Source organism: Amia ocellicauda, chromosome 3, assembly GCF_036373705.1.
Source record: "Amia ocellicauda isolate fAmiCal2 chromosome 3, fAmiCal2.hap1, whole genome shotgun sequence".
Lineage (NCBI taxonomy): Eukaryota > Metazoa > Chordata > Actinopteri > Amiiformes > Amiidae > Amia > Amia ocellicauda.
The window spans coordinates 41,933,766-42,077,944 of record NC_089852.1 but is presented as its reverse complement, the minus strand read 5'-3'; the positions used below and the strand labels follow the sequence as shown (position 1 = coordinate 42,077,944).

The 144,179-nt window shown below is 43.0% G+C and overlaps 3 protein-coding genes across 4 annotated transcripts; 1 reads left to right on the top strand and 2 right to left on the bottom strand.

Annotated features, from left to right (window-relative positions):
* Window positions 1–26,640: 26,640 nt before the first annotated feature.
* cxadr (CXADR Ig-like cell adhesion molecule) lies at window positions 26,641–77,478 on the top strand. Of its 2 annotated transcripts, XM_066699552.1 has the most exons (8): window positions 26,642–26,826; window positions 55,281–55,450; window positions 57,608–57,812; window positions 60,515–60,670; window positions 61,208–61,330; window positions 61,476–61,614; window positions 62,402–62,591; window positions 76,051–77,478. In XM_066699552.1, exons 1-8 carry the CDS (start codon window positions 26,775–26,777, stop codon window positions 76,090–76,092), a joined length of 1,077 nt encoding a protein of 358 aa, XP_066555649.1. In that variant the 5' UTR covers window positions 26,642–26,774; the 3' UTR covers window positions 76,093–77,478. The 2 variants fall into 2 exon arrangements, with proteins under 2 accessions (XP_066555647.1, XP_066555649.1); XM_066699550.1 differs by lacking the exon at window positions 76,051–77,478 and having other exon boundaries at window positions 26,641–26,826; window positions 62,402–65,885.
* An 80-nt stretch (window positions 77,479–77,558) lies between these two features.
* LOC136746790 (protein BTG3) lies at window positions 77,559–113,355 on the bottom strand. The gene is made up of 5 exons (XM_066699553.1): window positions 113,180–113,355; window positions 83,421–83,624; window positions 79,099–79,236; window positions 78,768–78,972; window positions 77,559–78,225 (listed from the first exon to the last, which is right to left on the bottom strand). The coding sequence occupies exons 2-5, from the start codon at window positions 83,591–83,593 to the stop codon at window positions 78,010–78,012; spliced, it is 732 nt and encodes a 243-aa protein (XP_066555650.1). The 5' UTR covers window positions 83,594–83,624; window positions 113,180–113,355; the 3' UTR covers window positions 77,559–78,009.
* Window positions 113,356–116,120: 2,765 nt separating this feature from the next.
* On the bottom strand, window positions 116,121–133,341 carry c3h21orf91 (chromosome 3 C21orf91 homolog). The gene is made up of 5 exons (XM_066699548.1): window positions 133,220–133,341; window positions 129,685–129,818; window positions 121,117–121,650; window positions 120,281–120,343; window positions 116,121–120,004 (listed from the first exon to the last, which is right to left on the bottom strand). The coding sequence occupies exons 2-5, from the start codon at window positions 129,809–129,811 to the stop codon at window positions 119,838–119,840; spliced, it is 891 nt and encodes a 296-aa protein (XP_066555645.1). The 5' UTR covers window positions 129,812–129,818; window positions 133,220–133,341; the 3' UTR covers window positions 116,121–119,837.
* Between the last annotated feature and the right edge of the window lie 10,838 nt (window positions 133,342–144,179).

Sequence of the window (144,179 nt, the reverse complement as noted above, 5' to 3'; positions counted from 1 at the left end):
GGGGAGGGAAAAATCGTTGGAGAACTAAAACAATGGAAACTGCACAGAATGAGAGGGGATTTTTACCTAGGAGTACTGGAGTAATATCACCACAGACTTCAATAAATAATAATTATAATAATAATAATAATAATATCCACAAATAGCAGAGATCACCAGTCTGAGAGGTTAAGTTAGAAGGATGGGTGAGTATATTGTCCCACCCTGATATTTTATTTATTTTATTCATGATTCTCTATCTTTTAAATTATAAAATTATATATACAGTCCCCTCCATGGGCAGTACAGCATATACATTGTACAACCCCTCTTGTCCATATTGGTTTTATGATAATTATAATTATTTTCATTATGAATATTGTTTGTATTATTGTTATGTTAAACTGATGCACACATTAGGTGGCCGTCCATACAGTCAAGTGTCTGGGAAGTTGCATCTGATGTACTTTACTGCAGTAAAATGACAGTAACGGAACCAAATTCTTACCTCCATTAAATCTGCCACACTATAATGAGCACCGAGGAATGATTGAGTGGGCTTCATTCCTAGATAATGTTTTAATTATGATTTGAAATGTTTTCCCACATCAATCATGGCTTTTGCTCTATTTAATTAACATGGAAATACAACAAGATCATACCTCCCAATTCATTTGCCTGATCATTTCAATGCCTGCTCAAAGTTCGGGTTTGCAGCGGCGGCGAGCTTTGTGCGTTCTGGTTTTGCACGCTAATGTTTTCCAGATAATAAATGCTGCTTCATACATTTATATTCAGCTGTCACTCCAGTTTTGCGTTTCATTTTCAAATAACCACATATATTTGCCTGGAATAAATTATTTGAGATGACAAAGGAGATCTTAAAGTATAAGGCACAAACAAATCAAATTCGGAGCCGTGTGACATTAATGCAAGAAGGCTGCTGCCCCAATACCATCCCCTCCAGAAGTAATTTTCTCCAGTAATGGGCTGCTAAGTGGAGGTGGTTTGGGAGCCCATATACGCTAGAAAAGTGAGACCATAATTAAAACCAATGCCAAACATCAGAATGTTTATTGCATTTACAATGTATGGTGGATATGTTACTAATTCTGTAATTTCAGATGCCCGAGTTTATTCTATAAGCCATGTGGAAGATAGTATTAATTTTCATTTAATTCATTTTAACCCTCCATGCTCTGACTGAGGGTCTTACAGCATACTCAGGGCAAACAACAATCCCATAATGCACAATTCCACCAACAATATGGGCAAGATCTCCAGGCAGACCCCTCCCGCTGTTCTGAGACTGATTTGATGCTTTGACACAACAGGATCAAAATGTTTACAGGGATGCCAGCTCTCCGAGACTGACTCAATAACACATACGGTTCTCTGTAAAAATACATAAATAAATAAGTGAGTTAGAACTCGGCACAAATGTTTCAGCGCCGCACATGCCTGGCGTTATTTGTAACCCTTAGTTGCTGAATGTGAATAAGCTGAGCTGTGCTGTAGATAAACCTCAGGAACTGTCAAGCAGTCACTCAGCTGTAGAGCAACAAGACAGGGGGAAAACCGTGCACGTTTCCCATCATCCACCAGAGAAGCGTTATGAGGAACTTGTCTGGGGGTAAACAGCCGTCGCAGCTAACAAACCCGATCGGGAGGAGGAGCGCAGTGTGGCTGACAGCGTTATCAGCCGGGTGTGGGTTGAGCTTGCTGTGCCAAGTGGGCCTCCACTCCTGGCTTTGCCACTGATGTGTCAGAGAGCGCGGGCGCAGGACGGCACTGTACAGGATCGGGCTGCAGCCATGAACAGGAAGTGCAGCTGCTGGCAAACAAACAGACAGGAGATCAGACATCGCCAGGTGAGTTCACTGCAGAACAGGAGTCGCTGCAAAAGAGCCAGTGACCTACAGGAGTGTTTACACAAGCAGTTCACACATCTAGGGAGAACACAGTACAAACACACAAACACACACACACACACACGTGTATAAACTGCATGCTGTGTTAGTGTGAGTGTTCACACAACAGTTGAATACATACGATTAACATGTATGCATTTTCCTGCTGAAGTGCAAGCACCGGGCACTGAGTGTCTTTCGAGTGTGTCACTCTATGGCTGTTAGCACTATACTGTTATAAAGCCTTCTTAGTCCAAGGTATTAAATATAAGGATGCAGATTATTGAACAGCCATTCAGTGAGCTTTAGAATGCTTTTCAACAGGCCTCTTGACTGCACTGTTTCCACAATCGGGACAGGAAAGCCGCACACTTCAGGTAAGTGCATTCTTCAGAAACCAGCAAAGACCAGCACTTATACTTGATTGTCACGCACCTTAAAGCATTAACCATATTCACTTAAACCCCATGGCACTGCCTTCCTAGTATTCACTTCCATATTGTGACTCAACATTGTTGTCAATGAAGTCTTTGCACAAATGTTAAGTGAGTGGACCAGACGGAGGATTGCTCTCGCCTGAATACATTTGTAAGGGGTTTGAATTATTTTTGACAAAGTATTATTTTATATTTGCAGCTTCATTAAAAGCATGTTAAGGGTTTCATTGTGGCAAAGCCAATGTATTCCAGTGAGTCTAAGTGTAATAAAGGTATAAAACAGATTCTAGTATTTATTTGTTTTACTTTGTGCTGATATACTGATATACAGACCACAGCAAATGAGGATGCATAGTTTTCAGTTCATTCAAACAACGGAGAAATAAACTGCTTGATTTTTCCATTAATGCAAAATGCACACTGACTGGAATTAGGTTTGTTGTGCATTAATATTATAATTGCCAGTATTCACTAAGTAACTGCTTTAAATTACAATTACTGACAATTGCACAGTAAGATAGAGAAGTGTAATTGAAACAAAGTGATTGTCAATGTGGATCACTGTTACCTCAATGGATAAAAGTGCTGCCTGGAAAGCGCTGGTGAGGAGAAAATGTGCAAAGGGCAAATAAGTCCTGCCTTCCTCGCCGTCAGAAGGGAAACAAAGACCAGATTGCCTCGGAAAGCAGATTGATTTTCTTGAACAAAAACATCTTGTGAATAAACAAAAGGACATTGCTTTTTTCTGCAAACCAAACAATGAGATACTATACTCCGCAGAATTCACAACAGACATTCAATTAGACCACACGTGCGTCTATCTGCGGGAATATAGGGCCAAATGCTATCGTTTTATTATGATTATGTCCTGAAATATCATTCACAATACGTTTGTACTTATTGCTGACATTTTGTTAAATCTATATGCTCTTCGATAATTTTCTCTTTGCATTATGGAAAGGCTTCAAATGCAAACATTGCGGTCAAGTGATTTATTATTTATACAAAACGAGAGAGAAAGAAATAGAGAGACATTAAAGGAGCAATTGAACACAATTGTGCGGCATCTGTGCTGCCATTAACACTCAGAAAGCAGCGTAAACAACACGATGGTAATCCTTAACAGCTACGGCCACAGCGTCGCAGCAAAATGCTGAAATGGCACAACAATAACAACAGTGGAATGGCTAATGATTTGTATGTAAAGGTTTTAGCGACTAAATGTAAAGACCTATAGTGTGAATCGGAGTCTGTGCTTATTTGGGTGAGAGTGTGAACTCTTAGGCTTGGACCAAATCAAAAAGGTTGGCCTGCCGGTGAATTGAAAATTACATTCCTGTACACGATTGTGGTTTAAAATGACTGACAGAGCACAGATATGCTTTCAATTTAGTGATCGTGTTTAGATCACTTCCACTGGCCACACTCACTGTCCCCAAAACACTTTCTCAGAGACCTCAGGAAATCTGGGCTTTTCACTGGTGACTGATGAGGCCGCACACACTAACAGGAAGCCGTCACTTCCATGATGTGCTTACAAAAGTGCTGAAGAGTTCACTCCTTAAAGGCCAGTCATTACCAGATAGCAGCAGACTGTGCAAAACATCTAGCATTAACTGGAGACGTGCCGATTCGATCAGTCGGCCTCTCCTAATTCTGGGAGCAACAGACCAGATCAGCAACAGTCTGTTCCCATCAAGAACAACAACAGCGGCGTCTAGCTTTCCTTTAATCTGAGCTCTCACTACGGCTGTTAAATAACCTGATTTGTTAAAGGTCTATTAACACTAAAAAAAAATAATAATAATAATTTCCCTCCTAGCTGGAGAAGAGAAACCAGTGCACTTAGCATTTTATTGGGCGAAATGATGTGATTGATTGCATAAAGAAAACAAAGACTTCCTTAAAATAATAGTTTACATAAAATGTTCAATATGCACAGCAGGACTGCTGCGAGAGAAAAGAAGAAAAGGAGACCTGAACAAACCTGCTGTTTGTGATGTTTCCCAGCTGAAAACAGTTCCTTGGGTGATGCAGTATTTACTGTCTCCCCCATCCACACCTGCTCTTACTAGTCTGCTGAGCATATGCCTGCATTTTATCTTCCCTTATGGAAAACATGCAGTTATTTCATGTTCACAAATTATGTATGGAAAATAAATACACAGCACACATAAAATACTGTGCAATATGCAATGATTCTGAGATTCAGAAGTAACCTGGATAGTGAATATGTCATCAGGATTGAACAGTTGGTAGAAGAGTTGTTTTATATCAAGCAGGTGAGATTTCTTTCAACCCTGACCCTGACACAGTAGGTCCTTCGGGTTTGAGCCCAACCAAGCTCTCAATATCATAATTAATTCTATTTTTATTTCAATTTATCAAGTTTAACCTGACCTTTATTCACTGATTGAGGATACCTATAGAAAAAATATGGAGTGGGGTGCCCAGCATGTGTAAGGACTTTTTCTGTTGTACAAAAGCTGAGCATTAGAGTAAATGAAAGCAGGTGTCACACTCTTAATGTTGATGATTGGTCTGAGGAGCTGGGTTGCCCTGAATCACTTTAGTTTGCACTTCCACGTGAGAGTGCATCCTTGGATTAGAGAACTGGAAGATCTGTTTCTCTTTTGCATCAGCTTGGAGCTGTAAACAGTAAGGCCAGATTTAATCCAGATGATGAGATTGATTGCCTGCTACCTCCATGTGTGTTCAACATCAAGTGCGGCTCGCTGGAGAGCTCCCTGAAGGTGAGAACAGAAAGAATTATGGGGGTTTTATTCGAGGTGCACTAGAACGAAGTGTTCTCTTTGTATTCGCTCGGCCCTATGGTTCCCCACTTTCCCAGACTGCTTTTCACCCTCCTCCCTCAACTGTTCATCTCCCCCTACCCTGTGCCTCAGCCTGGGTAAAAACAGTTTGCCAATTCCCTTCAAATTCCACCGAAAGCCGAAGGAAAGACGCTGCTCAAGAACAGCCAAACAAAACAAAAGGGATGTATATATATATATATATATATATATATGTATGTGTGTGTGTGTGTGAGTGTATATGTATATGTATTAAAATGTCTCATTTTAAATAACATGTTAGGTTAATAATATCATATTTCTGTTAAAAGCCAGTGTGACACCAAATAAGCTGTAAATTGTCTTGAAGAGCTTCCTGCACTGTTGCCCATATCCTTTTGAAGTTCCTTCTTATTTACAATGTTATAAACCATATTTGTTTTTAAAAAAAGGATATCAATTCCAAAAAGAATTCTGAGTTAATGTAATCAGGCAAACGCTCTAATATACTTTTTCATCTGTTCATATAACAGCTGGTTTGAGGTTAACGCACTAAACTCCAGGGATTTCTAGGTTTTTCTCCGGCCGAGAGCGAGGCACAGAGAATCCATACTCCAGAGAAAAATATGAAAACCGGATCCCTTCTCTGGCCCCTTCATATTAGACATCCTGCCAAGAAAGCACAGCCGAAATAATCACTCTTCAACTGAGGCAGCACAGACAGGCCGCGATTAAACCACAGCAGGCTGGAGAGAGCTTGGGAAAGCGAATATCTGCACTGAATCTTTCACCTTAAAATACACAAACATTGTTCCCCGTTCACTTAACTCCTCAACGATGCACTACAGTGGATCTATTCTGTCACAGCTGCAAAATGCAAATGAGGTTTCTTGGGTTTGGTTTTGTTGGTTGGTTGGTTGGTTGGTTAATTGGTTAATTGGTTGATCAAGAAAAGATAAAATGAATTTGCAGGAATATGCGTATACTTTAAAAAAGGTATATCAGTATATTTGTGTTACTTTAAATCTTTCAGGATTTTAGTCCTTTCGTTGTTCAGTCGGACAGCAGGGCTTTGTGAGAACTGGCTCTGTCACAGACTCACCTCATGCTGAAACTCAATGAACTTCCCACTGTATTCTCCTCCCGTGGTTTTGAATTCCCTCTCCCTCTCGTGAGGAATTCCTCTGGGACAGAGTTACGCCCCCATGTGGGGAAGAGCAATATGCTGAGTTCATTTGCACAAGATTTCTCCCCACCTATTGAGACAGTGGTGAGGCGAGCGACTTTCAAAAATATATTTAAATGGGAAAAAAAGAGAACTCTGACCTTCAGTAGGATACAAAATCAGAAGTGCTGTGTAACAAATAAAAGAAACCCTCTGAGCATTAACAAGTCAAAGCTGTGAAGTCAAAAGAGCCTCGAATCAAACCACAGGGCCAAGTAAAGTCAAAACAGGTTCCACACAAAGGAGACTTTGATTTCTGCCAGGTACAAAAAAAATACCCTGGTTTTACGTTATCAAAACTGCTGACTGTTTTTCAGAGGTTGACATTTTTTTTTTTGCCTGAAGGTTTTTGAAACTTGAACAAATCCAGCATGCACCGCTGGCTGATGGCCAACCACTTAGTGCTAATAATTTCAAAAACTGACAAAGTAAAATAAACAAATATGTAGAAGTTACAGTTTCAAACCTCACCCACTGCGTTTGTGTTTTTGTTCTGCTGATGTCACTGCACTAACTACCATTCCAGGGCAAAGGTCACTGGATCTTTGCTCCTTTCATTAATCGCAAGCCATGCTCAACTAACGAGAAAAAGCCATGTGTTTTTTTTTATCATAGCATCTTGTAAGCATCAAGGCCAAAGAAGAAAAAGACAAGAAGGCATGAAAAGGACAAGTGAAAGACCTACACTGAGCTTCGTTCCAGCAGAAGGTGATCATTGCCTCGTAAATAATAACACTATAAAAAAGAAAAACCTGTGCAGACCTTCAGATAATACAGCATTGAAAGATCTATTGATTTAGATTCACCTCCCTGTTGTGGACTGAGGTCTCCAAGGCCGTGGAAATTATCAATCGATTCCCTCCCTGCCTCATGTCTTCAACCGGGACAGAGAGTCGCATGACAGGTCTGAGGGTCAGAGCAGAGAGACAATCTCACCCTGGCATTGAACACGAGGATGTGGTTTCTGTTGTTTTTTCTTGGGGGGTGGATTATATTCGTTAAGAGCAATTCAAGTGTAGCAGTGGCTCCAAAAGGTATTTTCACTGACCTATTTGGCCTAGGTCTGGAGTGGGAGAGATGACAAGGACGTAGCATTAAGCTTCCATGGACAAATGATTACTGCCATATCTTATCTGATTTATTAATATTGATCTGAATCCCAAAAAGTGAAGAATCAGGGCAAATATGAACTTCTCTTAACCAAGTGACTGTGAAATATGCACATGTTTGGATTGAGTCAAAGGCAGGCTGCTCACCTTCAAACAGGTCATCAAAAACTTGCATTCTTAGGAAGGAAAGAGTTACATCTGTAATAATATCCGCGTGCCACCTGCCTTCTGCTGTTGTTAGTGGAAAGTAGTGTTTCATTCCAACAGGGCCGTGAGGTTCTGGTTTTCTTACCTGCTATAAAACTGACAACAAGATATGGCCTGAACACCAGCATGCTGGTACTTTAAAATTACCTTCTTTGGGTGTGTTTAACCACATGCCCTCTCTCTTCAGAATCAGAGATCCTATTGTCATGGTGCTGTCCCTTGTCACACCATCACACAGTGCACTGATCGTAATTGTGCTATCTTGTCTGCTTGTCTGTTCACTTGTATTTTATATTAACTGTATTTTTGCACTTTTGTTTTGCTCTTGCACCCAGGAAGTCGACCTGGATAAGGGCATCTGTCAAGAAGGTATTAATAATAATAATAATAATAATAATAATAATAATAATATAATAATGTCTGACTATGATCTGACATAAATGTGTTTGAGCTGTTGCCAACCCTATGTAACTGTACTGTGGGAAAGATCAAAATATTATTGCCAAGAAGGTAAGAACAAATAATATATTTGTTAATAAGTATGCTCAGAGAAAAGAAAATCTACTAAAATCAGCCACAGGTTGGATGAAGTGCCAGAGATTCCCTATATGCATAGATCTAAATATATAAAAAAAAAAATCATATTTGAGATCTTGACTCCATAGACCTAGGATCGCACAGCCAGTCTGGCACAAACGGCAGTCTGTGAACAACGGGCTGAACACAGACTTCGCTCGATAATGAAAGTGCCTGCAGCTAAAGCACTTTAATGACATTTTCACAGTGAAAAAAACAAAAAAAAAACAATTATGGACTATTAATGCTGCCATTTTCTAACAGCCTGAAAATAACATTTAAATCTTTGGGCTCTGGTGCCAGAGGCATCTCATGAGCTGATTGAACAAATACTGCATTCACTGCAGTGACAAGTACAGTATCTACACAAAGACCAGCCATCTCTGATCTGCTGCAGAATCTCGGCTAATAGATTTATTTTTAATCCTATACATTTATTTAAGGAATCAAAGAGATTAAATTTGAAAATGAATGTCATCAACAACTATATAATAATAGCAATGGAAGTGCATCGTTTTATTATTAAGTGTTGTTATTAGATGCATGTAAGAACATGTGGTCTTGTTCACTTGCAAGATCTTTATGGTAAGGATTATTGTTATTATTATTCTGTTCTGACAACTCCTGACAGCTTATCCACTAGACAGATGAAATGCAATAAAGTGATTCTAAATCATAGTTGTTTGTGTTTTTGTTTCATTTTTTTAACTGACATCATGCAAAAAGGTTGATTTAAAACAGATTTTAGAAATCAGATAAGGCCATCGTCAAATCACAATTTGCCAGACACACTGACACACAGAACATGGACAGTGGTAAAGAAAACATATAATCAATCAATGAAGAAACGAGGCTGCAAAACTACAGATAAGTGTAGTGTTGCACAAATAAATAATAATAATAATAATAATAATAATAATAATAATAATAATAATGACATATTCTAGCAATACGTAAAATATATTTTACTCAGGTGAGATGTGGGAACTCCTTGGAGCCGGACAACCGAAGAGATCCATGCACACACATGCACAATGAAAAATAATAACAAACACAGACACGCACATTCCCTAATAAATGATGCTTTAGGTCTGTGTGTAGGACTATAATCAGATTTGTAATTGCAATGTACTGTGGTAACATGTACCCAGTTTTTTTTATTTGCCCCTGCCAGCTAATGCATGGAGCTCTAGCCCAGCCAGTTGGTTACTCAAGCCCCAGTGATTACAACACTATGCAAACTTCCACAGAAAGTCCACACGCTTTTGTGTTGGATGGTCCTAACAGCCACCAGACACTGGCTGCAGTAAACTACGCTTGTGAACATGGCATTCGTCTACTTACACTGCCACCTCACTGCACACACACAAATCTAAAGACTCCTTCCCAAGAATAAAAACAAACAAAGCAAGTGGATCATGGGAACTTTGGGTTTGGTGAAATCCCACTGGACCAATATTAGACATCAGTTATTTTATATTGCTTGATGGGCTTATTGCTCTTGGAAGTGTTTTAGCACTGAAAACGAAGCATTTATTTCACAGTAGTTTGTCTGTATGTGTGTTATTGTATGAATGTATGTGCCAGTACTCAATAACTCCATTAGATATGAAAAATAGAATATTTAAATAAGACAATTACTTCCACTGTAACTGACTTCCTTCAACGTCTTAGAGGACTAATCTAATACCAAAACTAGACAGATTTCCACACTGATAATTATGTCATCAATACATACTTGACAATTTCCATGTAACATGTCATAATGACATTGTCTCTTTATGTTTTGGAGCATACTGTTATTATACACTCACCTAAAGGATTATTAGGAACACCATACTAATACTGTGTTTGACCCCCTTTCGCCTTCAGAACTGCCTTAATTCTACGTGGCATTGATTCAACAAGGTGCTGAAAGCATTCTTTAGAAATGTTGGCCCATATTGATAGGATAGCATCTTGCAGTTGATGGAGATTTGTGGGATGCACATCCAGGGCACGAAGCTCCCGTTCCACCACATCCCAAAGATGCTCTATTGGGTTGAGATCTGGTGACTGTGGGGGCCAGTTTAGTACAGTGAACTCATTGTCATGTTCAAGAAACCAATTTGAAATGATTCGACCTTTGTGACATGGTGCATTATCCTGATGGAAGTAGCCATCAGAGGATGGGTACATGGTGGTCATAAAGGGATGGACATGGTCAGAAACAATGCTCAGGTAGGCCGTGGCATTTAAACGATGCCCAATTGGCACTAAGGGGCCTAAAGTGTGCCAAGAAAACATCCCCCACACCATTACACCACCACCACCAGCCTGCACAGTGGTAACAAGGCATGATGGATCCATGTTCTCATTCTGTTTACGCCAAATTCTGACTCTACCATCTGAATGTCTCAACAGAAATCGAGACTCATCAGACCAGGCAACATTTTTCCAGTCTTCAACTGTCCAATTTTGGTGAGCTTGTGCAAATTGTAGCCTCTTTTTCCTATTTGTAGTGGAGATGAGTGGTACCCGGTGGGGTCTTCTGCTGTTGTAGCCCATCCGCCTCAAGGTTGTACGTGTTGTGGCTTCACAAATGCTTTGCTGCATACCTCGGTTGTAACGAGTGGTTATTTCAGTCAAAGTTGCTCTTCTATCAGCTTGAATCAGTCGGCCCATTCTCCTCTGACCTCTAGCATCAACAAGGCATTTTCGCCCACAGGACTGCCGCATACTGGATGTTTTTCCCTTTTCACACCATTCTTTGTAAACCCTAGAAATGGTTGTGCGTGAAAATCCCAGTAACTGAGCAGATTGTGAAAAACTCAGACCGGCCCGTCTGGCACCAACAACCATGCCACGCTCAAAATTGCTTAAATCACCTTTCTTTCCCATTCAGACATTCAGTTTGGAGTTCAGGAGATTGTCTTGACCAGGACCACACCCCTAAATGCATTGAAGCAACTGCCATGTGATTGGTTGGTTAGATAATTGCATTAATGAGAAATTGAACAGGTGTTCCTAATAATTCTTTAGGTGAGTGTATAATGATTACATGCAATCAGAGCAGCATTCTGGCAACGACTTCCTGTCTTCTGAGCGCGATGCTGTGATAGTTTGTGTTTGTTTTGTAGTTCTTCATTTTTGGCAATACCTTCCTCTTTCCTGCACGGCTTACATTTGTGCCTGTGAAAACACCTTCGGTAGGGCAGGTGGGTCCATTAGAAATGAGCTTTGAATACAGTGCACCTTTCTTCCAAGTTTTTTCTGGAAGTATCAAAAAAGGTGCCAACAGGAGCAAGTTGCCAACAACTTGTGCTTGTTAATTTCTGATTATTAATATCAATCACACTTTATTATAAAATTAGACAGCAAACTTTACAGTGAAGTAAAGGTTTATTCATACAAGCAGGTATTGTCTGTTCCCAATTAGGGGAAATTCATTATTCGCTCTATAGGATTCTTTTTCACTACGAAGACAGTATATTTTCATAAGTTATTGTGACTTTTCCGTTCCAGTACATTCCAGCAGAGCAGAGACGATTGGTTGTTTTTTTATCTTTGGTGGAGCAATGTCACGATGGTGTTTGCAGTGCTGGCAATAATAATCCCCCAGGTGTGCTGTGAATAACACTGGCCTCTGCAAGGTACTTTGTGCCCTTTAATCTTGGCCTAATGTGCTCTTATACACAAGCCATTTACATACATCGTTATTTTAAACTATTTTGATTAATTAAGGCCTTGATCTGTGGACATTAAAACAGCTGGGATTATGAATCCATTAATGCTGCCTGTGTGTGGGAAGCGACTGCTCACCAAGCTGTCAGAAGACAAGCACTGTTTTTTTGTGAACCATTGCTGATTTGCTCAAAAAACAAACTAATTTAATTCTTCCTCTGCAATGTCCAATACAGTCTGGACCTCCATAAAACCTCTTATGCAGAAGCTCTGTGCTTGTTTTTAACCTTTAAGAAAGGAGAAAACAATGTTCGTCGTTTTCCCGGAGCAACATGGCACAAAGTCTCTACCGATTAATACTCTAGTTCGTGCTGAGTTTTGCCTAAACACAGTGGTTTCCATTTGCAGTCCAGCACCCCACATTAAAAGCATCGCCTCACTTAATCAATAGAACCACAACATGCAGAATGAATTTCCTAGCGAAGAGACCCCCCTGTGGTGTCCCTCTCCTGGCCACTGTACGTTGCCTGTAACTCATTATCAGCGACTGAATCTTGGAAATTCCTCACTAATTCTCCTGGTTAACTCTGATGATCTGAACAATGAGAGCCCTGCTTAGCACAGCGCTCACACTTGTAAACCCAGGGACTTTTATTTGATATCACTTTCACTTAAAGTCATGAAGAAAGAGTGAATCCCACAGAAAGCAAGTCTATAGTTAAGGCTGTCTATAATCTTTGAGACATATTCTTTAAAATGCCACCAAGGTAGCAGAACTAACATAGTTACTTAGTTTCAGTTATGAATTATCTTCCCATGTTGTGGCTTGTGTGTATCAGGGTATATGTGCATTTTGTGTAGCTTATCTAGTGTAATTAGAGGGCTGAATTCTGGCACTTTAAACAGAGTAAGCCCTGGAGAATGCCATGACAATAAAACCACATAGGAGCATGCACAAACAAACTGAAACCGTAATGAACTTCAGCATACATCGACGGGACAAGAGGGAACACCGCTAAATAAATAAATAAATACTCCTTTTTCATCCAGTCTTTGCATGGTCTACTTCTCAGCTATTGCATTCCCAGCAGATTGTTTTAGTGCGGTGGTGATTGCACCGGGTTAAACGTATCTTATTCTTCTCCTTTGGTCAGGTAAAAAGCCAGTTACATTTAGAAGTGAGCTGAGTGTCATCCTCATTGTGCCTCGGAGATTGAGCGCAGGGCCCCAGTGTTGTTGAGGTTGAAGCTGTTAGACGTAGCTCCAGGAAGTGTCTTGGATTTCAGCTCCTTCTCTCGTCTTATTTCCTGTTGCCATGGCAGCCCTGCAGCCGCGGCGGGCTGGACAGGAATACTGAGAGGCAGCGAGCGGCGCCGCAGTGACAGCGCTGCCGAGGGCCCATGCTGGACGCTTTCTTTGCTAACATGTCCTTCCACCAAGCCAGACCCAAGGCCGTGCCTCGCACTCTGATAGAGGAAATTGTGCAAAAACCCCTTTGCCGGATTTACAGAATACCGTTGGTTGTAAAAAACAGTCCTGATGATGCGCTTCCACACTGTGCTGCTGTTGCTCAGAGGTCAGCAGTGTCACACACACTGATATCACATGCAAATTAATATTTGACATTCCAATAAAAATACAAACATTAGAGGCTGTTTAGAAGGTTTGGTACCTGCTTGGGGATGAGAAAGAAGAAAGAAAGAAAGAAAGAAAGAAAGAAAGAAAGAAAGAAAGAAAGAAAGAAAGAAAGAAAGAGAAAGAAAGGAAAGAAAACTCATAACAAAATGTATTTTATGGGAATCCTACATAAATTTAGAAGTCTGGGTTTAAAGGAATCTTTTATTCAAAAACTGGAAATAGAAACGCTTTACATGACCATGAGTTTTGCATCCGGACTACAATGTCAAAAATGATTTGTTTCTGCAGAGACATCATAGCTTGAGGAACACAGAGATTTGAAAGTTGATATTATTGTGTTGGACAGGCTTTGACATAAACATAAATGGTGATTTGCTCTGTTACTGCTATAATGTCCCTACAGAAACAAGTCATTTTTGACATTGTAGTCCGGATGCAAAGATGGTCAGACAGAGCCGTGTCAGTCATAGAAAGAAAAATAAACAATGAATGACGGAGTGAGTCTTTTCAGAAATATGTATTTCAATCTTTCGTGCAAGTGACAGATGGAAGTATTCCTATAAATTTGTATTTTATAAAGCATTTGTAAGCTAGCAATCATTTTGAATGTAATAAATATAGGTATTTATCCTTTGACCCTTGCAGTCAAAAACTAGGGGACATCTCTCTTGCCAACTGACCAAGTTTTTATTATATAATATTAGTATATAATGCCTTCCCTAGGTAACCACACAGTTGTACATTATGAGTGTATGGGGATTCATATTTTTAATGTCTAATGGTTATTAAAATTGTTTAAAATTGTTTTAAACGTTTGCATGTTCAGTTAGAAAATTTAGATTTAAATTATAATAAATCCTAAACAGGCAAATGTGTGACCCAAAAAACTGTACAGCCTGAAATAAAATCTTACTGTCCCACAGAAACCGAGTGCACCATATTCAAAGTGCAATGTGAATGAAGCATTAAATACCATAATAAATAGCATACATGCAAACGTTGTTGATTAGATGTTGATAACACTGTTTGAATGGCAGCTGTAAGACTTTATATCCAAATATATATAGTGAAATATCTTGAGACATTGTCTCCTCTACCTCTTGTGTGAAGAAGGATCAAATCCGTGCATCCAAACAGTGCACTTCTAGGTTTATGCGTTTTTAGACCAGCAGCTGAGGCAATGAGAGCTAATAGTTTTTGAAAGGATCGCCAAAATGAAAACATATAGGTTTGTGTTCAGAGCTCCAAATAATGTTACAGCTGTGAGACGAATAAATGTCAAGCATATCGACATTGTTGACAGTAATTTTGTATTTGTAGTCTGTATCACAGTCGTGTAAGTTTTCTTGTTTGTTCATTGTATAGTGGGGTCAACTTTCCTCTGAAATTATTGTTCAACTACTTGTCTTTAAAGGGGGAAAACACTACAATAGTGGGCATTTAGCACAATTAGGCAGATACTATAATACATTTAGTTATCTGATAGATGCAAAGATAAATAAATATTCACAGATATGGGATGACAGGTGAAGTACATTTAATATACTGTCTACATACTATTGTCCAAAAGAACATATATGTCATCAACACTCTTTTGCTTCAGAAGCGATTCTCTCAATTCCCTCTAACCCTGTGCCGGATTATTCCTGTCTTTAGCTTGTTTTGTTTCTCCCAACTGTAACTCCGAAAGACTGAGCGCACGGCACGAGCATCATCTGCTTGTCTGGCCTGCCAAACCCCATTCTGCTCTGAAGACAATAAAAGCCACTCTGGCATTCGACGCCACACTATTATTGCACAAAGTAATTTCTAATGTTATTTATGACCATTTTCAAATAAAAGTTATGAAGGTAACAGCAGCACTGCAGCCCAAGACTCTTTCCTGAGTGTGTCGCTGACTGGTTTTGTGTGTCTACTGCCCTAGCTGTGAAATATGGACCGAGAGACTGGTGCCCAACTTCCAAAGAGTCATATTTGCATAGTGAACTGCCAAGGAAAGGCAGTGAACTTAAACATTCTTAGTAAGGAGTCAAATTTCACACGCCACTGTAATGCTATTTAATCAGGAAGTCAAGATTTAAAAATATATAACAAAGTTCCTCTACATGAGTGTTTGCGGCTTTAAAACAAATGTCATATCTAGCATCGACTTTGCTGAATATGTCTATTCTTTTTAGACTCAGGGAGTGCCTACAGCATCGGAAAGGTATTTGAATATCTCTGTGTCTGGGGATCCGTGTCTGAAACCGTCTGCAAGGGAGTTAGCAGTGAGTATTAAACCACATCTTTGTAGTTGTCTCATTGAAGCCGGCATGAGCTGTTATTATGGTCATTTGTGTCAGTAAAGGGCCCCTAGAGAAATGGTGTCAGAGACCCTGATAATATGCCGGATGCAGTCAATACGAAGATGACTCCTTTCATTGGAGTTCTTATTTTATTTGCTTGTTTCTTGACGCTTTACATTTGAAATCCAGGGATCACTGCAAAAGTAAAAGTCACTGTTTTACCAGAAGATATATTATCTGAACCCACATCGATTTCATGTGAAATCTCCGAGGCACCTGATTTACACTGCCATTTCCTCTGTTCCAAGATGATATCACCTTTCAGTGGTGAAATGAAAAAGATAAAAAAAAAAGTAAAGAAAGAAGTAGGAAATCAACTCATTCAATCAAAACAAGCAACAGAAATAAAGAAATGCATCCATATTCAGTTTAATTTCATTATTTAATGCACACTTTAAGTTATTAATAGGAGAAGCATTAATGGCTTGTGTTTTGTATGTATTTTAAATTAATGTTTTTTCCCTGCAGGAGTGACTCAACTGCACTTTATTTACAACATCATTACTCTGACTCTTCTTAAACAGGTTTATGTCCCAGCTGAAGTATTAATAATTTAAATACACAACACCACTTTTTTTAGCTAGTCTTTTTTTAAAGCAGACCTCTACAGTATCTTATATATCCCATATATGGAAACACTGCCCGCTGTGTAGTATTTTATATTTATTTATATTTCTCTATGTATTCCAAATACACTGTATATGCAACATATTTTCCATATATAAAAATACAAATCTTCAATACAGGAGCAGATCTGTAGGCAAGATCCTGGCTCTAAACCCTGCTGAGTATGGAGTCCTGTGTCTGGCGGCCTCTGTGATGACCTGTGAAACCCCCAGCCTGATATGAATTGGACTGATCTATTGACCCGATGCTGGTGTAGCTGTCATTAACTATATAAATGATAATTTTATTGATATTTCTGAAACCAGGGAGACAGAATCTCCAAGAGCTCCAGTATTCAGCCACAGTTCCGCAGTTTATGGAGTAGATCTGATTATCCTCATATGGTCAAACAAATACATTTCCCTGATTTCAAAATCCCTTGGTAAAACTGAAATAATTAACCACATATGTATACACATTTTTGCCAGAATCTTCTCTATTTCAACATAACTCTTATTAAATATGTCTACAACAATGCTACATCAACAATCTGACAATCTCTCCAAACCTCTTTACGGCAACTCTTGAAGAAGTGTTCGAGACTTTGGACTGGGAAGAAAAAGGAAATGACTTAAACAGAGCTTATTTGAACAACTTTAAATTTTCCCATGTTTGCAAAAACACCTGAAGACCTGCAGCTTCATGTCACAGCTGAGGGGGTTCAGTGTGAAAGACTGAACCACTACACCACCTCGATTGCAGCCCCCTGCGAATTCCCTCCCCGGGCAGCTCGATCGGACCCCAAGACACAACAGCAGGAGGTAAGTAATGACATGCACAGGGCACAAAGGCTGTGCAAAACAAATAACAAAATAAACAGAATCAGGGAAGATCACAAAGGCAATAAATACACTAGATAAATCCTAACTAAAACCCGCCTTTAATATTCGTGGCACATAAAAGACTAAAATACCCTAACCTAAAGAACATAGATAAATAATAATAATGGATCTAATAAAACACACTATCAATATAAAACTAATCTTCCCATGATGTAAACTGTCACACTAAGTAGTAACAGATTCAGAGTCGTCTCTCCCAGAGATGCTCAAATATAGTGAGAGAAACTTGCAACCAGGGATACTGTTAATTAACTTCTGTCTCATCAGGTAGCAGCCACACCACCAACCACCTACAGGTAAGTGAGATGCCTGCTCCGCGACGCAGTTTCTCTTCGGTGCCTCCAGCTGTGCAGGTGACAGTAATCAAGGAGGGGAAATGGGGAAGTCCATGTGGGAATGCAGCCGGGCGGCATATGGTTGGCTGTTAACTTAAATTACATAGCTGAAGCAATAAACCAATTCAAATACAAGGAATAAAGAATAAAAGAAACCAAAACAAGGTTATTAATAAGTGTAAATAACAAAGAAAAACAGTAAAATAAGATAATTTAGTGCACACAATAATGAATAGTGAAAAAGAACCCAACAAACCATAACTAAATAATAAGTGATTAAGGACAGTCTTGCCCCGCTCGTGACATTCAATTTCAAGAACTCTCAAATGCGAGTGAGTAACTGACCTACAACCTGAGTGAAAGCCAAGCTGTGTTAAATCTGAAGAGATGCATACTATCAAGTACTCACTTATGGGTGTGAAACCTGTTCACTTCATGCAAAAATGGGACAGACACAAAGGAGTATGGAAAGATGTCTGCTTGGAATAACAAGAATAGATGGAAAAGAAATGAATGGATCCGAGAACAAACCAAAATGTGTGACATCATTGAAAGAGTGAAAATGTTAAAATGGCAATGGGCCGGACACTCTTGCAAGAAGAACATATCAAAGATGGACTAAGGAAGTTATTGAATTGATCCCAAGAGATTAAAAAGATCTAGGAGATGACCACATTAAAGATGGGAAGATGTGCAGGTGTGACATGGACAACAGAAGCTGTGGATTGAAGCCAGAAGAAAGATCTTGGGGAGCCTCGGTCCAGCAGTGGATTGATATAGGCTGACGGTGATGCTGATGATGATATATATCGAAGGGTTTGCAAACAAATTAAGTGATAATTAAGGATGTATGTTATTTTTAGTGGAGAATGAGAACAAGTCCCCTTGGTCTGTCTTATCTTGGTTGTGTCATGTGACCCAGCAGTCCCAGCACAGCATCTTGTACATTTTGGATGAATCCCTGTGCACTGCATACAAAAGCTTTAGCTAGCAAATGTTAACCATCACTGCTCAGTGTAATAAAGGCATCTCCTCACACTGTATCAGTATGAAATCTATTGTGTCACTGTGTTCTGGTGCATGAACAGAATACCAGCTGCAATCCTTATGGTTTATTCCTTTCAAGCTTTCCTAGAGATGTACTCGAGTCAACCATTGTCCACAGAGGCCAGAGGGGGTCAGCTCTTGCGATTTGTCATTATAACTCGTGCCCTTCAGCCCTGCAATAAGTCTATCTCTGGCTCTGCAACCTCCTCAAAGGTATCCAAGTCTGAGAAATGACCAGCACCCCTGGATATCCCAGCAGCTGAAATGGTAAAAGATTTTGTGATTAAACTTACATTACACAGAGTCTGCTGCGGTATAATGAGAAGCACCAGACAGGTAAATTCAATAGAATAATTATGAAACATTGAACTTTTTCCAGTTAAAATTTGACTGACTTATTTGTTGCTACATAATCAAAAGATGCCTTTGATTGAAACCTCCATGAAACAGAAACAGTTGGGAGCAAAAGGGTGTCCTTATTGTGCAGGACTGTGGCATCTAATCTGCAGTAATCTATCTCCTCCACCTTCGGTTTTGAAATTATAGCTGCTGATGTTATTTGTGTTTCAGGGGGCTGGTCTGCAGGCAGGGAGCCCAACTCTCAGACTAACCTGAGCTGCACAGGTCTGTCTAGTGTGTTCAAACAGAAAGCCATTGTATCCCAGGCACAGCTGGCCCACGTATGTAAATACAGACAAATGAGTTTCTCAAGAGTAATTGCAGTTGAAGCAGCAAAATAAATTACAGCATATAGCTTTTATTTAAAAAAAAAAAAGAATGGGTTATTCTGTGTATTTAGAACTAAAGGCACTAAGGTTTATGATGAGATTTGTACACGTGTATATGTGGAATTATAATTTTCTTGAAATATAAACATCTTATTTTCTTTAAGATGGCCATGTTCTTCTGCTGTTTGGTGCAGAATGCTAGAATCAGGATGAGGGGAATTCCCTTACAAAACTGCATTTTTCTAATAAATAATACCTGTTAGAAAGATGTTATACAACAGAGGTGGAATGGGTCCCTACAAGAAGTTTATCCAAAGGTCAAACTAAGGGTTTAGGAGAAGGAACACCATTCCTTTTGTGATTAATTATATCCCATTTTCAGATGTGTTCCCCCGTGTCACTGATGTCGATGTGATATTGTATGTTCTGTATGGTCTGCTATAGTATTCTATTGCATGGTGTGGTGCAGTACGGTGTTGAAGAGCATGCTACACTGTGTTGTGGTTTGGTATTTAGTGACAAAACTGTGTGTATTATCAGCCTTTGTGAGCGGCTTTCTCCAGCAGAGCTCCATCACTGCTGCTCGGCTGCGCGCTGCCCTCCCTGTCCTGTCTCCGGTGGCGCATCACTCATTTCCCACGAAGAAGCCTGGCTCTGCCTGCCTTGTGCGGTGCTGACAGGGCCAGGCTCTGTGTCGTTAAAGGCTCGGCTCCGTCGTCTCGCAGACAGAGTTCATTGCGGTGCCCCGCTGGTTTGTGGATGTATTGTCAGTGTAATTAAGCTGGTCCACCGTTTTCCACAGCAGCCCGGCAGGAGGGAGGAGACTCGCTCAGGGTATCCCTGGGGAGCACAGCAGCTGCAGGCGGCCATGATACAAACTGATGAATCGCCAGGAACATGGTTTGAACTCACATCGGGGCGTGGGTGGTGTGTGTGTGTCTGTGTGTCTTGAGCGGCTCTGCCCTCAGACAGCTGTCGGTCAGACCAATTTCTGTCAAAAGAAAGAAAATTCAATAAAATGGGAATCTGACCTGTTGATCAATAATCTAGAACCAGAATCAGTGTTGGAAATCTTTCCTTGTCGTTTTCTCCAACATATCCATTATTTATTATTATTTCTAATGATGAGCTATTTTATTTAAATGGATATAACCGTATTGTTATCCATGCCCCTTAAACACCAACACAACTGGCAGGCCTGCAGGTGTGTCTGACTGTGAAAGCGAGCGCAGTGCCCCCGAAATTCAGCGTGTGGTAGCAGCTACTGTCGAGCTGCTGCTTTGAAACCTCACATTACTCATTAAACACAATGTTGTGCGAGGGCTTGAGCACAGAAACAAAGAGAATTAGGCTTTCATGGTATGACAAAAGAAGGAGGCAATATTTCATTGGCCCCCTGTTGCTTGTCAAGTTTCATTACCAGAAATGTTGTGTTTGGGCATGCTGTGGTATTTCTGAAGTACATGCATATGAATAAACCCTCGAAAAATTAAAGTGCTGACATCCCCACGAAATAGAGTTGTATACAGAAAAAAACAAAAGAGGGTTTCATGCTTTTTTCTTTTGGAGGGGAGGGAAACATCACGCTGGCCTCCGCACTCATCAGGCCTGGCATCTCCTCGACACACACGGTCAAGCTGCCTGCAGGCAACACCCCAGTGCTCTCCAAGAAACCACCCACCTGGGGTGCTTACATATTGCTATTAAAGTATATAATTCACATTCTAGTCCAGACCAAACATGCACAGCTTTTTCAAATTAAATTGCAATGTCAGCGCAGGGCTTATCTGTGTCAGATAAAAGTAAATTAGATCTAATGTGAAGCCTTTTAATATCCCATTTGTAATGCAATGGAAAAAAACTAATTAATATATATATATGAGTGTGTGTGCACGTGTGTGGTGTGTCCTATCTTCTTGTCTGAACTGAAACAGTGTCATAAATCTTACAGTCAGATCCCTTTGCAGGTTTATTCACAACGCCGCAAGTATAAACAATTAATTTGGTTTCAAAAATCTTGGCGCGTTTGCAAGTTGCCTCGTTTGACCTGGCGCTGTGAGTAGAAAATCATCAGAAGACCTTTGTCTCCCTCTTGTGGGGAAGATACGAACTAGATGTGCCATTGTCCAGAGAAGCACTGATGCATTTCAAATTTAAACCGTTGTTATACATTTCACATCTCAGCTAGAAAAGACATTTCTGCCATATGATTTTGTGAAGTGAACTAGACTTGCTTTCGTATTTAACGATGGGTTCCCCCTTCCCTCATACGGTGACAGCATCGTATAGAAATAAAGAAAACCCACTCAGGCTGTTATGACTTATGTTTGACTATAACTTTTCTGTCACTGCATCTCGATGGATATTCCTGTTCGTATCAATCAAAGGTAGTCCACAATGCTGGAATAATTAATTTACAGGATTAAGCTCGTTAGATAGATATGCAGAAATATAGCCTGTGATGCTTGAAATGGGACCTGCACAACGAAACTGCACAATTGCACCCTCTACCGAGACTCCGCAGTACTGCATCCCACTGCTGGACCTCAACACCATTTATTGTTTTTTTCTGGACCTGATTGAGATTTTGAGACATAAAATATTACAATATTTAATATAAATATCGTGTAAAGTTAAACGTTACAATTAATGCTAATTCAAGGTAGATAAAACATGTTTAAGCATGCATTACTATGTTGACTATTACTGTTGATATAACTATTCACTTAATTAATCAATGAAAAGCAAACCTGTCAAATGAGTATTTTGAAAAGCAGAATTATTTATCTGTTAGTTGCAACACAAGTGCCTGTCTTCAAGCTTGATTTTTAAACAGCTGGGGTTCCCTGGGTTTGTGTTAAATTATTCTGCCACTAGATGGACTCATTGAATCATCTTGGAGAAATGGGAATTCAGTGCGAATGATCCCAGTCAGACAGAGACTCAGAAACCTGATGAGACACTGGAACAAACAAACAAGTGACATTCAAACGATTTCATCTGGCCACTGACTTAAAATACATGTTTTCATTGGCCCTTACTTCATTCCTCCCAATGTACACTCACCTTGCAAGACAAAACTTTTGAGTGTAACATAAAAGCAAAATTAGAATTAATAATTTTGCAATCCTTACCATGGCCCTGCTGCATTACACTAAAATTGTATACAGTATTTTTGGTATTTCAATTTAAATAATAAAGATTGTAACTAAATAAGAGAAAAAATAGTAGGCAAGTTATTATTGAGTAATATTATTTATAGGCCGCTATGTCAAATATTCCAGAAGACACTTAGAACAGGGGATGTGTCAACTGACTGGAAGACGGCAAATGTCAAACCAATCCACAAGAAAGGGGACAAAACTGAGCCAGGAAATTACAGACCAATCAGTCTCGCCTGCATTACTTAAAATGTTGGAAAAATGATTAGAGGAGCATCTCAATGAAAACCATATTCTTGGAGATAGTCAGCATGGGTTTAGACGAGGCAGATCATGTAATTTTTTGAACACACAACTGCAGCTGTAGATCACGTGAAAGCATATGATATGATATACTTAGATTTTCAAAAAGCTTTAGATAAGATTCCACACCAAAGACTGATCCTCAGATTGGAAGCTGTAGGCATTCAGGGTAATGTAAGTAGATGGATTATTAACTGGTTGATGTTTAGGATACAGAGGGTGTCGATTAGAGGAGTCGCTTCTAACTGGAGTGAGGCTGTTAGTGGAGTTCCACAGGGATCAGTACTAGGGCCTTTGCTTTTTCTAATCTACACTCACCTAAAGGATTATTAGGAACACCATACTAATACTGTGTTTGACCCCCTTTCGCCTTCAGAACTGCCTTAATTCTACGTGGCATTGATTCAACAAGGTGCTGAAAGCATTCTTTAGAAATGTTGGCCCATATTGATAGGATAGCATCTTGCAGTTGATGGAGATTTGTGGGATGCACATCCAGGGCACGAAGCTCCCGTTCCACCACATCCCAAAGATGCTCTACTGGGTTGAGATCTGGTGACTGTGGGGGCCAGTTTAGTACAGTGAACTCATTGTCATGTTCAAGAAACCAATTTGAAATGATTCGACCTTTGTGACATGGTGCATTATCCTGCTGGAAGTAGCCATCAGAGGATGGGTACATGGTGGTCATAAAGGAATGGACATGGTCAGAAACAATGCTCAGGTAGGCCGTGGCATTTAAACGATGCCCAATTGGCACTAAGGGGCCTAAATTGTGCCAAGAAAACATCCCCCACACCATTACACCACCACCACCAGCCTGCACAGTGGTAACAAGGCATGATGGATCCATGTTCTCATTCTGTTGACGCCAAATTCTGACTCTACCATCTGAATGTCTCAACAGAAATCGAGACTCATCAGACCAGGCAACATTTTTCCAGTCTTCAACTGTCCAATTTTGGTGAGCTTGTGCAAATTGTAGCCTCTTTTTCCTATTTGTAGTGGAGATGAGTGGTACCCGGTGGGGTCTTCTGCTGTTGTAGCCCATCCGCCTCAAGGTTGTACGTGTTGTGGCTTCACAAATGCTTTGCTGCATACCTCGGTTGTAACGAGTGGTTATTTCAGTCAAAGTTGCTCTTCTATCAGCTTGAATCAGTCGGCCCATTCTCCTCTGACCTCTAGCATCAACAAGGCATTTTCGCCCACAGGACTGCCGCATACTGGATGTTTTTCCCTTTTCACATCATTCTTTGTAAACCCTAGAAATGGTTGTGCGTGAAAATCCCAGTAACTGAGCAGATTGTGAAATACTCAGACCGGCCCGTCTGGCACCAACAACCATGCCACGCTCAAAATTGCTTAAATCACCTTTCTTTCCCATTCAGACATTCAGTTTGGAGTTCAGGAGATTGTCTTGACCAGGACCACACCCCTAAATGCATTGAAGCAACTGCCATGTGATTGGTTGGTTAGATAATTGCATTAATGAGAAATTGAACAGGTGTTCCTAATAATCCTTTAGGTGAGTGTATATTAATGATCTGGACTCATGATGGATGCAGGTGGTACTAAAATAGGTGGCTCAGCAGATACAATCTCGGCAGCACAGGTTATTCAAAGGGATTCAGATAATATTAAGTTGTGGGCCGACACCTGGCAGATGAAATTCAATGTGGACAAGTGCAAGGTATTACATGCAGGTAACAAAAATGTCCACTATAATTACACTATGGGAGGAATAGAAATAGATGAAGTAACGCATGAGAAAGACCTAGGAGTCTATGTGGACTCCTCACTTTCTCCATCCAAACAATGTGGGGAAGCAATAAAAAAGGCAAACAGACTGCTAGGGTATATTGTCAAAAGTGTAGAATTGCACTAGTTAGAGCTCATCTGGATACTGTGGACAGTTCTGGGCTCCACACTTCAAGAAAGATATCGCTGCTCTAGAGGCAGTTCAGAGGAGAGCAACCAGACTTATTCCAGGTCTGAAGGGAATGTCCTACTGAGAGACTGAGGAACTGAACCTTTTCACCCTGGAACAGAGGAGACTACGTGGGGACTTGATCCAAGTCTTCAAAATCATGAAAGGCATCGACCACATCAAACCAGAGGAGCTTTTCCAGATCAGCAGGGACACACGCATCCGGGGACACAAATGGAAATTGGGCTTCAAGGCATTCAAGATGGAAAACAGGAGACACTTCTTCACACAGAGAGTTGTCACAATCTGGAACAAACTCCCCAGCGATGTGGTAGATGCTGAAAATTTGGGAACATTTAAAAATAGACTGGATAGGATCCTTGGATCACTCAGATATTAATGGACACCAAATGAGCACAATGGGTCAAATGGCCTCCTCTCGTTTGTAAACTTTCTTATGTTCTTATGTTCTTAATATGTGTGTAATATAGAGAGATATATATTCCAATAGAATTATATTTTACTTTGGGTATAAACACGAAAAGATGAACACACTAAACACAACAACACCAGCAAACCTTTCATAAACAGTTCAGCTGGCCCTGTCTCAGCCACTCACAGTGTTAGAGCTTCTGCCAGTGACTTGTCCCTTCAAACAGCACAGTTTAGGATCTCAAGGGACTTTGTGCACATGGAAGGAGACTGTCGTAAAGGTGCGTAATGAAGGGGTTTTTAGACCAGCCAATATTCCTCCCTCTGGTCTTTCTTTTATCATGCATCTGTGTGTCCTAGATACTGCAGAAGTGACACATTTTTTCAATCTCAACATCTGCCAAGGGCACCTGTAACTATGGGCTAAACCTGTCAGTGCTGTTTGCATCAGTCCGAAATTAGAATCAAATCGTGCTTACCTACAGGAAATGACACGCATGGCTGCACCCCGATCCCCAGGCCCTGCTTGGACAAAACACCTGTAGTATCAACTACCTTCAGTATTAATTAAGGATACCTCTCTCCTCACAATAGGGTATTGGCATCACTGTATTGCGGAGTGCAATATTTTGATTTCTACAAGACCGCTTTATGTTGTTTAACTGCATGTTTTGCACTAATGAACATTTGTGCAGTTCCCCGAAAATATACAATTCAGTTGTGTTATTGAATGCCAGTCACCTAGGCAGAATAATTGAAAAATCAATACAATACAAATGTAGCTAAGGGTGTTGTATGTAACTGATTGATAGTTCAGCATACACATGGAGAGAGACAATTGCTGTCTTAGGTCTTTACTGCACAGAAATCACCTGCAAAAAGATTATCCAGGCAATTATGTGTGTGTGTGTGTGTGTTTTCTCTAGCCCTGCTGAACTTGATACATGGCTTTTATTGATCACACTAACAGAAAAACAGTAGGAGCCACTCAAAATGTATAGTCCACTACCTTAAATCCAAATACTTTTTTTATTATTCTTCCACAACAATCAATGTGTTTAAAAGCGAGACATTCATGTGTTGACAGTAAGGAAACGATATCCCACCCCACAGACTTAAAATGAATCCGTTTCTACATCAATCACGGCATCTATCTGGTTAAAATATAGAAATGAATACCCTGAACACGACGCGCAGGTCCGCCAGCAGGGGGCGTCTGAACACCTTCCCGAGCGCAGAACCCGTGCAGAGGTACCTTTGTTCCGGACGTGACGTGACGTCGCGCCGCGCCGCTGAATCCACCTGCCGGCCGGGCGGCGCAACCTCGCACGCCGAGACTCCCGTCCACACTGCTGCTGAGCGCCGGAGCGGCCGGTCGTGTGCGGGACTTTGCGTGAAGTTTGTGCGTTTCCACCGGTTGGACCCCGAAGTTGTGGAGGACGGCGCGGGAGGATGGCTCTGAGCGCGGGCTGTGCGCGCTGTGTGTGCGCGCTGCTGCTGGCAGGTGAGTCCGGCAGTTTGTCCGGAGCTGGACGGGGCGACGGGCGGGCGGCTGTTGAATGGCGCGACGGAAAACGAGCAGGAAAGTTTCTCTGTCCCTCGGCAGCGCCTGGGATCTACACACACGCGCTCTGTTTCCCTAAAGACACACGGGTGGATAATGTCCCGTTTATACACGTCTATGATTTACACGCTGTACCGGATTGTAACCCTCGCTTTGACGTGGGAAGAATCCCGTGCGCTGTGTAGCGCAGGTGTGCGCAGTGCTGCGCAGGTTTGCGAAATCCCAGCGCTCCCATTGGCGGAGCCGCGCAGACCTGCGGACAGCTGCGCTCCACAGACGCGACGCTCGTCTTAAACGTGCTCCGCTGGATCACTAAGCCCGGGGGCTGCGGCGCCGGACACCGCGCTTACGGGTTATTTCCAAGTATTTGCGCTAAAAAAGTGTCCGGCGCTGCAGGTCACTGGCTGCGGGTTTGAACGCCTTCACTCTCGCATTGGAGCCGCCAACCGATATCAGAAGTAAAACTAAACTGCAGTTTAAGGTCCGTTTTGTTGTGCCATTCGCTTTACAAACAATAGCCCCCCGGCTCACGGTGCTGTTGCGCAGTGTGTACCGTCTGCCACTGACGCCGTGCTGACTCCCGTCCCGCCCGCGGGATTCACTTTGAAAGCATAACATCATTAATTCAAGCATCGCACTTCTGTCTCTGGAGTTACCCCCTGCCCCGGCTAAAATAAATACAATGTTAATTAGCCCAGGAGAGAAGCTGGGGGGAGCAGTGACTTTGAGGTGCTGGTGAATGATAAAGCGGTGATAACCGCGCTGGAGAAGCGGGCTGTGCGGGTCCACTGTCCCGGCCGCTAAAGCAATTAAACGGGCGAGCTTTGAGCCTGGGAGCCTCGGAGGTTTAAAAGTGCTCCATAATCCCATCCACAGCGCCGCTGGACTCCAGTCACATCCGAGGTGACTTGTAAAGCAGTCTTTACCAACATTGTCACCCTTTTTTTTGTTCCTTAAAACTATTGTGTGGACCTCCCATAGGATTTATAATTATAATTTCTTTCCCAGAGAGACAAGGGGCTTTGTGTGCAAGATATAAGTAATGCATATGTTTGACTGACAGCACCTTGATTGTAGTCCAACTTGGTGTTTAAAACGAGTCTACCTTCTGAATATATTCTGTTTTAACTCAGTGTTTGTAATCCATCCAGGCTTTGTGAGGCTGATAGGAGGGGTAATTATAGGTAGTTTCATCCACATTATGATTCTTCGGTCACTGCTTCCCTTTCTCAAAACCATAGGTAATCTAATCTTCCCAGGTGAGAACTGATGTTTCTTTGTTAATGTGCTGCTGAGTGTGAGTTTGGCAAAGGAGCTTGTGTTCATTGTGCATTGCGAAAGGGTATCAACGGCACGTTTAACCCACCATGTGCTTCAGAAATCTGCCTTGTCTTTCCATCATTACCGTGCTGTGGTGTCGGGGTCTGAGGTAGTGGCTGTAATCTCTGCAAGCCCACTGTCTGGAGCGCCCACTGTAAACAGAGGGATGTGAGTAGCTTTAAGTAGCCGGTGGATTTAGGGATGATAGTTATTCATGCTTGTGTTAGGGACAGGGGGGTTTGTACACCAGACAGGCTACTACCTCTACCAGCAGAAAGACTGTATACCCATATTTACCACACTAAAGTCTTCCACCCTGAAATCACTGATGCTCATCTCTTGTGCGTGAGAACTGGTACAGCAGCTAGCAGACTGCTTACTACCTGATTTCTGAGACCAATACTTGTGCTGTGACATTTACCCCGTCTAAAAAAAAAAAAAAATTGGGCTAGTAAATTGGTGCTTTTAACTTTGCCAGTGCATCCATACTCATCAGACTAACTTGACCGTGAATCATTGCCTTAAACAGTATGCTAAGCTTTCCATTGATTACCTATAAAATCAATTGGTCCCGTTTGTGGTGTGGCTGTTATAGCACACGTCAAAGCCTTTGTTTACAGAGTTGCACAGGTCTTGCGTGTGATTGGTTTAGCTCTGCATGGTTCTTCTGAAGCCTTTTTAAAGGGAGCCAGCAGTGAAACCAAAGCCTATCCCTATCAGAGTAAAACTGAAACTACTGTGTATTGTCTCACTTGGTATCGGGCAGTACGAAAGCTCAAAGGTTGACTGTACCTTGAGAGCAAAGGCCGGGTGTTTCATGGGTTTGGCCGTGCCATTCTAGTTCAGTGGTTAATAAAAAAAAAAAAAATCCTGAATAATGAGCTGCTTGTTTACAGTTGGCTATTTCTGCTTCCTGTTGTGGACCACGTCAACAGTGGTTGTGTAAGGATAATTTATGGGTCTGGGCTGGCTATTGTATACCACAGCTCAGAGCCAAACAATGCTTTATGCACTGTTTTTCCTTCGGACCTCATTTACATCACAATGAGTTTTCGAGTTCCACTGTGAGGCAGCTATCCCACTTCCTGAGAGAACCACAGATCCTGAAAACAGGGGGATCAGTGTTTTGCTTGCTATGTGAAAATGACGGTTGTTTCAGGATTTAGGATCGTGCAGATAAGTTTGTCTGACTTCTTTTAATCTTGTGTTGTCCAGATTCATAAAAAAACAATACCTATTCAGGAGGTGTCTGATGAATTGCATTCACAGGCTACAACCATCACTTTTTCTTACAACAAGCTTGGTTATCATGAAAACTGTTCTTGTTTATGTGCATGCTAGACTTTGTAGTGCTTTCAGGTGATCTATGAACATACCACACAAACCAAATCATGCAATTTAATTATGCGGTCTGTATAGAGCACAATGCATGTCCTGTGTATTGAAATGTTCTAATTGGTTCCTGAACTGTGCGTTTTTATGGCCAGAAAAAAGTTGCCTGCTTGAAATATGTTTCGACTAGTTTTGAAGAAAGCCACAGGGGTTAAAGAGAGGATATTGTGATCATGGTCTCCCATAGCTATGACGCTCCCGAGACTTCACAATAACAAAAACAAGGCCGGAGAGGTAGAGGAGCCTGGGCCTACACAGTGAAGTACTGGGGATGTATTTTTTGTTTTTGTCCTACATATTTTATGCTGCATTTCTATGAAGTCCCCAAGGTATGTTAATGTAGCCCATTTAAAAAAAAAAAGTCATAAATATGTATATTGGTAACAATATTACTATTCATTTCTAAATAAAAAAATTGTTGTATTTAGGTTGTTGCTGAGGTCTCCAGTGTTCTTCCAACAGTACTTTACGCACCAAGTTGAAATCACAAATACAGTAATGTAATATCTAAGGCTTATGCTTTGATGCTCATGCTTGTTGCTCTGTAGACCAAAAAAAGGGGGGGGGTGTTCTTAGTGGAGTATGCTTTGTAGTTTTAGTTTTTCTTTGTTTTCTGAAGTGCCCCATGTGCCCGAGTTCCGTAAAACTTTGATCCTCCCCCTCCTGCTCCTCTTCCTGAGATGGTGCTGTTGACCAGATCCCAGCAGGCCAGAGATGGTGTCACCTGATACACCCCAGGCTGAGCCCATTGTCTCGGGCAGGAACTGGTTGCTAGGATGCTTATCAAAAGGGGGAATAAGAGCCCTATGGCCAGGGGTGCTGGGTGCATACCAAATGGGCTGAATGGCAGAAACCTCCCTCTGGTCTGAATTAACTCTTTGAAGTGGAGCTTCCCACATGGTAGGGGGGATGATCCTTGCTAGAAGCTTAGAGAGAAGGCACCATCTATTATTGGCTTTATATACGAGTCTGTTGTGTCTTTCATTTTTAGATTATATGATGTTGTAATATACATACATATGTACAGGGATAATTACAAAAGTTCCTATTTGTGTTGGAGTTTGTGCCCAAAATTATTTAAATTAAAATCTTAATTGGATTGGCCTAAAATGATTATACTGGATCTTGTTTTCTACATTTTAAACCCCTGATATAATAATACGAGTCATGACCTTACATTCAGAATAATGGTGGCTAGCCTACGTCAGCACATCTACAGTTAAGCAGATGCTGGCTGTCTTTTACACCCAGAATGCACGCTGGTTAATGGCGTTGCATTAGGAACTTATCTTGACTGTTAAAGCAATACGTCACATCTGTACAGTGTAAGCTGTCATCCATCAGGAGCAGTGAATACCTGCAAGTCCCGTCTTTTAAGTGAATGCACATGCAGGGCTGGGTGGTCCGTGGAAATGTTTGCATCTGCTGGGTGATCTGCAGGCCAAAGAAGTTACAGAATCACTGTTCTGTGTGTGCTCTGGACCTGCAATACATATCAAGGGTTACCAAGCAACAGCATCTTTTTAAAATCAAAATCTTTACTGTACATTGTGTAACAGGCAGCACTGTGGAGTAGTGATTAGGGCTCTAGGGCACCAGGAGGAACCCAGCGTACTGCACCTTTCATCCTGGTAACAGTCGGGACAGTTGGCTAGCACGTGGAGGTCTGTGCGACCCTCCAAGGATATGCATCACCACTACCACAGACTGGATGATGTTGCATAACGTTCACCACGGCGTCTCCAGACTCTTTCACGTCTGTCACATGTGCTCATTGTGAACCTGCTCTCATCTGTGAAGCGAACGGGGCGCCAATGGCGGACCTGCCAATTCTGGTGTTCTCGGACCCTCATGCCACCCCCATGGAGTCTGTTTCTGACAGTTTGGTCAGAAACATGCACACCAGTAGCCCGCTGGAGGTCGTTTTGTAGGGCTCTGGCAGTACTCCACCTGTTCCTCCTCACACAAAGGAGCAGATACCTGCTGCTGGGATGAAGCCCTTCTATGGCCCGGTCCAGCTCTCCTTGTGTAAATCCCTGTCTCTTCCATGCTCTTGAGACTGTACTGGGAGACACGGCAAACCTTCTTGCGACGGCACGTATGGATGTGCCATCCTGGAGGAGCTGGACTACGTGTGCAATGTGAATGGGCTGCAGGTACCGCCTCATGCTACCAGTAGTGACAAGGACAATAGTAAAATGCAAAACTAGAGAAGAATCGGTCAGGAAGGATAAGGAGAGAGCAATTGTCTGTGGCCACCACCTGCAAAACCATTCCTTTTTTGGGGGTTGTCTTGCTGTTGCCTCTCCAGTGCACATGTTGTCACTTTCATTTGCACCAAAACAGGTGACATTGATTCACAATCGCTTAGGCTTCCTAACTGGACAGATTGATATCCCTGAAGTTTAACTGACTTGGTGTTATACTGTGATTACGTGTTCCTTTAATTTTTTGGAGCAGTGCTAATGCGTCAAGTTCAGTTCAGCACCCATTTCCTGAGAGGGAGGCTTTAGCTAGAGCCAGATATAGTGCACAAACAAGTACTTCCCCTCATTGTTGTGGGAAAGGTAACACGGCCCTCTGTGGACTTTACCCTGCAGTTTCCATCCCTGGATCTCAGCCAAGTGAGACAGCCGAGATCCCGTCTGCAGTGTTTGTTATTCATCAATCTCCTTATCTGAGGCACTCGGCTCCATTTCAGCTGTGAAATGTGGACACTGAGGTGTACTTTGCTTCTGCTCGGAGCTCCTTGTTTTTGAAGCGCGTTGCTGTCTGCGTGCATACTGGTTTTACCCGAAATCGCCAGAACACACCTGTGCGGGGGGTGGGGGTGGCTATGCATCGGTCTGCATCTGCGGTTCACGACCCATTCGAAAGCTTCCCAACCCAGCAGCGTCGGGAAGGATTTGAGCAGGCATTCAATCCGGGTCCCTTTCATTATGTCTGTACAGTGTAGTATTAGACTGATAATAAACCACATTGTGAGCATACAGTATATCATTAATGGATGAGGATGTTCACATGGGATCTGTCCTCTTTATCTTTGCCTCGCAGGTGTTTATCAGGGCAGGCATGCAGTAAAAAGTGGTGTTACCCCAGGCCCTGTCACAGACCGTGCTCTGCATCTCATTGTCTGTGTGAGATACTAGATTATATGGATTTTTAGCAGGATGATTCACACAGGAGTGAACTCAAGAGAAATCTCCCACTGGCTGAGTAAACTCTGACCTCCTTGCCCTATTCATTACCAGAGAACAGTGGTGTACACCACCATGGTTTAAAACGCAGAGAGGAGATTTTGTGCAGCCCCTTGTAAAACCTACCGAAGTGAGGATGGATTACTATAATCAGGGCTGGAAATGTGTGCACCGAAAGTGGAGCATTGAGCAGGAAGAGCTCAAATCGAATGTTGCTAAAGAAGGGGTAAGCAAGATGGGACCTGTGAGTTTTTTTTTTTTTTTTTATCTTTTAAATATAGACTTGGCACTGGACTATTCAGAGTATACAGGTCCCCACCATCACTCTTTGACTAGTATTTTAAGGTTTTATTTTTTAAAACTAAAACTTTCTATTGGTAACAAAACTGGCACGGGGGGTGATGATGACCCAACAACAACCTAGAATTGCATTACAGTCTGCAAGACTTTGCAATGTCCTTTGCAGTTTTTTTTCTTCTTCTTTGGCCTTGTAAATGTTTTAACATCCTAGTGCCGTACAGTACAGAGTGCTCTGATTACCTTGGCTACTGTAAATGACATCCTGGTCTGCACTCTTTAAAATGCATTTTGGTTTTGATTTGTGAAACGCAAGGATTAGCAAGTAGCTACATTTACAGGACAGGGTAATGCATGCTGTCAACACCACATACAACTGTGCACTGTATACAGCATACTAAATCCCAGAGAAGATGGTTGTCCCTGGCCGCTCTAGGTGATGTCTAAACTGTGTTTATCTTGCCCACTTTGTTTAAGATGGAATTCTTCCTTGTTTCAGCCTATTGTGGGATTTTCAGTCATTACCTTCATATAGAACTCGGAACTATTTAGCAGCGTTACACCATGATCTCACCACAGTACAAGCCCTCTACACCTGTGGTGTTGATTGCGATAGTCGGGGGCGAGGATGCCCAGTGATCGTGGGCCAGCTAGTTAATTTTAAGCCTGCATTTGACTCTCCCGTTTGGTTAATAATTAATGAATTGCTTACTCTGGCATCATGTTCTTTCACTAATGCTCTACGTGACAAGATTCCAGAGATTACACAACCTTTAACTGTTAAAATCGGTGGATTAAAAAACTAAACAATCTTGGCTTTGTCAGTAGTTTCTCTCAGCTCAGTATTGTATTCTGCTGAATATTTAAATCCATTTTTGTATCCTACCTATCTGCTGTAAATTCAGGTTTCCTATATTTAGCTCTGAAATTGAATTACCCTAAAGGTTCAAAGTTTGCAGCTGTTTTTAACTTCTGCTTTCTCTGGCATAAAGGCGTACATGTTTAAGTATCTGCAGTGTTACAGTTCTAGTGTTGGGAAGTATAAAAGCCATGGATGGATATTCTGTAATACCCTGCTGTACATGGTTGGCTTTCAGAGGGAGGTGGGGGGGTTGGTAATAAATACATTTTACTCAAATGCATTAAGGCTTTCGTCTCAGTTGGTACGGTTTTCATGAGGATAATGTTTGATCTCCGTAAAGGCGTAGACAGACTGCTGTGAAGATTTGAAGTCCATCCTTCTTGCCTTCCACAGAAATGCTGCAAATAAAGTGAGGAGCGAGAGTGAGACTGTGCGAATCCCTGCTTTCTACACAATCTGTCACTGTAATGAGTTCGTTATTGATCTCCAGCATCCAATGGCTTATTTTTGAACCCGCTTACTTTAGTATCCTTGAACGTGTTGCAATTACTTTTCTTTCCCCCTGCTCATCTGCTCTGTATTTGTCTTTATTACAACTGGGGGGGGACCGTGAAGACTTCTAAGACGTTTCCAGGCTGTGCTGTTGGCTTAATTAGTCACACCTGCGTTTCCTAAGATGCAACCAAGGAAATAAATCTTCAGGTCTCATACAACATGCCACCAGGGAAGTGGTGTCTGCAGTGATATTCCCTGTTAGGATCTGCCAAGGAGCATGTTTTAGGTTTTTAAATTTCTTTGGGTTGCTAACATTTAAAAATGTAAAGACAAAAAAGCAGTGATATAATGCCAACCACAGACTGAAGTCCATTTACGAAATGGTTCAACAGGTTTTATTTATGTGGGTGGGTGCTTGGATAAAACCATGTTCTTATATCATTGTATTGTCCTGCTATGTTGTCTAGGGATATTGTAGAAAAAACTTGTCTCCTAATGACATTTTGTGTCAGGGTTTTTCTGAAGCCCAATATCTTATAAGCCACCTTGATGTATGAAAGAGTAGAACCACTCCTCAGGTGATTTTTGAATTAGTGAAATTAGATCTTTGTGGTTTGTGTTGTATATGGAGATCAGGCAGTTTTAGGCATGGCACTCCTGTCCTTGTTCCTATCTGCACTGGTGAGGGTTGACGATTGGCACTCGCCCACGGTCTTGCCTGCTTTCAACCCATTTCCCTTGTCCCACTGATGATATAGTGACCTTGCCAAGAGATGGGGAAATATAACGCATCTGAAACCAGTAAGTTGCCCTTGATTTATAACAACAACCTTCCTAGAGAAAAACAATGGAATGAGTTTACTCTGTTTGGTCTGTTTTAAAACCTGTCATTTGATAACAATGGTTGGACTGATGTGCAGGGGTTAGCATTTTGATAAGTGTCTGCGGAAGTGAAGTTTCTCAGCAGTGACTGGAAGGCTACCCTTCAACTGAACTTGATCAAATGTGCCAACAATTACTCACTGTGTAGTAGTGTTTCTTTGTGTCTGTTAGAAAGTGATGTCCTCTTACCAAAAAGGGAAGTTCCATAATGTTACTTTTCTTTCCTCATGTTAATAAACCATGTTTGACAGCCACTCCTAGGAGATCTGACTTGACTCATACGATAAGACCTTCTGCTGTACAATTGGGTACGTGCCGTTCACTTGCGATGTGTCCATTATCCCAGATTGCAGTGAATTGACTTGCAAATAAATTGGCCTCATGTATCTATAAAATGCCGATTAACCACTACCATCAGTGAGTCCGTGAGCATGTGAGGCTATGATGTCTTCTGCCTGGAGGTTATATAGGGCTTTAAAATTCTGCTGTGTAACACCTGACCGCAATGTGTTTTGTGTCCAGATTTAGCAAATTAATTCAGTTTCTTCAAAAACCTAAAGGCCACAGTGAGTCGAGTCAGACCAAACCACTCTACAGTGTAGTCTTTTGCTTGAAATTAAACGGGTCCTATATGTGATGCCTTGGTTGTGATTATCAAAGGCTCCTTTCCACCTTCTGTCGAAATGAATAATCAGGCTGGCCTTTTTCCCTTCCTCTTTCATCAGGTAAGAGAAGGCACAATGCGATGTGGGCCATCGCTCTGTGAAGGGGTTTCAGTACTGTGGGTGACATTTCTCAGCTGTAATAAACCTAGTGACTTGTCTGAAAATAGATGATTGTCCCCAAGAAATAAGCAACCTTATTTCCTTTTTCTCTGACCAGGGTTAGAAATATACTGAAACAGGATCTGCAGAGAAGTCTTAAGCTCTGAGCCCAACTCATAATTTCCCCTTGGCTTTAGAGAAGCATTGAATATAGAATTTGAGTGTAATCTTCCAAAAATATTAAGACAAACACATTTAAAGCAGAGAAGGGAAGTGGGAGCATCTGTTGTAGCTGTTCGTAGCTGTTTTATCTCATTTGGAAATTAAACCATATCTCTCTCACACTTCAACAATCTGCAAAGACTGAAATTGTCATTTTTAATTCTCTGCCTGCCATTTATATTCAAAACACTTCATCTTTGTTTAATCAAGGGGAATTATAATTACTTGCATACATATTTAAATTCAGAACTCCACTGTGTAGATGAAACTATTTGTTTTTCTAAATATTAATCTACAAGATTTTCTTTAAAATTAATTTCATGAAAGGAATACATGATTTCATTCATTCCTGACTGCGTAAGCACAAAGCTGGTAACTCCATCTCATAAAATTTACAATATAGCCTAACCTTTGTTAAAACCAGTAATCTGTATTACCCTGGGAAAATAAATAAATCAGGCTGTGCTTTTTGTGTAGTCAAAGAGCATTAAGTTTCAATTTTTTCATCTCTTAAATTCAGGATAGATCCTCATGAAATACGAAGCTTGGCATGAATATTTAATTTCAACCTTAATTGAATCGTTTTTTTTTTTTTTTTAAACCAGTATGCCTAACCTTTGAAATCACAATCTGGTTTGCATCTTCCCCCCAGTTTCTAGAAGTCTTTCCTCAGCCATGTCGGGTAGATTGGGGAAATGTCTCATGGTGATACTTTACCATTCAAGGTCAAATCTTATACTCTTACATTTGCAAAATATATTTATTTGATTAAAGATTAATTAAATTCAGATCCAGTGGGTTATAAAGCTGCTGAGGAACAGAATTGTGAATTATGGAGTAGTGAGACTGGATTTACCATCAGTCATCTTTTTTTTTTTTTATATAAATGTACAAGCCCTGTGGAGGAGTTAAATTCTGAAATGAACTACCTGTAACCCATATGAGGTCTTTTCAATTCCCTTTGTTCTACAGATTAAGATGTGTTGAATGCAAAACAATGTGATGTTGGCCACAGTTTAAAACCAAATTGATTACTTCAGTGTGAAGACTGACAGGTGAAAATCTTAACATAGATTGCAGCTGTTTGCTCGTGGTATACATATTGAGTCCTGCTCGTCTGAATGTGCTTTTTGAGTTCAGGCCCCAGCTGGTAAGTGTCTTCATCAAGTAGACTTTCAATTAATGCATATAAACTCTGCACATTAGATAATTGAAGAACAATGTGTGGGTGTGTTACAGTCACAGATGTTTTGCCACCTCCAGCACCATGTGAGTGACACCACTCAATTAAATTCCATGTTTTCTTTTTAATTATGCCCTTTGTAGTGCCGCTGAAGAGCCTTTCAGTTAATAAAGGTTTTACAATCAATATATCAATAGAAATGAATTATAGACATTGTTTTCGCCATCACAACCATGGGAATTACATTGTCATAGGGTAGGTGGTGAAAGCAAATTAGTGTAGAACCTAATTACTGCGTACTTCTGTATTTCCACAATATCTTACCGACATCGTTCTTTTAAAGGCTTCAGTTGTTGTGAACGTGGTCAGCAGAATAGCATTGGCTACATTAAATGTGGGGGAAGAAAATGTTCTCATCCTTCGTGGTGTGTGGGGAGTCATGGAGCTGTATCAGTGTTGCATTGAACAGTAAACAAGAGTTTTGTTAAACATGTCAGTGGTCAAGAATACCAAAGTCATTAAGAAATTAAGCTGCATTTTGTTATACTACTTCCTGTAACATCTCTACTAATTTCTATTTAAAAAAAAAAAATACAGCTCATATTCTGATGTCACTATAATCAGTTTTGTGCAACCTCATTATTCTGCCATCTGCAAAACACTTTAAACAACAGTTAGCTTGCCACTTGTATTTATATGCAGTTCACAATCCATAAGTGTTGCATGGTGCCGCCTGCATTGAAACCACACAATTGCTGGAGTCTTAATGCAAAATCATATGTTGAAAATGTTACGATGCATAATTTAGATAGCACGTCTAATACCTCATTCGCAGTGTGTAATAATGTGGCCACCATTAACACTCCCTTCACAATAGGAAGGGCGCAGAATTGTTTTTCATTACTGCTGAATCTCATCCATCAGAAATCTATGAATATATTTGTTAGTATTGTACTTCTAAAACAACCATTTAACCATTAAATTACACTAGGTGCTCTTAGGCAAAAAGTCAAAGCATCCTGGTTTCTGGCGAGCAAGCAGGAGTAGAGGCACGTGGGGTCACAAATAATTCCAGTGTGGCTTTTCACTTAATGATCCTTTTTGCCTGTTTTGCTTCATCCTGTTTAGCCTTTTAGCCATCATTAGCCACTAGCTGGTCCTTGCATCCTCAGAGCAAGAGGCACTTCATACAGTTCAGTAACCACTATTTACCAAGTTTCCTCCCTGCCTCTGGATGGCTTAATGCCCACAGCATCATGCTGAATCTATTTTCAGAACTTCACTTTTTTTTTTTCTTTCATAAATATATTTTTAAAAACATCCAATCTGTATTTCCTGTGTGTTTATTAAAAATCTATACATTTAAAGATACAGTATCTTTGTAAGAACAGGTGACACTGATGTTTGCCTTCAAGGTGTCAACCATTGTCCACAGTCTGTGTTTTAGTGTGTAGTCTCTGAGGGAGTGGAAGAGGAGAATGCAGTTTGGCAAGAATGTGAGAACCCTCTCTGGCATGTTTGGCCAATGATTTGGGCCACTAGGCATTTTCAGAGCACTCGTATTTGTACTCAGCCTAACAAAGAAAAGCGAACCAGTTTTTCTTGAATTGAGTAATTTAGCCTTGATGAATGTCTTTGCCGAAAGTCCTTGAAGTGACTCCGAATTCAGTCTTCATTTGCCAACTGAAGCCAGTGCTGATTACAGCCTGAACAAAACAGATTTTTTGATTTAAAACACTGCGCTGTTAAGATCCTGACTCAAAGAGTGATCATCAGAACACTCATTTCCGTAACGTATTGACTATGAAACCGAAGACATAGTCCTGTGGTACTTTCGTACTGTCCTGAAAAGTGCAGATGGAGACAAAATAAGAAAACAATCCTGCATTCATAAATGGTTCCTGGAAGAAACTGGTCGACACTGTTCTTAATGCTGTGTGGTAAAAGGAAATTCATTGCTGAGATTCCTCATTGCAGAAGCAATTCAAAGCAAATAGTGCAGCCCTGATGCCCTGGTGAAAAGCCATTCTACCATGACATTGCATTTGACTTACTATGAAGGAAATGTGTTTCTGCCCACTTTTGAAATGCATTACCCCTGAGAATATCGATAATGCACTATAGAGCTTGGCTCTTGTGGCTCCGCAGGCAGGGGCAACCCCTGAGGCACATCCACATGCTGTTCACAGGTCAGCACCTTGAGCATTGCACTCATTTGTACTTATTGCAAGGTGTAAGTGTTTTTTAGGTTTTGTTTTGGTTTAAACTTCGTGACGACTAGCTTTATGGCACTTATCACCTGGCCAAGATTATATTTGACATTTGCTCTACAGAAATAATAAGCAGTGGTTAACTCCCAGTGACAGAATCCAAATTGGGAACATTAATCGCTATGCTATATTTTCAGTGAGTTCCTTTAATAAATATTACCCTGGTTATTTTCCAGTGCCAGTGAGTGGATAGTCTTGGAATTTGTCGATGCAAGCTGCTTTTATTGCCTAGTGGAATCATACTCTGCATTGATGCTCCTCATTTGTCCTGTGTTGGCTGTCAGTAGCCACTCTACTGCAGTCATAGGTCTGTGTTTGGGGAGGCACTCTGTAGAAGACGGATGTTTAGATAGGTTTGATTTGTTTTAAACATTTTATGCTTTGTGTCAGTCAGTTTTGATGCTGCGCAGCAGAGGACTATTCAGAGTATCTATGGGGGTTTGTCTGAGACTCCAGTGCACTCCCGACTGATGACAGACGCACCACATTCACCTCTGCAGGTCATAGTGTAACCCCTATCTAGGGCTTGAAGTAAATTTCAACTGCAATTGGATACAGTTTTGGCAGTGATTGACAGACTGTCCTGTTTTTAAAAACCGAAAGTTGACTAAGGAACTTTCACGTTTTTCAAATTTCTCTTTATAAATGGCTTCAGCTTTATGGTCCTACCTCATATCCAAGTTTTCTGTGAAAATTATCTCCCCAGTTCACCAAGAGCACTGGAAATATTGACTGTTCTAGCATGTGCTGGGATAGATGTGGTTTTTGGTTATTAGTAAACTGTAGAAAGATTCTCACATATGTGCTTCGTGGTTGGTGTGTATTTATCAATGTGTTATGCGATGCCAATTGTGTGTGCCTTGCTTCCCCAAGGTTAATGATGCATGCTGTAATATATGCTCAATGTGTTTGATTTTAAACTACGTTGCTTAACTTGATGGTTTCCAGGGAAGCCTGGGGTTCCAATGGTGATTGGTTTGCAGTGGTTTCCTCATGAGGTGGTTTTAGTATGCCTGCTATTTTACATTTCTAAAATGTCGTTGTGACCTTCACCTTTCAGACATATTTTTGAGGTCTTATCTCAAATGTTTTGTTTTCTTGTCTGAAGGTTGCCCATTGGGGACATTTTGATCCTGAGGGCCATCTATATTTAGATTTTAGAAAATGTTGCACAAACCTTCATCTCGTGATGAGCACAGCACACTGCCCCAAAACATGCTAACAAATCCCCAGGAGCTGTCTTGCCTAGCATTACAAAATGAATGCATAAATAAAATGCAACAATTTCCATTTACACAGGGATTTAAGTTTGCTTAATCTAGTCTACTCGAGCTACAATATACATTTTAATAATTACTGTAATTCATAAAATTGAAACCCAGTATTGACCATTAGTAGCAATCAAATTATATAACCATATTGATTAATGCATGTTATCCTTTCAACATAAGTTACAGGACTTTAAAAAAAATATTTATAAAGGAGGGGATTGATACTGCCTCTAAGATTACTGTGTAAAGCTGATGAATGTGCTGGCCTGCAGCCCTGGGGCCAAGTGAAATACTGTACAATCCTGCTTGTGCTTAGTGTTGATCAAATAGTGATGTACGACTGTCAGTGAAGGAGCGTGTTCTCGACTCGGGGAGGCCCGAAGCCCGCGGGGAGTTTCCATGTTTGTGTGGTTGGGCTGCAGTTGACCAGTTTAGCGAGTGCCCTGGTCTAGACAACAGACCTGCTTGAGTTCAGGCAGCGTTGGAGGAGAAACGCGCCTTGTCTCGACTCTTCAGTGGGAGGCGGTTCAAGGTTAGCCATTGACCCTTGTCCTTGTCTGGAGTCATGTTGGCATAGCATTTTGGGAGGTTGCCGGCAATTGGGATTTCAGCATTAATGCTGTTTTGGGCAGGCCATTATGTACTCCAGATTTATGTTCAATATGAAAATGTACTACCAGGAGGCTGATTTCGTAGCTGTGTGTCTTGGTTTTGTGAAGTTGTAACAAATTTAAAATTCCCCGAATTAGAAGCAGTGTCGGTGGCACATCACGGCTGACGACTCCACTGTGACCCCAAAAGTCTGTGCTGTGTCTGTAGTATGTTTGAGCAGAGCTGTCCCACCCTTGATCAAATGATTATTGTGCCAGAGCAGAGGCCTGTGTCTGGGCTGAGTGGCGGGATGTGGAGGAGGTCTTAGCTGTGTGCTGTCTGATTGGGGGAGGGTCCTGACTGTGGGGGTGGCAGTACCGTGTTAACCAGAGCCAAATGAAGTGTGCTGTAGCATTCTCAGAAATGCAGTGTATCAGTGCAAGTTTCCATTTCAAATACATTTATATACTGTACTGTGACAATGTGTCCTGCAGTAGCTCACCCAGTGAGATGCCTGCTTTTTTTTTTTTTTTTTTAAATGTGCTCCTTTCAAACTCATTTTGCTTTTTCAGGATTTTGTTTGGGAACTGGTAACTGATCCATCACCACACTCCATCGCTGAACCCACCGATATATGTGCTTGCATTAACTCCGGTGTTTGTTCTGGGTGTCCCTGCGCACCGGCTCCAAAGCCCATCACTGCTCTGCACCCGTAAGCATGCCATCTATTGGCTCTCTGCAGGTGGTTTTTGTTTTCTTCTGCTGTAGAAAATGAGCCATCGGCAAACTAAAGCTCTAGCCTGATACTAATGGAGTGGGGAGGCAAGAACTGCTTTATCCCTGATGGAGCCTGTGGTTCCCTGGGATGGCACTTCAGATGTATATTCTTCTGGACAGCTTCTTCCTAAACTATTTAACAGTTTTTAGTAGTTTGCTAGGAGTTGTATTCAGTATGGAATGGATGACATGGATTCTTAATTATAGTGGCTAGCGTATGTCGCATACAATTCTGTCAGTATCCCTCATTCAGCCACCTGGGGAAAGGGGTAGTACTTACAGATGCAGGACCTTCACTGATGAAATTTCACTCCAGTAGCACAGTGTCTTTAATGCCATGGTAACCATTTTTGGAGGTGAAAATATATGCATATATATATATATATATATATATATACAGCACTATTTTGTCTTGCGTTATCTCAAGAATAAACTTGAGAAGGGCCCGACAGATGCATCGGAGCACCGATATTATTGGCCGATATTGGCCTTTTTCAGAAACTTCTTTATCGCCACATATTCCACTGATAATGCACTGATATATTTTCTCAAACTATTGGCTAAATATATTTTTTTCAATTTACTGTAAAATCCTTCATCAGACTTTAGACATGTTTATTTGGTTTTACAGTCATTAATTATTTGTCGTTATTTGTTAACCATTATTTTGCTTTAGTTTGCACTGGAAGCTTCTGACTCCGCAGTGATTCTCATGCGCAGCAGCGCCACGGTGAAACGGACCCACCCACTGAGAAACATGGGGCTCATAAACCAATAAACATGTTTTTCTAAAACCTTCATTACCAATAGAAAGTAATTTTGAAATCTGTCCTGCATAGAAGTGCATTTTTACTGAAAAGTTAAATCGCTTTTCAAAATTCACAGTAGCAATTAAAGAAAAAACGCAAATGTTCGCTGAAGATGTTAACTTAGATATCAGCAATTAAAAACTGTCTCCAAATGACAAGCAAGCTCAGATCACAGTAAAACATCTAAAGAAAATGAGTGAAAAATGCATCTCTCAGACAATGTTGGATAAAAGTGAAACTATACATGATATTTATAAAAACTATTTCAAATCCTACATCGTGTTTTGGCTGATTCGTATTGCAATACATTTAACATATCTATTATATAAGTTACACTTTCGAAGGCATTTTTAAATACATTTTTTAAAACGATTGTAGCTGTGCTGCCTGCATTATAACCTGCCACTGTTGTATCGGCGGTGTTGAGCACTGAGCAGGACTTACGAATCTGAGAGAACCTGATGCATGTAAAATGCAAATGTAAGCTAGACCAGCACTTAACTCTTATTCTTTGCTCTAATTTATAGAACATGCACATTTTTCTGTGTGTGTGAAATTGCTCATATACCTCGGTCTTTGTTCTAATTTATAGAATATATATTTTTCTTTATTCTCCCTTATTCTAGCCAATTTATTTTTACAATATTGTATGTGTGGTTATTTATGATGAAAATTAATGTTAAGCTTATATAAAATGTAAAAACCCTGCCTTCAATGCCTATTTGACAATTTCTATCTGACTGAGAGATTTGAGGGATCCATGCTAGAAAATGTCTGTTTTGCATGCTACCCAAAAAAAGGAACTATCAGCAGATATATCGGTAATTGGGAAATTTAGCTTCCCAATTATCGGTATCGCATGCAAAAAACCTGTATCGGTCTGCCTCCTTGGATTTGTCTCTAAATGTGTTCCCTTTGTTCACTTATTTCCACAACATGTTCATGTTGCTGTACTTTTTATACTTTCACTCTGGTCCCACTGGCTACTTGGTTACTTCATTAAATATGTCAAGAATTACACGATAGGATCTTAACTTTACTGCAATTTCTCGCTTGTATATATGAATTTAATACAAATTTCTGTAATAGATTATCCAGTGTTCTAAGGTAGATAAAGGCAGAGTCTTTAGCTGTGGTCTTTGAAGAGCAATCCTGGGATCCCCAGCTGTAGTGCCTCAGAGAGGAGTTAGTCATATATGTCATCCCTGCATGCCAACAGATTAACTCCTAAGAGGGGGGAGGTGAAATTGGGGAGTAGGGATAGGGGGTTGCAAGATTGTGGTAGAAGAACAGAGCAGGAGATTCCACACAGTTGTAAGACTTAAACTATTTGAATTAGGACACACTTCTTGAGAGAAGCTGGGAAATGAAACCCTTTCCCGCTAACATGTTTTTCTTTCTCTCCTGTCCTCATCAGCAACACTGATAAAGATGTGATTAAAAACTGGTGAACAATTGATTTGCTGATTTAAAGCACATAACCTCTGCTGGGTGAGTGACCTCCACAAGGCACCCAGCTGTTGGGTATGGAAGTGTCCAATGGGAGAGATGTAATCAGGTATCCACTATGTATGAGCAGGCACACTGTCTTTATTTTACTTGATTTGCTTCTAATCTGAGGATGGATGTACCTAGTGTTTTAGGTAGGTTTGTGTGGTGTTTGACTGTTGGGCAAGGAGATGGGGGCCAACCCTGTTTGATTAAATGGAGGGGGGGGGGTGGGGGTGCATCACTTCCTGCAGTGGGATGTTTCCCCCATTCTGGCGATCCAGATCAGTCACTTGACCTTTTTGTGCTTTTTGTTTTGGCTGTCTTCAAAGTGGTTTTATAAGAATTGGACAATAGACCGTTTGAGGAAACAGATTGTACATTTCCACTAATTCATTTCATGGTTTTAGTACGTATCCTGCCCACTTATAATACAAATATTTACTTTGATCCATTTCTGTAATCGTCACTGTTCGATTCCACCCCCGCTTACCCCTGTAGTGCTCCGAGACGGATGTCAGAGGAGTCAGGATTCCTTGGAAAAAACTTTGGTCTGTGTATCTATACATTTGTCTTCACTAATTTTGCCATTGAAATAAAAATAATCAAACTAGTGACCAAAATTATATCCTTCCATGTAGGTCTTTGGTGTGGTGCATCTGAGGAGCGATTCTGAAATGTGGTGACATAGGCATTTCACTAAGCTTATTTTATTAGTAAGCATTGGCTAAGTATATTTATTCAGTTAGAAGACCGAATCATTTTTTTTATCCTTTCTGGGAATTCTTGAATATATTCAAAAACATGAGATTTGCTTCAGTTTTTGCAAGAAGGGAGCTCTTGAACATTTTAGTTTTCATGGGGTTAATAGATTTAAAAAAATCAAATTCCAAATCACAGTCAAGTTTTTGTGAACATCCAGTAAAAGTATCCTAAATCTTCACCCAGACGATAAAGTACACAGCCAATGTTAGTCATAATGAATATGGTTTGAACTACTTCAGGAAGGCCAATGCTCAACTCCTCTCTGAAATATTAATTTATCCTGATTTCTGAGGAGGGATAGGATTTGTATGGGGAAATATAGGATTTGAAAGGCATTTACCTCCCTCACAAGGAATTGATTACAGGAAAGACTGCTCTTACAGTTCAGCTAGTTTACTCCTTCTGCTGTGACTCATGTTCTAGAAATCACTCCACTAGTATATTAACCTGCAAGAATTAATTGTGAATTGGGCTTTTTTATTGAGTCCCCCAGAGATTGTGAAGTCTTGGATACTCAGAATACCACCAAACTCCAAATTAAAATTTCCATTGTCTAGACTAGTCTGTTTACAAGTTCTTTTTTATGGTTTCAAGAGAAGGCTATGTATGAATTGCAATTCCAGCAACAATAATTTACCGCTACTCCACTGAAATACTTTCAATCTTGAAATGGTAATACCTGGATATATTGAATATAGAATAATTGTCTTGCATATAGACTTCTGTTTTTGTATATTGGGAGAGAAATTTGAATCTCATTTGATTAAAATTTACCTTCGTGTTTACATACATTGTCTCCTATCCCTCAGACACCCATCGACCAAAAAAAACTAATCCGATCCGGCTCCGAGCTTGATCTTGAGCCAAATTTCGTGGTACTGAATGGATCGATACTTGGCTGATCTCAAATTCGGGCTCAGATCATGAGCTGCATCTGAATACTTTGCATTATCTGAACTAGACAAGAAATAAAAAAGATGCGCTGTTCAGTGTATGTTTTTTTCAACCACCAGTATATAGCAAGTTGTGGATGACATCATTGATGGTAATACTTGCTCACATGTAGATTCATAGTGTTGGTAATTGTTTTTGTAATGAATCATTCCATTTTCCTTCAGCCAGGAACCACTTCACTCAGTATAGACATTGTATTGTGTATGTATACTCAAGGTTAATGTGTGCATAATATTTTTCTGTACCTTTCTATTATCAGCTTAAATGATAAATCTTCAATATTAAATACAAATTATGTAATTTCCTCTATTTTTTGCTGATTCTTAACTATTCTTGCCTTTTCCTTTTGGAAACTCCACCTTTCAATAATTTTCTATACTGAACACATTTAATCTTAACATGCAGCAATTTCAAAGATTTTACTCAGTTATAGTTAATAAGAAATCAGTATTTTTAAATAAATGTATTATGTCCTAATTTATGGATTTCACATGACTGGGAATACAGATCTGGTGGTCACAATTGGATCAGAAAACCAGTCTGTATCTGGTGTGACACCATTTGCCTCATGCAGCGTGACGCATCTGTTGCATAGAGTTGATCAGTTTGTTGATTGTTGCCTCTGCAATGTTGCTCCTCTCCTCTTCAATGTCTGGGAGAAGTTATTGGATATTGTTCCTTGTTGATTTGATATGCAAAAAATTAAGCCGGAAGTGGAGAGTGTAGGAACACCTTCTGCACAGCTGCTTCAGGGCATCCAGTGGGGAGTGTAGCTGTGTTTCACTTGAAGCCCTGGGTCTCTCTGTGGAACTGGCTTGTTCATTTCGTAGGAATGCTACGCATGTACTTCACTGTGGAGCAGTAAGTACTGACCTTAACCATAAGTGCCCCTTTTCTAATCATCACTTTGATAAGGAATGTTTTTGTGCTTTAATCTAGAATTTTCAATTATAGGTTTGGAGTCAAACTGCTTGTTTAGGATATAGAAAATTACAGTTACAATCTTACCCCCCTCTAAAGTTTCCTACCCCATCTGGTGTCTGTTCGAAAACGGATAGGTTGGCGAGTATATTATAAATGAGGGTTCAACCACTGGCTCTTTACTGAACAGTTGGCTCATTTTACCAGTTTTATTTGCTGTTCATTGTTGTATGGTTCCAACTTTGCCTGCTGTGTTCAGATTTATTTAGCAATGATTAAAGCAGTGATTTAATGGACCCAGTGTTTTTCTCTCTCTGTAGGAAGGAACCTCACTCTCAAGTTAGCATCATGCAGGTACTGACCAGTTTATAAAAGCTGCAGTAACACAGATCAACCTAGCACCTTATGGATGTACAGAAAAGGAAGCACCAGGCTGACCCATTTTCCAGTTGCCATTATTTAAATTGTTATTGGGGATTATCCAGAATGAGACCATAACCTTCATGTACAATAAGCTTAAAATCTAAAATGATCATTATTACTTACACTATTTAAAAGCCATGAAAAGAGTCGTCAAAACCCTTTAACGGAAGCATGACTCGCACATCTTGTCTGTATAACATTTCCTTTTGAAGTACTTGAGTTGACTCTTTAAATGAAGCTACTGTTAAACCAGTTCAGGCAATGGCAAATCAGTGTAAAGAGGCTGCCTGCAAAAAAAAAAAAATGCAAAGATAGTATTTATACATTATCTCGGTTTCTAACGGCTTTCATTTAACCCGCATCTTTTGAGAAAACAATCATTAAGTCCCATAATGTCAGGTTTCACTAGCAGTCAACTCCTACTCTAAAAGCTCAAAACACAGAGGGCTTTTCTCTAATCTGAAGAAGGCAAGACTCATCCCAACACTGTAGACGCAGTTACAAAGTTTCCATAGCAGCAAGGTGGGGAGAAAAGGGGAGCTGAGCAACTTCAACTTGTAATGAGGTCTGTTATGACTGTGTTTGAAGCCCAGTCATGTGGATGAGAATTGGCTAAAGAGCAGGGAAAGGAATGGGGAACCGTCAGACAACCTGTGAGGTGTGCGTTTGTGTGAATACTCTGATTAGGGTAGGAAGCTGAGGTGGTTCTCGGAACTGCTGTGGAAAAATGGAACGACACTTCACATCAGCGGTTTACATGAGCAATTGAGAACACTGCATTCGATATAAAGGAAGTTGTTTTTGTGTGATAATTGTCAACAGATGCTAGTCGCAAATGCACATGAGGAATATCTATGATCTTGTTCTTTATACAGCTTATCAATATAAAGGCAAATGTAACCGCATCAGTCAGACCAGCAGTGGACTTGTCTTGAAGTTTGGTGAGGTGGTGGGTGTGAGAGGCAATCTGCACACGTCTGCAGACGTAATTTAAGAAAAATACATACAAATGGCAGAGTTTTAAGGACTGTTTGTGTGCTTAACGTGACTCCTGTTACTCACTGGCTTGATCTTAAAGATTTAACTTATGAGGAGGATGTCATTTCTCTTGATAAATTCTATTTATTTTCCCCCCTCCCTTTTGCCCTGCCCCTCTCTTGCGCGCTCAAGTGCTGCAGTAACATTCTCAATAGGATCTGTTGCCAGGAGACAGGATTCTCTCCCTATTGTGTGTCACAAAGGGGTTTACAGCCACGCTGTCTCAAGGGGAGTAGGGGGCAGGAAACTGACACAGGATTATTGCAGAACTGGAGCACAACAATACAGCTCCAGCATGACTTTCTTTCCATGTGCACGGCCGTCCTGCAGTTGGCCTGAATTTTCTGCTCAGTGTTTGGGGTTAGGATTGGGGCCTGGAGTGGGTGGGGGGAGGGTAGGGGGGTTTATCAATTCCTCTAAAGAAACAAAAGGCAGGGTGGGGGAGGGGGTGTTCCAGGTACTACCAAGAGAAACCTCATGTGATAGTGTTCTAGATATAAGGAGCTCAGTTTTTCCCTCAGTTTTGTTTATCACCAAGTGTTTTAGTTGTTTCTTAAATCTTCAGCTGTTTTATCAATCTTTTATGTATTTTATTTATTAGGATGGGTGAATGCCTAATGTTTAATAATCTTTGCAAGTTTACCTCATCCTGCATGGTGGTTTTGAAGCACGTTGCTCAGCAGACCGAGTGACTGTCCCCGGCATGCTGTGCTCGACTGGGCTTGTGTAGCAGAGCAGTCATCTCGCTCCACGGTGCCCTTCAGAGCCTGTAATTATGGCTTTTTATTTCCTCGTGCCAGTCATTAGAGGGGGCTCCTACCCAACCTGTGCTGTCATTACTATAAATACAGAATGAAGTGCATCATTTGTAATCACTAATTATACCCTGAAACTCTGACTGGCCAATGCGGTTGCTGTGGAACAGCAGTATAAAGGACCTACAGGAAATTAAATTTTCAGCCGTGATTTTGCAGACTTAACAATTAGCGTCGCCAGTTATTAGCATTCAGCTGGACCGTGACTGCTGTGTACACCGATTTTAATGAAAGCAGGATTAAACCAACCACCGTTTGTTTTTCTTATCTGTGTTGATTTGATTTTAATATAGCCCCCTAATAATATTCCCCTGGTTTCCGCACTGCTGTGCCTAATGTGAGATGGTGCTATCAGGTTGATTGATTGCAGGGGTGCCAGAGGAGCCGTGTCCCAGGTTTCTCTGGGGATAATTAGAAACTGACAGCAATTAGTATACAGATCTTTTATATGTATATATGGCATCTGAGGGACAGAATTAGCTTGTACGTAATAAGCACTTGCAGGAACATTAGTGATGGTTTCACACAAGTACTGAATTCCACCCCGCTTTGAGAGAGAACCCACCCAGACCAGAGAAGTACTTCAGACCCACCTGGCCGGGTGCCACCAGAGGTCTTTTCATACAGTCAAGAAAAGTATATGCACGAGTATTTGATTATTCAAAGGTACGTTAGTATTCAATTTCTTGTCAGGGTAGTTGAATTCTGGGAGATGAGTCGGTGTATTTAAACGAAAATGTAACGCCTTTGTGTTAAATGTTAACAAGCTAGCAGTTTTTTTAAAATATAATTAAGGATGTTATTCGAATAGTGAATATTTCTAATATCCATCCCTAGTTCTGAACCATTTATTAACATTGGCAATTTGCAGATTGAAGTCCCCTTTCCCTTTGGTGGGTTTTATTATTATTTTTGGCCAAAAGCAAGAAACCAAGCCTTTGGATGCTGTATCCTAAATGCTCCTGGTATCTCGGGAGCACAAGCATGGGTCAGGAGAACAAATGGCAAACAGGATATCCATCACTCTGGGGGTCCCAAAATGTAACTGTAGGCCTATTGTAGAATGTAGGCCTATTGTAGAATGTAGGCCTATTCTGCCACATGCCGTCTTGTTTCCGGGGCAGATTTGACATTGCACAAAAATCGCATTCTTCGTAATACAAACTCATGCTCTTCTTACACTACTGGAGATTATATTTTCCAGGAAATGTGTAGACTATTGAATTTTGATTTTGAAGAAACTTTTTTTTTTTTTATATGCTCAACAATTCTTCAGAGAAGGATTCTCTTGTATTACATCACTAGTTTTTCTGAGAAATATATTGTATGAAAAGTAATTGACCTCTTTAAAGCTGTAATATACAGTATATCCAAAGAAAATAAGTAGGCCTTTATTCTCCACAGTGAAATATCTTGCTGCTCTTGATGCTTGTTTTGACTGCGCCTGGCCTCTCGAAGGACACTTTGCTGTATATTGGTGGGGTTCACTGGGATTTACACCAGTTCCTCACAGTCTGCGGGCCGGTACTCAAGGGTCACGGACATGTTCGATTACATCAAGACATTTCTTGCCTCCAGCAGATACCTGGTTTAACGCTACCAATTAAGTAACTCTGTATACATTGAACCATTAAAAAAAAAAATATATATATATATATATATATATATATATAAAGATATATATATAAAGATATTCTTACTGTAAACACTCCCTTAACAGTTATTGGTTGAATATTTTCTGTCACGTTTAGCAGATTACCGGGGATCTACCTTATCTTGACAGATGTTTAACATGTTAGTAAAAACATTTTTACTTCAGACCTAAAACGTGCGAGAACAGCCTTTCTACACTGGAGCTGTTAAAGCAGTGTTTTAGTCTCTGCACCACAGGGTTCTGCTGTTCACACAGGCATGCTTTAAAGATAATTGCAGTGAAATATACTTTAAGTAGATTCATGGCGTAAAGCCTGCTTAACTATAGTGGCCCAGGAAAATTTGATTTTCCTTGTCACGTGAGTAAAGTGTGCACTGACTTAATGTTCTCGCCATGTGAGGCCCTGTGCCCAGACACTGGGATCCAGTTTAATTAACATACATGAATACTAGTACAGTTGCTGAAGATGCGTTTGAGGCAGGACTTGTGAATTGAATCCAGCCTGATCTTTATTCCACGTGTGTATGTGTTTGTGAATCTTCCTGCCTGTGCCACAGCTCTCGACAGCAACGGCACACCAGACTAACTGCTGCAACAGCAGGAAGTGCCTGAAGCCGGATTAGATCCAGGGGGGGCAAATTACTTCAAAATGTTGGTTGATAAGGCATGCTGCAAAAAATGTATAATTGATTGGTCTCTTGCTGCATTGAAAGAATTGTTGGTGCTTTCATTTCTTCTCCGATATCCTGCTGATAATGGTGCTGTGAGGGTGGAAGTTTGCACGCTATTGCGGGTTCTAGTCCTGCAAGGATTTCTCTCCATGGATGTGGTTCAGGAAATTATTTTTCAATATACATGATATATATTTTGTTTTGTGGAGTTTAGTTTTGTAGTCATGGTAATGAGTTTGATATTCCTTGTAATCAAGATTTGATTAAATACATTCTGTTCCTTGATTGCTAATATTACTGATCCCCACCAGTCCAGGAGAAAGACTGGTTTCTGGTGTTCTTCCACCTGAGCCCTTGATGAATGCGGACCCGTTTCAAATTACCACGGTTTCCAAGTAGTTGGCCATTAAGGATATGATCTCTGTACTTGGCCTGCAGGAAAAGGAGTGACTATCACTGGCCTGATACTGTTCGCAATATAAATGTGGTTTCCTTATAATGGGGACTTTTAGTATGAGAGAGGCCTAATTAAGTTTCCTCTACAGTGTGTTGAATGGGTTTTGGGAGTAGGGTTGTCAAAATAGGTACTTTGATACTACCGCGATACCAAATTTCAGAAACGGTTCTGAGCTATGCATTCGGTATTATCAAAGTATCGGAGCACTCTACTTCTATAACGAAAATTGTGCGGTTGCGTCTTTCACTTAACAAAGGCTTTTTGTCCGCAAAGTGCCACCATACACCACAGGTGGAATCAAAGCCAACAGCCTATGTTGTAGCCAATGGACCTTATTCACAGTCCCAGCGAAAATGAGGCTTTGAAAACATCAGTTCCGGAAGTGCGATAAACAAAAATAAAACAAACATAAATTTGACACAAACTGTAAACTGCTGTAGAAATCTGTATGCACATATGCTAACAAACATACAATTAAACATAAACAAGCAGTTTTAAAAAGCATAACATTAAAATATAACATGCAATGTGAAAGCGCTTTGAAATGGGTTTGACTGTCTGTATACAGCTCTTACATCAATGCAGGAATGTGCTTTTCAACACTGCAGTGCATTTACCACTGCATTTCAACAACGCGAAACATCAGCTGGTCTGTTTATGTTGCATTTAGCAACCTGGCAGTGTATTTATTCCGTATGCCCTTGTGCAGCGCTGGGTGAGGGGCATCTTCAGTCCTGTAGATACTGAATTGTAATGCCAGCAGCAGTCTAATAAATGCTAACAGCAGCTAGCCTATCGCCTGCCACACCCGATAAGAAATTAGCACATGATCAGACTGTGACTGATCAAGGCATTGATCCAGAAAACTGGGTTTGCAGCGAGATCAGAGTGAATTCCAGAGGAAAGTTAGACATTTGCTGAGTCGATGAGAGGACAGGCAGATGAAAGCTAGATCAGGTGTGATTCTTCAATTGTGTATATGTTGTGTAATCTGCTAATAATGATAATATATCTGTAGACATGTACTGTTTCAGATCTCCACACAATACAAATTGTTTCACAATGACTGAGTTCATTACAAACCCCAGATTGCAAAAGAAATGCAAAGCTTTATTGTATTCAAGCCTACAGCATAAACTGTGGATGAACTGTATAAACTGTGTCCTCCAGTGGATGAAGAAAGTATTTATAACTTTTTACATTTATATGAGTTTACACCAAATGCCATTTAGGTATTTAATTCAAATTGAAATGCAAAGGCCGCCCAAAATACGTGGCTATGTGGTTCTAGTGTTCACTGATTCATAAGGTTAAAATAACGTGTATTTCCAAAACAAATATACCTGAATCGATAATATCTAAATACATATTCATAATATAGGCCTAGGTAATGCTGCTCGATTTTTTTTTTTTTTTTTGGCCTATCTGTGACATGGCTTTATCTTTTAAAACGTAAGTTAATAGATAGTTACCTTTACTATACCCTGTATTAATTGTTTAACAGATCAACTATGACTCAAGACTTTGTAGATATTTGCCTGTTATTTACTGTATTTTTTTGTCTCTATAATGACTTACATGCATGTTCTAATATCAAATAAAAGGACATTAAATTCCTATTTGGAACGCATTTTCTATATATTATACATCTATGCAATAATGCAGTAAAACATAAAACATGAATGTCCCTTTTGACTGTTACTACATTAAGCCAGATTAAACCAGTCACAGAATGCTCTGTTATGTTGGCCAAAAAAATTACCAAAATATGAGTGTTAGCTACCTGCACTCTATTGTTCTGAAGAAAAGGTTTGAATGGTTACTGAATTCTGGAAAAAGTTTTCTTAATACTACGATACTTGCGTTTACTGCTCCGGCCCATTTGATCTGGAGTGAAGATTGTATCTGTACGAAAGGAATGCTAATGTATGTTGTGTGTGCTGATTTTTTTTTTTTTTCCTCCCCCCGTTGTATCGAATTGGTATCCAGCATCGTGAAATTGAACTGGTATCTTATTGAAGTTCAAAATTCTAGTATTGTGACAACCCTATTTGGGAGTTATATTAGATTTGATATTGGTCCTGGAAGAAGCTGTTTCCTCATTGGAGGTTGCTGTGTGGTGCTGGGAGGAGGGATATACTTGCCATTTTCTCCTGTCTAGTTGGGTGTTCTGTCCCCTTACTCACTGTTGTGCTTGACAAGTTAAGTTTGTCATCTTAACAATCCACTCACGGCGATGCTCTTGCAATCATGTTTTTTGAACCGGAGCTTGAACAGTTGAAATGCCTGCTCTGTACAGGATCCCTCAGTGTGATCACAGCAAATGTAGATATTGTCATGGTGCCCTCCCTCATGCTGGTTTCCATAAATGCTCCAACTTAGACTCCCCATGATCAGCTGGTCCAACTCACTGAAATCCGAAATTATACCTTAAAGCCGGCAGCCATGGTTCATCAGTCTTTGCCTTTACACTATGCTGAACATTGAGTTGTGAAATTGTGTGTTACCCACTGAGTTGAACGAGCCATCCTTGAGTGAAATGGCAGTGTGGTTGATTTTTGAAGAGCTTTAAGTCATGCAAACTGGATGCACTGCATCTCCCACCTGTTCTCACTTGGCAGCTTAATGATACATTTAAGCTGTCCTGGAAAAAACTGCTTTTCAGTGACTGATCTCCTTGGGTTTTTCTGCATTTCTCTTCAAATGTATTCCACCTATTTATTGATTTTTCTCCCTGATTTCTTGCCTGCTAATAGTTTCCCCTCACAAGAACATCGATTCGAAGTGTGTTTGTGGCCAGGCATGGAGGAATGCTAATGTGACTCCAGCCCATACCCACATACAGTGCCTGATGTGGCTGTGCTTTGTTCCGTCAGGTTTGGCACAGGGACTGGACATCACATCCACCACCCCATCATCCATTGAAAAGGCAAGCAATGGGAATGTGAAGCTGGACTGTGAGTTCACCCTGGCCCCTGAGGACTCTGGACCCCTGGACATAGAGTGGAGTTTGTTGGCATCAGACAACCAGAAAGAAGACAAAGTGGTGAGTGTCAGTGTCCCCTGCAGAGGACAAGAATGTTTCTTAATGAATGGCAACTTCCATTTTATACTGGTTGGCAGTTTTGTTTTTGACTGGAGGGTCTAACTTACAACATAAGTGCAAAAATACAGTGAAGTACAAGGCATCAATCATTACAAATTCAATTTAGCTAAAACAGCAATTCAGAATAATACATTTTACAAATTCCAATTTACAATTTACACAAGTACAGTAAGTGAGGTCCTACATCCTGGACAGTAAAAGCTAAGTGCTGTCAAGATATAGGGTCACAGACGAGGGCTACGTGAAAGGGAGCAAGGAGGAAAACAATCAAGAACGCGAGAAGCATAATAAAAACTGTGAAGTGCTATCTAGCAGGGATAGAGGACTAATATTAATACACTTCCTTTGTCGTGTTGCTCAGCTGGTAGCAGCGGAGTACAATGTCATTAGCATAGCATTACCAACTTTCTAATGCCATGAAACTGAAGATACCACATCCCTGTAGACCAAACCCAGCCTTCTGGTATTGCACCTGCATGCCTTCCCAGTGGCATTGAGCTGGGCAGAAGGGAATCTGTTGAAGCTAGTTACTCCCTTCTTTCAGTGGCCTTTATAATGTAAATGCTGTCTGTAGTGTCTGTAGCCAATTTTGCAGGTTAAAAAAGACTGTTATTGAGCACACAAACATGGATGAGACCACAGTAGACGGTTGCATGGTTGGAGAGAGAAGATGGCCATCTACCCATCTAGGACAGTAATGTCACAATGCTGTTTGTCTGTCAGCTCATTAGTGACTCCAATTGTATCTGTTTGAGTGACTCAATACTGCATCATCAAATATATGTATGTATGCTAAAAAAATAAAGGGCATCCATGAATAAATTCAGGAAATGTTTTGAGTTTTCCAGTGATCTTTTAAGTGCCACTGTACTGCAGCGCTGCAAGGTCATCTGGAAAATTCGGGCCTGAATTGTCTTTAATTATCTAGTCCTGACATTAATCAAGGCGAGTGTTTTTGACATTGCCCTGTTAGATTAGCCTGCTAGTGTGCAGCTCTGTGTGTTGTGGTGTGGCAGCACTGGCCTGAAAGGTTTGATTCCTTTACTGCTGCCAGGGTGATGAGATGACTGGTCCCTGGAGTTATGGCACTCAGATATTCAGTCCTACTGCAGACAAACAGGACTCTGAAGAGCAGCCTTGACTCATATTTGCAGTGTGGGTCAATCTGCAGATGGAACAACCCAATTTGCCCTCCCCCTACATGAGCCTCTTGGTTTCCTTGAACAGATAACCTTTCCCACTGTGAAAATGTTGAAATGGTTGAGAGCCCACTAACCATGTATAATGCAGGCTGTGCTGTACCGGAGCGAGCCGTATTGTTTGGTTCTCTTTTCTTTGCAGACAGCATCAATCTGTAGTTCAGTTTCTAGGCTGCAGAATTAAATGTGGAATTACATGGCTGTCCCAGTTTGCATGCCTGTGTGTTTGTCTACCCTTGCTTCGGGCAAAATGAATTTCCTCTTTGCATTTGTATTTATTTTTTATCCTCTGTTTTTATTGAATGTAATGCATTGAAGTTCACTGAGGGAGTTTTATTTTTTACTGAAGCAAGTTTTATTGTATTTGGTTTAACTGCTGCTGGTGCTCCAAAGGTAACTGGCTCCCTAAGAATTGATTTCACTAACAGCTGGGACAGAGATTTGAATTCACTTCACATCACTATTGCTATAAATTGCAGTTGCTATCAGTTAGAAAGTAATGTCTTCATTGTGAGGTCTAACTTTTTTTTTTTTTTAATGTAATTTTGTAATTGGTTTGCTGCTGTAAAGAGTGCTTTCCTGTCCGAACCTGTTGTGGTGCTGTGGTTCTGTCTTCTCAGCAGTGCCAAGTGAAGATGGCGTGTTTACACAGCAGGTGTAGATTCAGTTCAGACCAGATCTGTTTGCTCGCCTAACCCTGAGTAAAGGACAGATTTTGGTCACATGACCTGCATTTTAAAGACAAGTCTAACCCTGAGCTGCAGGTACCCTTGGTAGAAGGCCTCGTTCTGTGGGGTGGGGAGTTCTGTACGGAGGAGGCTACTCAAGCCCTCAGGGTCTAACACCATGTCAGTGGCATCTCGACGCTCGTCTGACTGTGCTGTTATTCTTTCGGCAGATTATCCTGTACTCCGGGGACCGGGCTTATGAAGATTACTATGATGCTATGAAAGGCCGAGTTCACTTCAACTCGGCCGACCCCAAGAACGGTGATGCTTCCATCAACCTCACAAACCTGAAGTCGACCGACACTGGCACTTACCAATGCAAAGTAAAGAAGGCCCCCGGCATCAAGAGCAGGAAGATCCTCCTCACAGTTATGGGTGAGGGACTGTGCATCAGCGCCTCCTGATCACCATGTTATAGCTTAATTTGAAATAGTGATTCATTGTCACTCGGCTAGAATGGCTTTTGCTTTCATTTTCTCTTGTGCCATATGAAATCCCAAATCTAGCAGAATTTTGCTTCACATCTCTCTGCCCTTCCACAGTAACTACAAACAAACTACAGTATATTGCATCCAGTTTACTCTCCACTGGTGTGTTAATTTAATGAATATCTCAGTGCAGGAGAATCCTTGCCTTTACAATGTAGTCCATTGAAAAACTGAGGATTCTTGGCTGGAAGTGGCCTATGCAAAAGAATGCGACGTGGTGCCCTCCTCCAGTCTTCCTAAAGAGGATTGATGCTCCGGTACCTGTGAAGACCTGGGCATTCACAATTGCCTATGCCTCAGAACCTTTTTAATAAATTTGAAGCCTCATTTTGTTAATGTAAATGTAATGTTACGTCGGATACCAAATCAAATATAATTTCATAAAATTGTTTCCTGGTTATTTGAATATATGCATGTTAGGGTTTTCATAAAGTATTGTGGCCAATCTTACTTTATCTAGTACTGTTTGAGAAACACTTCCTACTTTTAAATTTTACAATGGAATTGCCCAAAAGCATGCATTAATCCATTTCGAAACAATGCAGAAATTGGACCCTCTGGGAAATAGGTTTTGTTTACAAAGTTCTTGCACCACCCTCCTCTGTGCATGATGCACTCGCTGCACTGACCCGTGAAAGCGACTGGCAGCTTTCTTACAAATTTGCTTATGGAAATGAAGGGAGGTGCCTGCAGTGAGAGTCTAGATAGGAGACATAGGTTTCTGTAGTTGTAAATACCATTCATGCTTCATAGAGAACTGGGTTTTGGGAGCCATGCGGTTAAAAACTATGCTGTTGCTGCACACTGGGAATGTGAGGGAGGCACTCCAAGCGTGTTTTTTTTTTTTTTTTTTATCACGTTTTTAGTTTTCCTGGTATGGAATTACATTGTTTTATTCATTTATTCAGAAACAAATCGTGCAGTAGAATGCATGATTGAAAGATTAAAAATTAAAATTTAATCCACCTCGCTGAATTGGACATATGGAAGAAAGGCCTTTTAAACAAATGACTGGTCAAACTGGTCTTTTATCAGATTAAGTATTTGCAGTAAACACTCAATTCGACAGCTTTATCAACTCAGTCACATGTCCACTGGAAACTTCAGTGAGTATTAGTTTTCACTTTAACAAGCGATTTTAAAACTTCACCTACAGTTGAACAGAAACCAATAAGTGTTTAAAACTAATAATGAGTGGACCATCTTAACTGATCAAAGAAAAAACTATGAAAAAATGGTTCACCCCTCACTGTGCAGTCAGATTAATTGGCCAGTCCTATGAGAAAGTCCACCTGACACAGGAGCTCATGGTTTTCAGCCCATTTAAGCACTCGAAGAGCCCAGAAGAGACCGTAAGACCTCCCCAGATGGCTGATCTTTCGACTGCTCTGCATATTTTGCAATAAGAACTCCTTTCTTTCTGATGTAACTCGTGGCACGCACACAGGGGGCCGCAGTGGGAGAAAAACATCTGCTCTGGATGTCATTTGGGCCTGTTATTGTCAGCTTCCATACGAAGATGGACACTGAGACTAATCTGAGGAGAGCGCATCCACCATGTCGGCACATTTCTGCTGTCGGTGCCTCGGCAGCTTTCATAACTCATCGCTACCCGCTTCGTGATGAGAGCTGCAGCATTTAATTCCCAAAACGAGGGGGAGAAATTAAGTAAGTCTTAATATATGTGTGAGCACACCGATTGGATCTCATGAGCGTTCTTGAGTTAAGATTTGGGGACAGGGTAACCTACCGAAATGTACTGATGGAGTTTTTTTTTTTTTTTGTGTGTGGTCTATGATATTTCTGGTGCAAACACTTCCCCTAAATGAGAGTACAGAGATCAGTCGTGTGCTGTTTGGCCTCCTTTTTTGACCTGTCTGTTTGGTTTCTCTCAGGTTCCCACTGACTATTGAGTTACAGCAGTGTTGCTGGCTGCCTCCCGGAATGCCACAGGACACAGGCTGCCCTGTGCTAATCCACATCTTTTTACCGTTAAGCTTAGTCTCTGTCTGGTGGAGGGCATCGGGGCTTGTTTTGACAAAGGCAAAAGCAAACTGATGTCGTTGCACATCTGCACTCGGCACACAAGGGTTTCACACACAAGACAGAGATCCGATTCTTTCTTCATGAGTTTTTGCTTCTGCATGTTTGGCTCTCTTTTGGTTGTTGTTTTTTATATCTTATGCTAATTATAAGGGAGACCGGATTTCATTTTTGTTTTTATTTTTATTTAACACCCAAATTACCCCCCCACCATAATGATGTTGAATATTAATAATGTTTCTTCCCAACATAGCATTGTGATTTTCTATAAAAGTGTTTTGAATCATGTGAGAATCCTAAAGTATAAAGTCTTCTGAGTGAAAGCTTATCTTCCGGTTTAGGCCAGCAAGTAGGAAACCAGAGAGGGGCCGTGCTCTGCTACAGAACAGGATGAGCTCTTTTCCATAGAGTTCAGTTTCATCATAACAATGGTTTAGATATGTCCATTGAAATGGCTTTCACTTGGAGAAATTTTATACTTGAGGGTGCTATTCTGTGTGAAATTTGCAATCTTATTTATTCCTTTTCTTTCTTTCTTTAAACCAGTGAAGCCGTCCAAACCGAGGTGCTATGTTGAAGGGTCTTCCGAGGTGGGGAAGGACTTTGTGCTGAAGTGCCAGTCTGCTGAAGGCACGAACCCCATGGAGTACACTTGGGAGAGGCTGACGGACAACAAACTACTGCCTGCCAACGCAGAACTCGGTACATGCACTGTTTTCACTTTCCTCTTCGGCCTCCTGTCAGGGCTGTCTCTTGTCTGGCTGCTCTTCCTGCTCATCTGCTGCCCCGGCACACCCTCGCCCGGTCCTCACTCACCACTGGCCGCCTGCAATGTAAAATAATGAATAAGAGTTCCTGAGCTTTTCTTTTATAAAGTATCATGTTGCAAGATCTTTATTTCCGTTTTTCTACTGACAGGAAGACCAGGTATCCGATTGTTTTAATCACCACTTCCAAAGGTGCCCCCCAAATAGTTTTCACTTCCCTATAGCCTTGGCATGGAAGCCCTTGATGATTGAGTTAGTACTGCATACCTTCAAAGACCGTGGGCTGCAAATGCCAATGAATCTCAAGGCCTGTTTGTTTACTTTTCGTTAAAAAAAAAATCCCCCTTCTTCCTTATTGCCCAGCCCAGACTGATTTTGCATGAATTCTGCCCCACAATGACCTGTGATAAGCAGTGTAGTGTAGCTGTGGAGATGGTCTTCTGACTGTGGGTGGGGTTTGTTCTCTCTGCAGACAGAGTAAGCGGGACAATGAAGGTGAAGAACGCATCTGCCAGTACCTCTGGGACGTACCGCTGTACCGCCAAAAACAGAGTCGGCACGGAGCAGTGCGTGGTCCAGTTCACGGTGGTGCCTCGTAAGTGACTGCCTTTCCCCAGACATCACCGACGCACACTTTGCCCATTGGATGGCTAACCCTTTATATTAAAAAAAAAAAAAAAAAAAAAAGTGTATATATACAACTTTTGGTCAGCTGTTATTTCTGTTCTCTTGAACCACAGCCCCCAACACCGCGGGCGTCATCGCAGGAGCCATCATTGGAGTCCTCCTGGCCCTCCTCCTTGTTGCCATCATCCTGTTCTGCTGCTGCCGTGCACGCAACAAGAAGAAGTACGAGAAGGAGACCTCCTATGAGATCAGGTACAGCCCACCGCCTCATCACTCGCCCGGACCGTGATTCTGTACTGATCCGTCCATCCGATCATTTAAATTGATCGAATTACGATTAGCAAGCATTGTGCTCAAAACAGCCGATGGGGGCACGAGACTCATAATTCAGGGACCCCTCTTCCTGTGGTAGAGTTTGAAACCTGAAAACGTGTTTGGGGACAGCAGCTCGTCCCGGCCTGGGGCAGACTAAGGAGTGGCTTCAATGAACAGTTATTTCGCCGTCAGCAGTTTAAAAACCCCAATAATCATTTTGGAATTGTTTGTTCTGCCTATTCATGTTTGTCAAAGCCCACAAACATGCCAAAAGAGCAGACCTAGCAAGTCCCGCAGAAGTCTGAGCGCACAGCAGAAGTTCATTCAGACTGTGACAAAAAGGATTAGGGCAAATGATTGCGCTCCTCTGTGGATCGCTCATCACAGCCGCTGGCAATTATTGCTCATTTTTATTCGCGTACGTAATGGATTATTTCTGCTCATTACATCTTCATTTGCTGGCTTTTCAGTTAACAATTAGTTATGATCCCCCTTCCCCACACACACTGCTGTACTGTCTGCTCCTGAGGTTGCACGTGATGTCACATCCTGTTTCTTAATTGCCTTAATTGCCTCATCTCTAATGCTGCCTTATTGCAGCTTCAGCCACTTCCAACAGTTGGAAACCTGTCCAATGCTTGAACCAATTTATGTTGGTACTCTTAACATTTTATGTTTTGTCTGTGTGTGACACCCTCTCCTTTGTCGGTCTCTTTCCCTGCAGGGAGGACGTGCCCCCTCCTAAGAGCCGCATGTCCACGGCGCGCAGCTACATCGCAGGCAGCCAGCACTCCTCCGTGGGCTCCCTGTCCCCCTCCAACATGCACGAGTATGGCAAGTCGCAGTATGACAAGATCCCCACGGACGAGTTCGAGCGGCCGCCCAGCCATGCCCCTGTGCCGCCCCCCGCCAAGGTAGCTGGACCCAACCTGAGCCGCATGGGTGGCGTGCCCGTCATGATCCCCGCGCAGCACAGAGACGGCTCCATAGTGTAGCATTCACACGCACTCACACACAACTTGCACACAACTCACACACTGCTCTGTTGTGCAGCTCAAACTACCACCAGTCCGTCAAACACTACAGCTACTTACAGAAGGGGACTGTGAACTGTACTTTGTAAACTTACTGCATTAAATCTCTCTAGTGTACAGTATCATTTGGATTAATAAACATGGGTTACCTCTATTACAAAACACAAAAAACAATGTATTTGGTGCTGAAGTCCACCATTTTGTATATATTGCAAAGCATGTTATTTATTTTTTAATACATGCATCCATTCAAAAGTGTGTAGATAACATACACACATACATTACTGTTTGGAAACATCCAGGCATTTAAATGTAATGCCTCTAGCTAGTCTCAATTCCAAACACTTATCTGTGTAAACGTACCACATACTATGTCATATTTCCAGTGGTGGTGATGCCTAAAATACCATCATAGGCCGTCATTATGCTTAGATCAACAATAGACATTTGTTTGTTAATGATGTTGGGAGTTTTTTTATGGGAATATTTATGAACATCAAATCTGATTTTAAGAATGTTTTCTGAGGTGTAATCTTGAAAGTTGCTCTTCTGCCCCCACACACATTTTGAGGGTGATGGGGGAATCTACCTTACATTTAAACCTGTTCAATCATTTGACATGAGGGCTAGTTGATCTGTCACAATGGGTGAAGATGACATTGGGTGATTGAAACTGTGAACAGCGATTGCATGATGCTTCACTGGGGAATGAGGGCTTTTCTCCTGTACACTGCTTCAACAAACGCTCATCAAAGATTTTTTTTTTTTTAAAGCTATTACTGTTGCCATTGATTAAAGGTTGGGTCTGTAGCTGCATGGTCATTGTATTTAATTGGTTGTGTGGGCAGAACGGGTGGCAGGTGTTGTGATCTCATTACCACATGGTGAGAGAAGAGTAGGTGGGTGTTAAGGGGAGGGAGGTGGTTATGGCAGGCCAGGATAAGAAAAGTAGTGAGCTCCCTTGGCCACTTGAAGACCACAGGGAAACGAGTTTGAGAGGGTCAGTGTATTGGTGTTGTCTCACAGTTGGGGTACATGGCAGCTTATTAACCTTTTCCCAAAAAAACATTCCCATGTGACAGAAAAGTCACAAAGCTAGCGATTTATTATTTTTTGTACATAAAGTTTACCACACACCCTCTGTGCGATTTCATCAAACTCAATTATCTTCTTGAAATGTTTTGATCTATGAATGATGGAAGAGTTTGTGCAATCCTGAGATTCATTATTCACAGGTCTGATTGATGCTTCATTAAGCCATACTTGAGTGTTTGGCTTTTTATGTCTTACTGAATAATTTAATAGATGTGTAGCTGTAAATCTTCTGTAGACATCTCTTTCTGAGGTGTGTACAAATATGCACTGCTTTAATTGAGTTGAATTTTCTTGTAGTAATGCTAATTCCAGCGTTCAAACCAAACCATGGTTGTGCAACCCTGAAACACGTTTGCACTGTAGCAAAGGCTTTTTTTAAAGTCAGATCTGCGACCTCCTTCAGGAAGAAACACCAAAGTGTGCTTAGCAGCCCCTCTGGAGCAAACCGACCTTGTGGCGTAGTAAGAACAGACCAGCTCTGATGACGAGGTCATATGTACAGTCTGGTTTAGTGACATCACACCGTAAACAAAGGAATAAATTGACCCGTGCCTTGGCCTTGTGCTTTACTCTGTGCACTGACTTCATGCAGAGGGGGCAGTCCTTGACCGCTCCAGTGCCTGGCCTGTCCTGTCAGTTTCCCATACGTCCCAGGCAGCACACAGTTCTCACTGCACTCTGGACCAACATACACGCTGCTGCTTGGTGTTCGGCTGCTTCTGGGGTCTCTGCTCTCTTCCTCTTGGTATGTGGCTCACCTGGGTGAACTGGCTCAAAACTGTTGGAGAGCTTGACACTGCGATGGCTGCAAACCTCCTGCCTATGTGACTGTAACCCCCTCCTCTTAAAGCTCCTGATTTCTGGGCTGCATTTAAGTTTCATCTCCCTTCACGCAATTTAGTAACACATTTACAGTGTCAAGGTCTCTTTTTGTTTGTTTTCGCGTTGAATAACAATCTTTCTTTGATTTATGCATGAAGTTAAACTTGCCTTTTGATAATTGCAAAAAGTCTTGTAAAACATCTTTATTTTCTTTTTGTAAATGAGGTTTTCTGAAGGATGTGTATATACGTGTAAGTTGCTCCACATCTATGTGGATTGATGACCAGATCAGCAATAAATAAACCTTTTAATGGGGTGTGTGTCGAGCTCAGCAATGCTGTGCTTGTCAGATCAAAAGGTGTTTTCTGAATAAGCCTGGGATATGGCATATCCTTGCATTGGGGGGGGGAGGGCACTACCACTGCCACATCTCTCTAGCCTGTTGAATTTTAGAGGCCCTTTAATTGGTGAGGAGGTCCGTACAGGGCTCTCTTGGATCATACTGACTCTTTAATGACAGTGTATGATTATGTAGTGCATCTCAGAATGTGATCAGATCCTTGTGGTGTGGGGCCCAGTGGTTACAGTTGGCTCAAGTGACAGGACTGAGACAATGGTAAGAGGATAGAGCTACAGTTGGGGAACGGAGGGCTTCAGATGGAAACCTCTCAATTACTGAAAGTGGCTTTCAAAGTTGTGTTGGATTTGTAGACAGTTGTCACCAGCTATACTGTATGTGACCACAGCAGTCTACAATGGGGGGGGCCCTAGTCTGTATAGATCAGTGCTGAGGGCAAACCTCAACAAGTCTGCGCCCTTTCCAAAATTGTATTTAATGTCCCCTCCCTGGCCATCTTTTATTTTTTATTATTGCTGTATTAGAATTTTTGTCCTCCGGGTTATTCAGGTGTCATAGAATTACATCGACATTCAAGTATGGAAGCCTGAGAGTGTTAGTGTGCCTCCCCCCCCAATCTAGAGAACCACCAGTTTTCAGAGTGGGGCTAATTCAGTGTGTAGTATGAAGTACGTTAGGCATGCAACTGCAAATAAAATGTAAAAAAAAAACTGTAGCATTAGATTAAAATTGTGTAGTCACTTTTTTTAATGACTGGTGTAGTTTCTGTACTAATATTGTATGAATTGTATTCTGGTTGTGCACTTTGTGTAAAACCTCTACTACTGTTTATTCCCCCCTTTTTGTGCCATTTTCTGTATTTTTAAATAAAATTAAAAAAGACAATTTAAATGAAATAATGGTCGTTTTTTTGTTTTGTTTGCTTGTTTCCCCCTCTCTGGCTTTTTATGTCCTAATCACCATTACCTCAGTCTGCTTCCATTTCTCTCTCTGCATGCGTCTTCCTCGGTATCCTTACTTTGAGTAGTTGACACTTGGCTTCCTCACAAAAGCATTAGAGTAACCTTCTGCCACTTCTCCTGTGCGCTGCCAGTTCCTCATGTCCTCAACAACCACCACCACCACTGCCAAGTGATCGAGACAGAAAAGCCCAGGATTAGACGAGGGATGAGTGGGGTAGAATAGGCCTGAATTGACGAGTCAAGATGCATTTAGTGCTGTGAGGGGGGGGCAGCCGGATTACAGCATTTAGTTTGCTTGTTTGTTTTGCCACAAGGTTGTGCTCTAAACTGATTCCCTTCATATTACACTGACATTCGTAAATATTACTTGCGGCTTAATAGCAAACAGTTTAAATCTCATCCTTAAACATTTGGTATTGTTTGTGTGTGAGGTATTTTTAAATGTTTTAGCCAAAAACTTCTACAATAGTGGTTTAATTTGACTATTTAAATCCTACTTGGAGAGCTACTGTGAAGAATCTGCATCTCATTGAAACAGCCTTATCGGAGAGAGAGACTGACAAAATTACTTTCAGTGTAAAGCCACCTGGCATTTTCAGCACCTACCTCTGCACGTTGGAGGCTTAATGTATTAATTGTTTCTAAGTATTGTGCGGCGACTGCTGATTGGCTCCTGCGGAAGGTTTCCCTGGCAACCTTATCTAGTTGTATACAGACTGAGCTGTTCCAATGCAGGGCCAATTCGGCGATTTATCTCTGGCGTATGCGCGCTCCCATAACAAAAGCACCCTCTGCCAGTTTAATCAAACTTTTTCTTCCTCCTTCCTTTTCTCATTCCTGTTAAAAGCATTTCTTTTTTTAGGAACAATTATTTGAGTAAGGGTGCTTCATTGGAAACCTTTCATCTAAATAATTCGCCATTAATAGTTTAGTTAGTGCCCTTGTGTTCAAACACCCGTTTAATTGTGCTGTTCCAGGTGTTATCAAGTTCATTTCAGCGTCTGTCTTAATTGAGGCCCCCACCAACGTGTTATTTAGGAGGAATTGAGTCTGTATCAGAAACCTCGTCCTTAACATCCCCAGCCCACCTTACAGTTCAGACTGAAATCATACATTTTAAAGGTTGAGAAACATTGAATTTTGATTATCCAGGCTGATGTTCCAATAAATTAAATCATGTAGATGTCATTTACTATTAACACTTTGAACGCCCTTTAGGTTAAGGCACTATTTCCCTTCGTTAAACATTTAATTTGTCTTGTTTTTTCAATTACTAATGTGTGTTTTTAGGGTGACCTATAAATCGCACAAGATGAAGGTTTCTCAGTAAAAGAGTATGACACTTATTCTATATTGCTTTCTTTAACCATGTAGTCCATGGTGCAAGTATGTTAATTTCCCCTGTACAATTCAATTCTAGTGTTTTGTTGGCCATTACTTCAGAGTGTAACTGTATTAGAGTCTGGTCTTAAACAGCCTGTGAAAACCATTTAATATCATTTACAGACTGCAACTCGCCCCAGGCCCACATGAAAATGATAAATGACGTGCTTAGCAAGAGATGATCAGTTTAGCACAGGAGTAAACCGAAGAAGATGGGAACCTTTTCAGGCTGTTCATACAGTGGCAATTCTTTTTCTTTAGGACAAAGGAAATGATTATTATAATTTGAATTCCCTAGTTGCAGCTTTCCTAAAGGTCTTTAATTGTGTGATGGTTAGCAAACAATGTGTAAGATGAGAATTATATGCTGGCAAGGTAAGACCAGCCACAAAGAGCTATACTTTGCAAAGTCACTTACTTACTGAGGGCTCTAATTAAGCTGAGGTGATACGCTATATTAGAAGTACATTTTGACCGCATGGTATAAATAGGACATTCATAGAAAACCATTTCAAGATCTTAAATGAAGTCCTAGAAAGTCGCTTTTCAATCTAATGATGCCTGTTAAAGCACGTCTGCTTTTCTCGAGTCACGTGGTGTATTAAGTGGACTGTGTGGAACTGGCGCTTTCTAAACAGTCATTCGCGTCTTGCAAATCTGTAATCGTAAATGTAGAAACAAAGCCCTATTTGGAATTAAGCACCCAATTTCTTTGCTTCTAATCTTCCATTTTAAATCAAAGTCGATACATGGAGCTGCACAAAGTGTCTGCTACTCTTTCATCTTGGCATTCCCCTCCCACGTCTCCCAAGCCCTGTCTGAACAAGACGTCCTCCAGAGTTGATTGATTTGATAATCTCACAGTTCTGTAAATAAGTACCCTGCTCCACAAGTAACAGTGCAGACCACAATGCTTTTATTGCACTGATTGTTTCTTCCTTTTTCTCTTCAAGGTCCCACGTGCCGCACAACACCCCTAAACTCTCTCAGAGGAATGTAGCTCTAAGTGTTAGAAAGGGTGTGCGTGTATTCTCTGGGCAGGTCGGTGTCGGAGGTGCGGCCCAGCCTGGAGAAATCTCGTCATCGTCGTCAGCCTGACAGAGACCCCCTCGTGCTAGATCTATTCAGGCAATTAGCGTGCGCCTCTCGATGTCAAACACTGTCCACGCCGCACAGACGCAATCCCCCGCGGGTGCAGCGTTCATGTCTGTGCTGCTGTGGGGGGGCTATACTTCTGCTCGGCTTCACGGCTCCCTGAGCAACTTCACCGCCTGGGGGGAGAGGAATTGCATTAAGTGTTTTGGGACGCTGACGTTAAGGGACAGGGCCGGTCAGACGGCATGGAGGGTCTCTCCGCTGACCGCCATAATCTTAAACCAGTGCATGGTCCATTAGACTAACGTAAGGGTGGGCAACAGGGTGGTAATAGGGGTCAGAGTCAGCTGGGTTTCCATAACCCAAGGCTAAATCGGGCTGCAGCTATCATCTCCACTCGAGCGCCCGAGAGATCCTGCCTCCTACAGCTAGTGTGGTTTTGCATTTCCTCTCTTAAGGATGGAAAGGAGCGACATTGAATAATCGTTTTACTTTCCAACGGCCCCTATCTGTAGTAAATGGGTGTTTCAATTCTTTCTCGCATCCAGACTGAATTGGAGCAGGTGCTCTCTAGGGATCTTACCTGCACCTCCATCAGACGCACACGGTCTTCCTTTCGCCAGTTAAAGTGTGGCACTGGCCCACGTGGAGGACAGGATTGTTGTATAAAAACATGGTGTTTGACTACATCTCGGTTTCCCCATTGCCTTACCGAAAGTATCGTCTACTAATATTTGTATTGTGTTGTAATTTCTGTTCTCTCACAAGCTATGTCTTAAGGCATGCTGGTACTCCTACATCATGTCACTGTTAATCTGTTGGTCTCTATAAAACTGAGGCACCCGGCCCAGTGATGTCATTTAGTAATATTGTTCTGGCATTTTCTCATTAGATTTTGCTTTTTTTTTCTCGAAAGGAGGGATACAATCCTATAAAATATTTAATGAATTGCTAAGCTAGTTATTTTTTTCCCCACACCTCAGAATTAATTAGCCTACTGGCGCACAGCATGTTGGTGTAAAATGTTCCCTGATTAATGACAGTCTAGCACTACGGCTTCCCACAGCCACCGCATTTGTTTAGTGTGATCTTGTAAGATATCCAGTTCTGCTTGTCCCTGATAAAGGCATTTCCTAGAACCCAGAACTTATATAAGCAGCTTCATCATTATAAAAAAATGCCCTGGAGCCACAGACATATTAATGTGACTGTATTAATGCATTACGTGTATTTATGTGAATGATATTCCTAGTAGAACTGAGTACCTGCATAAAAAAAAAAGGATGTATGTCAGGTTTATGAGTTAATTATAGCTGAGCATGGCCATGACTGACTTTCAAAAATTCATGAATAAGAGATTAATTCAACCACACATTTGTGTTTACTGAGCCATTTCAGAGATATGAATATGCATAATGATCAATAATAAACAGTCTTTAAGCAGCCTGTCAGACTCCTATTGGTGTGTTCTCTGGGGACAACTGAATAGGTTGTGGAACGCTCGGGTCCCCTGGAATGTCAATTACGTTCATTTCCATGCGCATTAATTTAAAATAAATTCTAATTAAGCTTGAGACGGCAGACTTGAGCAGCAAAATAGGTTCTTAAGGGTTCTTGGGTACCCTAAATAAAGTGCTGTAGAGAAGACTTGTGCTACTGTTGCTTTAGAAAATGGAAAGACTCCATAGCGAGAGTTGTGTTGTTTTTGGTGATGGTCAACACATTGGAAAACAAGGCAAGTTCTTCCAAATTAGGTATCCAGCTTCTCCCACCATGTTTATCTTAGTTGTATCTATGCACAGCCCCCCTGTGTAACTTGTTCCAAGTGACTTGCTGTGAAAATAATGGAATGGAGATAAGAGATTCTGTTCCAAGGGGTGGGGGGTGGAAATATCAAAGGATTAAATCAAAAAACATGGGAAACCAGCTTTACGATCACAGTGTACAGCTGCTGTACACTGTGTGGCATCTTTGTTTCATGGATGATATCAGTTGTCGGACACTTGTGAACAGTAAGTTCTAATCGACAATTTTTTTTCCCACAACCTTCCTTCTGGAGGATGTTTGGTGCTGTTTGTATTAAGACCCAGTGCCGGTTGCTTCTAAACCGAGTCCTATGCCTCGACATTTCAATCCATAACAGGAAAAGTTACAGGAATTGAAATTAATAGCTATGGGAGTAGCAGGATGTTGATATGTTTCCCAGAATGTGTTTGAAAGAGCCTTGACTGGTTTGTTCAGAATGTAATACAACACCTGCCTGTTGTCCTGTGAGAGACCACACGTATGTAATCCCACTGATATGTAAAACAGCCAGCGCAGGAAAATGACTGCGTCACTGCTACTGTGAACAGGTATGAGTAACGTCCTCTCTGTTGAGGAAACTCATAGCCGGGGACTGGCTTGTAACCTCAACCCGCATCTCCATGACAGCAGCACTCTAATTGTATGGTCTCGGGTCATAGTTTTATTTACATGACTGACAAGGACACGCCCTCACATGGCACCATACTCCGGTCTCTGCCCAGCTTCCTTCCCTGTGACTGTGACAACTGTATTCACAATGACACCAGGTACTAGACAACATACCTGTCACCTGGGCTCCTCCCCGAGCCAGGCAGCCACCAGCCCTTCCAGTCAGGTGAGATGTTGTTCTAGTGAGCTGCGACACAGCAACCAGAAAGACCAGATCGTCCACAGCACATACACACTCGCTGTGTATGTAAACAACAGCGCTGACTGTAAACATACTTCTAAAGATACAAGGATTGTCGAAACTGAGTCACCCTTCTTCTGAGGCATCCTTAATGGTTTCAGTCTTTGTTTTACCATCTCACTAGAGGCACATTATATAAATGTGTAGACTGTATATAAATATAGGTGTGTAACTGTACACAGCATATATGAGTGAGATCTCTATCAGTTCAGCCTTCAGTGCCTTGTTTTATGCAGATTCAAACTAGTGTTTAATTTTAAAACATTCTCTGAATCCTCTAAATGACAAGTCTTATTAAGATAATGTATTATATATTGCTAATGGTTCTGATTTGCCACACCTTTTAGATGGAAAGTTGTGCTTTCTCGCCCTCTAGTGTTAAAAGGTGGCACATGGTTAAACTTCATATTTCATATTCATTTGCTATTTAGTATTGGAAAAGTTAAAATCGGTGAAACAAGGACAACCCTAAATATTTTAGATTAATGACTTTTACTCTGTACAGTTCATTTAGGAATGTATTGCATTTATTTATTACATTTCAAATATTTCACAAAAACATCTTCCTGTGTGAAAACGCCTTTATAGCAAATATACTAGAGCAGATAGACATGTTGAGTTATTCATTAAGTGAACTCACCTAATGAGATAGGGTACAAAATTATTATTTTTGTCTCATTTCAACCTTGGTAACTTATTGGAGTGTTGTGTATTGAAATAAGCAGATGGTAATTTCTGCAATTTACATAAAGGACAAAACGAATGGAAGTTAAATACATGTATCAGTATGAAATCAGGTAACCAACAGAGAGACTGCTTTCAAGCTCTCCAAACAAATTACCCTTCACACTCCTGTTGATATATCCCTGTTATTTCTGTACAGCCTTGTTATTGACAAGGTTACACATTTACATCCCAATACTGCGCTGCTGGTGCCAGAAATTGGGCGGAAATGCATTGTGGGTAATTGATTCAATCATTTCATCAAAGAAGTGCTCGGGGTTGGAGGATTGAGAGGGTATTTTCCTCTAATGTTTTAATACCTCACACACAGCCCGACCAAATGAAATACAAAATAAATATCCCACAGATGGGACATAGACACACCATGACTGAGTTCCTGTAAAAACAGAGATTCAGAAAGAGCAATATTTCTGAAGCTGCATGGATTTCCACTGCTTGCAAGCCACCCAAGAGCAATTAGAATAGAGATGCAACTGTGAATGATCCCTCACATCTCTGCAAGTGCCCGTAGCGAGGACTGATGTTCTGATTTACTGCTGTGAATCTCAGACAGGCCGCATACATCAGCTGTCCAATTGAAGTTCACAACAAAGACGCTCCACTAGAGACGGACTGCATCCATTAGATGCTTTTCGGTTAACAGGAGCTCTAAGAGGTTACAGCATGAGGACACAAATGTAATGGAATAAATATATCAGTTTATAGGAATATAGTATGTTTGTGTAGTGTAATGGAAATAGAAACATGGCTAATGTGGATTTCATTCTTTTGTAATTTGATTATGGCTGAAAGATTCTGAATGCTGTTAAGATTTCATTATAGATTTATGGTAGAATATAAAAATGAATACAAAAGCCTCTTTAACCTCGGTCTGTGTGATTGTCTATCTTGTTTAGCTTCTAAAACTCATACTACTTCTGTTAATCCCCTATTATCTCCTAGATGCCTCGACTACTAATGCGCATTTCTTAAGTATTTGTTCTATAATGTGACTTTGGTCCCTCCTATATAACATTGTGCTGTACTCTCCACTCCTGCCTTGATATACAGCACACAGCACAAGTTTACTTTTTTCAGAATTGCTTATACCCATAACTAGATAGTTTTTATTCATGGTGGCTACATTTACCGGTCTTAACTGACACCAAGTTGCTCCCGCAGTGCTTGTTTTGTAAGAGTGCTCTGCAGCTGAATGGGGAGGTCTGGTGCAGAAAGCCTCCTTGCTTTTTGACAGCTTGGGCTGCTAATAACCCAGGAATGATGAACACACAGCTGTGATCTTCTCCAGGTCGTTAACAGGAGGGAAGGACCGGTCTGTCATAGCACTCCATTCCTCCACATCTCCTCGCCACGCAGGCTGTGCATCTGTCTTGATTAATTGGAGACGAGTCGCACGTAGCAGCGTTGTCAGCTCACTATCTCTCACGGCTCTTTGAAACCGTCAGCCACAGTGGTGTCATCATCTGTCTCTCCTTTTGATCAATATATTAGATAGATAGATATATATATATATTTACCATCAGTCTATATCCATCCACTGCTGAATGAAGGCTCCCCAAGGTGTTTCCACTTGTTTCGATCCACAGCTTCTTTTTTCCATGTCACACCTGTAAAGTTTGTTTATTCCTCTGTTCATCTTCTTGATATGTTCTTCTTGCAATGTGTCCGGCCCATTTTAACTCTTTCAATGATGTCACATATTTTGGTTTGTTCTCGGATCCATTCATTTTTTTCTCTCTCTCATTATTCCAAGCAGACATTTTTCCATGCATTGTTTGGCGTCCTGTTTCTGTATCATTTTTGCATTAATTGACCAGGTTTGTGGTTTCTTCCAAATGCACTCCATCCCATTTTTACTCATCTTTTGATTGGATCTCAGTCTGTGCTGATTTGTTGTCCAAGGTAGACATAACTTTTGAGTTCTTCAAGTATCTGTTGATCTACTTAAATGTTCTTAATTTACCAAAGCTTTTAAACTTCACTTTTGTTTTACTCAGGTTCATGTTAAGTCCAGTTTTTCGCTTGTATCTAAGAGTTCTTGAAATTGAAGCTGCAGGTCTATAGATGTTTTTGCAAAAATGTCATTGACAAATCATAAGTTGTTCAAGTAAGCTGTTCAATGTTTTCTTCCCAATCCAAAGTCTTGAACACTTCTTCAGAGAGATTGTCTACTTGATGTACTCCTTTACTTTTAGTAGAGTTGGATCATTGATGTAGCGTTGTTGTACATACAGATGGATGAAAAATTAAAGGAAAAACCAACATAAAATGTCACAGTAAGGTGTTGGGCACCACGAGCCGCCAGAACAGCTTCAGTGCTCTTGGCACAGATTTTACGAGTCTCTGGACTCTACTGGAGGGATGAACACCATTCTTCCAAAAGATATTCCCTCATTTGGGGTTTTGATGATGGTGGTGGAGAGCGCTGTCTAACACGTCCGTCCAAAATCTCCCATGGGTGTTCAACTGGGTTGAGATCTGGTGACTGCGAAGGCCATAGCATATGAGTCACATCAGTGAGCCCTCGTGCCCTGTGGATGGGGGCATTGTCATCCTGGAAGAGACCACTCCCATCAGGATAGAAATGTTTCACCACAGGATAAAGGTGATCACTTAGAATAACTTTGTAATGATTTGCAGTGACCCTTCCCTCTAATGGGACAAGTGGACCCAAACCATGCCAGGAAAATGCCCCCCACAGCATAACAGAGTCTCCAGACCCCCTCACCATAGGAGTCCAGCAGTCAGGCCTGTACCGATCTCTTTGTGTCCCACACATGTACTCGCCCACTTGTCAAACATATGGTGAAGGATGACTCATCTGACCAGATCACTTTTTTCCACATCTCTGCACACCAGTGCCTATGGTTTTTGCACCACTGAACTCTCAAATTTGTCTTTGTAATGAGGGGTTTCTGCACTGCAGCCCTACTTTAATATCCCTCTCTGTGTTGTTCTCCACGCACTGTTCTTGCTGACAGTCTGATCACGTCCTGCATCGACAGTCTCAGGCACCTGGGAAAGAGCTGCTCTTATGTTTGTCCTTACATATCACAGTAATGCACGAGCATCACGGTCATCGAATGTGTGCTTTCAACCAGTTTCCAACCCTATTTACTGATGTCTTTCTCATAGATCTAAATGCAGATGTAACTTTATTCACTGTTCTTATTGAAACACTAGCCAGTTTGAGCAGTTACTGAAGCTCCTGCCATTCGTTCCCCAATGACCCCTCTTTCACAGTCACTCAGATCCTTTCCTCTTGCCATCTTGATTCAAAATCGAGGTCAGCCGGGCCTGCTGAGCATTTTTATACATGCCACAGAGTATGACAGGATGTTAATTGCTTAATTGTATCATGCAGTACACCTGTTTGAAGGCATCTGCATTCGTTATGTTCCTTCACTCATTTATTCAGGTATTTCCTTTGTCACCCGTCTGTATATTTAATAAGAGTTATACAGGTTTCCCTAATGTTTGGAAACAGTTCTGTTAGTCAGCTGAGCTGTGGATTCAAGAAAGTGAATCAAGGAATTTATTTTTCTGTTGCTACCTTTATAACCAAGTGTTGAGATGGGTTGTATTTGAACCCGGGTGCCTGCGATTTATTATGTAGAGCTTTTATTAAACCAGGTCTATTACCAACCCCCTTTTAAACCTCCCAGCTACTTGTATTTTGAACCATTTGTATCCAGCATTTCGGGTTCATTTCCGAGCAACAAATGTTTGCAGTGAATCAGACCCTCCCCCTCCCATACAACCTAAGGGATGAAGGAAAATACAGATAAAACTCATCGCACCAGAACAAAATGGGTCAATAAATATGACAGCACGAAAGTCCACAGTTTTACCACAAGGCAATGGAGGCCATTTTCTTTATGTATTAGTAATTTTAGAACAGCTGAAAGCAGTGTTTGCAATTCACAATTACAGTAAATCTAATATTTGAATATAGAAAAAGCGAAAATGCTGTCAAGTGAAGTGTCATGACCATGTCAGGGCAGGAACCAGAATAATGAATGTAATACAATACGAAAAAGCAGAAACGTATTTCCCTATAAAGGTACTTTCCTCTACCTTTTACTGTAACATGTAACCCTTATATTACATTGTGTGTGTGTCTGTGAGTTTTATGCCGAGCTAAAACGTCTTTCGTTTCCCCAGTTTCTGTCAGACCCCATAGATGGACGCCTGTCGATTGTGTGACGACTGTAAACTCCGAACTGCTGCTCTGATGAATGAAGACTCCCAATAAAGGATATACTGCTGTCGTCTTTGCTCGGTTTGTTTTTTCAGCTGAAGAGTCTGTTGAGTTTGGTTGGCTTTGTTTGTGTGTTATGTGTGTAAAATATTGGGAAAACTTTAGTTGCAACCTCCCGTGTATTGCAGATCAAAGCAGTCCCTTCTTTTAAGCCAAATAATGAATATTAAAAATATTTAAATGTATATACATAGAATTTAATTACCCCTTAACCCTTCGCCACTGTCACCACTACCACAAACCAACCTGGAAGAGGTGGTCTACACAGATAGACGGGCTTTCTGCTGGTAGCAAAACAATGCATTTAGAATTACTATTATAACAACACAAATCCCCTTTCAAGAAACACCAGTGTTTTGTCACACGTACCAATATTACACTGGAGGTTGCAATATCAGTAACATGGGCATTCATCTCTTTCAGCTCAGTGCTTTATTTACCTCATTATATTTATACTTCCTTTTTTCCCCTATCTTGTTGCTAATACTTTACTGTGAAGATACTGTATGATTTATATACTCTACATGTCATTTAAGAGAGCTTTCAAACATTAATAAGGCATTAAATTAAATTAAACACAACAAATATTTTAAGTTATGGAAGTGGCCACACAGTAAAATTAATAATAATGTAGATGTTAGAAATCCTAGCTTATTGAAGAAGCATCTGTCAATCATAATGGCAGCATGTTCCCCTGTCACACACTGGACTTTGGAAAGCTGTTCCTCTGCTTTATATTGGACTTCCAGATCAGCTGACCCCTGTTATTTTGTTGCTAATTGAAATTAAATACTAGTGCACAATTTAGTGTGTATCGTCCACTTCCATTGCAATCTGACCCAAAGGGTAACACCTTTGATTTTCTAACTTGATCCTTGCACAGCTTTGTCCTTATCCTGTACCAATGTTTACTTATGTGATAAATTACACCATCTACTGTCAGAGTGACAAAACTACAACTACAACCCCCCCAGTCAGTCACAGTAGTTTCAAACAAGGTACATTTTATTCTTACGTAATATTTGCTGCTTTTATTTAAAATTGACCTCCTGAATGGCCCTCGTTGAAGATGTAACAAAGGGAACCTCGCGAGGTGTACCTCATTTTGTATTTTCCACAATCATGTATCTCAAGATTTTTTTATCATTAAATGTTTTCTTTAATGTCAGCAGTGAGGATAGTAGTGCATCATTAACTGCAATACAAACCCTGAAGTCAAACCCTTCCAGTGATCTGCAGGTTTAGTGATGCTACTCCTGTCTGTTTTCTACTAATAATGCAAGCAAGCTGAAATCAAATGTTTATACATTAAATATTTCAATCAGTTTACAGCAATGACTGCAGGCTTATTTTTTAACATCGTGATTATGTTCTGAACAAAACAAAAACAGAAGCATTATTATTTTTGACCAGTAAGCAAATTTATTTAATTGCTGCAAGAATTAAAGCTGCCATAATTTAAGGTCTATACAAGATGTACAAACTATCAGATTATAATGTAAATAAATACAAACATTTGGTCATGTAAACAAGCTGATGGACAAACAGGTCAACCTTCTGTGATTAATACTGATTCCTATGAATATTACATAAATACAGTACATACTTCCAGTATTTAAAAAATATTCAGGTCTTTTAAACAGTGTTTTTTCTCCTCTATGTATGATACACACACAGACACACACACACTTAAATATTATACTATTACATCTTATCTAAAGTGCAAAGAGTTTTAATATAAAAAAACACATTACTACAAAAATACTTGTATAGAGTTTGGTCCGAAGTCTCATGGGGTTGTGTTGTTGTCCTCCCTGTCCATAAACTACATTGCCTACAGTGGTACATCTCTGCCCTGGTTACTAACAGTGGCCCAGAACCTGCGCCATGCCCCAGTAGCCCTGTCCTCTCCGAGGCCCCGGCGGCGCCCACTGCCCCTGGTGAAACGCCCGGCCTTGCCTCGGTTGGGGATGGTACCTGTACTGTGGCTGTGGGAAGCCCTGCCCTCTGTACAGAACACACTTCTTCCTGGGCAGCTGCTGCCACGCTGGAACAGGCTGGTACATGAACTCGGGCACCTGCAAAACAGTTTATAGCTCAAATGTCATAAATTATAGAATACGAGATCTCAATAAACGCTCAGACATTTATGACACAGGGTAAGACGGCTAAGCGATTAAAGGAACCATAACCGATTTAATGAGCTGTGTGGACTGCCACAAAGGCTGGTGCTCTGAGCGGAAGACGTGCAGCACTTAATTTGCGAGACTAGTGCGTGCTGCCGCGATCAGACGGGTTCAGCCGGCATCAATGACACAGAGAAAACGCGCCGCTTGGCTAGAATCGTGCATCGTCGGAGCAAACAGACAGTCGCAGTGCGGGGCTTCTGTAGACAGTGATCTGAGGAGATCAGAGATGTCAAGCTCTTGTTTAACAGTGCACAGGTTCAAACATCTAGATCACATTCTTGTAGCAAAAGGACAGAAAGCTGTATCCAACATACTAATAAAAAAAGAACAAAAACACTTATTTAAGTATCTGACAAAGTAGTTAATTATGCCAACTCTGTGCTCTCAGTATCGCTCGATCCAGAGGGCTGGTGACAGTGCCATCTCAGTACCTGGAACACCGGGCGAAACGGGGGGCAGGGGTGGGTGTGCTGGGTGTCTCGAGGCGTCTCTTCATCTGAGGAAGAGCCGGAGTGGTAGTCGGAGGTCACCTTCTCCACAGCGCTCGTCACTTTCTTAGATATGTCCTCTTTATCGTCGGCATCGCTGCTGCTGGGAAAACTCGCCACCGTAAAAGCATGGTTCTTCTCACCATACCTGGAAAAAGAAGAAAAAACCATTGACAATGGCAGGTTCAGGGTGTGTGCCCCACGCTGAAACCAAGCACAGGAAAGGATGAGAGTGAAAAGGAAGAAAGGGAAATAAGAAGAGAGAGACGCTCACCTGCAGCACACCTCCCCAGGGTCGACCCACAGGGTGAGCTCCCACGGCAGGCCCAGGTCGCAGTACAGCACCCTGCTCTCCTCGCAGGCGCGGCGCAGCTCGGGGTCCTCCCTCTGCAGCCTGTTCACACGGATACACCTGCGGGGGGGGGCGGGCGGACGACAGACGCTTCAGGATGACAATCCACTCCCCAGAGGACTCACTGGGGAGGAGTATCATTCCTCCTTTTCTCTCCCACATAAACACACTGGCATGACAGCACACTGCACAGCAGGCGCAGAAAAGAAAAACACCCCAGCAGTTCAAGCTATGCCTGTATTGTATTATTATTTATTGTAAAGTGTTATGAAAATGTGCTCTGCAATTAAAAATTGCGGAGCTGAAACTCAACTATTTGGTCTTGAGGATCATACAGGACAGCCCTGGAAAGCATTAGGCTCACAACTGAAATATGGTGAAGAAATATAAAACATGTTCAGTGCCTGGCAAATGTATTCAGGCTATTCCACTAACTGTGTGGCTTGTTAAGGTCATTTTGTGCACCTGAATTAGTTTAGGATTGAAAACTTCACAACAATCACAACTTTATTTCATATTTATTTTGGTTCTTGCTTTGAATGTATGGAGTAGGTTGTGTAGATAACATTAATTCCTACTTCAAAGTGTCATGACTGCAAGCTTTAAATAAACAACATGTGCAAACTGTGAGAGGGTCTGAACACTTTTGCAAGGCACTGTATATAAAGATGCTAATGAGAAGAGAGGGCTGTAGCAGCCAATAATGTAATAACTGCCAATAATGTAATACATTTTCCATTCTTAATGTAATAAAAGCCGATAATGTAATAGCTTACCAATAATGTAATACAATTTCTCAACCAATAACGTAAAATAACTTTTTGCCCATAATTTAATAAGTTCTTACATTATTGGCTGGCTATTACATTATTGGCTGGGTTAATAAAAAATAATTAAAATTGTAATAATTGGAGCTGATAATGTAATAATATACTTATATCACTGTGTGTTTAAGTTTTATTTATTAAGTGTCAGACTTCCATAACACTTACCCTTACTGTTTCTTCTTTCAAATAGCTGCTCAAAAACCTGACCAAACCTGACCCCTGAATCTTAGGCCTAACTCTGAGAAAACACACACACACACACACACACTCTCTCTGGTTTTACGTCCCTTTTTAAAGAACTAAAGTCTGATATTGTACTGTACCTTTGACAAAATGGAGGTAAGGTGCTGGAGGTAAAGTTCAATCTCAAATGAAAAGTAACTTCCACTCATTTACAAATATAAAAAAGAACTCAAGAGAATCAAAATGAAATTATCTACTGACCGAGAAAAAAACACCAACAAAAAAATCTTCCAGTAGATGTCCTTAACTTTGTACTGTCCGAAGGTTATGTGACTGAGAAGTATCCAGGCTCTCATCCATCATTTGTCCTTACCAAATAACTCTTATACGTGTGCTGAGACCACTGCTGCATCCAGCAGCCTTGTATAGCTTCATAACACTAATCATCATTCACTAGTCATTCTCTTTGTCCAGTTCCAAATTGTCTGCAAGTGCCTCTCTTAGCTCTTACTAGTGCATCGTACAGTCTGAACATCAATGCCCTTGTTCTCAATTCTACACTTTTGACAATATACCCTAGCAGTCTGTTTGCCTTTTTTATTGCTTCCCCACATTGTTTGGATGGAGAAAGTGAGGAGTCCACATAGACTCCTAGGTCTTTCTCATGCGTTACTTCATCTATTTCTATTCCTCCCATAGTGTAATTATAGTGGACATTTTTGTTACCTGCATGTAATACCTTGCACTTGTCCACATTGAATTTCATCTGCCAGGTGTCGGCCCACAACTGAATATTATCTGAATCCCTTTGAATAGCCTGTGCTGCCAAGATTGTATCTGCTGAGCCACCTATTTTAGTACCATCTGCAAATTTGACAAGTTTGCTAACTATCCCAGAGTCCAGATCATTAATATAGATTAGAAAAAGCAAAGGCCCTAGTACTGATCCCTGTGGAACTCCACTAACAGCCTCACTCCAGTTAGAAGCGACTCCTCTAATCGACACCCTCAGTTTCCTCCACATCAACCAGTTCATAATCCATCTACTTACATTACCCTGAATGCCTACAGCTTCCATTTTGAGGATCAGCCTTTGGTGTGGAATCTTATCTAAAGCTTTTTGAAAATCTAAGTATATCATATCATATGCTTTCACGTGATCTACAGCTGCAGTTGTGTGTTCAAAAAATTACATGATCTGCCTCATCTAAACCCATGTTGACTGTCTCCAAGAATATGGTTTTCATTGAGATGCTCCTCTATTTTCTGTCTAATCATTTTTTCCAACATTTTACAAGTAATGCAGGCGAGACTGATTGGTCTGTAATTTCCTGGCTCAATTTCTATATCCTCTTGCACTAAATATATGACGTTAATGTATGTGCATGAATCTCAACTAAATGAACTGTATTTACTAACTTAAATTAGATCACTAATTACCTTTCAACATGTGCGATAAGGACAACATAAGTTCGCAAACAACTGAAGAAAGCCTAATGTCAGTCACATGATGATAACTTGTCAATCAATGGCCATCTAGTGGTCAATTATGGGTACTGCAAAAGAAAATACACGTTTTAAAGAATGAACTGTAGATACCATTTTCTTCAGTTTTAGATTCTTTGTGGAGCTTGTAATGGTTGTATTCAAATAGCCAGGGGATGTATATAGGGCAAGCATTCAGATTTGGTAATACATTTTCATGTAACCTTTCAGGAGTCAGGTTTGGTATAAATACAGTACAGAGAAAGAGGGAGAGGGCTGAATAGCTATAATAGTGGTTGAAACCATTTGCTTGAAAAAGTTATTAAAAATGTTTAATTAAATATGAAATTTTTTCATGAAAAGAAATGGTGGTCTTTGTATTCGAGGACAAAGCATCTTCAAAGAGGATTAGATTTCATATTATATGACATAAGAGTAATAGTCTGTGTTTGCAAACGTGTGCTCGTACTTCATTTGGTACTCAAATGGTTAAGGAGTAGAAGGCAAGGCTGGAGATAAGTCTACAAACAAATAAATAGTCTTAATTCCTAGAGAGAGAGAGAGAGAGAGAGAGAGAGAGAAAAAGTGTGTGTGTGTTGTGTGTGTTTTCTCAGAGTTAGGCCTAAGATTCAGGGGTCAGGTTTGGTCAGGTTTTTGAGCAGCTATTTGAAAGAAGAAACAGTAAGGGTAAGTGTTATGGAAGTCTGACACTTAATAAATAAAACTTAAACACACAGTGAAATAAGTATATTATTACATTATCGGCTCCAATTATTACAATTTTATTTAATTTTTATTAACCCAGCCAATAATGTAAGAACTTATTACATTATGGGCAAAAAGTTATTTTACGTTATTGGTTGAGAAATTGTATTACATTATTGGTAAGTTATTACATTATCGACTTTTATTACATTAAGAATGGAAAATGTATTACATTATTGGCAGTTATTACATTAACGGTAGTTATTACATTATTGGCTGCTACAGAGGCCTAACAATAAAATCAATAAGGAACGGTCTATGCAAGATGACAATACGTTTTTTCCCTTTTAATGATCTAAAAATATTTTAAAAAGTAAATAAAATGCTGGACTGCAACGTAATTTAAGATAAAACTAAACTCTACAGTTGTTTTCCATAGACAAAAAACACCTAATCTGTTGTGATATAAAACGAGTCGGGCAAAGATGACAGAATCTGAAAACAGTATCTACACATTACACACACCTCTCAGAATCAGACCGGTCTGCGTTGAAAGCCATGCTGAACCAGAATACCATGATCCTTTAAGAGTTATTAATACACAGTCCCGGCGCTAGGCGTGTAATCTACATCTGAGCGACTGCGATCGCCAAGGGAAGGCTGTCTACTCCTCACATGCTATCATGGCAGTCGAAAGACCTCAAGATAGCCCAGCTGACAAAGAAATGCATTTTTCCTACTTAGCAAAGGAAATTCAAGCAGACAGCTAATTTAATTATCCTATTCACAGGCTTTTTATTGCAACAGACAGCATTTAGTGATTAGATTTAAGATAAATGGTACAATGGTTTTATTTGTCTTTTAATGTCATTTTAAGTTATAATTTGGGCTGATGTGTGTTTGAAAAAAGACAAGAATTTCACATTTACATTCTTTGTTGTTAAGGGAAACTGTTCTTCTCCTGGGAAGTGTCTTTCCCTGTGGGCTGTGCGCGCCTGTGTGTGTGTGCGTGTGTCTGTGTGTGTGTGTGTGTCAGTGTTGTACCTGTAGGCCTGGCCCTTGACAGGGTTGTCAGGATACCAGTGTTCTCTGAACTTCTCCTGCAACACTGCCGTCAGTCGCTCCGAGAACTCCTCCACCTTTTTCTTCTCCAGCTTCGCCACCTTCCATATCAGCCTGGAGAGGAAAAAGACAACGGCTGCAATTTCTTTCTTCATCTTCCACCACAACCAGCCTCAAGTCAAACAGCTGCGGGGAGAAAAGGGGAGAAAAGCAAGCAGGTTAGCGCCCCTTCACACCACAGCAAGGAGAACTCCCTCTGTCCTGCCTGTGTGGATCCTGGGGCTGCAGGATTTAAAACACAGCGGTGTGGAAGTGAAGGTGGTGGGAGGCTCATTCAGAATACTGAAGTCAATTTAAAAAACAGGAAGGCAGACAGTAAACAATGGTTTACTTTTACACCCTTGGAAACAATGGAACAATGCAAATGGTTAAAAAAAAAAAAGTAATGCAAATCCACTCATGAGACTCATCTTGTCTTTAGCCATATATGGAGTTGCAGTGATGTCATGTAAATGGGATGCTCACCCCCCATGCACATTGGCATGTTGAGCCCACATTGAAGCAGAGAGCTCACCTCCCCCCCCAGCCCCCCGCCTGTCTCTGGGCCAGTGACTCATGCCACTATTCCTGGGTGCTCAGTGTTGAATAAGACTACTGTCTCAGGATGCCCATTAAAGCAGCTGGCTAGCAACATGGTGTCACACAACAGCAGACACACAAGATCTGACACATTGTATCATCAGCAAAAGATGAAAACGAAATAAAAACCCTTATTTAGATTTAAAAAAAAAAAGACCATCGCTGTTTCCTGTTTCAGCTGCAAAGTAAGTATGGTATAATTATAGACTTTTTAAAAGTATATTAGCCAACACCAGGTCTTTCAGGATGTTACTCAGGATCTGTAACTCTGAGCTCAGTTCCATGAGGCAGGAGGGCTATAGAGATAAAGAAATTTGAGAGGGTTGAAGTCTCTTAATTAATGAGAAGCGCTAACTGTCCCAGCTCTGCCTCGGTCGTGGGTTTCAACAGGAACAGGTGGCTCTTCTGTACATTGACACTCCCTTCATTAATAGGCATATGCAGACTTATAAAATATGGATAAGCATGGCTTAAAATATTCAAGCTGTGCAGATGCTACTACATTCAATGAACGAGGAATTCGACTTTGTAATCAATGCATTTACTCCCTTGGGTTTATGGCCACTGTACTTACAAATCACCTGTTGCTACACAGGAAAAAAAACTCAAAACACACCACTGAAATATGCTCTATTACATTATTATAATGTGCCTCACAGGAAGTGTTTTCCAGTAAAAATAATGTATTACACTTGCTGCGTCTCCAAAGCGCTGGCTGATCTGTAATCGCAGTTATATCACTGCAAACACGTGCTCTCCAGTTTCATTATAATCCTTTACAACTGACGAGTACATGTTCGCAATAAAACACATTCAACAGTTTTGGTACCCGTCTAAATCAAGGAGTTGCCTTCTTTACAACTTCGCCTTCTTGTTGCAATAGTTGCACAGAGATGCTCCTGTATTATAAGACTGAAGCAGGAGACGCTCACAAACCTGGTTTGTCGTTTGAAGCGGACATTTAGCACACAGGAGGGTGTCATTATTGTATACAAACAAACAACCCGACGAGGTGCCGAAATACATACACGTGTTGACTTTTACATGTGATCTCAAAGTAACTACTAATAATCGCCCACTACTATGGTAAAAACATAGTATATTATGATGCGGCAGGGGTTTCCTGTTCTCCAGTGACATGCTTGGACACAATGGCTAAAGGTAAGGGGAGCCGTTTAGTTTACACTTTATTTTAGAAACCGCTACAGCTAACGTGCTCTATGGAAACCTGAGAGACAGCGTCTCACAGCGGGAGTTTACAGTGTTTGTATCGCCATCGACCGCGTCCGGTGCGGCGGGACAAACCACAGGAAAGGCGACTGGACTGGACTCGCCAATCTGGTTTTCAGATGCACTTCAGCCATTGCCAACCACTCCCCAAAGCAACACACAGCCCTCACTAACACACTACACACACACACACAGCCCTCACTAACACACTACACACACACACACACACAGCCCTCACTAACACACTACACACACACACACACAGCCCTCACTAACACACTACACACACACACAGCCCTCACTAACACACTACACACACACACACACAGGCCTCACTAACACACTACACACACACACACAGCCCTCACTAACACACTACACACACACACACACACAGCCCTCACTAACACACTACACACACACACACAGCCCTCACTAACACACTACACACACACACAGCCCTCACTAACACACTACACACACACACACACAGGCCTCACTAACACACTACACACACAGCCCTCACTAACACACTACACACACACACACACAGGCCTCACTAACACACTACACACACAGCCCTCACTAACACACTACACACACACACAGCCCTCACTAACACACTACACACACACACAGCCCTCACTAACACACTACACACACACAGCCCTCACTAACACACTACACACACACAGCCCTCACTAACACACTACACACACACACACAGGCCTCACTAACACACTACACACACACACAGCCCTCACTAACACACTACACACACACACACACAGGCCTCACTAACACACTACACACACAGCCCTCACTAACACACTACACACACACACACACAGGCCTTACTAACACACTACACACACAGCCCTCACTAACACACTACACACACACACACAGCCCTCACTAACACACTACACACACACACAGCCCTCACTAACGCACTACACACACACACAGGCCTCACTAACACACTGCACACACACACAGCCCTCACTAACACACTACACACACACACACACACACACACACACACAGCCCTCACTAACACACTACACACACACACACACACAGCCCTCACTAACACACTACGCACACAGCCCTCACTAACACACTACACACACACACACACAGGCCTCACTAACACACTACACACACAGCCCTCACTAACACACTACACACACACACACAGGCCTCACTAACACACTACACACACAGCCCTCACTAACACACTACACACACACACACAGGCCTCACTAACACACTACATACACACACACACACACAGCCCTCACTAACACACTACACACACACACACACACACACACAGCCCTCACTAACACACTACACACACACACACACACAGCCCTCACTAACACACTACACACACACACACAGCCCTCACTAACACACTACACACACACACACAGCCCTCACTAACACACTACACACACACACAGCCCTCACTAACACACTACACACACACACACACAGGCCTCACTAACACACTACAAACACAGCCCTCACTAACACACTACACACACACACAGGCCTCACTAACACACTACACACACAGCCCTCACTAACACACTACACACACACACACAGCCCTCACTAACACACTACACACACACACAGCCCTCACTAACACACTACACACACACACAGCCCTCACTAACACACTACACACACACAGCCCTCACTAACACACTACACACACACACACAGGCCTCACTAACACACTACACACACACACAGCCCTCACTAACACACTACACACACACACACACAGGCCTCACTAACACACTACACACACAGCCCTCACTAACACACTACACACACACACACACACAGGCCTTACTAACACACTACACACACAGCCCTCACTAACACACTACACACACACACACAGCCCTCACTAACACACTACACACACACACAGCCCTCACTAACACACTACACACACACACACAGGCCTCACTAACACACTGCACACACACACAGCCCTCACTAACACACTACACACACACACACACACACACACACACACACACACACAGCCCTCACTAACACACTACACACACACACACACACAGCCCTCACTAACACACTACGCACACAGCCCTCACTAACACACTACACACACACACACACAGGCCTCACTAACACACTACACACACAGCCCTCACTAACACACTACACACACACACAGGCCTCACTAACACACTACACACACAGCCCTCACTAACACACTACACACACACACACAGGCCTCACTAACACACTACATACACACACACACACACAGCCCTCACTAACACACTACACACACACACACACACACACTACACACACACACACACAGCCCTCACTAACACACTACACACACAGCCCTCACTAACACACTACACACACACACACACACACAGCCCTCACTAACACACCACACACACACAGCCCTCACTAACACACTACACACACACACACACACAGCCCTCACTAACACACTACACACACACACAGCCCTCACTAACACACTACACACACACACAGCCCTCACTAACACTACACACACAGCTCACACTAACACACTACACACACACACACAGCCCTCACTAACACACTACACACACACACAGCCCTCACTAACACACTACACACACACAGCCCTCACTAACACACTACACACACACAGCCCTCACTAACACACTACACACACACACAGCCCTCACTAACACACTACACACACACACAGCCCTCACTAACACACTACACACACACACAGCCCTCACTAACACAACACACACAGCTCACACTAACACACTACACACACACACACACAGCCCTCACTAACACACTACACACACACACACAGCCCTCACTAACACACTACACACACACACAGCCCTCACTAACACACTACACACACACACAGCCCTCACTAACACACTACACACACACACAGCCCTCACTAACACACTACACACACACAGCCCTCACTAACACACTACACACACACACACAGCCCTCACTAACACACTACACACACACACAGCCCTCACTAACACACTACACACACACACACACAGGCCTCACTAACACACTACACACACAGCCCTCACTAACACACTACACACACACACACATAGGCCTTACTGACACACTACACACACAGCCCTCACTAACACACTACACACACACACACAGCCCTCACTAACACACTACACACACACACAGCCCTCACTAACACACTACACACACACACAGCCCTCACTAACACAACACACACAACTCAAACTAACACACTACACACACACACACACAGCCCTCACTAACACACTACACACACACACAGCCCTCACTAACACACTACACACACACAGCCCTCACTAACACACTACACACACACACACAGCCCTCACTAACACACTACACACACACACAGCCCTCACTAACACACTACACACACACAGCCCTCACTAACACACTACACACACACAGCCCTCACTAACACACTACACACACACACACAGGCCTCACTAACACACTACACACACACACAGCCCTCACTAACACACTACACACACACACACACAGGCCTCACTAACACACTACACACACAGCCCTCACTAACACACTACACACACACACACACAGGCCTTACTAACACACTACACACACAGCCCTCACTAACACACTACACACACACACACAGCCCTCACTAACACACTACACACACACACAGCCCTCACTAACACACTACACACACACACACAGGCCTCACTAACACACTGCACACACACACACAGCCCTCACTAACACACTACACACACACACACACACACACACACACACACAGCCCTCACTAACACACTACACACACACACACACACAGCCCTCACTAACACACTACACACACACACACACAGGCCTCACTAACACACTACACACACAGCCCTCACTAACACACTACACACACACACACAGGCCTCACTAACACACTACACACACAGCCCTCACTAACACACTACACACACACACAGGCCTCACTAACACACTACATACACACACACACACACAGCCCTCACTAACACACTACACACACACACACACACACACAGCCCTCACTAACACACTACACACACACACACACACAGCCCTCACTAACACACCACACACACACAGCCCTCACTAACACACTACACACACACACACACACAGCCCTCACTAACACACTACACACACACACAGCCCTCACTAACACACTACACACACACACAGCCCTCACTAACACTACACACACAGCTCACACTAACACACTACACACACACACAGCCCTCACTAACACACTACACACACACACAGCCCTCACTAACACACTACACACACACAGCCCTCACTAACACACTACACACACACACACAGCCCTCACTAACACACTACACACACAGCCCTCACAAACACACCACACACCCACAGCTCTCACTAACACACTACACACACACACAGCCCTCACTAACATACTACACACACACACGGCCCTCACTAACACACTACACACACACACAGCCCTCACTAACACACTACACACACACACAGCCCTCACTAACACAACACACACAGCTCACACTAACACACTACACACACACACACACAGCCCTCACTAACACACTACACACACACACACACAGGCCTCACTAACACACTACACACACAGCCCTCACTAACACACTACACACACACACACATAGGCCTTACTGACACACTACACACACAGCCCTCACTAACACACTACACACACACACACAGCCCTCACTAACACACTACACACACACACAGCCCTCACTAACACACTACACACACACACAGCCCTCACTAACACAACACACACAACTCAAACTAACACACTACACACACACACACACAGCCCTCACTAACACACTACACACACACACACAGCCCTCACTAACACACTACACACACACAGCCCTCACTAACACACTACACACACACACACAGCCCTCACTAACACACTACACACACACACAGCCCTCACTAACACACTACACACACACACAGCCCTCACTAACACACTACACACACACAGCCCTCACTAACACACTACACACACACACACAGGCCTCACTAACACACTACACACACACACAGCCCTCACTAACACACTACACACACACACACACAGGCCTCACTAACACACTACACACACAGCCCTCACTAACACACTACACACACACACACACACAGGCCTTACTAACACACTACACACACAGCCCTCACTAACACACTACACACACACACACAGCCCTCACTAACACACTACACACACACACAGCCCTCACTAACACACTACACACACACACACAGGCCTCACTAACACACTGCACACACACACAGCCCTCACTAACACACTACACACACACACACACACACACACACACACAGCCCTCACTAACACACTACACACACACACACACACAGCCCTCACTAACACACTACGCACACAGCCCTCACTAACACACTACACACACACACACACAGGCCTCACTAACACACTACACACACAGCCCTCACTAACACACTACACACACACACACAGGCCTCACTAACACACTACACACACAGCCCTCACTAACACACTACACACACACACACAGGCCTCACTAACACACTACATACACACACACACACACACAGCCCTCACTAACACACTACACACACACACACACACACACACAGCCCTCACTAACACACTACACACACACACACACACAGCCCTCACTAACACACTACACACACAGCCCTCACTAACACACTACACACACACACACACAGCCCTCACTAACACACTACACACACACACACACAGCCCTCACTAACACACTACACACACACACACACACAGCCCTCACTAACACACTACACACACACACAGCCCTCACTAACACTACACACACAGCTCACACTAACACACTACACACACACACACAGCCCTCACTAACACACTACACACACACACAGCCCTCACTAACACACTACACACACACAGCCCTCACTAACACACTACACACACACAGCCCTCACTAACACACTACACACACACACACAGCCCTCACTAACACACTACACACACAGCCCTCACAAACACACCACACACCCACAGCTCTCACTAACACACTACACACACACACAGCCCTCACTAACATACTACACACACACACGGCCCTCACTAACACACTACACACACACACAGCCATCACTAACACACTACACACACACACAGCCCTCACTAACACAACACACACAGCTCACACTAACACACTACACACACACACACAGCCCTCACTAACACACTACACACACACACACAGCCCTCACTAACACACTACACACACACAGCCCTCACTAACACACTACACACACACACAGCCCTCGCTAACACACTACACACACACACAGCCCTCACTAACACACTACACACACACAGCCCTCACTAACACACTACACACACACAGCCCTCACTAACACACTACACACACACACACAGCCCTCACTAACACACTACACACACACACAGCCCTCACTAACACACTACACACACACACACACAGGCCTCACTAACACACTACACACACAGCCCTCACTAACACACTACACACACACACACATAGGCCTTACTGACACACTACACACACAGCCCTCACTAACACACTACACACACACACACAGCCCTCACTAACACACTACACACACACACAGCCCTCACTAACACACTACACACACACACAGCCCTCACTAACACAACACACACAACTCAAACTAACACACTACACACACACACACACAGCCCTCACTAACACACTACACACACACACACAGCCCTCACTAACACACTACACACACACAGCCCTCACTAACACACTACACACACACACACAGCCCTCACTAACACACTACACACACACACAGCCCTCACTAACACACTACACACACACAGCCCTCACTAACACACTACACACACACAGCCCTCACTAACACACTACACACACACACACAGGCCTCACTAACACACTACACACACATACAGCCCTCACTAACACACTACACACACACACACACAGGCCTCACTAACACACTACACACACAGCCCTCACTAACACACTACACACACACACACAGGCCTCACTAACACACTACACACACAGCCCTCACTAACACACTACACACACACACACACAGGCCTCACTAACACACTACACACACAGCCCTCACTAACACACTACACACACACACACACAGGCCTCACTAACACACTACACACAGCCCTCACTAACACACTACACACACACACACAGCCCTCACTAACACACTACACACACACACAGCCCTCACTAACACACTACAGACACACACAGCCCTCACTAACACACTACACACACACACACAGGCCTCACTAACACACTGAACACACACACAGCCCTCACTAACACACTACACACACACACACACACACAGCCCTCACTAACACACTACACACACACACACACACAGCCCTCACTAACACACTACGCACACAGCCCTCACTAACACACTACACACACACACACACAGGCCTCACTAACACACTACACACACAGCCCTCACTAACACACTACACACACACACACAGGCCTCACTAACACACTACACACACAGCCCTCACTAACACACTACACACACACACACAGGCCTCACTAACACACTACACACACAGCCCTCACTAACACACTACACACACACACACAGGCCTCACTAACACACTACATACACACACACACACACACAGCCCTCACTAACACACTACACACACACACACACACACAGCCCTCACTAACACACTACACACACACACACACACAGCCCTCACTAACACACTACACACACAGCCCTCACTAACACACTACACACACACACACACACAGCCCTCACTAACACACCACACACACACAGCCCTCACTAACACACTACACACACACACACACACAGCCCTCACTAACACACTACACACACACACAGCCCTCACTAACACTACATACACAGCTCACACTAACACACTACACACACACACACAGCCCTCACTAACACACTACACACACACACAGCCCTCACTAACACACTACACACACACAGCCCTCACTAACACACTACACACACACAGCCCTCACTAACACACTACACACACACACACAGCCCTCACTAACACACTACACACACAGCCCTCACAAACACACCACACACCCACAGCTCTCACTAACACACTACACACACACACAGCCCTCACTAACATACTACACACACACACGGCCCTCACTAACACACTACACACACACACAGCCATCACTAACACACTACACACACACACAGCCCTCACTAACACAACACACACAGCTCACACTAACACACTACACACACACACACAGCCCTCACTAACACACTACACACACACACACAGCCCTCACTAACACACTACACACACACAGCCCTCACTAACACACTACACACACACACAGCCCTCGCTAACACACTACACACACACACAGCCCTCACTAACACACTACACACACACAGCCCTCACTAACACACTACACACACACAGCCCTCACTAACACACTACACACACACACACAGCCCTCACTAACACACTACACACACACACAGCCCTCACTAACACACTACACACACACACACACAGGCCTCACTAACACACTACACACACAGCCCTCACTAACACACTACACACACACACACATAGGCCTTACTGACACACTACACACACAGCCCTCACTAACACACTACACACACACACACAGCCCTCACTAACACACTACACACACACACAGCCCTCACTAACACACTACACACACACACAGCCCTCACTAACACAACACACACAACTCAAACTAACACACTACACACACACACACACAGCCCTCACTAACACACTACACACACACACACAGCCCTCACTAACACACTACACACACACAGCCCTCACTAACACACTACACACACACACACAGCCCTCACTAACACACTACACACACACACAGCCCTCACTAACACACTACACACACACAGCCCTCACTAACACACTACACACACACAGCCCTCACTAACACACTACACACACACACACAGGCCTCACTAACACACTACACACACATACAGCCCTCACTAACACACTACACACACACACACACAGGCCTCACTAACACACTACACACACAGCCCTCACTAACACACTACACACACACACACAGGCCTCACTAACACACTACACACACAGCCCTCACTAACACACTACACACACACACACACAGGCCTCACTAACACACTACACACACAGCCCTCACTAACACACTACACACACACACACACAGGCCTCACTAACACACTACACACAGCCCTCACTAACACACTACACACACACACACAGCCCTCACTAACACACTACACACACACACAGCCCTCACTAACACACTACAGACACACACAGCCCTCACTAACACACTACACACACACACACAGGCCTCACTAACACACTGAACACACACACAGCCCTCACTAACACACTACACACACACACACACACACAGCCCTCACTAACACACTACACACACACACACACACAGCCCTCACTAACACACTACGCACACAGCCCTCACTAACACACTACACACACACACACACAGGCCTCACTAACACACTACACACACAGCCCTCACTAACACACTACACACACACACACAGGCCTCACTAACACACTACACACACAGCCCTCACTAACACACTACACACACACACACAGGCCTCACTAACACACTACATACACACACACACACACACAGCCCTCACTAACACACTACACACACACACAGCCCTCACTAACACACTACACACACACACACACACACAGCCCTCACTAACACACCACACACACACAGCCCTCACTAACACACTACACACACACACACACAGCCCTCACTAACACACTACACACACACAGCCCTCACTAACACACTACACACACACACAGCCCTCACTAACACTACACACACAGCTCACACTAACACACTACACACACACACAGCCCTCACTAACACACTACACACACACAGCCCTCACTAACACACTACACACACACACACACAGCCCTCACTAACACACTACACACACAGCCCTCACAAACACACCACACACCCACAGCTCTCACTAACACACTACACACACACACAGCCCTCACTAACATACTACACACACACATGGCCCTCACTAACACACTACACACACACACAGCCCTCACTAACACACTACACACACACACAGCCCTCACTAACACAACACACACAGCTCACACTAACACACTACACACACACACACACAGCCCTCACTAACACACTACACACACACACACAGCCCTCACTAACACACTACACACACACAGCCCTCACTAACACACTACACACACACACACAGCCCTCACTAACACACTACACACACACACAGCCCTCACTAACACACTACACACACACAGCCCTCACTAACACACTACACACACACAGCCCTCACTAACACACTACACACACACACAGGCCTCACTAACACACTACACACACACACAGCCCTCACTAACACACTACACACACACACACACACAGGCCTCACTAACACACTACACACACAGCCCTCACTAACACACTACACACACACACAGCCCTCACTAACACACTACACACACACACACACAGCCCTCACTAACACACTACGCACACAGCCCTCACTAACACACTACACACACACACACACAGGCCTCACTAACACACTACACACACAGCCCTCACTAACACACTACACACACACACACACAGCCCTCACTAACACACTACGCACACAGCCCTCACTAACACATTACACACACACACAGGCCTCACTAACACACTACATACACACACACACACACAGCCCTCACTAACACACTACACACACACACACACACACACAGCCCTCACTAACACACTACACACAAACACACACACAGCCCTCACTAACACACTACACACACAGCCCTCACTAACACACTACACACACACACACACACACAGCCCTCACTAACACACCACACACACACAGCCCTCACTAACACACTACACACACACACACACAGCCCTCACTAACACACTACACACACAGCCCTCACAAACACACCACACACCCACAGCTCTCACTAACACACTACACACACACACAGCCCTCACTAACACACTACACACACACACAGCCCTCACTAACACTACACACACAGCTCACACTAACACACTACACACACACACAGCCCTCACTAACACACTACACACACACAGCCCTCACTAACACACTACACACACACAGCCCTCACTAACACACTACACACACACACACAGCCCTCACTAACACACTACACACACACACACATACAGGCCTCACTAACACACTACACACACACACAGCCTTCACTAACACACTACACACACACACAGCCCTCACTAACACACTACACACACACACACACACACACAGCCCTCACTAACACACTACGCACACAGCCCTCACTAACACACTACACACACACACACACAGGCCTCACTAACACACTACACACACAGCCCTCACTAACACACTACACACACAGGCCTCACTAACACACTACACACACAGCCCTCACTAACACACTACACACACACACACAGCCCTCACTAACACACTACACACACACACACACACACACAGCCCTCACTAACACACTACACACAAACACACACACAGCCCTCACTAACACACTACACACAAACACACACACAGCCCTCACTAACACACTACACACACAGCCCTCACTAACACACTACACACACACACAGCCCTCACTAACACACCACACACACACAGCCCTCACTAACACACTACACACACACACACACAGCCCTCACTAACACACTACACACACAGCCCTCACAAACACACCACACACCCACAGCTCTCACTAACACACTACACACACACACAGCCCTCACTAACACACTACACACACACACAGCCCTCACTAACACTACACACACAGCTCACACTAACACACTACACACACACACAGCCCTCACTAACACACTACACACACACAGCCCTCACTAACACACTACACACACACACACAGCCCTCACTAACACACTACACACACACAGCCCTCACTAACACACTACACACACACACACACAGGCCTCACTAACACACTACACACACACACAGCCTTCACTAACACACTACACACACACACAGCCCTCACTAACACACTACACACACACACAGCCCTCACTAACACATTACACACACACACACAGCCCTCACTAACACACCACACACACAGCCCTCACTAACAAACTACACACACACAGCCCTGACTAACACACTACACACACAGCCCTCACTAACACACTACACACACACACAGCCCTCACTAACACAATACACACACACACAGCCCTCACTAACACACTACACACACACAGCCCTCACTAACACACTACACACACACACAGCCCTCACTAACACACTACACACACACACACAGCCCTCACTAACACACTACACACACACACAGGCCTCACTAACACACTACACACACACACAGGCCTCACTAACACACTACACACACACACAGCCTTCACTAACACACTACACACACACACAGCCCTCACTAACACACTACACACACACACAGCCCTCACTAACACATTACACACACAGCCCTCACTAACACACTACACACACACAGCCCTCACTAACACACACACACACACACACAACCCTCACTAACACACTACACACACACAGCCCTCACTAACACACTACACACACACACACACAGCCCTCACTAACATACTACACACACACAGCCCTCACTAACACACTGCACACACACACACACACACACACACACACACACAGCCCTCACTAACACACTACACACACAGCCCTCACTAACACACTACACACACACAGCCCTCACTAACACACTGCACACACACACACACACACACACACACACACACAGCCCTCACTAACACACTACACACACAGCCATCACTAACACACTACACACACACAGCCCTCACTAACACACTACACACACAGCCCTCACTAACACACTACACACACACACACAGCCCTCACTAACACACTACACACACACACACACACAGCCCTCACTAACACACTACACACACACACACACACAGCTCTCACTAACACACTACACACACACAGCCCTCACTTAAAACACACTACACACAAACAAACACACACACAGGCCTCACTAACACACTACACACACAGCCCTTACTAACACACTACACACACACACAGCCCTCACTAACACACTACACACACACACAGCCCTCACTAACACACTACACACACACAGCCCTCACTAACACACTACACACAGACAGCCCTCACTAACACACTACACACACACACACAGCCCTCACTAACACACACACACACACACCCCTCACTAACACACTACACACACACACACACAGCCCTCACTAACACACTACACACACACACACACACAGCCCTCACTAACACACTACACACACACACACACACACAGCCCTCACTAACACACCACACACACACAGCCCTCACTAACACACTACACACACACACACAGCCCTCACTAACACACTACACACCCACAGCTCTCACTAACACACTACACACACACACACAGCCCTCACTAACACACTACACACACACAGCCCTCACTAACACACTACACACACACACAGCCCTCACTAACACACTACACACACACACACAGCCCTCACTAACACACTACACACACACACAGGCCTCACTAACACACTACACACACAGGCCTCACTAACACACTACACACACACACAGCCCACACTAACACACTACACACACACACAGCCCACACTAACACACTACACACACACACAGCCCTCACTAACACATTACACACACACACAGCCCTCACTAACACACTACACACACACAGCCCTCACTAACACACTACACACACAGCCCTCACTAACACACTGCACACACACACACACAGCCCTCACTAACACACTACACACACACACACAGCCCTCACTAACACACTACACACACACAGCCCTCACTAACACACTACACACACACAGCCCTCACTAACACACTACACACACACACACACACACACACACAGCCCTCACTAACACACTACACACACAGCCCTCACTAACACACTACACACACACAGCCCTCACTAACACACTGCACACACACACAGCCCTCACTAACACACTACACACACAGCCATCACTAACACACTACACACACACACAGCCCTCACTAACACACTACACACATAGCCCTCACTAACACACTACATACACAGCCCTCACTAACACACTACACACAAACACAGCCCTCACTAACACACTACACACACACACACACACAGCCCTCACTAACACACTACACACACACACACAGCCCTCACTAACACACTACACACACACAGCCCTCACTAACACACTACACACACACACACACACACACAGCCCTCACTAACACACTACACACACAGCCCTCACTAACACACTGCACACACACACACACACACAGCCCTCACTAACACACTACACACACAGCCATCACTAACACACTACACATACACACAGCCCTCACTAACACACTACACACACACACACACACAGCCCTCACTAACACACTACACACACAGCCCTCACTAACACACTACACACACACAGCCCTCACTAACACACTGCACACACACACACACACACAGCCCTCACTAACACACTACACACACAGCCATCACTAACACACTACACACACACACAGCCCTCACTAACACACTACACACATAGCCCTCACTAACACACTACATACACAGCCCTCACTAACACACTACACACAAACACAGCCCTCACTAACACACTACACACACACACACACACAGCCCTCACTAACACACTGCACACACACACACACAGCCCTCACTAACACACTACACACACACACACACACACACACACACACAGCCCTCACTAACACACTACACACACAGCCCTCACTAACACACTACACACACACAGCCCTCACTAACACACTGCACACACACACACACACAGCCCTCACTAACACACTACACACACAGCCATCACTAACACACTACACACACAGCCATCACTAACACACTACACACACACACAGCCCTCACTAACACACTACACACATAGCCCTCACTAACACACTACATACACAGCCCTCACTAACACACTACACACAAACACAGCCCTCACTAACACACTACACACACACACACACACAGCCCTCACTAACACACTGCACACACACACACACAGCCCTCACTAACACACTACACACACACACACAGCCCTCACTAACACACTACACACACACACACAGCCCTCACTAACACACTACACACACACACACACACACACACACACAGCCCTCACTAACACACTACACACACAGCCCTCACTAACACACTACACACACACAGCCCTCACTAACACACTACACACACACAGCCCTCACTAACACACTGCACACACACACACACACAGCCCTCCCTAACACACTACACACACAGCCATCACTAACACACTACACACACACACAGCCCTCACTAACACACTACACACAGCCCTCACTAACACACTACATACACACACAGCCCTCACTAACACACTACACACACAGCCCTCACTAACACACTACACACACACACACAGCCCTCACTAACACACTACACACACACACACACACAGCCCTCACTAACACACTACACACACACAGCCCTCACTAACACACTACACACACACACACACACACACACACAGGCCTCACTAACACACTACACACACAGCCCTCACTAACACACTACACACACACACACACAGGCCTCACTAACACACTACACACACACACACAGGCCTCACTAACACACTACACACACACACACACACAGGCCTCACTAACACACTACACACACACACAGGCCTCACTAACACACTACACACACAGCCCTCACTAACACACTACACACACAGCCCTCACTAACACACTACACACACACACAGCCCTCACTAACACACTACACACACACAGCCCTCACTAACACACTACACACACAGCCCTCACTAACACACTGCACACACACACACACAGCCCTCACTAACACACTACACACACACACACAGCCCTCACTAACACACTACACACACACAGCCCTCACTAACACACTACACACACACACACACACACACACACACACACACACACACACAGCCCTCACTAACACACTACACACACAGCCCTCACTAACACACTACACACACACAGCCCTCACTAACACACTGCACACACACACACACACACAGCCCTCACTAACACACTACACACACAGCCATCACTAACACACTACACACACACACAGCCCTCACTAACACACTACACACATAGCCCTCACTAACACACTACATACACAGCCCTCACTAACACACTACACACAAACACAGCCCTCACTAACACACTACACACACACACACAGCCCTCACTAACACACTGCACACAAACACACACAGCCCTCACTAACACACTACACACACACAGCCCTCACTAACACACTACACACACACACACACACACACACACACACAGCCCTCACTAACACACTACACACACAGCCCTCACTAACACACTACACACACACACACACACACACACACAGCCCTCACTAACACACTACACACACAGCCCTCACTAACACACTACACACACACAGCCCTCACTAACACACTGCACACACACACACACACACACAGCCCTCACTAACACACTACACACACAGCCCTCACTAACACACTACACACACACAGCCCTCACTAACACACTGCACACACACACACACACACACAGCCCTCACTAACACACTACACACACAGCCATCACTAACACACTACACACACACACAGCCCTCACTAACACACTACACACATAGCCCTCACTAACACACTACATACACAGCCCTCACTAACACACTACACACAAACACAGCCCTCACTAACACACTACACACACACACACACACACACAGCCCTCACTAACACACTGCACACACACACACACAGCCCTCACTAACACACTACACACACACACACAGCCCTCACTAACACACTACACACACACACACAGCCCTCACTAACACACTACACACACAGCCCTCACTAACACACTACACACACACACACACACACACACACAGCCCTCACTAACACACTACACACACAGCCCTCACTAACACACTACACACACACAGCCCTCACTAACACACTACACACACACACACACACACACACACACAGCCCTCACTAACACACTACACACACACACAGCCCTCACTAACACACTACACACACACAGCCCTCACTAACACACTACACACACACACACACAGCCCTCACTAACACACTACACACACAGCCCTCACAAACACACCACACACCCACAGCTCTCACTAACACACTACACACACACACAGCCCTCACTAACATACTACACACACACATGGCCCTCACTAACACACTACACACAAACACAGCCCTCACTAACACACTACACACACACACAGCCCTCACTAACACAACACACACAGCTCACACTAACACACTACACACACACACACACAGCCCTCACTAACACACTACACACACACACACAGCCCTCACTAACACACTACACACACACAGCCCTCACTAACACACTACACACACACACACAGCCCTCACTAACACACTACACACACACACAGCCCTCACTAACACACTACACACACACAGCCCTCACTAACACACTACACACACACAGCCCTCACTAACACACTACACACACACACAGGCCTCACTAACACACTACACACACACACAGCCCTCACTAACACACTACACACACACACACACACAGGCCTCACTAACACACTACACACACAGCCCTCACTAACACACTACACACACACACACACAGGCCTTACTAACACACTACACACACAGCCCTCACTAACACACTACACACACACACACAGCCCTCACTAACACGCTACACACACACACAGCCCTCACTAACACACTACACACACACACAGCCCTCACTAACACACTACACACACACACACAGGCCTCACTAACACACTGCACACACACACAGCCCTCACTAACACACTACACACACACACAGCCCTCACTAACACACTACACACACACACACACACAGCCCTCACTAACACACTACGCACACAGCCCTCACTAACACACTACACACACACACACACAGGCCTCACTAACACACTACACACACAGCCCTCACTAACACACTACACACACACACACAGGCCTCACTAACACACTACACACACAGCCCTCACTAACACATTACACACACACACAGGCCTCACTAACACACTACATACACACACACACACACACAGCCCTCACTAACACACTACACACACACACACACACACACAGCCCTCACTAACACACTACACACAAACACACACACAGCCCTCACTAACACACTACACACACAGCCCTCACTAACACACTACACACACACACACACACACAGCCCTCACTAACACACCACACACACACAGCCCTCACTAACACACTACACACACACACACACAGCCCTCACTAACACACTACACACACAGCCCTCACAAACACACCACACACCCACAGCTCTCACTAACACACTACACACACACACAGCCCTCACTAACACACTACACACACACACAGCCCTCACTAACACTACACACACAGCTCACACTAACACACTACACACACACACAGCCCTCACTAACACACTACACACACACAGCCCTCACTAACACACTACACACACACAGCCCTCACTAACACACTACACACACACACACAGCCCTCACTAACACACTACACACACACAGCCCTCACTAACACACTACACACACACACACATACAGGCCTCACTAACACACTACACACACACACAGCCTTCACTAACACACTACACACACACACAGCCCTCACTAACACACTACACACACACACACACACACACAGCCCTCACTAACACACTACGCACACAGCCCTCACTAACACACTACACACACACACACACAGGCCTCACTAACACACTACACACACAGCCCTCACTAACACACTACACACACAGGCCTCACTAACACACTACACACACAGCCCTCACTAACACACTACACACACACACACAGCCCTCACTAACACACTACACACACACACACACACACACAGCCCTCACTAACACACTACACACAAACACACACACAGCCCTCACTAACACACTACACACAAACACACACACAGCCCTCACTAACACACTACACACACAGCCCTCACTAACACACTACACACACACACAGCCCTCACTAACACACCACACACACACAGCCCTCACTAACACACTACACACACACACACACAGCCCTCACTAACACACTACACACACAGCCCTCACAAACACACCACACACCCACAGCTCTCACTAACACACTACACACACACACACAGCCCTCACTAACACACTACACACACACACAGCCCTCACTAACACTACACACACAGCTCACACTAACACACTACACACACACACAGCCCTCACTAACACACTACACACACACAGCCCTCACTAACACACTACACACACACACACAGCCCTCACTAACACACTACACACACACAGCCCTCACTAACACACTACACACACACACACACAGGCCTCACTAACACACTACACACACACACAGCCTTCACTAACACACTACACACACACACAGCCCTCACTAACACACTACACACACACACAGCCCTCACTAACACATTACACACACACACACAGCCCTCACTAACACACCACACACACAGCCCTCACTAACAAACTACACACACACAGCCCTGACTAACACACTACACACACAGCCCTCACTAACACACTACACACACACACAGCCCTCACTAACACAATACACACACACACAGCCCTCACTAACACACTACACACACACAGCCCTCACTAACACACTACACACACACACAGCCCTCACTAACACACTACACACACACACACAGCCCTCACTAACACACTACACACACACACAGGCCTCACTAACACACTACACACACACACAGGCCTCACTAACACACTACACACACACACAGCCTTCACTAACACACTACACACACACACAGCCCTCACTAACACACTACACACACACACAGCCCTCACTAACACATTACACACACAGCCCTCACTAACACACTACACACACACAGCCCTCACTAACACACACACACACACACACAACCCTCACTAACACACTACACACACACAGCCCTCACTAACACACTACACACACACACACAGCCCTCACTAACATACTACACACACACAGCCCTCACTAACACACTGCACACACACACACACACACACACACACACAGCCCTCACTAACACACTACACACACAGCCCTCACTAACACACTACACACACACAGCCCTCACTAACACACTGCACACACACACACACACACACACACACACAGCCCTCACTAACACACTACACACACAGCCATCACTAACACACTACACACACACAGCCCTCACTAACACACTACACACACAGCCCTCACTAACACACTACACACACACACACAGCCCTCACTAACACACTACACACACACACACACACAGCCCTCACTAACACACTACACACACACACACACACAGCTCTCACTAACACACTACACACACACAGCCCTCACTTAAAACACACTACACACAAACAAACACACACACAGGCCTCACTAACACACTACACACACAGCCCTTACTAACACACTACACACACACACAGCCCTCACTAACACACTACACACACACACAGCCCTCACTAACACACTACACACACACAGCCCTCACTAACACACACACACACACACCCCTCACTAACACACTACACACACACACACACAGCCCTCACTAACACACTACACACACACACACACACACAGCCCTCACTAACACACCACACACACACAGCCCTCACTAACACACTACACACACACACACAGCCCTCACTAACACACTACACACCCACAGCTCTCACTAACACACTACACACACACACACAGCCCTCACTAACACACTACACACACACAGCCCTCACTAACACACTACACACACACACAGCCCTCACTAACACACTACACACACACACACAGCCCTCACTAACACACTACACACACACACAGGCCTCACTAACACACTACACACACAGGCCTCACTAACACACTACACACACACACAGCCCACACTAACACACTACACACACACACAGCCCACACTAACACACTACACACACACACAGCCCTCACTAACACATTACACACACACACAGCCCTCACTAACACACTACACACACACAGCCCTCACTAACACACTACACACACAGCCCTCACTAACACACTGCACACACACACACACAGCCCTCACTAACACACTACACACACACACACAGCCCTCACTAACACACTACACACACACAGCCCTCACTAACACAATACACACACACACAGCCCTCACTAACACACTACACACACACAGCCCTCACTAACACACTACACACACACACAGCCCTCACTAACACACTACACACACACACACAGCCCTCACTAACACACTACACACACACACAGGCCTCACTAACACACTACACACACACACAGGCCTCACTAACACACTACACACACACACAGCCTTCACTAACACACTACACACACACACAGCCCTCACTAACACACTACACACACACACAGCCCTCACTAACACATTACACACACAGCCCTCACTAACACACTACACACACACAGCCCTCACTAACACACACACACACACACACAACCCTCACTAACACACTACACACACACAGCCCTCACTAACACACTACACACACACACACAGCCCTCACTAACATACTACACACACACAGCCCTCACTAACACACTGCACACACACACACACACACACACACACACAGCCCTCACTAACACACTACACACACAGCCCTCACTAACACACTACACACACACAGCCCTCACTAACACACTGCACACACACACACACACACACACACACACAGCCCTCACTAACACACTACACACACAGCCATCACTAACACACTACACACACACAGCCCTCACTAACACACTACACACACAGCCCTCACTAACACACTACACACACACACACAGCCCTCACTAACACACTACACACACACACACACACAGCCCTCACTAACACACTACACACACACACACACACAGCTCTCACTAACACACTACACACACACAGCCCTCACTTAAAACACACTACACACAAACAAACACACACACAGGCCTCACTAACACACTACACACACAGCCCTTACTAACACACTACACACACACACAGCCCTCACTAACACACTACACACACACACAGCCCTCACTAACACACTACACACACACAGCCCTCACTAACACACACACACACACACCCCTCACTAACACACTACACACACACACACACAGCCCTCACTAACACACTACACACACACACACACACACAGCCCTCACTAACACACCACACACACACAGCCCTCACTAACACACTACACACACACACACAGCCCTCACTAACACACTACACACCCACAGCTCTCACTAACACACTACACACACACACACAGCCCTCACTAACACACTACACACACACAGCCCTCACTAACACACTACACACACACACAGCCCTCACTAACACACTACACACACACACACAGCCCTCACTAACACACTACACACACACACAGGCCTCACTAACACACTACACACACAGGCCTCACTAACACACTACACACACACACAGCCCACACTAACACACTACACACACACACAGCCCACACTAACACACTACACACACACACAGCCCTCACTAACACATTACACACACACACAGCCCTCACTAACACACTACACACACACAGCCCTCACTAACACACTACACACACAGCCCTCACTAACACACTGCACACACACACACACAGCCCTCACTAACACACTACACACACACACACAGCCCTCACTAACACACTACACACACACAGCCCTCACTAACACACTACACACACACAGCCCTCACTAACACACTACACACACACACACACACACACACAGCCCTCACTAACACACTACACACACAGCCCTCACTAACACACTACACACACACAGCCCTCACTAACACACTGCACACACACACAGCCCTCACTAACACACTACACACACAGCCATCACTAACACACTACACACACACACAGCCCTCACTAACACACTACACACATAGCCCTCACTAACACACTACATACACAGCCCTCACTAACACACTACACACAAACACAGCCCTCACTAACACACTACACACACACACACACACAGCCCTCACTAACACACTACACACACACACACAGCCCTCACTAACACACTACACACACACAGCCCTCACTAACACACTACACACACACACACACACACACAGCCCTCACTAACACACTACACACACAGCCCTCACTAACACACTGCACACACACACACACACACAGCCCTCACTAACACACTACACACACAGCCATCACTAACACACTACACATACACACAGCCCTCACTAACACACTACACACACACACACACACAGCCCTCACTAACACACTACACACACAGCCCTCACTAACACACTACACACACACAGCCCTCACTAACACACTGCACACACACACACACACACAGCCCTCACTAACACACTACACACACAGCCATCACTAACACACTACACACACACACAGCCCTCACTAACACACTACACACATAGCCCTCACTAACACACTACATACACAGCCCTCACTAACACACTACACACAAACACAGCCCTCACTAACACACTACACACACACACACACACAGCCCTCACTAACACACTGCACACACACACACACAGCCCTCACTAACACACTACACACACACACACAGCCCTCACTAACACACTACACACACACAGCCCTCACTAACACACTACACACACACACACACACACACACACACACAGCCCTCACTAACACACTACACACACAGCCCTCACTAACACACTACACACACACAGCCCTCACTAACACACTGCACACACACACACACACAGCCCTCACTAACACACTACACACACAGCCATCACTAACACACTACACACACAGCCATCACTAACACACTACACACACACACAGCCCTCACTAACACACTACACACATAGCCCTCACTAACACACTACATACACAGCCCTCACTAACACACTACACACAAACACAGCCCTCACTAACACACTACACACACACACACACACAGCCCTCACTAACACACTGCACACACACACACACAGCCCTCACTAACACACTACACACACACACACAGCCCTCACTAACACACTACACACACACACACAGCCCTCACTAACACACTACACACACACACACACACACACACACACAGCCCTCACTAACACACTACACACACAGCCATCACTAACACACTACACACACAGCCATCACTAACACACTACACACACACACAGCCCTCACTAACACACTACACACATAGCCCTCACTAACACACTACATACACAGCCCTCACTAACACACTACACACAAACACAGCCCTCACTAACACACTACACACACACACACACACAGCCCTCACTAACACACTGCACACACACACACACAGCCCTCACTAACACACTACACACACACACAGCCCTCACTAACACACTACACACACACACACAGCCCTCACTAACACACTACACACACACACACACACACACACACAGCCCTCACTAACACACTACACACACAGCCCTCACTAACACACTACACACACACAGCCCTCACTAACACACTGCACACACACACACACACAGCCCTCACTAACACACTACACACACAGCCATCACTAACACACTACACACACACACAGCCCTCACTAACACACTACACACAGCCCTCACTAACACACTACACACACACACAGCCCTCACTAACACACTACACACACAGCCCTCACTAACACACTACACACACACACACAGCCCTCACTAACACACTACACACACACACACACACAGCCCTCACTAACACACTACACACACACAGCCCTCACTAACACACTACACACACACACACACACACACACAGGCCTCACTAACACACTACACACACAGCCCTCACTAACACACTACACACACACACACACAGGCCTCACTAACACACTACACACACACACACAGGCCTCACTAACACACTACACACACACACACACAGGCCTCACTAACACACTACACACACACACAGGCCTCACTAACACACTACACACACAGCCCTCACTAACACACTACACACACAGCCCTCACTAACACACTACACACACACACAGCCCTCACTAACACACTACACACACACAGCCCTCACTAACACACTACACACACAGCCCTCACTAACACACTGCACACACACACACACAGCCCTCACTAACACACTACACACACACACACAGCCCTCACTAACACACTACACACACACAGCCCTCACTAACACACTACACACACACACACACACACACACACACACACAGCCCTCACTAACACACTACACACACAGCCCTCACTAACACACTACACACACACAGCCCTCACTAACACACTGCACACACACACACACACACAGCCCTCACTAACACACTACACACACAGCCATCACTAACACACTACACACACACACAGCCCTCACTAACACACTACACACATAGCCCTCACTAACACACTACATACACAGCCCTCACTAACACACTACACACAAACACAGCCCTCACTAACACACTACACACACACACACAGCCCTCACTAACACACTGCACACACACACACACAGCCCTCACTAACACACTACACACACACAGCCCTCACTAACACACTACACACACACACACACACACACACACACACACACAGCCCTCACTAACACACTACACACACAGCCCTCACTAACACACTACACACACACACACACACACACACACAGCCCTCACTAACACACTACACACACAGCCCTCACTAACACACTACACACACACAGCCCTCACTAACACACTGCACACACACACACACACACACAGCCCTCACTAACACACTACACACACAGCCCTCACTAACACACTACACACACACAGCCCTCACTAACACACTGCACACACACACACACACACACACACACACAGCCCTCACTAACACACTACACACACAGCCATCACTAACACACTACACACACACACAGCCCTCACTAACACACTACACACATAGCCCTCACTAACACACTACATACACAGCCCTCACTAACACACTACACACAAACACAGCCCTCACTAACACACTACACACACACACACACACACACAGCCCTCACTAACACACTGCACACACACACACACAGCCCTCACTAACACACTACACACACACACACAGCCCTCACTAACACACTACACACACACACACAGCCCTCACTAACACACTACACACACAGCCCTCACTAACACACTACACACACACACACACACACACACACAGCCCTCACTAACACACTACACACACAGCCCTCACTAACACACTACACACACACAGCCCTCACTAACACACTGCACACACACACACACACACAGCCCTCACTAACACACTACACACACAGCCATCACTAACACACTACACACACACACAGCCCTCACTAACACACTACACACAGCCCTCACTAACACACTACACACACACACAGCCCTCACTAACACACTACACACACAGCCCTCACTAACACACTACACACACACACACAGCCCTCACTAACACACTACACACACACACACACACAGCCCTCACTAACACACTACACACACACAGCCCTCACTAACACACTACACACACACACACACACACACACACACACACACACACAGGCCTCACTAACACACTGCACACACACACACACACAGCCCTCACTAACACACTACACACACACACAGCCCTCACTAACACACTACACACACACACAGGCCTCACTAACACACTACACACACACACACAGGCCTCACTAACACACTACATACACACACAGCCCTCACTAATACACTACACACACACACACACACAGCCCTCACTAACACACTACACACACACACAGCCCTCACTAACACACTACACACACAAGGCGAAGTTGCGCAGACAGGTCAGTAGCGGGAGTCTGTATGATTGTGTGGACTGCAGACACAGGCAGCCGGAGAGCAGAGCAGCACACATGTGCTGACAGCGACACATGACATGAAACACACAAACACAGCACACGTGTTATCAGCGGCTCTCTCGCTCCCGGCATCCGAGTCTGACATCAGCGGCAAACAAGTTGCGCCACAAAACGATTAAACCTTCAATTGTAACCAGTCTCTGGCTCGGCAGCGTGCGGGAGTGTGTAGTAAGTGTGTAGTAAGTGTTGAGCGGTGCTGTTGTACTCACTGCTCCGCGCGCTGCTCCAGCTCGTGCTCTCGGGCTCTGCGCGCGCCGGACTCCCCATGGCTGCCGAGAATCGTGACGTCACCGGGGTTGCCCAGCGAAAGCATCACAGCGGCAACGCGCCGCTACCTGCTGACACAGCTCACCTCACTGCCACCAGCCTCACTGCCACCAGCCTCACTGCCACCAGCCTCACTGCCACCAATCTCACTGCCACCAGCCTCACTGCCACCAGCCTCACTGCCACCAGCCTCACTGCCACCATCCTCACTGCCACCAGCCTCACTGCCACCAGCCTCACTGCCACCAATCTCACTGCCACCAGCCTCACTGCCACCAATCTCACTGCCACCAGCCTCACTGCCACCAATCTCACTGCCACCAGCCTCACTGCCATCACCCTGCACTACCGCGCACACCAACACGCATAGGACAAGAAGAGCAGTTCTTTCATTTTGCATCAGCAGGGTCTTATGTTTGAAAATTGGAGAATAATATACAGTTAGGTCCATAAATATTTGGACAGTGATACAATTGTCATCGTTTTGGCTCTGTACGCCACCACAATGGATTTGAAAGGAAACAATCAAGATGTGCTTTAAGTGTAGACTTCCATCTTTAATTTGAGGGCAGTTACATCCAAATTGGGTAAATGATGTAGAAATTACACCCATTTTTATATGTGGTCCCCCCAATATTAGGAGCTCATAAGAATTTGGACAAACTAGCATAATCATGAATTAAATTGTGAGTTTCAATACTAAGTTAATGACTGCCTGAAGTCTGGACCCATAGACATCACCAGATGCTGGGTTTCTTCCCTGCTGCTTGTTCTTGGGTGTTTTGCCTTCAGTTTTGCCTTAGAAATCATCATCAGGTGTGGCCAAATCAACTATTTGATAGTCTTAAAAAGAAAGAACGCACTGGTGAGCTCAGGAACACCAAAAGGCCCAGAAGACCATGGAAAACAACTGTGGTGGATGACCGAAGAATTATTTCCCTGGTGAAGAAAAATCCCTTCCCAACAGTTGGCCAGATCAAGAACACCCTCCAGGAGGTAGGTGTATCTGTGTCAAAGTCAACAATCTAGAGAAGAAAGACTTCACCAGAGTAAATACACAGGGTTTACCACAAGATGTGAACAGGAAACAGGCAAAACAGATTAGATTTTGCCAAAAAACATCTAAAGAACCCTGTACAGTTCTGGAACAACATCCTATGGACAGATGAGACAAAGATCAACTTGTACCAGAATGATGGGAAGAGTATGGAGAAGGGAAGGAACTGCTCATGATCTGATGCATAACACCTCATCTGTTACATGCATGGCTGCCAATGGAACTGGTTGCTTGTATTTACTGATGATGTGACTGCTGACAAAAGCAGCAGGATGAATTCTGAAGTGTGTAGGGCTATATTATCTGCTCGATTCAGCCAAATGTTTCAAAACTCATTGAATGGCGCTTCAAAGTGCAGATGGACAATGACCCGAAGCACACTGTGAAAGCAACCCAAGACTTTTTTAAGTCGAAGAAGTGGAGTTTCTGCAATGGCCAAGTGACTCACCTGACCTGAATCCAACTGAGCAGCATTTCACTTGCTGAAGGCAAAACTGGAGGCAAAACACCCAAGAACAAGCAGGAACTAAAGACAGCTGCAGTGCAGGCTGGCAGAGCATCACCAGGGATGAAACCCAGCATCTGCTGATGTCTGTGGGTTCCAGACTTCAGGCAGTCATTGACTGCAAAGGATTTGCAACCAAGTACTGGAACTCAGTTTAATTCATGATTGTTAGTTTGTCCAAATTCTTTTGAGCTCCTACAATTGTGGGGACCACATATAAAAATGGGTGTAATTTCTACATCATTTACCCAATTTGGATGTAACTGCCCTCAAATTAAAGATGAAAGTCTACACTTAAAGCACATCTTGATTGTTTCATTTCAAATCCATTGTGGTGGCGTACAGAGCCAAAATGAGGACAATTGTGTCACTGTCCAAATATTTATGGACTAAACTGTATATATTATTCTCTAATTTTCAAACATAAGACCATGCTGATGCAAAATGAAAGAATTGCTTTTCTTGTCCTACACGTGTTTGCGTGAGGATTACTGCAGTGTCACAGAATCACAGAATAACCATAGTATATTTACACAATTAATTCACGATACATTTACATTAGAGACATTTACATCTCTCTGCTGGCGTGGCGACTCAGCGGGCACAGTTCAGCTTCCAACCCCAAGGACTAGCAGTCAGAGCCCCTAGTCCCGGTGGCCCCTGGCTTCTCCATGAGAATCCAGATCGAGTCCCAGGTGGGGATCTGGCTTCTGAGGGGGTGAGTTTCGGTGGCGGTCGTTCTCTCCCATGTCAGCTGATTTTGGGGGAAATCGACATTTTCAGGCGGTTCCCCAAAATGTGGGTTTCAAATGGGTTTTCAAAAGTGGGTTCAACAAAATCATAATGATGAATTGTTAAAACTGGGGCAGTGGATGGCAGGTGTGAGAGAAGCACTACTGTCAGGATTCAGGAAAGAGTCAATCTGTCAACAGAGGGTGTGATAGATACACTATTGTCAGAAAAGAGAGGTGAGGACTGCATGATTTTTTAAAATGTTTTTTGTTATAACATTTTAGTAAAACACCGCTGTCAGTGCAGAGACTCGAGATGATGCTCCTTTAAGGGTCAACTGCAACAAACTAGTTAGTATGGAGCTGTGTATTAAGTTGCATACTAGCTAGTACAGTACAATCTTAAGGTAGTACCCATTACAGCACAAATGATAGGCTGAAAAAAAAAAAAACTAACTGAACGTTATCAATAGGAATTGATCTTGCCAGATGTTCTCCATCAGGTAACTGTGTGGAATAACTCGCTTTACCCACTAGAGGGCAATCTACCCCTTCAGTTCAGTTACCAAAAATCATTTGAAACAAGAAAATGTAGGAAAATATTTTTTATATTTTGTTTGTTGTTGTTTTTTGGTAAAAATACAAATCACTTCAGCACAGGAATTCACACAGGCAGTAAATTCAATGGACAAACAATAATTATTGCATGTTTCATGTCAAAGTTACAAGGCAAAGCGTAACCTGTCAAAATAACTGAATCCATAAATTGTTACACACACACACACTCACAGGCATTCTTGACTATACATACTGTACAGGAACCTGTGGAGCTGGGCTGGGATACTGAAGGAGGGCACGGGTTTCCTCTAAGGCAGCTCAATGGAGGAATGCAACCTTCTCCATTCAGAAAGACATCTTAAAAGGCCTACGGGTCATTTTCAGAGTTATCCTTCTACCGACACCTTAGGTTTTGTGACTTTATGATGGACAGATCAAAAAGCATCAGACTGCCATACCCTGGTTTTACAAACAGCCTCACATCAGTAATGGAGAAAGATTTTAAAACTGATATGGTACAGATAGAGATCAACACCTGACAATGTTGTTTTCGAACTTCATCCCACGTTTCTATGCAGATATAGTACCCGCATAACAAATTGCCTTGACAATTTTCTGTAGATGACAATGAAATCAGATCTGTTCTTCCTCCACACTGGGTCGAACAAAGGCTGTGTGGCAGTTCCTTGAACTGAAACACCAGGTCTTAGGCAAAGGATATTCTATAGCAGAATCGAACAACCGACAACAGCATGACGCATGCCAGGGAACACACACTAACAGACATGCTCAACTCTCAGTTGATGAAATAAAAAAATTAAAAAAATCTGTCTTGTAACTAAACCCTAGAAGGGTCAGATGTGTCCTATCTCTTATAAAGAGAGACTTAAAGCAGCGGGGGGGGGGGGTACAGAGATTGCCAAACTTTTGCTTCACTACTTTATCTAACCAACAGCTTTGTAAATAAAAATAGTGTACAAAATTATTATATATATATATATGGTCAAATTCTTATCCATTACAAACTGCATCTGCCAACATCAGTACAGATGTATTCTCAGGCAGATGTAGGAAACCACTTTTAGTTCACAGTCATTGTAGAACTGTGTGCATAGCAGAAGTAACCAATATCCCACTTACAACTCCTCTGTAAAGATCGCAAGGGGGACAGGAGTCTGAACAGTAGCAGTAGGAGCAAAGTGTGCATCGATCAGAATTGCAGTATAATCACAATGCTGGATCATAGCCTTATCAACTTTCAAGATAACTTACTGAGAAAAAAGGAAAGGAAAAAAAAAAAAAAAAAAAAGATAAGCTGAGCTACAAAATCAACCAAGTCAAACAAAGTACAACAAAAACCAAACTGGACAACACTGCAATTCACTAGTTACACATTCAACTCAAAATGCAACAAATTGAAGATAAAAAAAAAAAACAGTAATATAATATAAATGGTACACACATGAAAACAAATCTTCACTTGTGCATGTGGAGCAAGAAATGTACAAACCTCCCTTTAACAAAAGAAATTCAGTGACCAGGTGAGAACATCTCAGTTAAATAAACAGAAACCACAAAGAACATTGGTATTTCATTCATAACCTTTGATATAAAGGACTCCACACATCTGTTTCGAACAATACTGTTAGCGTTTTGGTGGCTGTGCCTTATTTGGTTTGCTTGTGACGTACATAACAAGTGACATGTCTATAGTGAACCGAACAGGGTCTAGAAGCAACTTAAGTAAACCTGTAAAAATCAGCTCTGAAACTAACAAAAAAAGGCTTTAAGCAGGGTATAATCCTGATAATTAATAGTCCTAACAGACCTCAAGTTTGAAAAATGGGGATATACCCAATGTCCCTGGCTTAATTAAGTCCAATTTAAAGTATCTGTGCTAACTCTATGGTTGTAACTTTTACTAAGTACCTAGAAATACAGATTCTCTTATTACTGCATATTATATATGTCACTCTGCAACCTTGCCAGTGTTTTGGTTTCAGTCATTGGTTTGTGCAATACAAACCCGTGTCCCATCCCTATCACACCCTTTTAAAATCCATCCTCACAGTAGCCCATGGCGAAGACACTACAGCAGTATTTCTCTCCGTTATAAACAAAGTCCTTAATAATAAATAAATACAATGTTAAACCTCTTCTGAGCACACTCATAAATATTCAATTAGGCAGTGCAGAGTAACTGGAAAAGGATTAAAGAGAAAGCCTGGTATCTACAGTAACTGCCAAAAATATTACAAAATCCATTCTGCTGTTCTGAACCTACCAGTTAACCTGTTTGTAAGAGAAAATGGGCCAAACTGGCTGTTCACGGGACTAGATAAATCTATATAATCAATTGGGCGCTAGCACAAATCACTGCGGTGTTCGGCACCGGGTGAGAGCAGGATCTTGTGCTTGCTGTCATATTATTACAGTCCTGTTTTTTTTTTTTTTTATACTATAAAAATGGTTTAACTAAAAAAAAAACACCTGTATACAAACCCATACAAAAATAAAATAAAAAGGACACTGAGATGATCTTGCTGCTTTTTACAGTTTTACGTTGCTGGGGCCACAGGAAACTGACTGGGTGGCTGTTTTGTGGCTACTCTGGGGCTTCAGACTATACTTCGCCCCTCTCTGATGGGACAGCGGGGCTCAAAGCTGCTCCCTCACTTCTAATGAAGTTCCACTGCACTGATTAAACCTCTCCCAGTGCAAATACAGTAGCATCAGCTCAGGCTTGAAAGAAATGTGGCATCTCAGCAAAGCACCGCATCCCACTTTGGGACCAGGGCCTGCTGAGGAGCTGTGGTCTGCCGCACCCTGCTCAGTGTGAAACCTCCTTATGATGTGGCACAACAAAGACGCACTGAAACTCAACACCATGCTTATAGGGAGCCACCGACAGGGTATTTTACACAGTAATGCCAGTAACAACATTATTAATTTACCGGGGGAAAGACTACAGCTCACAAACTAGAACATAACAGGTCAAAACAGTTAATCAAGCACCTGGCACCAGTAGATATAAACCTCACTCATATCAAACAGATGGGAAAACTAAAACAGTAGCTCTCTTTTCTTTAAATAAGTTAAACATTGACTAGAACATGTTTTAAAGAACACCGCAGTTAATTACCTCTCTCTAAGCCTTATTGCAAACATTAACGCTTCTAATTCTGCATAGATGATAGGCGTCCCTCCGCAGCGTTTTCCACTGTGGAGACCTGCAATTCGTGGTGTAAGCCAGCTCTGTGGAGACCGTGAATCCGTGGTGTACGCCGGCTCAGTCCGACTGTGTCTCCACGTCAAGGCTCCACTGGGGGAACAGCCAGCTCTGTGAGCATGTTCAAGCACTGAACTGGACCGCCTGCCCTCATGTGTTGCAGCTGTTCATGATTAAACCTTGATTTAACTCCAGAATTACTTTTTTATGTGCTTAGAGATTTCCTCTCTCTCTCCCCAACATCTTTAACCCTCTTAAAACAACACCAACAACACAAAGTTTCTCTTGCTAAAGGGGAGAGTCCCCCCCAAGCCAGACATCCAGATTCTTAGCAGTGTTGCCGGGCACCCATTGAGAGACAAACTCTCTGGGTGACAAGGAGGTTCACCTCTGTAGTCTCTGCCAACAATGGCCAGTCAGGTCCCAAGGCTACCTCGAGCCCTCATTGTGGAGGAAGAGGAGGAGGGAGAGGGGAGTCTCACAGAGCTGCCAACAAGCTCTCGGAGGTCTTTGGAGCTTCTCACTCCACCGGCGTGTTGCTGGCCTTGACCCCGGCGCGGCCGATCTGCAGCCAGGGCAGCTTGGCGCAGTTCTTGAAGAGCTGCTCGATGGCGATGTGTCGCACGTGTAGCTCCGAGGCCAACGAGTCTTTCTCCTGAACCACCACTGTCAGCTCCTCGAACACAGCTGCAACAGACACAGACAATATATATATATATATATATATTTACTGTGTGAAACAACCATGTCAGTAAACTGACTGGCTAATAGTTGCTTTTGGGACCAGTTAGTGCTCGTCTCTATGCTGATTGAGATTTACAGGCAACCTTGAGACAAGCTAACCTTTCTATTTCTTTTATTTTTCTTTCAATGCAAAGTTTCAGTTTCTTTAGTGAAACAATACTGCCTTGTTGTCTTAAAAATGAAACCCTGTAAGACCGGCCGACATGTTCAGATTCTTACCTTGAACCTGCCGCAGGAGTTTAGAGTTCAGTTGGCGTAGCTCCTCAACACTCATACGGGACACTGAAAAATAAATACAGGAGGGTGGAATGGAAAGAAAAAAAAAAAAAAAAGGTTAGAACTGTGAAGGAAGAGAAAAATTAATTGTTATATATATTACATTACACACACACACACACATATATATATTATATACACACACACACACTATAATAGTGTTAGGCAAAAGAAAAGGATCCTTTGAATCTTATCAGTCAATTATGAAACCCAGTAACTCAAAGGACATTTGTAACGTAAAATAGCATTCATTAGAATTGGAAATTCACTTCCTTTCACATTCCTTTTCTTTTCCTTTTGTGAAATAACCGCCACAATGACGTACAGAGTTACGGCCAAGGACACGCATTGAGGAGAATCAGGCAGAAGCCGTGGACAAGAGCGGCAGACGGGGGGTGTGAAGAGATGCGGACAGTGGGCGACTTGCGTCACACTTCCACAGTGAAAAGGGGAAGATAAAGAAGTGTCTGCCGTACAAAGCGATTCCCAGCAACGGAGGAATGTGACTGAGGAAAACTCCTAATCCCCCTCCTCCCCTGAATCTCAGGCGATGTGTGTGTGTGTATAGCAGTGTGCATGAAGCATTACACCTGTACAGCATTCTCACTTTATTCACCCAATTCAGATGTGTTAATTCACTCTAATGTGTAGATAGCCATGTAGTTTAGCCTTGTAATTCTGTATATGTAAAACAATAATTGTTGGAGGCATTTGCTACATAGAAATAAATAATAACAACAATAAAAGGTGTATTTATAGACCAGTAGGATCTCACTCACAGTCCTCTCGGCTGTGGCAGTTGTGCCTGCGCTGCGTGTTGCCCGGGACCTCCCCAGCCTGCATCTCTGTCCGGTGAGGACCATGCTTCCCGCTGGCCCACAGCAGGTTCCCGGAGCAGAAGGAAGCGGCGCCGTTGCTCAGCAGGTCCAGCCCAAGCTCGCCGGCCGAGGGGCAGTTCAGCATGTGCTTGGCGTACTCCGGCAGCCCGGCCGCTCCGCCCTCTTCCCAGCGAGGTGCGTACCGGGGCACGTGGGAGTCTGTTTGGGGCAGCAGCTTGTGGTCGCCCTGCTGGCTGTAGCACACCAGCTCACGTTTCCCCCCCCTGCGCAAGGAGTCCGAGACCGCCTCCTTGTTCTGGGCGTATTGCACGATCCGACTGAGCTTTTGGCTGAGGGCGTTCTTGACTCCCTCATAGGCGCTTCTGGATGCTTTGGCTCGGGACAGTTTCTGGTTGGCGATGAGGTGGTACTTTTCGAAGCAGTCTCTGTGGCCTCGGAGGGATTTTGTGTGTAACAGACTGGAACTGGGGACACCTGCAATGGGGAAAGTAAAATATATATTTATACCCATATACAAAAAATTGCAGGCGTGACACGGAAAAGGGAAGCTGTAGATCGAAGCACGTGGAGACATCTTGGGGAGGCCTTCATCCAGCAGTGAAGCAATATCTGTCTGTCATTTAAGAAAAGCACACATCAAGACTGCACACCTTAAATCTACCTTCCTTTGTCACAGACATTTCAGCAAGATACGTCTTTAATCCCTGAATCCCCCGTATGAGATGCTTTGAGATAGGAGTTCAAATTGGTTGGCAGGAGAGCATTTAAAATAATCAGAACAAGTCAGGCTGATAGAAAAGATCTGACGGCTAGGATAAAGCCGCTTAGCACGAGAGATGGATTAGCATCAAAGCCCAAAAGAATGGAGCGTCTGCAGATTTACCCCTTCTCCAGAACGCTCATACCTGCACACCCTGACGGAGCCCTACTGAACATTACCTCCTGTTCCATCTGCACTTTTCACGCAACTCCAAATGGCTCCTGCCAACTGCACATCGCATTCATGCCATCACCGATGTTCAAGGAAAGAGACATTGCCCTCAGCATTGCAAGACATTTGTTTCAAAGACAAGATGTACCTAACTTGCACGAAACTGTTATACTTTATGTAACAATTAAAATAAATGGCTTTGCGAAGTTGCTGAATAAAAAGAATAAATACCTCCATTGAGAAACACAGGGTGGCAGAGGAAAATCGTTCATTCTCACCACACAGAGCGCAGGCAAACACAGCGCAAACTAACACAGGTTCTGGCCTCCGTGGAAAAGAAAGTTCAGCGTCCATTCATCCATTTGTTTTAAGCATCACAGAGAGGCTGCACACACGCTGTGCAGAAGTTATTCAAATCAAAAAATGCCAAAATATTAATCGTATTAAAATAAGGAGGGGGAAGAAAAAGTATGTGTTTATGAAATAATTTCACAAATCTGCAATTTTTCCTAGAGGAATTCTGTATCCTCTTTGGGAATGCCTAGATTTACACTAATTGTGGACCTTGCAAAAGGCCATCAGTAACACATGCGAGTAAAGACTATGTGAATGAAAAAATGAAAAAACACATCAAAAGAAAAAAGAAATAGAACACAAATGATCTCTCTCTGCATCTTCCTCCTGGGGGCGATTAATGGCACTATTTTACAAATGATATTGATTAAAATCCATCGCCATCATTCAGAGAAGTGTAAGCAGTGTAAGCAGAAATGGATTTTAGTCTTGTATGATAAAAAGCACATGAAAAAAAAAAGGAGGGGGAAGAGAAGAAAAACTAAACTTGCAGGCCATTCACATAAATGTAACCTTCTTGCCTTTTTCATGTAACTGGTATGTTCTTCGAATTTTTGAGCCTACATGGAATTCCAAACAATCTCTCAAATTTCTAAACCACAACTACCAGGAAATGGTATTACTACTACTGGAGGCATTTCAGTTTTACTTAAGTGCCCATACTGTAACACTAGCTACAGTTTCCAGAGAGATTTGAGTTGGCCACAACAGGATGAATTTCTCACACATGCTTCTTGAGCTGAACAAATACTGAACCGATCAGAGCACGGAGAGTGCTGCCAAAGAGATGGACCTATTGGCAAAAAATTCCTTTCCATTCCATTCCTCTCAGATCAAGAGCAGGAAGGAATATTACTTAAAAGCAGTTTTCATCAATACATAAAAAAAAAGCAAAAGCACAGTAAAGAACTGCAGTCGATTAGCGAAATCCCAGGAACAATGGGGAGAGCCGGCACACCGCTCTCTCTCCGGCAACCCGTATCTAATCCACTGAATACATGAAATGCGCAGAACTGCAAATGAGTGTAAAGACCATAATTGTACATTCACGGCCGATTGTCGCAGACAGTGTGCCAGCGCTTCTCGATTCAGCGCGAGGCAGACCCCCCAACATGCACGCTGGCACAGCTCAGCGGTGCCTTCCACACAGCTGGGATGATTATAGATATTTGGAATAAAAATAGCCAGAGAACAATGACTGCTTTGGATTTGGTTTTGGGTCCCCCCCACCACCATGATTTCTCATTTAGATGTCCAATGTCTACATGCTTTTTCAACCCAATGACAATTCCCTCTTGAGAAAACATGACGCAATTGTTACACTGGAAAAAACAAACCAAAAAAGGATGTTTACAGTTCATCACGCTCCACCTGATCACTTATCGCCAAACTGTAGTTCAAGTCATCAGGTTTCAACATTGCTTGTTGAAAAATGTTTCCAAGTTTAATGCAGAACCATTCACTTAAGTTGAAAACCCATGTTGTAAGGGAAAAGTAAAAGAAAATCCCCACAACATAAGGGTTGTCTTTTATTTAGTCTAATCCATCTCTCTATTTATACAACACAGAGCAGAGATTATTCACCAAGGCTGGAGGTTGCTGTCATGGAAACCTTAATCTTATCATATATAATCTACGCTATGTCAAGGCCTGAGTGGAAGTTTAGTTTGTCTTTCCCCTGTCTGCTGCAGTGGTGGTTCAATGTGAGGTATGTGGCCTCACCCTGCTGTTAGGCAACCGGACCATGGCTTGCGTCTCTCTGTAGCTCCACACAACACAGATGACTTCAGGACAGCAGTCCAGGTCAGAGCGGTCTAAGACTGACTGTTGTATAATGGTATTTTCCCGAGCTCTGGTGACAAGTTCAAGCTGTGCAGTTTGGCACTTGTGATCCCAGTGATGTTCCGATACTCAACTCCGGACTCATTTCATTTCACATGCAGCGCTGGCGTCTAGAACAAGTTTAAACTTCCAACTGCTTCCATCAGCACTGAGGGCATGGCCTCAGATGTGACCCAAGTCACACGACACCCTCTCCTAGCCTAACTGACATCTACACCTGCCCGCCACACCGAATACACACAAACTGCACACGGATGAGAGACAGATAAACAACAGCCACCCCTACAGAGACTGACTGCTTTAATGCAAATACTGAATGAATGAGAGAAATGTAAATCGTTCAGGCATGAAATAAATATTTGCATGCTTTAAAGACAATGTAGGTGGACCTATTATGAATGTTATCCATTTTCTGACTAATTTTAGACATTTTGCCAGACATTTGCCATGGCCATGTTCGGGATTACAAAGAGAAGGTCGTTTGCGTTTATTAGTCACAAAGTCAGAGTGCATGACTCACACGCCGATCTCGCAACAACACAAAACACAATGGATTCTTGAAAACAAAAGACGGCAGGGCAGCCAGGGAAGAAGGCTCCTTTGAGGAATTACAAGGCCACAGTTCCTGTTTTTATCCTGAAGGTTTATGTTCTTAAACCAAAGTCTGAAAGCATGTTGCTTAAACTCCCTAAACAACCACGTCAGTGATCGCTTTCCTTTGGTGGTCACAATCCTGCTGCCTTTTGGCATTGCGCAGTACAGCGAGGCCCCAACACAGTGCCCTGTTCACAAGCTCTGCAGCACAAGGTGCACAATACAGACAACACAACATATTGTCACAGCAACACAAAGGCCTACACTGGAGTGGTACTGAACGCTACCCAGTCCCGTGATCACTCAGTATAATCCCCTTCAATGGAGCCCCTCGTTCTCCTAACTCCCCAGACTCGGTTTTGCCGAATTATTTTGTGTGGAGCAGCAGAAACTCCACACACATTACATAACCCATAATATCTCAGGTCTGTGGTGGCCACAAACTATCATCAGTTGGTCTGATTATGCGTGAGATAACGGTAGCATGGCAGGTGTGTGAAACGTACCCCCAAACTCTCAAAATGACCTTGGTTTACCCCAAATGTTGAGAATGGTGAGGTGGGTGGTGCGGAAGACTGGGAAAGACCCGTTCTAGACTAATTCAGCAGCTGTGGAAATTGAGGAACCAGTTCCTGAACTGTTGATCAAGCTGCCTATGCGTCTTTCCATGAGGGTCTCTAACATGTATGAGATCTCCTTCACTCAACTGCCTCCTCCCATCCCTTGCCCCTGAAAAAAAAACTACTTGAACGATGTAATTTAGGCTATTTTTATAAGGCTACTGAGCAGCAACTATAGAAAATTCAATTAATTCCAGCCCATCAGCTCAGATCAGTGAAACGTATCTACCCAGCTGCTGTTTTTCTCCTAAAGCAGAGCGATCTGCTCTCCCCGTGTGAAACACAGGGCAACTTCTGTGTGTGGTAAAAACTCTTGCTACGTGGTTCTTATTTTCCTTTTCGGTCTTGGAAGAACTATCCCAAGCGGCCTGGAAAACCAATGGGTACACATTATTTTTGCAGCATGAATTCTGGTTCAGGAAGACATTTTTAAAATGAAAGCAGAAATAAAAGATGTTAAATGCTATAACCCATAATATTAACTAAAACACGATATGAATGCTTTAAATGCTACAGCATGGTTTTCACAGCCTTCTGTAAGGAAAAGTGATGGTAGGGAAGAGTGGTTGATGGCATGATCTTTAAGCCATTTTACAATAACATTATATATAAAAAGATATCAATCTGTGAAGAGCATTACATCAATTACAGTTCGTGGCGGAAGTTAACTATGGAAACACACATCTCACTAGCAGCACTATTACACTATTTGTCTGTTCAAACTACTGGCAAATAAGAGAGGTTACACAAACAGCACTCTATAGCTTTCACCCAGGTCTCACTCTAGGAGCTCTTTATGCAAACTAATAGAAAACAAGCACATCTAAACGGAAAAACCTCATTCACCTCTGGCCCAGGCATCTCCAAGCATACACTGTTTTTCTGCATTATTCCTATCCAGCCACCAGCTGCAAGATTTCGGCCTCCCCTCACACAAAGTAAATACAGACATATAATTCAAGTTTGAATCTGAACATAGGGATAGAAAATTGTTGAAACACCACTGCTTGCTTTCTTTTTTCTTTTGAGAACATTATCACAGAAGACAACAGTAACAAGAGAGTTATTGCCCTGCCTAGTTTTGCTTCCAAAACACAAGCAAGCAGGCCTGAACAAATCTGCACACCTCTGACGGGTAAACACAAAGTTTCACAATGACGAGATCTGGCCAGTATGAAAGTGCCAGTAAAAATAACGGCTTCCAACAGCTTCTGTGTGCTTAACAACAACAAAAGAAAGAGCCTTCGGCTTCTTCCTCTAGTAAATGTACTGCCTCTTCAGCTGTAGTCTTGGGCAAGAAGTGTTTTTCTCTTTAAAAGTAACACCATAATAACATTATGCAATAATAATAACATTATCTAATAGAAATTTACAAACAAATCATGTTTAACAAAAGTGACATTTCTGACATTTGATTAAACTGCCTCATCCATCCAATTCCCTTCTGTGTTTGTTTTAAAACACCCATTGCGTTTAATTGCAGCATTACTGAGACAAAGTTTTCACTCAATTGACAGGCATCCTTCGGGCTTTCCATCAACATCAGTATAAATTGCCCTCCAAGGCCCCAAATGCAAGTCATGTAGAAGTTGAGGGGGTTGTATTTTCACTTCATTTCCTTAAAACCAAATGGACTGAAAAAAGTCCCAGCTGTTCAGCTTCCACCAAATGAAAAACGATCCCTGCAGTCAGACCCATGGCACAGAAAGGAGACGGAGCAGGACAGCTACCCCTCTCTCTCGCTCTCAGTTTCAGCAGCTCTTTGGGACGTGATACTCATGTGACAGGCTCATTGCATAACTCATGAGAGGAAGCAGCTCTCAGGCAGACGCAGAATCTGTGTTGGTTTAACAAAGTGCTGCGAAAGCCCAGACCGCGCACAGTGCTGGTACACACACACACACACACACACAGACCACAGTACTGACACTAAAGCACTCGTTCTCTCTCAGAGAACGCCCCGAGGTTTGTTAGTCAGGCTGCAAAATCTTACCGGCCGCTGACCTGAGGTGTTAATGTACCGAATTAATTTGAGTGAAAATGCAATTTAACATCCAGCACTGCAATAAAGTATAACATACCTTCCAGAACGTGATGGCAGCGCTGCAAGGGCTGGCCGAGCTGAGCTTGCATTTCAGCCGAATATGTGCACAAACAGAGTCGAGCAGCAAATCCCCAATAAGGTAACCTTATCTGACACTTGTTTAACTATGCAAGCCCTGCTGTTCCAATTTACATATCATTGTGATTAATAAAATACATACAGATGATTACAGCTCTTCACATGGAAGACCAGAAAGCAGGGGGAACTAACACACACAGATGAGCACAGGCCCTGTACAAGCTGGAGGCTGACAAAGGGAGAGCGAGAGCAGGGAGAGAGCTGCAGTCAGACAGGATAATCCCCTAGTACTGCCGCCAGGCCGGGAGAAGAGACACGGCACTGACACCCAGAGGCTCAGACAACACCCACCCATTAACTTCACTGAAGGCTGAACGAAAAAGAGCCAGGCAGATTACTGAAGGTCCCCATTTAAGCTTAGACAGAGAACTTGGACCGCAGCTCAGCTCACATGCAGTTGGCTATTTGTAACACAGGCAAAGCAAAGACTCGTGATCGGGCCAATGGAAATCTATATTTAGGAGACTCACGCTGGCAAAACAAACACTATCAGCAGGACCTTTTTGAACAGTCCATTTCTTTTTCTGCAGACCACAGAATAAAAAAAAAAAAGTTCCTCTTCAGTGCAGATACTGGATTTCAGAAGTGCGGCATGGTTATTGCACTAAAGACAAGAGATAGTGTCAGAGACGTGGAGGGAGACTGACCTGTTGGGTATAAACATGGCTCCATGTTTCAGCCCTACTGCTCAAAGTTCAAGCAAACCCCTCATTCTTAGAAGCGTTTGGCTTATCCAATTCTATAGCACAAGCTCCGTGCAAGAGCTATAGTACGATGGCACAGAAACATCTGTTTCCATCACGCAAACCGCAAGGCAACCCACTTCCTGAGCTCGCTGCAGGGCACCCACACTTATGTCAATGCACTCAAATACTTTGTTCACTTTTAAAAAACACATTAAAGAATTGTACTATAATTGTTATGTTTATTATAATTTAGAAGTATTGTATGTTAAAGGTGGGTCAAATCGCAAGGGAAAAGGATGCAGGAAGCAGTTTAGAAGAACACCGGCACTTTGTCAACCACACAAAACCCATTTTCAAGGACAGAGTCCAGAGGATTGTGTCCCTGTACACAGAAACCCCACAATATTAAGTGCAGCTGCTGAATGAACGTAGACACATCCTTAATCATGAATGAGCATTTCTTTCTTGCAGCAGGTGGTTTTTATTTGTAATGCCAGTGTTAGAATAGTAAAGATCTCAATCACTTCTAAGAAAAGACCATACAGTGAGAGAAGCACTTCTCTGGAAAGGCAGGGTCTAGGTACAAAGGCGCATGCAGGTCAGGAAATATGGTGCAGAGGAAGCGTTTATTATTTACAGTGCTGGGTGCTAAACAAACAATGCCAAAGCCAAACAAAACCCAGCTCCTCTATGAGCCTAACCGGCTTCTTCCTGGTGCCTCTTTACAAACACAAAACACACAACCCAACAAAGTTCAAACCTCAAAGCCTTAGCCAAGTCCATAAGCAAAGTCCATAAGCAAAAACCATAAGCAAAGTCCATGTAAAGGGTTTGTGTTCTTATTATTTGTCTGCATCTGTCCCTCTGTCCAGCTCCTACTCCCCCAACCATCAAGGAGTGCCAGCTTCCTGGGTTTATGTGGGAGCCCATCCAATCAGGGAAGACCTGAAAGTCAGGTGCTTCCCCAAGGTTCTGCCATTCAAGGCAATGTCTTCAAACTAAGGCTGGTATTAAATAAAAAGTTTGACCCCTCTGCTCGTCATCAAATATATTGAGGACGCCTTTATCTTTGTCAAAGGCTTTTCTTCTAAGCTGTAATAAAACAAAACACCAGCAAGCACTGGGATGGGGAGTGGAGGGGGATTTGACTCAGGAGTTTCAGAAATGAATGTTCTGCATGTCAGCCTCAGCGCTGCGATGAACAAACACCGACTGGCAGCAAAGGAAGGCCCGTGAGGAAGCAGGTGTGTGTGTGTCAGTGGTGTATTGAGGGAACACAACCCTCTCTCTCTCGCTCACCCTCAATACTGAGCTCGAAGCACACATGGCAGAAGGACAGCGTGCCGGTCTCTGTGTCCAGTTTACAGACGCTGCAGACGTTGTCATCGTTTAGGTCGATGTTGACAAAATGCTCTTCCTCGTTCATGGTGCCTCTGGTGGGGGGGAAATAATAGGAAAAGAAGAAAAAGGGTTTATTTGCAATGGTGACAATGAGGTCCTCACCCGTACCTCTCTTGAATATGATCAACTCATCCCTCCCAAAAGCATGTTAAGACAGTCTGTCTCCTCACTCAACTTTATCGGTAGCTTTTGATATGCTATCAATACAAGACAGACCATCTCCTTATCAACCTTCTGTTACGCTATTGATACCAGAGACCTCCTGCCCTCAGCTATGTTTGCTTACCCCTTAACCTTTATTTATCAGGACAAGAACATTAGGGGAGACTGGACTTTAAACTGGAGAATTTTGCTAGGGTGCAATTTCCCAGCCTCAGATAATTGTATTCCTTACAACAGTAAAGCTGTAGCTGCAACAGAAGTGTATATTTTCACATCAGCTTTTATAACGGTGCTCACATTAGTTCCATAAAGCAGACTGATTCTAGAATCTAGACGTTGAACCTTCTACCTGCAAATTAAATAAAGTGAGTCATCTACATTTGTCCTCTTCATTTTTCTTAATACTTGAGAATAATATCAGATCAGACCCACTGACAACAAGTTGTTTTCTTGCCCTACTTCCCCTGTCATCACACCCCTCCCCCCAAAAGACTGATACATTGAACACCTCCACAAAAGCTTTCAAAAAGACAATGTTCTCTAAAACTGTAAACTACACAGCCCTGAACAGTCTGTGAAATTCCACAGCATGTCTGAACAGAGCCCCACTGTGCGAGACTGCGCTCACTCTGTCTACAAGACATCTGCTTAACAGGAAAACGCTTTGTTTGCAAGATGGAGGCCTCGAGCAGGATGGGCTTACCTTGCAAGAGCGTAAGCCACAGGTTAAAAGGTGTGTGTAATGGGCACCATGCACAGTGCATCAAACGATCACATGCTGTAATATTTCAAAAAGTTGATAGCACCAGTGATGGGTCAGAGCAATGTTAAAATCGGAGAAGTTCTGTACTTTGTCTATGCAGCTTTACGGGAACACTGGTACACTGAGACACTCAATTTCATAATCCTTACATTTGGACTGGTAGGGCCATGCACTGTTACGACCAAACAAATGCGTCTCTTTTTAACTGTATCCTCTATAACACCAAAGAAATAAGGATTGTCTTGGGGTTTCACACTCCCAAATTAAGGCTTCAGAACCTTTTCTTTTTTCCTTCCCAGGATTATATCATTGCTTTTTCACAATGAACTGGGAACACACTTAACGGGCCGATCTACAAAGGGAGTTTTCAAAGCCCTTTATAGTGCAACACATTCTGTGAGTGCACTGTGAGGGACAGCTATAGCCTTTAGCCACACATATGGCATTCTCATGAATTTTCTAATGTTTTCTCATTTATTATTTTGTTGATTTCCCCCCACCGTTTTTATCATAACGTTTCTCACACTGTTGCCCCTCCCACAACAATATAGATTATAAAATTCTCCGTAGACAAATTCACAGCTGCTCTGCATGAAGAAGACGCTGCACAGGAAGAGAGGGTGGTAATATCTAGCAAATGTATTGGAAGAGGAGTCCCAGTAGACCAAGGCCAGTAAACTTTCGGTTGTTTGGACAGTCTACCGATTCCGCCTCATCTGACAGAAAGCTGCACGTTGTGGTCTGACTACTGCCATTTGGTCATGTAGACCCACCACATGAAGCATGTTGGCCACGATTAGCCACGCACGCCTTCTTCGCTCGGTGATGTTTGAGGTTGCGAGCTACACAGTCCTTCACATGGCTCTCTATCCACCATGGTACACTTAAGGCAACTAACAAGCTGTCACTGCACAGCCTTAAAGCAGCATGGCTGTCCGTGTGGATAATGTGTGTTAGACACAATTGTGTAGAGAACACATTTCAGCCACCAAAGACTATTTTGTGTGCGTTGTTTTTTTAGTTTTTTTTTTAGTCCTACTTTTTGATCTTGCTGGTGGAGGGTTTATCAAAAACCAAAAAGCAAACGTCAAGACTAAGAAGCCAAATAGATGATCAAAGTATTAACCTAAAGCAAAACAAACATACCTGTGTAGTGACACTTCCACCAACCTAACAGACAACCTTGTTCAGGCCTATTAACATTATACAACAGCTACTTAATGCCACTGCCTTCACTTGTAAGAACAGCTGTGACATAACCATTAGCAGAAATATAGATTTTAAAATCTAAAGACAAAACTGAATTTTTCTATGACATGACATTAGTTTGGCAACTAATTTACTACACCCTTCGTGCATTTATAGGTGCTTTTCCTAATCGTGTATATTGCATCCATTTAATAGGGACGTTTTAAACTGTTTTAGGTTGATTGTGGTAAAGATTGAGAACAACATGCCAAAGTATTTTGTACAAAACTAATGTAGCAACTCCATGTTTAAAAACAAACCAGACCAGAAAACAACAAAGCAGATTACATCTGAAAGGAAAGCATGCTCTGAACGCCACAGGTTTTAGATGCGATTCAAAATGACGATGTGAAGTATTGCAGTTTCTTTCCACCGAGCTTTACAAATAACACAGCTCTCAAACAGCGACCTGCGGGTCTGTACGCCATAAAACGGCCAATCAAAAGAATAATTAAACAGCAATGTTCATTTACACTACAGCGTTATTTTTGTGTATATACAGGAACGCTAGTCGGGTCGGATTAAATATGTGTTGCGTCATGGGCTGCTCTGGAAGTTTAGTAGAGAAGTGCTCTTGAACAAAGCTTTTGCTAGACGCTTAAAACGAGTCCATGTACACTTTAAACTTCATTAAACATTTCTTCAATTGAAATGTTGTGTAAATACAGTACGATTTGTGCTGAGTTTCACACTGACTCGTTATGGCTTAACTTTAAAAAAGTGTAACTTCGAAGCCACCGCTACAGCCACCACGGCTATGGGTTGTATTGTTGTGTTCTGACTGTAGAGGAATGTAAACTGAACTAAATGTCTGGATACAGTGAAGACAGTATACATATCTCCCATTATAATCAACAGTCTGTGTTCAGACAGCGTACATGTTGGACCTGTGGACGTGCCGGAGCCCGGTCTGCACCATACATCAATAAGACAACGGCGATTAACTAAACTTGTTGTTGTTGTTGTTGATATGGCTGGAGGACCCGACACACATGGCACCTAACGATCATCAAAATTTCGATGAGCAACAAAGTTGGGCAGCCGAGCTACTTGCGCCTTGTTTCCCTCGCACCCATGAGCACAGGTGAGCCCGGCGCGGCCGCGTCCTTTGTCCGTGTGTGTGTGTTCAGCCCGCATCCATCCCTGCGCCTCGGATCCGAAACAGCTCAAGTTGCCCATTCGCTCCGCGTCCAGTGGGCTTGATGACGTAGCGGCCGCTATAACAGTCAACAAGAGCACGATTCACGTCGGATTTCTTACCTTTTTGTTGTCAAATCCGAGTAGTTGTGTGGATTTCGCACAAACACCGTCCCTTCTACGACTGTTGCTCCAACCTCCAGAGCCACAACCACGCACTACCGCCGTTGAGCTGCCTGGCACAGCGCGGACGACAGCCGTACATCGGAACCAACCATTCACCGCACCCCTCTCTAAATAAATACATAAACAACACAACGGCAAAACACATAGATGCACAAATGCGTATATTGTACAAATATAGTGTATTTTCATTGTTTAAACATGACAGGTTTCAGCATAGTTAGTTATAATTAAGTATTGAATGAAGCCACTTAATAGTTTTATGTCCCCCCCCGTTTCCATTTCAACAATGGCATGTCCTTAATTTTCAGAGGTTAGAGTAGAGAGAAGGTGCAATAAAGGAAGTCGAATTGAATATGCTGTGGTTCCGTTAAAAGTAATGCAACAAGGATGTGCTTCGATGTATTTATTATTTCCTTATCATTGCAAGTAGTATATAATGAGATATATAACGATTCGTTATGGAATTTGCAATCATTGGGAATAAAATATGGTACATTCCGTTATAAAGTATATTTATGGCCAGACGGCTTCCATTGCGTGACAGGGAAAGTTAGTGAACTAATTTCTTGGAGATAACTATCTGATTATAAACGACAACACGAATATACCATGTGTACTTTAGGTAAAATTTTCCCTGTCGGCCCTTGCGAGCTGAGAGACGCACGTTGGGGGTTTCCCATGATTCTCTGTTACAGCACCTGGGAGTCCCGTCTTATTCCTTACATTTCCAACCGTTTTGCTTTCGTTTCACTGCTGTGGTTGAGATTAACTATGGGTTTTGTAATTGATTGGCACTGAAAAAAGTGAACAATTGTATTTAATAATAATAATTGATGATTTTTTTGTAGTAATAATAATTATTGGCTTCAATAACAAACATTTTACAACAGCTGCTTAAAATTCTTTATTTTTCCTTTTACTGCATTCTCTATACATGTCATGATGTTTCTCCCTACTTTTAACCTTTGGATTCACCCCTTTTCGACGGCCAGATTTGGGTCAGTTAACAGTTAAGTCAAGGGCCACCAGTCTTACAAAGGTAAATCCAAAAAAGTCAAAATCAGACTTCTGAGCTGTGTATTCATACGTTTTCTCTAAAACACACACACTTATCCATACAGAAGCCCAAAGCTGATTATGAAGGTTAACCCTGAAATTAATCTGCTTTTCAATGGAGCTCTAATCTGCCTGGCTACACTATTTTCTTCTGACTTCAGCTTCCTTCATCGCTACATAGACTAAAATGCACGTTGTTGAATTTTCAGACTGAATTAGTGTAATGAAAGAGAATACATAGTTCTCAGTTTTCTTGGTTGTGCTCTGATTTCCCAGAAGTGCATCTGTTGTGATCTGTCTTGTTCTAGGAATCAGAGAATGGATGGCACCAAACTCTGACTTTCGACCGAGATCTTGAAGAGCTCATTCAAACATAGGTGAAGGATGTGCTTTTTGTTCTCTGATGGACTGTGATCTGTACAAAAGGACCATAGGATGAAGGTCAGTTTCTAGTGATAGGCTGAAACACATTGCACATCATTGCAAATGACCCAAAGCAATTACATCACAGGGCACCCCTCTCCATCAGTATGTCGCCTCTCATGATGTGACAAGACCCCTCCCGTTCTCGGTTGAGCCAGGATCTGGGAAAGGACCCCTGGCTGTGAAAGTGTTTTGGCAACCTGTGGAGAGCCAGGTCTCTGTGCTCTGGGCTTCCCAGACTCCAACAGGGTTATTGCCCTCCCGGTAATTCCTCAGTCTGGGGGGTCAACGAAGCCTGCAGGCTTTGGCCCCTTCACTTTGGCCTCCCTTTTGCTGTGTGAACGCTTGACCCCCTCCCCCAAACACATTTCACTGGAAACTATCCAGAGGGACTGTGCTAAGCAAAGGAAGGTAGAAATCTAGGTGTTTATATAATCTGCTCGCTCCTGTTATTGCATGCGTTCCTTACTATTACAGAAAATTATATAAAAAGGCCTGACTGTTAGGAAATTAGGGAGTGTGTCATTGCGGCTCAGGCTGCACTGCCCCAAGACTCGCCTAAGGGCCTCGCAGAAGTGTACAGCACTAATCTGCTTTGCTTAAACCCACTCTGCAGCCCATCTGTTTTGGGCCCTCTCTCACAGTTAGTATGCCAAACATAAACTGCCATGGGGGAATGGTTTAAGACCCACATGATGGCATATGCAACATGTAGGTAATAATAATAATGATTTACAAGATAAGTAAAACATTATGTAATGTGTTCCCTTAAGAACAGTCAGTAGAAGTCAAGGAAGCAAACACACACATGATCTTCGGTACAAAGCTGTGGATTTTATTTGAATGCACACAAACAATTTCCATGCGTCTCTTTGTTTGTCTGTGTGTTAGTGTGTGTTTATGAGGGGAGGGGCGTTAATCTGTAGATATTCCAGGTCCTCTTGTGCTGAAACTGCAAGGCTGTCATTAGTGCTTTAAAGCCAGCGCTCCAATACTGAACACAAGAGACACAAGACGAGGCCCCAGGCTATTGGTAAATAATATGGAGACTGCTGCCAAAAAGGCTTTGTTTTATTCAAGCACTGGGCATTATCAGCCTTTACTGCTTTGCTTGAATCAATTAATAAAAGCCTGCATTGTTATGTAAAAATGAAAAATGTCTGTTCAAATGAAAGGGCATGACTTTATATTAAAAGTCCACAGTACTAAAGGTCAAACTTTTCTTTTTGAATCTGGCACAGCACACTGAAAATGCCCAAAACCCAACAAGCGTTGTCAGTACTCCATGTTGCCTTTTCTAATCTGAAGTACTTGGCTATTTGCATTGAAATATGAGCCTATTTTGTACACGCATGGGCTATAATGAGCAATTTGGAGGAGCATAAATCTTCATGCTAGTGCGCGCTCTGAGAGAAACCACTGGAAATAAAACTGACAGTCAAATCCAAACAAAGACGTCCTGACAATTAAGAAAGAAACGGCAACAGCATTTAAAGTAAAATGTTATTATCTACACAAGGAATTTAAAAATATATATTTGAAAGATTTGCTAAGCAGCTTTGGTTGAAATGAAGTGTTTATTGCCTCCCAGGCATGCAGGAGGGTGGCTGGGATTTACAGCCCCCTTGTGAAGTGTTGATTAACACCCAGGGTCACTGGCTGCTCCCTCTTGCGCTGGTGTGAACAGACTCTCAGCCCGTTCTCCGGTGGTCTCACTAAAGATCACATTAAATATACCCAGACACATTTATGGCTTGTTTAACCTCTCACAGAGTCCCCTCCATCCCTCAGGGAGATGCAGTGCTAAATGGGGCTAAGGAGACGCATGCCCCTAGAGTTCAGTCTTTTACTCAGGAGTTAGGCCCTCTAACAGGTGACAAATTAGCTTGATTTAAGACAATATCCTTCATGGGGTTTCAACTCTGTGTACCAATGGGTAATTAACAGGATCTTGATTAGATGATCAGCAAATAAATACACCAGACTTGCAGATGCTAGTGAATGCTAGGTAAATTCTGACCCCATTCAGATATCGTACTGTGCAAAAGAGAATGGTTCAGGTTTATATGTGTTGTATAAAGGGAAGGAGGATAGCCGAACAAGGGCAGGAGAAAGCTGACTGTTCTGAACTCGACCGGGTGTTCTCCTTTAATTAAGTTTACTACAGATGGTTCACCATCTCTTCTGTGACCACTCTGTGTTAATTAAATAATCCTCCATGCCTCAGATATTATATCTGCTACATGCAATTGCTTCTTATCTTATTGTGCTGCTGGCAACATATGTGCTGCCTCACTGTTCCCCACATCACGTTTTAAAGAGAGAATTATTAATAACCACGCTTATGTATTTGCACAGTGAGATAGGAACGTCATTTCTACCTTGCATCCTTACTCATCCAGCTTCAATAACCAACATCTGGTTTTAAAGGGCACTGGAAGTTGCCCGTGAGTTTCAATAGTGGCAGTTTCTGATTAAACTTGGCTTTTGATGCAATCCAATCCTTTCTCATTAGAGCGAACACCTGTTTCATCAGAGAATCTGGGTTGTAACCAAGGCATTCATGCCCACTCCATTGCCACGGACAACAAGATGTAGTAATAGCAGTGGTTCTTATTAAGAATGCTGTTACAAACTGCAAACTATTGATTTCCTTGACAATGTCTAATTAGAATTTCTTTTTAGTTATAGAAACAAGCTGCCTTATGTTTTCCTGAGACAATGTGAGGAGCAGCCTGTGCACTCACTCCCACTCATTCTCCAAGCTAAATCATAACAGCGGTTATTAAACACAATAAACACTGTTAAATGACATGATTGAATTCTTTAACAACTCATATACACAATGTGTTTGTGTATTACACATAAAACTGTCAAATACTTGGCTTTTGTCTATGATGTTGTTTTCCCCATGTTATGACACCAGCAATCAGGCAGGTAGCCAATATGTCTGCTGCCAGGCGCCTTGCAATTCATTTTTGTTCATTTAAACTGGGTTTGCTTTTACCTATAATGCCAACAATCTGCTTAATCCCAGTTGTTTGTACATATTAAGCGAACAGATGCTACCACAGTCCACAAGATTTATGGGAGCTGGTGATTGGTTGCACAGTATTATCTGCCAAAATAACAGCCATTGGCTTGTCTTGGGGCAGCAGTGGACAGTAGCGAGATGTTCCCGCAATGTCAGGGAGATTGTGCTTTCTCAATCCTATCAAAACATCACATCTACCTCCTATATGAAACACAGACTGGACAATTCAATATGTGTAATACGGGACACCTAGAATGGTTTTCCCTCATGTTGTCATATGGGATGTTTGTCCTACAGGATGTCCCATAAGACATAGGAAGGATTGTATTACAAACATTAAAATGCAATTTGATGACGTTGTAATTTACAATTGCAGTTACTGGCTTTAGTAGTCATAGTAGAGAAGAGAACCTTTAGTTAGCTCGGTGGGAACAAAAACCTGCAGGGTAGGTGTTACTCCAGGACAGGTTTGAGAACCACTGATTTGATGTCTTCAATTTCTAAATTCTTCCTCATGTACCTATGCCATGTTCCAAGTCCTTATAAACTAAGGTTTCTTGCTTTTTGTCCGGATAAATGCTTTTTGTTCCATAAATGAAACTATGAACATTTTTATATACGATATTAGATTTTAATTTGAATTAATTTAATTCAAAAGGTGATTTTCCTAACAGTATTGCATGACATTCAAGCTGCTGCACTCAACAACTATGCCTGCATTTGCGTTGGAAGATGTGTGAGAGGAGCTCATCAGATTAAGCCTAAAGCACGGGCGATTAATTTTAACTACCGTAAAACGTCAATTAAACGCCCCCATGTTTGTTCCAAATAACTGCAAAAAGCCCCGGCATCAATTGGAGACCTGCGATTGTAGGAGACCGGCGTTTGTATTAAACATTCATAAATTAAAAGACATCGCGGACTCAAGGGTAGAAGAGCCTGAAACATTGAGTCATTGTAGAAGTAGACAAATAGGCCAGGATTTTATTTTTTATTTCTGTATGTATTATTATTTGTTATTAATTTGCTTTCCAAAGATGCAAACAAATCACATTCAATGTATGGTGAACTATACACTGGATTGAAAACAAGATATTAAAACAAGGTAATTCGGTTAACAGTTTAAGACTTGATATACTATGAACTCTCACTAAATAAAAAAAAACACTTCAACAAAACTGTGGAAATACGCTTTAAACCAAACCATCAACATTTTACTTAATTAATGCATTGTTTATGTCGCGATTGACAGTTAGTTCAATCACTACAGTTAACAGCAATAGAAATAAACAGTGCTGTGCAAAAGATTTAGGCAGGTGTGGAAAAATGCTGTAATGTAAGAATGCTTTCAAAAATAGACATGTTAATAGATTATATTGATCAATTAACTAAATACAAAGTGAGTGAACAGAAGAAAAATCTACATACAATCCATATTTGCTGTGACCACAGTTTGCCTTCAAAACAGCATCAATTCATCTAGGTACACTTGCACAAAGTCAGGGATTTTGTAGGCATATAGTCAGGTGTCTGATTAAACAATTATACCAAACAGGTGCTAATGATCATCAATTCAATATGTAGGTTGAAACACAATCATTAACTGAAATTAACTGTTTACTGGCAAAGGTCATACACCATGGCAAGACTGAGCACAGCAACAAGACACAAGGTAGTTATACTGCATCAGCAAGGTCTCTCCCAGACAGAAATTTCAAGGCAGACAGGGGTTTCCAGATGTGCTGTCCAAGCTCTTTTGAAGAAGCACAAAGAAACGGGCAACGTTGAGGACTATAGACGCAGTGGTCGGCCAAGGAAACTTACTGCAACAGATGAAAGACACATCCTTCTTACTTCCCTTCGCAATCGGAAGATGTCCAGCAGTGCCATCAGCTCAGAATTGGCAGAAAACCATGGGTCTGGAGAAGTCTGGTCAGAAGTGGCCTTCATGGAAGACTTGCGGCCAAAAAGTCAGACCTCCAATGTGGAAACAAGGCCAAGCGACTCAACTATATATGAAAACACAGGAACTGGGTGCAGAAAAATGGCAGCAGGTGCTCTGGACTGATGAGTCAAAATGTGGAATATCTGGCTGTAGCAGAAGGCAGTTTGTTCGCCTGGGCTGGAGAGCGGTACACGAATGAGTGTCTGCAGGCAACAGTGAAGCATGGTGGAGGTTCCTTGAAAGTCTGGGGCTGCATTTCTGCAAATGGAGTTGTCAGAATGAATGGTCTCCTCAATGCTGAGAAGTACAGGCAGATACTTATCCATCATGCAATACCAACAGGGAGGTATCTGATTGGCCCCAAATGTATTCTGCAGCATGACAACGACCCCAAACATACAGCGACAGTCATTAAGAACTATCTTCAGTGTAAAGAAGAACAAGGAGTCCTGGAAGTGATGGTATGGCCCCCACAGAGCCCTGATCTCAACATCATCGAGTCTGTCTGGGATTACATGAACAGAGAGAAGCAACTGAGGCGCCTAAATCCACAGAAGAACTGTGGTTCGTTCTCCAAGATGTTTGGGCCGACCTACCTGCCCAGTTCCTTCAAAAACTGTGTGCAAGTGTACCTAGAAGAACTGGTGCTGTTTTGAAGGCAAAGCATTTTGTTAATTGATAAATATAATCAATTAACATGTCTGTTTTTTAAAGCATTCTTACTTTACAGCATTTGTTCACACCTGCCTAAAACTTTTGCACAGTACTGTATATTTAATCATTTTAACTCAAGATGTATGATGCAGTGAGACACAAAAGACATTATCTAGATTAAACATTTAATACTATGGTCTGAATTATTTTAAAGAAAATAACGGGTGTGATGCACAGGTGGAGGTTCGAACCTGGCGCCTCCAACAGCACCCCTCTATAGAACTGCGGTGCCAAGCAGCAGCTCTCAGCACTGACCAGCCCTGCCTGGAACGGTGTACTGATATACTATGGCATATACTAATATACGAAGTCAGCTATAGGCTACATACAGTGCAATTATATTGTAAATCCATATTATTAATAGACTATTGCATTAAAATTCCAGTTGGGTAATAATTCCTGTAGAGCTTTCAATATATTCTCAGTTATTTCATAGTATTTAATAAAACCTTTCAACCGACAATTTGTACACTGGTTCTTATTTTAATTATGTTTTTTGTTAGCTGTGGTGTCAATTTCACCAGTGTACACCAGAGCATTATTCATACATTACATTTTGTCAGTGTCAAATACAAAAATGTAACTATTTGATATGTAAAGAAAAACAATTAGTGGTTATGAATCGAGTTATAAGTAGTTCAGTTACAAAAGAAGTCTAAACAGTGTGATTTGGCACATTTTGGTCCCCTTAGTACGGTACTATCCATAGTTAGTCTGTAGCTGGAGTAGGACTACGTTAGTCCTGTACTTAGTCTCCTCTAGAGGGCAGCAGCAGTGATTTTGGGGTTCGTTGGAATGGAGACCTTATTTAGTCCGCAGCTGGAGACAAACTTCAGCCGCCGAGTTCGTTGCAATGGGTATTAAACTTGCGGACTCATTTAGTACAGACCTGCGTACTAACCACGGGATCATCTCCAGTTAGTATGCAGCTTTCAGTTCATTGCAATTGACCCTAAGAGACCTGGAGTCCCATTGCTGTTACTGACAGCACAGTCACCCTGTAATGGTCCAAGCTAAACTAGTCAAAACAAACAATTAGCCAAACTATCCTTCCAAAGGCCACTCTACAATGTGTATTTTGGTCACACAACGCAATGCCACACAATTCTCCAGTTTTCAGGGTGTGTGTGACTGGCATGCTGACTGCAGGAATGTCCACCAGAGCAATTAGTAGAGAATTTAATGTTAATTTCTTTACCATAATCCACCTCCAACGTCGTTTTAGAAGATTTGGATGATCAACTGCGGGATCATCTGATCACCCCCAAACTGTGGGTTTGCACAACCCAAGAATTTCTGCACAAGCAGCCAGAAAGCATCTCAGGGAAGCTCATCTGTGGCTCGTCATCCTCACCAGGGTTGGAAGAAAGTTTCCAAACGAGAGGAGGCCATTTGACCCATCGTGCTCGTTTGGTGTCCATTAATAACTAAGTGATCCAAGGATCCTATCCAGTCTATTTTTAAACCTTCCCAAATGTTCAGCTTCAACCACATTGCTGTGGAGTTTATTCCAGATTGTGACAACTTTCCCATCATAACAGCCACATCCTTGACCTTGACCATCTTTGAAAGTGTTGCATTTATATTTTTGTTCAGTGTGAATATGAGTTTCATAAACAATGTAACAGGCTGACTTGTGCCATCTGGTGGTCAGATATACAACTTAGTACTACTTAGTATTCATATACTCCGTACTTCCCTATTGATTTGAGCAGTGCTATAGTATTATAATATGAGTGTGACTTTACACACACTCTTGTGCAGTGTCTGTGTAGCACTTGAAACTGAAAGCACTGATCGAGCACTTTCATGTTATTCATCATCTCTGAAGCCCAGATCAGATGTGAATGAAGTCATGTGAAATGATGACATTATGAAGCAGACTGAACTGAGAGTAAGAAAACTGAGCGATCATTTCAAACCGGTTGTTTAAATAATGAGAATTAAAGTGTTGCTTTTCTGTAAATTATGAATAAGTCTGAGGTGCAGAGCTAGAATTAGGTTTACATCATACTAATAGCACTTATGGAGATGTTTTAAAACAGGAATCTTTAATGGAAGTTTGTATCTCACCTTTAAATGTGTGATGACTGTCTCTCTGCAGCAGGGGGAGTGAAGAAACCATATTGTGAGGCTGAAGCTGAAAATGGTGCACATTGGATCACGGGACAGGCTTCTTCAACCCTATCTATCTTACAAACCCTGTCTTTGAGTGTCCCCCTAATTAAAACAGGTATGTTCTTGACACGCAAGCTGTGGCCACAAACTGAAAGCTTTATGGATAGTTCCTACAGGTTATGGGAAAGAGAGGTTATTCCAAAAAATGAAAAAAAATTAAACAAGACAATACAATTGCTAACCAGATTCATGTTTAAAAGTCAAAACTCTGCATGAACAGGATTCTGTGATATAAACAGACACACACACACACACATCAAAGTGATATAGAGACATGTAGAGCAGTAAAATACTAATTTGGACAGAAACCTTGAGCAGAGATCTGTGTGTGTGCACTGAGGATAACACACAGTCCTTCAGTTCTTCTTCTCCATATTGTTTTAGACAGGCTTCTTATATATACACACAAAACACATGTATATACACAGATCAGTCATAACATTATGACTACCAGCTTAATATTGTGTAGGTCCCCCTTTTGCAGCCAAAACAGCCCTGACCGGTCGAGGCATGGACTCCACTAAACCTCTGAAGGTGTGCTGTGGTATCTGGCACCAAGACGTTAGCAGCAGATCCTTTACGTCCTGTAAGTTGCGAGGTGGGGCCTCCATGGATTGGACTTGTTTGTCCTGCACATCCCACAGATGCTCGATTGGATTGAGATCTGGGGAATTTGAAGGCCAAGTCAACACCTACTGACCACTGCAGACACCCCACAAGAGCCGCAGTTTTGGAGATGCTCTGACCCAGTCGTCTAGCCATCACAATTTGGCCCTTGTCAAAGTCGCTCAGATCCTTACGCTTGCACATTTTTCCTGCTTCTAACACATCAAATTTGAGGACAAAATGTTCACTTGCTGCGTAATATATCCCACCCACTGACAGGTGCCATGATAACGAGATTATCAGTGTTATTCACTTCACCTGTCAGTGGTCATAATGTTATGGCTGATCGGTATATATATATATATATATATATATATATATATATATATATATATATATATATACACTCACCTAAAGGATTATTAGGAACACCTGTTCAATTTCTCATTAATGCAATTATTTAACCAACCAATCACATGGCAGTTGCTTCAATGCATTTAGGGGTGTGGTCCTGGTCAAGACAATCTCCTGAACTCCAAACTGAATGTCTGAATGGGAAAGAAAGGTGATTTAAGCAATTTTGAGCGTGGCATGGTTGTTGGTGCCAGACGGGCCGCTCTGAGTATTTCACAATCTGCTCAGTTACTGGGATTTTCACGCACAACCATTTCTAGGGTTTACAAAGAATGGTGTGAAAAGGGAAAAACATCCAGTATGCGGCAGTCCTGTGGGCGAAAATGCCTTGTGGATGCTAGAGGTCAGAGGAGAATGGGCCGACTGATTCAAGCTGATAGAAGAGCAACTTTGACTGAAATAACCACTCGTTACAACCGAGGTATGCAGCAAAGCATTTGTGAAGCCACAACACGTACAACCTTGGGGCGGATGGGCTACAACAGCAGAAGACCCCACCGGGTACCACTCATCTCCACCACTAATTA

Coding starts and splice junctions, on each gene's coding strand:
- cxadr (XM_066699550.1), top strand. CDS start 26,775: ATGGCTCTGAGCGCGGGCTGTGCGCGCTGTGTGTGCGCGCTGCTGCTG. Junction 26,827..55,280: donor GTGCGCGCTGCTGCTGGCAG/GTGAGTCCGGCA, acceptor TTGTTCCGTCAG/GTTTGGCACAGGGACTGGAC. Junction 61,331..61,475: donor CCAGTTCACGGTGGTGCCTC/GTAAGTGACTGC, acceptor CTTGAACCACAG/CCCCCAACACCGCGGGCGTC.
- LOC136746790 (XM_066699553.1), bottom strand. CDS start 83,593: ATGAAGAAAGAAATTGCAGCCGTTGTCTTTTTCCTCTCCAGGCTGATA. Junction 79,237..83,420: donor GTCAAGGGCCAGGCCTACAG/GTACAACACTGA, acceptor CCCCCCCCGCAG/GTGTATCCGTGTGAACAGGC. Junction 78,973..79,098: donor CCTGGGGAGGTGTGCTGCAG/GTGAGCGTCTCT, acceptor TTCTTTTTCCAG/GTATGGTGAGAAGAACCATG.
- c3h21orf91 (XM_066699548.1), bottom strand. CDS start 129,811: ATGAACGAGGAAGAGCATTTTGTCAACATCGACCTAAACGATGACAAC. Junction 120,344..121,116: donor CTGCCACAGCCGAGAGGACT/GTGAGTGAGATC, acceptor TTTATTTTTCAG/TGTCCCGTATGAGTGTTGAG. Junction 120,005..120,280: donor ACTCCTGCGGCAGGTTCAAG/GTAAGAATCTGA, acceptor TGTCTGTTGCAG/CTGTGTTCGAGGAGCTGACA.